The 123679-nt window shown below is 37.7% G+C and overlaps 1 protein-coding gene across 1 annotated transcript; it reads right to left on the bottom strand.

The window, feature by feature from the left end:
* Positions 1-2173: 2173 nt before the first annotated feature.
* LOC119777148 lies at positions 2174-98424 on the bottom strand (the record flags this gene model as incomplete). The annotated part of the gene is made up of 6 exons (XM_038275941.1): positions 96522-98424; positions 92120-92151; positions 57490-57651; positions 52489-52555; positions 23412-23519; positions 2174-2257 (listed from the first exon to the last, which is right to left on the bottom strand). Coding segments are annotated over exons 1-6 (2286 nt in total), but the record flags the coding sequence as incomplete, so codon positions are not given.
* Between the last annotated feature and the right edge of the window lie 25255 nt (positions 98425-123679).

Below are 123679 nucleotides of genomic sequence, written 5' to 3'. Positions count from 1 at the left end.
AGCATGTTTGCTCCAATCTAAATCACATCTTGATTAACAATAGCAATGTTTCGCAGGGTTAGTCCAGCTGGAAAATAGCAGGTGACAATAAAAATGAAACATCTATTTTGTTATTTTTAAATAAAGCTGTAATTAAACAGTAGTTGAACTGTTTAGTCAATTAGATTGAACACTGTAAATGTTTCCTATATGTGCCAGTTACTAACTGGATCATGCAATGTCAATAACCAGAGTTCATACACAGTGTTAAAAAGTGTGTCACTGGATTTAAGTATTTTCCAGGTCTGGATTGTAATGGAAGATGAAAAGATTTTAAATATACTGAGGTTGTTTCCTATCTCTTTTATCAGTATGATAGAAATCCTATTTTTCTTTCCAAAAGCTGCTCCAACCAGTGTGTTTAAACTAGTAAATAATTAAAAACCTACACATGCATATAGAAAGTTAGTATAAAGCATTTAATATGTTGGTTCTTTAAGACATTTTTATGTGTTCAATATATTTTATTTACCTTTTTTACTATTAAGCATTTATATTAATTTAACTTTCATCTGATTTCCAGATGTTTTAATGTTTCCCTGAAATGCCGGTTTTGGTTAAGGCCAAACATTTCCTTTGTTTTGGGGTGTGTACCTCTTTAAATCCCTCATAAAACTCCTGCAGTCTTCTGTCTTACTTCCACATTCCGGAGCATCAAACTACATATGTGCGGTTTAAACAGGAAAAGCATCTCTAAAATTGCTATCTGTCTAAATATGCTACCAAAAAAAAAAAAAATTATATTTACAGCTTGATCACATTGAAAAGTCCAGTGAGACTCTGATTTATATGCACACAATGGAATAAAAATGGACAAAAACCTCTGAATGTTTGACATAATTTATTAATGTATCATTTTAGGTTATATGAACCCTGAAAAATAATGGATATGTTTGTTCCTTTAAATATTTTGGCAGCACAATGAACTATAACCTTACTCGTGATTCCATGTGGCTTCTGCATGTTCTCTCTAGTTGCTTAGCACCATTTTCTATCTGCGTCTACACTGAAAAGAATGGTACTAGTAGAGCAACAGCACTTTGCTGGCGTTGAGTATAGAAATGCTTCCCCCCAGACACTCAGAAAGGGTTATCAAGACAAACAGCCAATTAAAATGTTTAAATCAATTTTTGAATCCCTAGAGGTAATTCCTCTTGCAGCCCACCACAATTAAGAAAAAAAAAAAAAAAAAAAACATAAGCAGCATACTGCAGCAGACTGCTTTATTACAGAAACTCTCCATTTTGACTGCTAGATGGTCTTTGCAAATGATTTAAATGGACGTATAAATGTCAATTTGTATGGTAAGGAACAAATTAACAGGACTTTATCAGATTTGTATTTGTTCATTTTTTAAACCCTTATGTTTCATTATTCCTCCACTTTGCAGTTTCTAATAATCATTTTAAAATGTATAACTCATTGTAGTTTGTGGCTTTAAAGTCCAAAAAAGTATTTTGAATACTTTTGAGGTCACTGTATTCTACAAAAAGAAAAAAAAATCAAATGGTTAGTTGATGTATAGATATCAGATATGTTGTATAAGAGCTATGAAGGGGAAATAATTAGATCTAGTATTCAAGGAGAGCTTAAGCACACACTCGATGTTTACCTACTTTGCAAGACCTTGTTTAAGTTTCTTCCATTTTTTTTTTTTATCAATAGATGTATCTAATATGAGATATTGAAATTAGATATTTGCACAGCTCTAGACAGTTATCAACCTTCTTTCCCTTAAGGTATTTTCTTGTACATGTCTCCTTGTACATGGGACGCTGTCTCTAACCAGCCTTTATTTGCTCATTCATTATGCACAGCAGAGACAGACAGCACTTCAGACAGCAGACCTCCATCAGTCTGACTGAAGAGGCCATGAGCCCCGTGGCCCCATCTCATTGTGAAATCCACTCATCAAGGTTTCAATTTAGCCCAGCAACTCTTTCTCTAGATTACAAGCATTGCAGACAAACAACTTCAGACTGATTTGCACACCAATTAGAAGCTATTAACTAACATTTAAAGAATTTTATTCATTTTAGAACTTTTTTAAAGTTCCCATTAAAGCCCCACAGTGCTGTCTTGATGCATAGATTGCATGATTGTGTGTTTGTAGCAGCAGTGTGAGAAAGCTCACCTCAGACAACTTGTGTGCTCTGTAGTGTGACTTGGAGCAGTGCAGCAGGTGGGCGGCCAGATTGCAGTCTTTCCTGTACAAGTCCTGTTAGAGAAACAAAGATGATCCTCCGTCAAAGAAAATACAGATTCTAACAGTTCAATGGTTTGTTGAGTCTCCTAAGGGTTTACATCCCCCCAGGGATTTGCAACCCTTTTATTCTTTAATAAGAATTACTAAAGGCTTCAAGCTTTTAAAAAGTTGCATTTAAGCAGATGTTTAAAATTATATATATGGCTGAAGTAACAAATATCTAAGGATTAAAAGTCTCAGCTTAACCATTTATTTAACGTACAGGGCATTCAACTTCACCCATCTTGGTCATCATGTGCATTCCGCACAAATTTGAAAGCAGGAGTGAGATACAATTATTATTATTTTTTTTTACTACATTGAAATTTTAAATTGTTAAAAAAATTGTACAAGAAAAAGTTTTTCTTCGCCTACATATTTTGTGCTCCTCTTGATTCTAAAAATGGGGTAGGGGACATTGTTTACTCCTGCTTTATGGTACAAATGGGTAGACAGGTGGGTGTGGCCAAGGCTGCTTTTGAGTAAAAGTCAGTGGATGTTTGTGGCCTTATTAACATTCGTATCAAATTGAAAGAAAAAAGTGCAGTTGGCTTAAATAATTTATTAGTGCTTTTTCTTTTAATGAAGGTTATTATTTCTTTGCTTCTTTATTTAAAGGGCTTACCTTACTGAATATTTCAACCTTTATGTGTCGACAGAATAATAATAATGAAAATAAGAATAATACATGTTTATAAAGCACTTTTCATGGCAAGGAATCTGAGTGCTAACTTGCCAATCTGAAATCCCCAAAATGATTTGGAGATGCTTAAAAAAGCGAAAATTAAATCAGCTGCTGTTCTTTAACCCTTCGGATGGTCTAGCATGCCGTATAAAACTGTATAAAACAAACAGAAAATAATTAATAACTAAAAGACTTTATGTCTCTTTTTTGTTCTGTTAGTCACAAGGAGAGAAATTAATAATATAGGCTCAATAATTTACAAACACATACGCATGCATCCCTAATAATCTTTAAAAACACCCAAGAGAGCGGAAATGAAACCACATAGTTCCTCTAGATATGAATCCTCACACATTCAGCTGAATATTGACCCTCCACCTGATATGATAAGTTCCTGTAGCCAAAAAGACAGATTCAGCTGTTAAGCCTGGTAGTGTAACATCACGTTTATGGGTCTGCTCTGCTGTACAAAGATAAGGAACAGCACACATAGTTCTAAACATATTAAAAGTTTACAGTTGAAGGCTTCTAGCTGGAGAACACACTTCCAGCTCCAAAGCATAATGAGGTGATAAACATGTTAATGCTCCATTTGGCTTCCAGTGGTATGCCTGGATTTATCAAAATGGGTAAATGATAAAGAAGAAAGAATATGTACAACTTCTTCAGTTTGGCCGCAAATCAAGAGCTGGATGGTTTACATGCTGATAGCATCATGCCGAGGGTCTGAAAGTCATGCAGTGCACAAACTGGATGAATTCATGCAGAACGAAAACTGCCTCCACCTTATTTTCTCCTCTTCTAATTTAGCAAACAATAAACTGTAAATGTCTGAAACTTGAATATTGTTAAAGAAAAATGATTATTTTTTAGACTTTAATACAGTTAATCTTATGGCATGTGTAAACACTCTCACTTGAACATATTTCTTAATTTTGAACAAGGCTGTGTTAATGATTTAAAACTACTAATGGATAAGTATTTAGACCACCAGCCCATAGAATGAGTATCTCCTGGGGGGTGAATAACAGTTAAGCCTGCAGGAGAGATTTCTGCTTGGTTTACAGAAGGTCAAAAGTGAGGCCCCCCGCATTCCACAAGCTGTCTGTGAGAGCTTATCTTGTGTTTTATGACTTTAGGAATGCTAGATGCCAGGACAAGCTTTCCGCCTTTTCTTGTTAAAACAAAGAAGCAAATGACCCCAGATGTTTGCAGTAAATTAGGTGAAGCTCAGTGTCAGAGATGGCTCTGGTTGGAGGACCGAGGGCCAGCCCTTTTTGAATGGATTAGATACAAGAGGATAAAGCTTTCTAAATAGAAGTTACAGATCAGATTTTGCTCTTGCAAACTCTCCAAAGATGTCTTGTACGTCTTTGCTTTCTTTCCTCCTATGTCAGGTAATGGAATGTATGTCTCTGTTGTTCTGCAGTTTCTGGTGTAGGCTTGTGCATTGTCTTATTTCTAAGTGTATGCATTGTCTTATATTGGATTAAACTCTGTAATTCTGTGATGTCAACATGCCTTGCTGATTTTCATAGTGACCACACGCAGCTCGCCGAGTGGACCTGGGGAAGGGAAGAATCAAAAGCCAACCTTTTTCCAAAGTTAACTATGTTAGAATATTTTCTTCCTTTACAATTGGGGGCTCGTGCCGGTTTTGGAGTCTCGGCGGGCGGCTGTTTGGTCCTGATTGATCCGTTTCGGCCCGACGCTTCGGTGTGGTAAGACAGTATCTGATTATTTTTCAGTTGTCTGAAGCGCCGTGTGGTCGGACCGGGGCTGATCTGCTGTGTGCGGCCTCACAGAATTCAGATGCTGCAGAGGTAGATAAAATCCCTCCTAACAGAGTCGGTTGTTTAAGGATTTGAATAACTACACATTACAGGGAACTGTGGCTAGTTCAAACAGAGCCTTTACGTTAACTCTGACTTAAGCTGGGTTTTTTAAAAGAAGGTTTTATTGATTGATTAATTAATTAATTGATTAATTAATAAAGATTAATTTATTCTTTTTACCCTGAGGAGCAATGCCTGGGCCTCTAAAAAAAGTATTTTGGAAATTTGTGTATTGGTTAGTTTTGGCTTGTATCAGCCGGAGATTTCGACTCATCTCCAGTGGACTTATAATTATTTGGGTTAATTGGATCGAGTTGTATCACTCGTGGAAAAGGACTAATAGCGGGTTAATTGGACCGAGTTGTATCAATCGTGGAAAATAAAGGACTAAAATAAATTATTTGATTTAATACGGGTTCAATCGCTCTCCCCAGCTGAAAAAGAAAAGAAAAAAAAACCTTTTGTCACTGGGCGGATTGAGTGATCGAATAAACTAAATTGAGGCTTATTTTCGCCTCGAGCTTGACCCAGCTCTGAAGTGTAGGACTGAGAAGTTGAAATGAGAATAAAAGGGATTTGTAAAATTGAAATTGGACAATTAAAAGATGCGTCATACATTCTTTTAGCCGGCTCCTGACGTTTTCTTTTCTTTTTTTCTGTCTTTTCTTGACTGAACTACAACGTTGTCTGTGTTTCTGTGTTTTGTATGTTTCTTTGTGTTTGTGGCTGTGTGTCTGTCTTCCCCCGTTATACTGTAGCCTATGTCCCACCACGCGCTGCTGTCTATTCGTCTGTCTGTGTCTGAATTGTGCTGAGATTGTGCGGAAGTGATTTGTGTTTCAAGATTGTGTTCTGAAATATTGTTAAATATTTTTGCTGGATGTTGTATTACTAACTTTCTGTTAAAATGTGCTTCTGTGGGACAGAGGTGTCTCCGTTTTGGATGCAAGTTTTGTTTCACAGCAGGGGGACTGATTGACCCCCCTTATTTGCATTTTGGGAGTGCTTCAGTTCTGTGCTATTTCCAGCTCACGCTTTCAGGGTTCTTGGATTTTGATGTGAATTGCTTTAGGACTGTGTTTTGTGTTGAAATGAAAAGTACAAAATAACAGATTTACAGATGTTTTTACTTTCTCAGCGGGTGAAATGTGTTGCATCAGTTCCAGGCTTGAGCACTGGAATGATCCAATTGTTTATTATAATACTGTAACATTGACAATCACTTAAATTTCTAGGTTTCCTGACACAGGAGGGAACACCCTCACTGATTGGAACAGGAGAACATATGGATGTTTTTCTGCTTAACAGTGTTTTCTACACTGTTAATGTGGGACATGTTGAAACACTAATGAATGACTTTGTTTCTTGTAGGACGATCTTTGTGTGCAGCCCATTTCGCATATTACATGACCACATGAACGGTTTTTGGGTTTTCCTACAGGGGGTCTAGGTAGCCATCTAATAACAGTGGGCTATCATGAAATACGGTTGTGTGTATAATTTGGAGTTTTTAAAAAAGGTTCACTCAAAACTGAACAATATTAGAACTATTGGATAATAATGTCTTTTTATTATTTTTTTTCAACCATGGTGTTATAATATTTGTCTTTAAGACTTTTACAGGATGAATTTTGGTTTGAAATCTGGGGTAACATCCTGCATCTTTCTTACAATGTGTTGATGAGTCTGCTTGAGTGTGAATGAGAGTGAACGTGTAGGCTGATGGCCTTTGATGGGTTTTAGGATGCTCTGTGTAAATATGACCGCAGTTTAGTGTGTAGCTGTGTGATATTTTTCTTATTTTAAACTATTTAGGTACACTGAAGGTTTTGTTTCATAAATATGTTTTTATTACTGCTTTAAGGGATAATTTTAAGGTAATGACGATTTCATATTTTGGTGTCACAATCTGGTTGAAGCTGAATCATCTGCTTGTGCAGTGAAATTAATATGAAACAAGAATTCAGCCTTGGCTTAAAGCAGATAGATGTAGTTATTAGGAAATTATGTTATCCACTTTGACTAACAACACTAACAAACTAACCTAAATTCTAACTAAATAAACTTGGTTTATATTTTTTGTGGGTAACTGATTGGACATGTTGAAATTTTAGCATAATGGGGGTAAGTTCTTCCATTTTTGTTTTTCCACCTCTAAATTGTTTTTCTTTTGGAAATAAGAAAACACAGGGGGATGTTATAAAGAGAAGACATTACAGATGGAACTTTGAAATTTACATAATCTCAGTCTAGTTTGAATACTAGATGGAAGATTTGGAGAAATGGTGGAACATCTTATGATATTTTGGTTTTTCAGCAAATTATTATATAAAAGTGACATAGATTCCAAATTGTTTTCAAAATGAGAATTTTATTATATCAACAGGGGGAGAAGCAGAAGTAGACCCTAATTCCTGGTAAATTTTTGGATATGGTTAATGGTAAATTAGTTAATCAATCATTTTGATTTTTTCGATTCAACAATAGTGAATTATGGATTTCTTTAATGTAGAGTCATATGGCCTTCCTGCTTTGCTAAAATATGATGTATGTGATATAGAAGCTTCTACTGAATTAGATTTGATCATCTAAAATTGAACGGTTTCAAATAACATCTATGCCATTTTTATTTACATTTAAAATTGTTGATAGATTTCTGCATCACTGCTGACTTTGATTATATACAGTTGGGTGTAAATTGTTAATTTTGAGGAAAATTTTGGTTAAAACTGCTATGAAATTCAGATAAAATGTAAAGGATTTCTGAAATTTTGAAATAGGACTTTGTCTTGAAGCGTGGGACAATGATAAGGATGTTTGGTATTTAGTAGAACAATATGAAATTCATAACTATTTGACAAAGTGCAATTCAATCACAACTTTTATTGGTATCAGTACTTGGACATTCTAGAGTTTGTTCTAATTCTTTAATGAGTTTGTGAGGTTGTGATTTTAGAATTTGTAGTTGATATTTGGCACAAGCAGAGTGAATGTCATCGAGGTATTGACGTTTATTGATGTTGAACAGTAAGTGTCATTATTTTCTTAATTCTGGCACATCCGATCGTGGACTATTTTAACACAATTCTATGTTTATTTTTTGCAGTTCAGGATTTGGGGCAGTTGGCCGTTTGTGCTATAACAACAACAAATCTAGAGCCACACGGGAGGATGCATCACAAGATACATTTTATTTATAATAGTGAAAGTAACAAAATGTGGCAAATATAAGTTTTGCTTTTTAATTACTTTGTATTATTTTTTCTCTGGCAGTTCTCCTTCCTTCTGACTTGATGGCAATCTTGGGGGAAGGGTCTTTGAGCTCAGAGATCATGGGAAGATGTATTTGAAGGGATCTTCTTGATTACCGCATCAGGCCGCTGTTGTTGCTGAACAAAGACATGATGATGCTGAACTAGGCCCATCTTCTGCTGGACTGTTGTATGAAAGCCGAACGCTGTTGAGCGATTACGAAGGTCAGTGAAAGCGAACTGTTCACCTGCTGTACATGATGATGCTGCACGTGATTGCAAAGTGCTGCTCATAGGACCTGGCAACAGATGTCTCCTTTGACTGTTGCTTTTCATGCCTGGCTGAAAACAAAAGGGACTCAGGCGTTATCTGTGGGAGTCTTCTATGGCTGGAAATCAGCAGTGAGTCGGGACCACAAAGATCATAGACAAACCCGGACGGGGGCTTCAGTAGATGACTGGTCTGCTGGTTTCTATGTCCTGCTCTGTCGACCACGAAAGGCTGACCAAAGTTCATCAAAGCGGGACTGTATCCAGATGTTTCTGCACTGCTGGAATGACTGCTTCTCTAGACACGTTCTGATTCAGCAGATACAGAATTGGGGCATGGCAAGTCGCTCAGCGGTGGTCCTGTTGTGTGTTCTCATGTTTGATCCTGGATTCTCACCTCTGATCATGTGACCTGGGCGCCAAAGCCCACTCCTGGGGTTCCCTTCAGTCTGCAGGTTGGAGACGAAATGGGTGCCAACACAACTTGGTAGTGGTGAATAAGCTCTTTTCTTTAAATTTTTGTAGTGTGTGATGCCATTGTTCTCTTCTTATTTTAGTATAGCACTGAGGCGCCCTGTTTTCTTCACGTCCTGCAGCCCTGCAGTGTAATTCTAGGTGTTGAGGACAACCCCATCTCCTGGGGTCAGAGGTTTTACGATGCAGTTGGGGGTTGGTGTGCACCAACTGTTACGACACTGCATTCCTCCATGATTCACTCTGTTTGTCTCACAAAATGCTAAATGTGTCTTTTTCCCTTCCTGCCTGAAAAGAATGGGCAGGGACTAATTATTGCAATTACATATTTTTTTCTTAACTATAGCTGAATTGCATTGTGTGTTACGCTTCATCTACTAAGGAAGATGATCTAAATTTTATTTACATAGTACAGAGGCTATCATTCAGTAAAACTAAATTTAAAATTTAAATGGAATTTGAAATTAAGGTGTTAAAGTGGATTGATGGGTGTCTATTGAGCTTACTGAGCAAATGACACCAAGTTCTGTGTTGATTTCATAAATTTAATCAAACATTAGATTCTTTGATTGAGGTGTGCAGATTGTAACAGCATCTGGGACACCGTGTTTGAATTGCATCCAACTGTGTTACATGAGGCTAAAGTTAGTGGTGATAGCGGATTTCATCTCAATGAGTTGTATAGGATTTTTATTGTATTCTATGACAGAACATTTGTTCTGTTATAGAAACAGGGGGACATGAATGGAATTGATCTGATAAGCAAATTTTTAGTTTGGATCTCTTTACTTTTCGGAAAAAGAGGTTATTGAAGTTAAATCAAAATACATTAAATGTTTTACGGTGTATTACCAGCATTAAAGATGAGCTAACTATTTGGATATGAAATAAGTAAAATGTATAAATTGAATATACTAAACAAAATATTGACTATCAAATAATTTACATAAAATAGTGTTCTTAAACTAAGGAAGGTGATCATTGGATTGTTGTATCTCTATTCATATGTTTTAAAATAAGTTGTTTAACTAAGACATCCAGGAAGGTCTAAACTAAAGATTTACATCATTTAATAAATTTAGCTGTATTGAATCTCTCTCCAAAACTGAAAAGGCATTGATAATTGATAAACAATATAAAAAGGGTAATACATTATTCAATTAAATATTTTATAAATAGGTTTTCAAAAGAATAAATGGATCAAAGGTAAAAAGGTTGAAATTTTTGGGATTTAAAACTATGATTGGAATAAAGTAGGTCATTTTTGATATTTAGTGACAAGGTTAACTATACTCATGTAAAGCAGGCTGATCATTTTTAAAGTTTAAAAAAATAGAAAAGATGATGATTGAAATTAAATTGGTCTAAATTGGAGATTTACAAATTAACAGTTATGGAACTGCTTCTAAAATACAGTTAAGTTTTGGGTTTAACATGATAGGAAACTTTCATTTCTCATGTAGGCCCTATATAAAAAGAGGGTCAAAGGATGGTTAAAATACAGCTCCAAAGTAGCAGATTTATAATACAAAAGGAAGACAGTGAAGCTGTCATAAAGTGTAGGATCAATCATTAACCAATCAACAGGGTTCTCCCCATATGAGCTCCAGACAGGACGGATGTTTCCAGGACCTGCTACCCGCATTCCAGGATGGAAAGGTAAGCTTGCACATTTATCTCATAAAGATTTCTTCAATGAGTTACAGGTCCTGGCAGCGGAATTTACAAAATATCAGACAACAGAGGAACGTCCAGGCTCGGGATCAGTTCGGGAAATCGACTGGGTGCGCCTGATGGTCATCAAAAGAAAATGGTCTGAACCTCGCTTCGCCAGACCATACCGAGTCGTGGAGAGTACATCTCATGCTGTCCGTCTACAAGAGAGAAGGAGACACGTGGTTCCATTGGAGTCAGTGCACATCAGCTGAGGAGCCACAACGCACGCTGCAGGGCATACAGGAGAATCTACAGTCTCAACCTGCGGTCGAGGAGTGTCTGAGGGCCATCACAGCGCGGAGGAGGATTTGCATTTCCGGGCAGAAGTCTGCCAAAACCACTTCATTTTCCTGAATTACAAGGCTTAAAAGGCCCGGACAGGCACAATAATCCTGTTCCGGTGTCCTTCCATTGAGAAAAGGAGATTGCACCCTCTCCTTAAACTCACTGTTAAATTGGCATAATACTCCCAATTTTCAGTGAGCAACGGACACTCAGGTGAAAACCTGAGGTTTACAACCGAGGAGGAACACGTGAAGGATCCAGCTACAAGATCATCATTAACTTATCTTCTTTTTATTGCGTGTTTTCGTTTTTGCGAACTCTTCAAGAACATTCGTTTCTTTTTGCGCGTATTTTTGGATCGTTTCCTGACGAAGAATTCATATTCATTTTTGAAAGACTATCGAAGGAGCATAGAGACGAACTCTAACTTCTTATTATTGAATTGTGAAAAAAAAAAAAAAAAAAAAAAACTATTGTAATTTTTATGTGTTTATGTTATTTTGTAATTTTTATGTGTTTATGATGTATTTTTTTTATGTTGTTATTGTTTTGTATTGACAAATTGTAATTTTTGTGGCGAGTATTGTTTTTTAAGTCTGCTGAGCATTTTTTTAGTAATTTCGAGATATCTTACTCTGGTTTTCTAATTTTATACTTGGGCTGATATTTTTATTGTGTGTTTTCTTCTATTGACATAACTGAGTTTTATAATTTTTCAGGTTTGATAAGTGAAATGTATTTTTAGTTAGTTTTTACTGGTTAAAATTTTGTGGTTCATCAGGTGAGTATTAAATTGTTGGACAGCGCAAGATACATTTGATAAGTTTAGATTATGGAGTTTAGCTTTAGACACATGACCTGGCAGTGGACCTAGGAGGTGCTGTTTAAAAAGGGGACTGTTATAAAAATTGGGCTAATGTTTTAGTTTTTTAGTATACTAAATAGTTTTTTGGTTCCTCTATTAGAAGGCTTAATCATTTTATTTGTGAGGTCTGTATGTCTCAGACCTCAAAACGGGGACTGTTAAAGAAAAATGATTATTTTTTAGACTTTAATACAGTTAATCTTATGGCATGTGTAAACACTCTCACTTGAACATATTTCTTAATTTTGAACAAGGCTGTGTTAATGATTTAAAACTACTAATGGATAAGTATTTAGACCACCAGCCCATAGAATGAGTATCTCCTGGGGGGTGAATAACAGTTAAGCCTGCAGGAGAGATTTCTGCTTGGTTTACAGAAGGTCAAAAGTGAGGCCCCCCGCATTCCACAAGCTGTCTGTGAGAGCTTATCTTGTGTTTTATGACTTTAGGAATGCTAGATGCCAGGACAAGCTTTCCGCCTTTTCTTGTTAAAACAAAGAAGCAAATGACCCCAGATGTTTGCAGTAAATTAGGTGAAGCTCAGTGTCAGAGATGGCTCTGGTTGGAGAACCGAGGGCCAGCCCTTTTTGAATGGATTAGATACAAGAGGATAAAGCTTTCTAAATAGAAGTTACAGATCAGATTTTGCTCTTGCAAACTCTCCAAAGATGTCTTGTACGTCTTTGCTTTCTTTCCTCCTATGTCAGGTAATGGAATGTATGTCTCTGTTGTTCTGCAGTTTCTGATGTAGGCTTGTGCATTGTCTTATTTCTAAGTGTATGCATTGTCTTATATTGGATTAAACTCTGTAATTCTGTGATGTCAACATGCCTTGCTGATTTTCATAGTGACCACACGCAGCTCGCCGAGTGGACCTGGGGAAGGGAAGAATCAGAAGCCAACCTTTTTCCAAAGTTAACTATGTTAGAATATTTTCTTCCTTTACAATTGGGGGCTCGTGCCGGTTTTGGAGTCTCGGCGGGCGGCTGTCTGGTCCTGATTGATCCGTTTCGGCCCGACGCTTCGGTGTGGTAAGACAGTATTTGATTATTTTTTAGTTGTCTGAAGCGCCGTGTGTCGTCGGACCTGGGCTGATTTGCTGTGTGCGGCCTCACAGAATTCAGAAGCTGCAGAGGTAGATAAAATCCCTCCTAACAGAGTCGGTTGTTTAAGGATTTGAATAAATACACATTACAGGGAACTGTGGCTAGTTCAAACAGAGCCTTTACGTTAACTCTGACTTAAGCTGGGTTTTTTAAAAGAAGGTTTTATTGATTGATTAATTAATTAATTGATTAATTAATAAAGATTAATTTATTCTTTTTACCCTGAGGAGCAATGCCTGGGCCTCTAAAAAAAGTATTTTGGAAATTTGTGTATTGGTTAGTTTTGGCTTGTATCAGCCGGAGATTTCGACTCATCTCCAGTGGACTTATAATTATTTGGGTTAATTGGATCGAGTTGTATCACTCATGGAAAAGGACTAATAGCGGGTTAATTGGACCGAGTTGTATCACTCGTGGAAAATAAAGGACTAAAATAAATTATTTGATTTAATACGGGTTCAATCGCTCTCCCCAGCTGAAAAAGAAAAGAAAAAAAAACCTTTTGTCACTGGGCGGATTGAGTGATCGAATAAACTAAATTGAGGCTTATTTTCGCCTCGAGCTTGACCCAGCTCTGAAGTGTAGGACTGAGAAGTTGAAATGAGAATAAAAGGGATTTGTAAAATTGAAATTGGACAATTAAAAGATGCGTCATACATTCCTTTAGCCGGCTCCTGACGTTTTCTTTTCTTTTTTTCTGTCTTTTCTTGACTGAACTACAACGTTGTCTATGTTTCTGTGTTTTGTATGTTTCTTTGTGTTTGTGGCTGTGTGTCTGTCTTCCCCCGTTATACTGTAGCCTATGTCCCACCACGCGCTGCTGTCTATTCGTCTGTCTGTGTCTGAATTGTGCTGAGATTGTGCGGAAGTGATTTGTGTTTCAAGATTGTGTTCTGAAATATTGTTAAATATTTTTGCTGGATGTTGTATTACTAACTTTCTGTTAAAATGTGCTTCTGTGGGACAGCGGTGTCTCCGTTTTGGATGCAAGTTTTGTTTCACAGCAGGGGGACTGATTGACCCCCCTTATTTGCATTTTGGGAGTGCTTCAGTTCTGTGCTATTTCCAGCTCACGCTTTCAGGGTTCTTGGATTTTGATGTGAATTGCTTTAGGACTGTGTTTTGTGTTGAAATGAAAAGTACAAAATAACAGATTTACAGATGTTTTTACTTTCTCAGCGGGTGAAATGTGTTGCATCAGTTCCAGGCTTGAGCACTGGAATGATCCAATTGTTTATTATAATACTGTAACATTGACAATCACTTAAATTTCTAGGTTTCCTGACACAGGAGGGAACACCCTCACTGATTGGAACAGGAGAACATATGGATGTTTTTCTGCTTAACAGTGTTTTCTACACTGTTAATGTGGGACATGTTGAAACACTAATGAATGACTTTGTTTCTTGTAGGACGATCTTCGTGTGCAGCCCATTTCGCATATTACATGACCGCATGAATGGTTTTTGGGTTTTCCTACAGGGGTCTAGGTAGCCATTTAATAACAATGGGCTATCATGAAATACAGTTGTGTGTATAATATGGAGTTTTTACAAAAGGTTCACTCAAAACTGAACAATATTGGACCTATTGGATGATTTTTTTTTTTTTTTCAACCATGGTGTTATAATAATTGTGTTTAAGACTTTCACAGGACGAATTTTGGTTTGAAATCTGGGGTAACATCCTGCATCTTTCTTACAATGTGTTGATGAGTCTGCTTGAGTGTGAATGAGAGTGAACGTGTAGGCTGATGGCCTTTGATGGGTTTTAGGATGCTCTGTGTAAATATGACCTCAGTTTAGTGTGTAGCTGTGTGATATTTTTCTTATTTTAAACTATTTAGGTACACTGAAGGTTTTGTTTCATAAATATGTTTTTATTACTGCTTTAAGGGATAATTTTAAGGTAATGACGATTTCATATTTTGGTGTCACAATCTGGTTGAAGCTGAATCATCTGCTTGTGCAGTGAAATTAATATGAAACGAGAATTCAGCCTTGGCTTAAAGCAGATAGATGTAGTTATTAGGAAATTGTGTTATCCACTTTGACTAACAACACTAACAGACTAACCTAAATTCTAACTAAATAAACTTGGTCTATATTTTTTACGGGTAACTGATTGGACATGTTGAAATTTTAGCATAATGGGGGTAAGTTCTTCCATTTTTGTTTTTCCACCTCTAAATTGTTTTTCTTTTGGAAATAAGAAAACACAGGGGGATGTTATAAAGATAAGACATTACAGATGGAACTTTGAAATTTACATAATCTCAGTCTAGTTTGAATACTAGATGGAAGATTTGGAGAAATGGTGGAACATCTTATGATATTTTGGTTTTTCAGCAAATTATTATATAAAAGTGACATAGATTCCAAATTGTTTTCAAAATGAGAATTTTATTATATCAACAGGGGGAGAAGCAGAAGTAGACCCTAATTCCTGGTAAATTTTTGGATATGGTTAATGGTAAATTAGTTAATCAATAATTTTGATTTTTTCGATTCAACAATAGTGAATTATGGATTTCTTTAATGTAGAGTCATATGGCCTTCCTGCTTTACTACAATATGGTGTATGTGATATAGAAGCTTCTACTAAATTAGATTTGATCATCTCAAATTGAACGGTTTCAAATAACATCTATGCCATGTCTATTTACATTTAAATTGTTGATAGATTTCTGCATCACTGCTGACTTTGATTATATACAGTTGGGTGTAAATTGTTAATTTTGAGGAAAATTTTGGTTAAAACTGCTATGAAATTCAGATAAAATGTAAAGGATTTCTGAAATTTTGAAATAGGACTTTGTCTTGAAGCGTGGGACAATGATAAGGATGTTTGGTATTTAGTAGAACAATATGAAATTCATAACTATTTGACAAAGTGCAATTCAATCACAACTTTTATTGGTATCAGTACTAGGACATTTTATAGTTTATTCTAATTCTTTAATGAGTTTGTGAGGTTGTGATTTTAGAATTTGTAGTTGATATTTGGCACAAGCAGAGTGAATGTCATCGAGGTATTGACGTTTATTGATGTTGAACAGTAAGTGTCATTATTTTCTTAATTCTGGCACATCCGATCGTGGACTATTTTAACACAATTCTATGTTTATTTTTTGCAGTTCAGGATTTGGGGCAGTTGGCCGTTTGTGCTATAACAACAACAAATCTAGAGCCACACGGGAGGATGCATCACAAGATAAATTTTATTTATAATAGTGAAAGTAACAAAATGTGGCAAATATAAGTTTTGCTTTTTAATTACTTTGTATTATTTTTTCTCTGGCAGTTCTCCTTCCTTCTGACTTGATGGCAATCTTGGGGGAAGGGTCTTTTAAGCTCAGAGGTCATGGGAAGATGTATTTGAAGGGATCTTCTTGATTACCGCATCAGGCCGCTGTTGTTGCTGAACAAAGACATGATGATGCTGAACTAGGCCCATCTTCTGCTGGACTGTTGTATGAAAGCCGAACGCTGTTGAGCGATTACGAAGGTCAGTGAAAGCGAACTGTTCTCCTGCTGTACCTGGCAACAGATGTCTCCTTTGACTGTTGCTTTTCATGCCTGGCTGAAAACAAAAGGGACTCAGGCGTTATCTGTGGGAGTCTTCTATGGCTGGAAATCAGCAGTGAGTCGGGACCACAAAGATCATAGACAAACCCGGACGGGGGTTTCAGTATATGACTGGTCTGCTGGTTTCTATGTCCTGCTCTGTCGACCACGAAAGGCTGACCAAAGTTCATCAAAGCGGGACTGTATCCAGATGTTTCTGCACTGCTGGAATGACTGCTATTCTGGACACCTTCTGATTCAGCAGATAAAGAATTGGGGCATGGCAAGTCGCTCAGCGGTGGTCCTGTTGTGTGTTCTCATGTTTGATCCTGGATTCTCACCTCTGATCATGTGACCTGGGCGCCAAAGCCCACTCCTGGGGTTCCCTTCAGTCTGCAGGTTGGAGACGAAATGGGTGCCAACACAACTTGGTAGTGGTGAATAAGTTCTTTTCTTTAAATTTTTGTAGTGTGTGATGCCATTGTTCTCTTCTTATTTTAGTATAGCACTGAGGCGCCCTGTTTTCTTCACGTCCTGAAGCCCTGCAGTGTAATTCTAGGTGTTGAGGACAACCCCATCTCCTGGGGTCAGAGGTTTTACGATGCAGTTGGGGGTTGGTGTGCACCAACTGTTACGACACTGCATTCCTCCATGATTCACTCTGTTTGTCTCACAAAATGCTAAATGTGTCTTTTTCCCTTCCTGCCTGAAAAGAATGGGCAGGGACTAATTATTGCAATTACATATTTTTTTCTTAACTATAGCTGAATTGCATTGTGTGTTACGCTTCATCTACTAAGGAAGATGATCTAAATTTTATTTACATAGTACAGAGGCTATCATTCAGTAAAACTAAATTTAAAATTTAAATGGAATTTAAAATTAAGGTGTTAAAGTGGATTGATGGGTGTCTATTGAGCTTACTGAGCAAATGACACCAAGTTCTGTGTTGATTTCATAAATTTAATCAAACATTAGAATTCTTTGATTGAGGTGTGCAGATTGTAACAGCATCTGGGACACCATGTTTGAATTGCATCCAACTGTGTTACATGAGGTTAAAGTTAGTGGTGATGGCGGATTTCATCTCAATGAGTTGTGTAGGATTTTTATTGTATTCTATGACAGAACATTTGTTCTGTTATAGAAACAGGGGGACATGAATGGAATTGATCTGATGGGCAAATTTTTAGTTCTCTGCATTTACTTTTCGGAAAAAGAGGTTATTGAAGTTAAATCAAAATACATTAAATGTTTTACGGTGTATTACCAGCATTAAAGATGAGCTAACTATTTGGATATGAAATAAGTAAAAGGTATAAATTGAATATACTAAACAAAATATTGCCTATCAAATAATTTACATAAAATAGTGTTCTTAAACTAAGGAAGGTGATCATTGGATTGTTGTATCTCTATTCATATGTTTTAAAATAAGTTGTTTAACTAAGACATCCAGGAAGGTCTAAACTAAAGATTTACATCATTTAATAAATTTAGCTGTATTGAATCTCTCTCCAAAACTGAAAAGGCATTGATAATTGATAAACAATATAAAAAGGGTAATACATTATTCAATTAAATATTTTATAAATAGGTTTTCAAAAGAATAAATGGATCAAAGGTAAAAAGGTTGAAATTTTTGGGATTTAAAACTATGATTGGAATAAAGTAGGTCATTTTTGATATTTAGTGACAAGGTTAACTATACTCATGTAAAGCAGGCTGATCATTTTTAAAGTTTAAAAAAATAGAAAAGATGATGATTGAAATTAAATTGGTCTAAATTGGAGATTTACAAATTAACAGTTATGGAACTGCTTCTAAAATACAGTTAAGTTTTGGGTTTAACATGATAGGAAACTTTCATTTCTCATGTAGGCCCTATATAAAAAGAGGGTCAAAGGATGGTTAAAATACAGCTCCAAAGTAGCAGATTTATAATACAAAAGGAAGACAGTGAAGCTGTCATAAAGTGTAGGATCAATCATTAACCAATCAACAGGGTTCTCCCCATATGAGCTCCAGACAGGACGGATGTTTCCAGGACCTGCTACCCGCATTCCAGGATGGAAAGGTAAGCTTGCACATTTATCTCATAAAGATTTCTTCAATGAGTTACAGGTCCTGGCAGCGGAATTTACAAAATATCAGACAACAGAGGAACGTCCAGGCTCGGGATCAGTTCGGGAAATCGACTGGGTGCGCCTGATGGTCATCAAAAGAAAATGGTCTGAACCTCGCTTCGCCAGACCATACCGAGTCGTGGAGAGTACATCTCATGCTGTCCGTCTACAAGAGAGAAGGAGACACGTGGTTCCATTGGAGTCAGTGCACATCAGCTGAGGAGCCACAACGCACGCTGCAGGGCATACAGGAGAATCTGCAGTCTCAACCTGCGGTCGAGGAGTGTCTGAGGGCCATCACAGCGCGGAGGAGGATCTGCATTTCCGGGCAGAAGTCTGCCAAAACCACTTCATTTTCCTGAATTACAAGGCTTAAAAGGCCCAGACAGGCACAATAATCCTGTTCCGGTGTCCTTCCATTGAGAAAAGGAGATTGCACCCTCTCCTTAAACTCACTGTTAAATTGGCATAATACTCCAATTTTCAGTGAGCAACGGACACTCAGGTGGAAAACCTGAGGTTTACAACCGAGGAGGAACACGTGAAGGATCCAGCTACAAGATCATCATTAACTTATCTTCTTTTTATTGCGTGTTTTCGTTTTTGCGAACTCTTCAAGAACATTCGTTTCTTTTTGCGCGTATTTTTGGATCGTTTCCTGACGAAGAATTCATATTCATTTTTGAAAGACTATCGAAGGAGCATAGAGACGAACTCTAACTTCTTATTGTTGAATTGTGAAAAAAAAAAAAAAAGGGTCTTTTGTAATTTGTATGTGTTTATGATGTATTTTTTTTATGTTGTTATTGTTTTGTATTGACAAATTGTAATTTTTGTGGCGAGTATTGTCTTTTAAGTCTGCTGAGCATTTTTTAGTAATTTCGAGATATCTTACTCTGGTTTTCTAATTTTATACTTGGGCTGATATTTCTATTGTGTGTTTTCTTCTATTGACATGACTGAGTTTTATAATTTTTCAGGTTTGATAAGTGAAATGTATTTTTAGTTAGTTTTTACTGGTTAAAATTTTGTGGTTCATCAGGTGAGTATTAAATTGTTGGACAGCGCAAGATACATTTGATAAGTTTAGATTATGGAGTTTAGCTTTAGACACATGACCTGGCAGTGGACCTAGGAGGTGCTGTTTAAAAAGGGGACTGTTATAAAAATTGGGCTAATGTTTTAGTTTTTTAGTATACTAAATAGTTTTTTGGTTCCTCTATTAGAGGGCTTAATCATTTTATTTGTGAGGTCTGTATGTCTCAGACCTCAAAACGGGGACTGTTAAAGAAAAATGATTATTTTTTAGACTTTAATACAGTTAATCTTATGGCATGTGTAAACACTCTCACTTGAACATATTTCTTAATTTTGAACAAGGCTGTGTTAATGATTTAAAACTACTAATGGATAAGTATTTAGACCACCAGCCCATAGAATGAGTATCTCCTGGGGGGTGAATAACAGTTAAGCCTGCAGGAGAGATTTCTGCTTGGTTTACAGAAGGTCAAAAGTGAGGCCCCCCGCATTCCACAAGCTGTCTGTGAGAGCTTATCTTGTGTTTTATGACTTTAGGAATGCTAGATGCCAGGACAAGCTTTCCGCCTTTTCTTGTTAAAACAAAGAAGCAAATGACCCCAGATGTTTGCAGTAAATTAGGTGAAGCTCAGTGTCAGAGATGGCTCTGGTTGGAGGACCGAGGGCCAGCCCTTTTTGAATGGATTAGATACGAGAGGATAAAGCTTTCTAAATAGAAGTTACAGATCAGATTTTGCTCTTGCAAACTCTCCAAAGATGTCTTGTACGTCTTTGCTTTCTTTCCTCCTATGTCAGGTAATGGAATGTATGTCTCTGTTGTTCTGCAGTTTCTGGTGTAGGCTTGTGCATTGTCTTATTTCTAAGTGTATGCATTGTCTTATATTGGATTAAACTCTGTAATTCTGTGATGTCAACATGCCTTGCTGATTTTCATAGTGACCACACGCAGCTCGCCGAGTGGACCTGGGGAAGGGAAGAATCAAAAGCCAACCTTTTTCCAAAGTTAACTATGTTAGAATATTTTCTTCCTTTACAATATTTATCCAAAAAAACATCTAAATATGTCTGGGAATTGCTAAAGCAAGTCAACGCTAGGCTACCTGTATTGCCCAGATCTTTAACTGTATGATTTAAAAAAACAAGTAGTTCCATTTTACAAAGCCAACCCATTTAAACTTATAATAAAAGACCCAAACCAATAGTATTTAATTATTTACACCCTAAGAACCTAAAAGCAACGTGTTCCCTAATTCATAGTATTCATGTCACAGAGGAGTTAATATAAAGCTCTCAACAGGAGTATAATTAATAGGAGGGTCTTATTGTCTATCAGACAAACACCCACATGATTCAGCTCAAACTAGAAGAGTTATGGTTATTCTGTCATATCTTTTCCTAGTTTGACATACGAGGCTGGCAGGATGTTAAAACGATAACCAAAGTTTCATTTTTAAAATATCCCCTATCTATGCAGTGCAGGCTGTGCTAATTTAGTTTGAGCTGTTTTAAAGCCGCACATTTAGTTATCTGCACCCTCCAGAAGGGAGAAAAAGAGGAAAACTACTTATTCTGTGCTCCCCCGCATTAAAACGTGATTTAATAAAAAGATTTGAATTAATATTTCACATAGGATAATAAAGGTTTCATGCCCCTCTATCCATTTTCCTCTGGCTTTTTTCATATATTTGCTTTGGTAGCTTTTCTCTCTCCTTGTGCAGTTAATTTGTCTGTTTAAAAAGGTCAGTTTTTGCACCAGCGAACCCTCCTGCCTCTCTGTGTCACAGAGCATCTCTGATAATTGAACCGTTCTTTGTCCGTTTGTTTTAAACAAATAATATTCTGAAACAACTTTGTTTTTGTACATTCTTATTGCATAATCAATATAAGGCTGGATTTATCTTTTACAACTTTTAGAAAACTTCAATGCTGCATGGTTGTTTTTTCAATAAACATTAAACATAGAAAATATAAAAAATCTTTTCGTAATCCCTTGAGTTTAGTTTTTAATGACTGAGTTTAGTGACTTAAATTTTAAAGCTACTATATTGGTTTCCTTTCATTAACCAGTTGAAATGGCTAAAGTTTCAATAATGAAGTAATTTTTTAAAAGATGAATGTTGGAATTATTGTTTACCTTTGCAGCTGAGACTTTGAGGATCTTACTTGTGAGGTTTATTTTTCCTCAGGATAACCTGGTTTGCGTTCAAGAATATCAGTCATTTATATGCAAGTTCTTAGCCATATTTAAATAAATGTTTTTTATTATTTCTAATAAATTTAGTGTAAAGATATAAAAGAATCTGTCCCATCAAATAGTATTGTTTTCTCTTTTTTGTTATAATTTAATGTTTCCTATTATAAAACAAAACAAAAAAAAAAACAAGTCAAATGTTGATCATATCTCTCAATAGCAGGGCAAAAACTATAGACTGTTACAGAATTGAAGTAGCTGGGATTGAGTTGGAACTCAACTCTTAGCTTTGATCACATATCAATAAAACGGGTAACGGTTCCATGGGCAGCGAAGAAGGGGTCGATCAGGCAAGAAAACTGGATCGTTTTTCTCATCTACTTCAGAGCAGAGTGGATCACAATGAAGGGACACTACGTTCAGTTTTCTCTGAATCGTAGGGAAAAAAGCAGCAAAAAGACTTCACCAATGGAAAGGTTGCCACAAAGCGTGGCTTCAGCTGAAGGCTGGCATGTCTCACCTATCATACCCGGGGGTCACTGGGCAAAGAGGAAGAAAACGGGGAGTTGGATGCTTTAGTAATCTCTGTAACGGGGATGGGACGTCACGGGGGAGTCGCTCTTACTTCCATCGTTTCACATTTGATCACCAAAATAGATATTTATCTGTTTATACTGGTCTAATAGGGGGATAGTGGCATCGGATGTAGGAGTTTGCCCTGAAATCAAAGGATTGACGGTTCAAGCCCCAGGCTACAATGTAGCTTGCCACCATCAGTGTGTGAGTGTGTGCGTGAATGGGTGAATGACTGAATGTAGTGTAAAGCACTTTGGTCAAGTCTCCTGACTTGAAAAAAAAAACGCTATATAAGTACAGGCCATTTACCATTTACCATAATATTTAAACAATCTGGATGATCTGTAACACTGAAGTTGGACAAAGTAACTAAACAAAGAAGCATTCTGTAAAGAAGGAAAACATATTTTTCCCCCAGCGTTAAACATCTCCCTCTCTGTGTTCAGTAGAGAACACTCTGAACTTGCTCTCTAGAGGAAATGTCTGCCTAACTGCTGGCTCAGATGGATTGAGGGGAATTGGCAAAGTGCTATGTACCTCAGAAGTGCTAATAAGGGCCATAGAGAAGAGAGAGGAAGAGAAAAAAAAGACCCAACCTAACTTAGAGTCTCTCCGCAGATAGCCAGGGAAATCACTTCAAAGAAAGAGAGGCACTAGATTGCCATGTGCCCTTGAGCTCAGAATCATGCAGCCACGGCGCCTACTTCTCCCAACCCTAAGGAAGCCCATTGATTTCTGTATAATCACTATAAAACACCCAGTGGCTTAGAGTTAATTCCTCTATCTGCTGTTGCACCTTGAAGCACAAATATCAAGAATGTTGCAGAAATACAGAGGGTATGACTTAAAGCAAGAGTGTATCAATAGCAGGGGGGGGCAAAGTGGCGGGAGGAAGCAGCTTTTTGGAGAGTTGTCATTTCAGTTTCCAAATCCAAATACTGTTTCTGGGGCTAACTAGGCAAAATCACTGACCAAGCAATGAAATCAGCGGTCCCAGAGCTAGAGATCTTTTCCACCGTAAAGGCTGTAAGCCACTTTTTAATTTGTTGCACAGCAGGAAAAAACAGCATTTATGCATACTTTAGCAAGTTCGATCATTCAGAAACTTCATAGCTGTGTAAATCGCTTTCTGAAAACACTCACATTGTCCTCTCTGAGTTTGTTGATGGTGATCTTTGCCTCCATGAGGTGGTTGTTGAGAACAATGATTTCCCGGCTGAGTGCTCTCTTTTCGTCTTCGTGGTGCTGAGACTGCAGCATGAGATAACAGACAGACAACGTACAGGAAAAAAAGGAATTGGAGAAAAAAGACACAAAAAAAGAAAGCAAGAGTGAATCAGTGTAGATTATAGATGAAGGTTGAATTGTAAAGAATAAATGAAAGAGGGGAGATAATGAGAACAATAGAGCCAAAGTTAGCAGAGAAAAAGAGAAAGAACCATGTTGATAATGAGGAAAAAGATAAGAAAGGGCAAGAAAAATGAAAGCAAGAAAGTCTTAAGTGAGTGAAAGTGATGTTTTCAGCACATCTTAATTAAAAGAAGATTACACTTGCCAGAGCTCATATCATATCAATTACCCTGGGAGAACAACAATAAGGCACAGAGTAAGGAGAAAGACGTGGTAAAAATAAAGTGGTGAGAGACGAATGAAACACTCGTTTTATATTTCTGTGATTTCTGTCAAATAAATGGAAATTTACTGCTGGGTGATATTTAAGTTCTAACAACAGAGATTAATGACAGTAGAGTCTGTCTCTAGTCTCTCAGCAATATTTACTGCCATAGTGACACATTGGATGTCAGGTCATACAGTTTTGCTGTAATTCATTAAACAATGAAATAAAGTTCTGCTTTGTAAACATTCACGTCATCTAACTCTTAATCTAACACCACATCTAACACCACATTCTGGGTAAACCATGTTCTGCCCTCCATTAAATCAGACAAACACTGGAACCACAGCATACAGAGTCACCAATCAAATCCTCTTCTCCAAGTTCACGAGTCAAATTTCCCACTGAGCCTGAACTAACCCCTGTGTCTTCCCCTCACTTTTCAGTTCCGGTTGACCAGTGTTCAGAGCAACACTTCTCCCTGTATTATCTCTTCAATAAACCTGTTAAACATTTTCCCTGCTCTCCCTGTTTTGGTCTTCTGCATTTGGGTCTGAACCTTAGTAAAATCATGACAACACCTTTTTGCCAGGAGAATTTCCGTGTCTGCTTTCTTGTATGTAAGAACTTGTCGGACATCCCATTTTATCCTCTCGTTTTAAAGCGTTTACAAATAATATCTCAGAATGCATAAAAATTACAATGTTAAAATGTTTACCAATATGGTATTGTTGGAAAGCTTAGATTCTCCATAATTCAACTACCAAGTTCATTTTATGGACAGCGAGTGCCAAAGCACAATTAATACACATATACTAGCATGTCAAAATATACCATGACAAAGCAGCCACAACAAGCAAGCATGTCTTTATTACTGCTGTACAAAAAGACTTGGGTGTTTTACTCACCCAATTTTCATGTGTATATTCAGAAACTAGAAGGTGTTAACGTTCAAATTATGTATCACACATGTAATTTGGGCTTACAGTTCCTAAGTTATTTGCTTTTCCATTTGGGTATGTAAAATAGGTGAGAACTTCCCAAAATGAGGTGGATATTAAGAGCTTATTCCACAGGAGTTATTATGATATTGTCATAGTTTTGGTTCTGTTTTGTCTCTGGTTTTCTTTTCGAGTTTTCATTGGTTTTATTTTCCTTTTGTGTTATTCTAGCTGTTTTTGGTTGTATGTGAATTTTTATGTATTTCTTGTTTGCCCTCTGTTACTCCTCTTGTGTCATCCTCCTAGCTCCCTTCTAGATCTCTCTGTCCACACCTGCTCCCAATCTGCTGACTAGCCTGGTCTTTGATCAGTCTCTCATTTATACTCCTCCTCTTCAGTTACTGTTGGCTGGCTCCTCATTGTTTCTTGGCTCTTCATGTGTATTTTCCCTGATGTCTCCTAGATTATGGTTTTCCTTTATTCCTTTATTCGTTTTTGGATTTTTGCTTCTGTTGCCAACTTTTGGATATTAAATCTGCAAGAAACCACCTCAGCTTCTGTCTCTGCATTTGGGTCCTCTTCAAACCTCCACACAACCTGAAAGATATTTGTCCTTTCATTGTAAATTTTATTACTATTACCGCAAGGCTTTCTACGGGAATAAGGTGTATTTTTATTGCAACATTTTCATTTCAGATATTAATTTATGACGGCAGAACCTGATTTTCTACCGTAAATGATTCCAAATATGTCACATCTCATTGATTTCAATACTTTTCAGGCCAATTCAGTTCTTCCACAGCAAACTCGCTCAACTCAATGTCTTTGAGGACTTAAGTCTATGCAGCTCTCATGTTATTACCTTTCTCACTTGTTAAAATGTATTTGTCCAAGATATATTGAAATACCTTTCACTAGAACTAAGATAACCTCACCTCATAAACCCCTCATACATTCTTTAAGAATTCTTCCAATGTTTTACAGCTAATCCTATTAAAAACGTATCTCATGTTGTTTGAATGAAATGGATGACATTATAAATAATTTTACATTTTTTCCAGTCTTGAGCTGTTCGTTTACATCATTTATGAAGGCCATCCCAGACATAAGGCTATTTTTGTCACTTTAGTGTTCGGATTCAGCATTGAGTGCATTCTGTCAGCAAAGACAAGCTTCTAAAGCTTGTAAGCATTAAGCCAAATGCTTACATCAGCTAAACATGATCAACCCGATTGTGTTTGAATATTATCATTAGTACTATTTGCTTTATTAATGTTATGTTGTTATGGAGCAGATATTATGCACAAGTGGCTTGCATGCTTCTTTTGTAATATAAGGCTTAAAAAACTTGATTAAAGCTTAGTTCTACATAATAACATATAACTAGCATTTCACATGCACAGAGCTAGAAACTGGTTGGTAATCCTAGTTACTATTCCATTCCTTTTTGTCTCTCTCTTGTTGTAGCAACACACACTCACATACAAAGTAGTCTTTTTAAAAGCAGCTGCAGAACAACAGTTGATAAATGAATCCCTCACTCAGCCTCCCACCTTTTCTCTTCTAGTACCTTGGAGGTGGTGATTGTTTTGGAATAAAGTGAAACAGAACCTTTCGATTAGGTGGCAATTAATGCTATAACTCCAAAAATGAACCGGCACTGATATTCAAATCTAATCCTGTTTTAGATCCATTATTCGGCCTAGTTTCCCTTCTTATCTGTTTCCAGCTTGCAGATGACCTCTCTATGAATTTTTGGAAGCCTACAAATAATTCATTTGTTGTCCTCTTTATTTACAGAATTATGGTTGAGTACTGTACTCTATTAAACAAGTACAATTTACATTCAGGGTTGTGTTTTCTATCTAACAGTTTTAAGCCTGTCCATCTGTAAACGTCTCGTTAGAATGTAGATGTTTATTTATTCATTCATTAACACAAAACAAGCATTTTGATGTGTGTTTGGTGCCCACAGCCCACCTGCTCAATTTCCAACATTTACTCTCCTTTTACTATTGTTTAGTCTTTACCTGCTCCTGAGGGAAATATCTGTTTTAGCTGCTAATTGTGGCTGTGTGCTTACTACCCGACGGCTAACTGTGTCTTTTTGCTGCGTACCCTGATTCCTAAATGGTTAATCAGGGGCCGTTTTTTTTAAGAAGCAGCTGAGTTAAAGTATGATCCAGGTGATTCAGATGCAATGAAAGAGAGAGAGAGAGAGAGAGAGAAAAAAAAGAAAACTAATAATAAAACTCATAAAGCTGCTACTCTCTTTATAATTCTGCACAGTTTCATTTCTTGGTCAATTCCTTTTAAATTAAGAAATTTTTACAGAATGAAAATAAATATAAACTTTAAAGTCATGTAATTAAAAAAGGCCTAATTAACAAAAAGGTGTAATTACTGACAATTTCTAAAGCAGTACAATCTCCTTCATTATTGCAACTGTTTTGCACATGCTGCATAGTTTATTTCTGCACTAAATTAACAACAAATATTGCATTAAATACATGCAGATTCAAGCAAACCAATCAGGACCATCAGATAAAAACAATCTGGGCGTATTTTTGGATCAAACTGCAGTTTTTCTCCTTGGCTATGGACACAGCAGATGCTGAAGTGATAAAAAAATTGAGAAAAGTGTTTTTTTCTTACTTTTCCTAATATTTTATTTAATATGGTCTTTTTCACATTTTTGTTGTATAAATATCTTAATCCATGTTGCTGATGTTTGCTTCACTTTAGCCACCTTTATTTGTATAGTAAAAAGATGGTCCTATTGTAAATGATCATAGAGAAACAATGCACTGGTGCTAAGAAGGAAAAAGGAGCATTCCTAACAGGCTTAATATGATTATATTGTACTGTATTATGTGGTGGGTGGGGGTGTGTACACTGATTTACACTATCTATTACAGTAACGTCTTTTTTACAAATACTAGCCTTTATCAAGGCATTATTATCAGTTGGCTCCAACCATATAAGTCAATGCAATCTTGGAAAATCAAAATGCTGATCTGTACAATCGGGTCCAGAAGCAATCGACTCAGTGTATGAGAAGGGATTTGTTCAGTCACAACAATTTGCCAGTTTAACAAATCAAAGCCTTTCCGTTTCTGATTGTAAATGCAAACAGGTTTTTTATTGTTACATAGAAACTTAATGGATTACAATTTCTAAGGGTGATACGTAAAGGAAAAGTACGACCCAGTGAAGGGGTTGATTAGAGGCATTTTTAATCATAAAAGTACAAAAAAGTCCATTTTTGAAGTTACCTTCAATTGTTTCAGTAATTCTGCTTGAGATGCTGTCTCTTCACTGTGCAATAAATGAAGCCTTAGTCCCACGAGATGCAATTACAGAGTGAGCTGGCTCAGAGAGGAGCATTTTAAACATGTTTCTATTTTAGAGAAAAGCTGAAAAAAGGGAACAAAGCAGATTCCTGACCTTGTTAAAGAGGATTTTCAAATCAAAACACCAACAATACCCGATGGCCTGGATAAATCAAATCTTAACACTGCATACAGCAGTTTTCCAGAGAAAGCAGAACAAAGGATTTAATCAGTGGACATGATGAATGAGGAAGAACATCTTGTCACATAAAATTAGTTGTGATGTTCATCAGAGAAGAAAAACTTTGAATTCTGATTCAGCCTTCTATGAAAATGGTTCCTGGTTTACAAAGATGTGAATAGTGATTTAAATGAGTTGTTTACTAACTCAGTTACATTGCCTTGCAGCATTGGTACTTGAACCTTTCATATTTTCCAAAGTTGCAACCACAGACTTTATTGCCTTTTATCAATATTTTTCTTTTATAGACAAACAAGAAAGTAAAATACAGGAATGATGGAGTTCTAAGTATTTTTTACACATTTATCTGCAAAGTGTGGTTTGCTTTTGTATATACGTAAACACAGAGACTACAGAGTGTTTTATGTTTTTCTACAGATTACTGATAAATTGAGGCAGGCTGGACTGGCCTTTAGGCATACAGGGCATATACCTGGTAGTTCTACTCCCATTTTTGGGCCTCCTTAAGGCTGTCATAATGTAATCCAAAATGTATTTATAATTCTAATTAAATATATTAATCTGTAATAAATGATTGACCAACCCATTTTTTTTTCTAAACACATAATCCCTTCTGCGACTGCTCCCCCCTTACTGCCAACCAGGTCATCAAAATTAGCTATGATCAGATTTTGAGAGGTTGTTTGAATTAGCTATAATAAGCCTAGGAATGGAGTACTGGAATGCAGAATTAGAAATAGATATATGTTAATTAAACATGCAACTTACAGTATTATTTTAATGTACCATTAAGTCATTGTTCTTGATATAATATAGCTAGTATTAGCGAGACAATTGCATCATGGTAGATATAACCTTTTGAACAAAAGTTAGTTTATTAGGAATAGTTTTACTGCACCTTGGTTCGTATAAAACCTAATATTACTTATGGTACTGTGGTATTAATGTTGTCATGATGCGATGGTTTTACTAGTCCAAATGCAGATTCACAGACACAGATCCTGACAATACCCCCCCCCAAGGGCGGATTCCAGACGCCCCAAAGAAAAAAAAAAAACAACTCGCCCATGGAGGGCGAAGGGCGAACCAGGGATACCATACCATACCATACCATACCAACTTTATTTATGAAGCACTTTATACACCGAACAGGACCAAAGTGCTGTACACAATCATAAAATACAATAAAATTATAAAATAGAGAAAAAAACGAGTGTAAAATACATATTAGTATACAAAAAGAATAAAACAAAGTAAAACGTCTCAAATTGTGTCAAAAGCCAAGGAAAAAAGATGAGTCTTAAGAAGGGACTTAAAAGCAGTAAGAGAAGAGGCCTGTCTTATGCTCAGAGGCAGATCGTTCCACAGCTTAGGAGCTGCCACAGAAAAAGCACGGTCTCCTCTGAGCTTGCATTTCGTCTTTGGGACCCTCAGAAGCAACTGATCAGCTGACCTGAGGGAACGGGAGGGTGTATAAGAATGTAACAGCTCAGACAGATAAGAAGGAGCAAGGCCATTAAGAATTTTAAAAACAAATAAAAGAATTTTAAAATTAATCCTAAAATGTACTGGCAGCCAGTGTAAGGAAGCTAAAACAGGGGAAATGTGGTCGAATTTTTGTGTACCTGTTAAAAGACGTGCAGCAGCATTTTGAACCCTCTGAAGATGAGAAATATACAAGTCGCTGACCCCTGTATAAAGTGAGTTACAGTAATCCAGCCGTGTCGTCACAAATGCATGGATCACTGTTTCGAAATGCTGTCTGGAAAGAATGGGTTTTACTTTTGCTAGCTGCCTTAAGTGGAAAAAGCTGGACTTTATAGGGATGCCAGGAAGAGTCTCAGGTGGCCGGCCATGAAACCGGCAGCAGAGCAGAGTCTCAGAAGCTGCAGGGGCCTTGGAGGAGGGCGTCACCTCCGCTTCAGCAGGAAGCACCGGGAGAAACTCTGTCTCCGCTTCAGCAAGAAGCCCCGGGAAGGACGCCCTCTCCGCTCCCGCTGCTCTGCAACAGGTCCGCCCACTACGGCTCCACATCCAGAGCAGAGGAAGCCGCCGACTGCGGCTCCGCATCCGGAACAGAGGAAGCCACCGACTGTGGCTCCACCTCAGGAACAGAGGAATCCACCGATTGTGGCTCCACCTCAGGAACAGAGGAAGCCACCGACTGTGGCTTCAACTCAGGAACAGAGGGAACCACCGATTGTGGCTCCACATCCGGAGTCTCTGGAAGGCGCAGAGCATGCTCAGGGGTCTCCAGACGGCACAGAGCGGGCTCTCCAGGAGCGCGTAGAAAGAGTCTGCTGGGCTAGTCTGTTGGCTGGATCATTCTGTCATGATGCAATGATTTTACTAGCCCAAATGCAGATTCACAGACACAGAGGGAGGATTAAAAGTCCAGTAATTTATTGGAACCGGTTGACAGACTTACAGGTTGCAGATTCAGACAGGCATGGTGGCACAGGTAAAACACAACGATCCAGCTACGAGTGGAAATCCTCCACAGCTAATATAGGGAAAGCTCCTAATCAGCTGATAGGGAACAGCTGTCAACGCTGAACCCAAGCTCCCCAAGAATAGATCCACGGAGCCCTCTGGTGGGCAAAGTCCCGGATCCTGACAAATGTTGCTAATCTTTGTTACTGTAAGTAAAAAGCCAGTGATGACATGTTTAGCCGCATGTCGTCATTCAACCGCTGGTTGTCTAGGTGGTGCCCTGAAAACAACGTGGGCTACATTAATATTTGGCAATCCTTTTGGGGAAAGCCTGGTCTGATTCGGAGAGACGGCATCCATCCCACTTTGGATGGTGCAGCTCTTCTTTCTAGGAATCTGGCCACATTTATTAGTCCTCCAAAACCCTGACCACCCAGGGTGCAGACCAGGAAGCAGAGTTGTAGTTTAACACACATCTCTGCAGCTTCTCTACTGTTACCCACTCTTTACTCCATCCAGACAGTGTCTTGCCCACGACCAAAATCTAATAAATTAGCAAAGATTCCCAAAGGAGTAAATCATGATAATCTAATTAAAATCAAAATAACTCCAATTGGGGAAAAAGTTAAAACAATTAAATGCGGTCTGTTTAACATAAGATCGCTTTCCTCTAAAAGTCTACTAGTTAATGACTTGATTTGTGATAATCACATTGACTTGTTTTGCCTTACAGAAACCTGGCTGCAGCAAGAGGATTATGTGAGCATAAATGAGGCAACTCCTTCAAGCTATTTAAATTTTCACATCCCCAGAAGTTCTGGGCGAGGAGGAGGAGTAGCAACAATCTTCGAGTCTGACTTACTGATTACTCCCAAAACAATTAATTCCTACAACTCTTTTGAACATTTAACCCTTAATTTCCCTGATCCAAATTTCAAGGCAAGAAAACCTCTTCTTTTTGTAACTTTGTATCGTCCACCAGGTCCTTACTCTGAATTTTTAGATGAGTTTTCAGAGTTCCTTTCTGATTTGGTATTAAATACTGACAGGGTCATCATAGTGGGAGATTTTAACATCCATGCTGACATTGAAGGCGATAGCTTAAGAGCAGCCTTTAATGCTATCTTAGACACTATTGGCTTTGTTCAAAATGTGAATAGTCCCACGCATTCTCATCTTCATACTTTGGATCTTGTGCTGACATACGGCATAGAATGTGAAGAAATAACAGTATTTCCTCACAACCCTGTCCTCTCTGACCACTTTCTAATAACCTTCAGGATTACTTTAACAGAGTTCTCCTCCCCCAAAAGAAGGTTCAATTTTAGTAGATCTTTATCAGATAGTGCAGTTATAAATTTTAAAGAATCTGCTTCACTTTCTCTCTGCTCTGTGTCACTGAGCAGTGCTGCAGAGTGCAAAAGCTTAGCTTATTCCCCTTCACAGGTTGATGATTTTGTTGAGGGGGTTGCTAGTTCTCTGCATATTGCCTTAGACAACGCAGCTCCTTTGAAAATGAAAACCGTTAAAAATAGAAAGCTTGCTCCTTGGTTTAATGCAGAGCTGCGTACTTTGAAGCAAAATGCTAGGAAACTGGAGAGAAAATATCGCTCCACAGGCCTGCGAGAGTCCTTCCTAGTCTGGAAAAATGGTTTACTGCTGTATAAGAGGACCCTTTGTAAAGCAAGAGCAGCATACTTCTCCTCATTAATAGAGGAGAATAAGAATAATCCTAGATTTCTTTTTAATACAGTTGCCAAACTCACCCAGAGCCATAGCTCTGTTGAACCGTCCATTCCACCTGCTCTTAGCAGCAATGATTTTATGGGATTCTTTATAAATAAGATTGATCTTATTAAAAATAAGATCATAAGCACTCCTCTATCCGCGATTGTACCTGAGGTAGTCATGGAATCTGAACCGGGTTTAGACTGCTTTGATCCAGTTGAACTCTCTGAATTAGCAAAATTATTGTCTTCATCTAAGCCTTCAACTTGTATGTTAGATCCAGTTCCAACCAGGTTATTTAAGGAGGTATTCCCTTTGATCTCCTCCTCCATTTTAGATGTGATTAATCTATCTCTGTTACAGGGATATGTACCTAAAGCTTTTAAGATTGCTGTAATTAAACCTCTGCTTAAGAAACCGTCTCTTGACCCAGATGACTTGGTCAATTATAGACCTATATCCAATCTTCCTTTCTTATCCAAAATTCTTGAGAAAGTAGTTGCCAAACAAGTCTGCGATCACTTCCACCATAATGAACTTTTTGAAGAGTTTCAGTCTGGCTTTAGAGCTCATCATAGCACTGAAACAGCTCTGGTGAAAGTCACTAATGATATTCTCATGGCCTCAGATAATGGACTTGTATCTGTGCTCGTCCTGTTGGATCTTAGTGCTGCATTTGATACAGTTGACCATAATATTCTTTTAGAAAGACTTGAATATTTTGTTGGAATTAAAGGAACAGCACTAGACTGGTTTAAATCTTATCTATCTGATCGAATTCAGTTTGTTCATGTTAATGATAGATCTTCAACACGCTCAAAGGTTACCTGTGGAGTACCACAGGGATCAGTGCTAGGACCAATTCTCTTTACTTTATACATGCTCCCAATTGGTAGAATTATTAGACAGCATGGGATTAATTTCCACTGTTATGCTGATGATACCCAGCTATATCTGTCTATAAATCCAGATGAAGCTAACCCATTACATAGATTACAGGCATGTCTTGAAGACATAAAAACCTGGATGACTCTTAACTTTCTGCTTCTGAATGCAGACAAAACAGAAGTTATAGTCTTTGGACCAGAGTCTCTGAAAAAGAAACTGATTAGCCAGTCACTTCATTTGGATGGGATTAAACTGATTTCAGATAATAAAGTAAAAAATCTTGGTGTTATTTTTGATCAGGACCTGTCATTTAAATCCCATATCAAAGAGGTTTCTAGAATTTCCTTCTTTCATCTGAGGAACATTGCAAAAATTAGAAATATCCTGTCCAGGGGTGATGCTGAGAAACTAGTCCATGCATTTGTTACTTCAAGGCTGGACTATTGTAATTCTTTACTATCAGGAAGTCCACAAACTGTAGTTAAAAGCCTTCAGCTGATCCAAAATGCTGCAGCCAGAGTTCTAATGAAAATGAAAAAGAGAGATCATATCTCTCCTATCCTGGCTTCTCTTCATTGGCTTCCTGTTAAATCAAGAATAGAATTTAAAATCCTCCTTCTCACATATAAAGCCTTAAATGGCCAAGCTCCATCTTATATCAGAGATCTGATTGTTCCTTATGTTCCTAACAGAGCACTTCGCTCTCAATCTGCAGGTTTACTAGTGGTTCCTAGAATTTCTAAAAGTAGAATGGGAGGCAGATCTTTTAGTTATCAGGCTCCTCTCCTGTGGAACCAACTACCAGTTTTAGTCCGTGAGGCAGACACCCTGTCTACTTTTAAGGCTAGGCTTAAAACTTTCATTTTTGATAAAGCTTATAGTTAGGGTGGCTCAGGTTATCCTGAGCTATCTCTATAGTTATGCTGCTATAGGCTTAGACTTTTGGAGGACATAGGGACCCCCATTTCATCATTCTGCTTCATTCTCTCTCTGTTCTCCTATTCTGCAGAATCTGTTAGTTCAATCTCTAACCTTCTGCTCTCTCTGCTTTTCCTCAGAGTAGCTTTGCCTCGTCTGTTCCTGTTTGGCTGTGACGTCATCCTGGAAAAAAACATCAGCTGTGCTGCTTCTATCAACACCCTTGTTAATAGATGTTGGAGATCGGCCTGTTTTCCAGTGTGGTCCTGTTTCTCTGACCGTGACTGAGTGGATGTGCTCTCTTCGTCCTCTGGCATGGGAGCTGCCTTGGAGCTCGTCTGCCTGGCTGTGTGTTTCCTGGACGGGGCCGCCTTTTACAGCTGCTTTTTGTATCTCTGCTTCTGTCTCCTTGAACCCCAGTCGGCCTCGGCAGATGGCCGCTCACACTGAGCCTGGTTCTGCTGGAGGTTTCTTCCTGTTAAAAGGGAGTTTTTCCTCTCCACTGTCGCTACAAGCATGCTTAGTGTGGGGGATTGTATTTGAGTCAATGAGTCAATGCAATCAACTGGTTTTCCTTAGATAGAAAACTTTGTATCAATTTGACTGTATGATCTGGTTGAACTGTAAAGTGCCTTGAGATGACATGTGTTGTGAATTTGGCGCTATATAAATAAACTGAATTGAATTGAATTGAATTAAAATATCAGGCTACTTGTGAGTTAATTGACTGAATAAAGAAATGACTTGTTTTAACCTAAATGCACTGAATACGCACACCTTCACGTTAGAAAGAGACATCTTGCATGAGCACAAGATTAGTTGTTGTTAGTTGATGCAGATAAAAAGTGATATTATGATGCATGCTAGCTGTAACTCTCTCTTCCCTTCTGTGAGGTGGCAAACCCATTCTAAGTGTCTTTCAGGCACCTGAAGGGCTGGAGGGAGAAATTTAGCTTCTTACTATTATTAAATGTATTGTGACCAAAATCGAGTGCTTCTGCGATTTAAAATTGCGTTTATCTAAATTGCGATCATATTGTAATTGCCCAGCCCTATTTTCATGTTATATATATATATATATATATATATATATATACAGGTGCTGGTCATAAAATTAGAATATCATGAAAAAGTAGATTGATTTCAGTAATTCCATTTAAAAAGTGAAACTTGTATATTATATTCATACATTACATACAAACTCATATATTTCAGATGTTTATTTTGTTTAATTTTGATGATTACAAATGACAACAAATGAAAATCTCAAATTCATCATATCAGAAAATTAGAATATTACTGAAGACCAATAAAAACAAAGGATTTATAGAAATGTTGGCCAACTGAAAAGTATGAACATGAAAAGTATGAGCATGTACAGCACTCAGTATTTAGTTGGGCCTCCTTTGGCCTGTATTACTGCAGCAATGCGGCGTGGCATGGAGTCGATCAGTCTGTGGCACTGCTCAGGTGTTATGATAGCCCAGGTTGCTCTAATAGTGGCTTTTAGCTCTTCTGAATTGTTGGGTCTGGTGTATTGCATCTTCTTCTTCACAATACCCCATAGATTTTCTATGGGGTTAAGGTCAGGATAGTTTGCTGGCCAATTAAGAACAGGGATACCATGGTCCTTCAACCAGGTACTGGTAGCTTTGGCACTGTGTGCAGGTGCCAAGTCCTGTTGGAAAATGAAATCTGCATCTCCAAAAAGTTGGTCAGCTGCAGGAAGCATGAAGTGCTCTAAAACTTCCTGGTATGTGGCTGCGTTGACCCTGGACCTCAGAAAACACAATGGACCAACACCAGCAGATGACATGGCACCCCAAACCATCACTGACTGTGGAAACTTTACACTGGACTTCAAGCAACGTGGATGAAGTGCCTCTCTTCTTTTCCTCCAGACTCTGGGACCTTGATTTCCAAAGGAAATGCAAAATTTACTTTCATCAGAGAACATGACTTTGGACCACTCACCAGCAGTCCAGTCCTGTTTCTCTTTAGACGCTTCTGACGCTGTCTGTGGTTCAAGAGTGGCTTGACACAAGGAATGCGACAGCAGAAACCCATGTCTTTCATACGTCTGTGTGTGGTGGTTCTTGAAGCACTCACTCCAGCTGCAGTCCACTCTTTGTGAATCTCCCCCACATTTTTGAATGGGTTTTGTTTCACAATCCTCTCCAGGGTGCGGTTATCTCTCTTGCTTGTACACTTTTTTCGACCACATCTTTTCCTTCCCTTCGCCTCTCTATTAATGTGCTTGGACACTGAGCTCTGTGAACAGCCAGCCTCTTTAGCGATGACCTTTTGTGTCTTGCCCTCCTTGTGCAAGGTGTCGATGGTCGTCTTTTGGACAACTGTCAAGTCAGCAGTCTTCCCCATGATTGTGTAGCCTATAGAACTAGACTGAAAGACCATTTAAAGGCTTTTGCAGGTGGTTTGAGTTAATTAGCTGATTAGAGTGTGGCACCAGGGGCCATCAATTTTGAACCTTTTCACAATATTCTAATTTTCTGATATGATGAATTTGAGATTTTCATTTGTTGTCATTTGTAATCATCAAAATTAAACAAAATAAACATCTGAAATATATGAGTTTGTATGTAATGTATGAATATAATATACAAGTTTCACTTTTTAAATGGAATTACTGAAATCAATCTACTTTTTCATGATATTCTAATTTTATGACCAGCACCTGTATATATATTTATATCTATGTAAAAAAAAAAAAAAAAAAAAAAAAAAAAAAAAAAAAAAAAAAAAAATATATATATATATATATATATATATATATATATATATATATATATATATATATATATATATATATATATATATATAAATACAAAATAGAATAAAACTTTTTTCTGTGTTAATCACTTAATTTGCTTGTTTTCTATTCTGGACTTCACAATACATCAGGTAGTATAATTAGTTGCCCATATGGCTTTTTACAAAATTGTTCATTTATGCCTGTTTAGTTTTTTTTTTTAATTTAGTTTTTGAAATCACTCAACTACACATCTCTGCTCTGGTATGCGTGTGTCTTTGCATAACATAACTAATCATGGGGGGTTGATCAAAAAATACCTAGACCATTATTTTGATCAACTTTACCCACTTTCCTCAGGATCTGGACCTTAAGTGAAACCATTAAGTGAACCATTTGATATCATCCTGGCCGCTGCTGCCCTTCCTGTACTTGACATTAACCTACAGTACTTATCAGTGCTTAAAAAGGACAGATTTTTTTTTCAAGATTATCCTAGCGTGTTTAGCCCCTTTTATTATGTGTCCAATTTCCCTGTTTTTGTTAAAAACAAGATACCCACAGCCTGATACCGCTACCACCATATGTAAGTATTGGCATAGCTCAAGATTATGTGTAATACTAATGGACCAAATCACTCTCCGTTTGTTCCTATCTTGCTCAGATAATAAACACCTCCTCTGACTCCAGTGTGCTACTTTGCCATTTGCACTTTCCATTGAGCAGCAACTGTTCTAATTAATTAATGTAACAGCACCCAGCCCTGCAAACAGGGCTGGGTGCTGCTTCCTGGAGAGTAATACATGAATGTTGCACTTAGTCAAGAGACACACAAATACAATAAGAGTAAATTTTTTCACATTAATTTATTTATTGCACTGCACATTTTATGCCAGGGCTACTTCTCACTTGACAAATTTAAATCTGGTAAATAAGTTGAGGACATGATTTGTTTTTCAGCCACCTTTGAAGGAAAAAATTACTAAAATCCCAAGTAAAATCCCAAGTAATGCTCTCTTTCTTTCTGCTTGTGCAAATATTGAATATTAAAGTTATATTTTATATTCTATTGTGTACACAGTCCGTGTTCACCTTTTCTCCTTCTCTTAAATGTGATGAATATATTTTAGAAAAAGCAGATCAAATCTCTACCTGGATAACAAATACTATGTTAATTTATGCATGAATAACCATTGTTTAAAAAAAGGCTCCAGATTTTATTTGAAATTATGATGTTGACAACAAATCACTAAGCACTACCAAGCATTACTATTTCAGCATGTCAATTTAAGTAATGATAATTTATGCATTTTATTTATAACAAAATCAAAGCTGGAAGCCTTTTCTCTGAGACATCACTGCTGACATCCTGTCAGTTCTTCTAGGTGTTCGTTTCTGACTTTCCTCTTTGTGAATTAGAGTTTTTCTTTAATATTTTCTTTCAGTTGACTTTTTCAGTTCAGATCTTTAAATAACAGTATGTCGGACTATATTTGAGTTGCCTTTGTCACTGAGTGTTTCTGTCGCTGTGTTCTAAAAAGGCACGTTCCCAACCTTAAAATGTCATTGCATGACATGACATGTAAGGAAATGACAATTCTAATGAGAGCTGACTTTAAAAAAGAAAAAAAAAAAACTCACAGGCTACTGTCTCTTGGTTTTAGGAGTTCGCCACACCATGGACCTCAGCTCCACAAACAATTCCTTTTATAAAGTCAAGAGTGTTCAAAACATATCTCTAGAATACAATGCCCCATGAGTAATAATATGATACAAAAGAGAAGACTCTGTAGGCTTTCAATCTTTCACATCTACGACAAAGCAGTACTGAAGAATATCAGGTAATAAGCTGCACTCTCAGATACAGAATACAGTATTTAAGATAATAAATTATATATATATGACTTTTTTTCACCTTTAAGGTGGAAAATGTTAAATGACAGACTAGTTGTAAAAGTCTGGACTATGCATTTATTTATTGGCTGTGTAATTATGCCGTATCTCTGCTGTTCCACCTCTTATTGGTTGGTTAGCCCCTCATGAAGCCTCCTTCCCAAACCCACCAGATGCATGTTGAGACAGGAGGCCTGACTCAATAAATAACAATAATCTCTTTAAGAAACCTATCTTTTAGAGGCCTAACCACACCAAGAGTGTCGGCCGCAATCGTGTCTTTTTTTGTATCATACACCAGATTACATTACCAGTTCCTGCTATGTTTTTTCTTGTTCCTCCTCCAAACGTTGGACTGGTGCTCAGCATCTTTCCTTCAGCTTGTCATTCAGTTCTACATCTAAAGCAGGGAACTCATTAATCTATGAACCTTGTCTTTCAAAAGTAACTTGTTAAAGAAAGAATCACTTTTTGAGATGAAACAGTCAACCCTCCACCCAAACAAGATGGTGGTAGCGAAACCCTAAGAGAATCCTGGAAGGAAAAAACAAGTTTGATCTGTCAAAGTAAACGCCTTCCTCCCTTTTCTCACTTGTTTCTGAATAATATCATGATTGGAATCAGAGTTGGGTTTTAACACCACTATTTTTAACTTTTAGATACAACTAAACCCATGATAAATATACTTTAAGTGTTTAAATATTTCAGAAAGCCTAATTCTAAATATCCATTCCTTAAAGCCTTTTTTTTTTGTTTTTATGGCACTAGTAGCTCCTTTTTTTTCTACAGTAGGCTGACAGGAAAGGGGGTAGGAGAGAGGGGGAGAAATTATGGGGCAAAGGATTACAGGTCGGATTCGAACCCGGCCCCTATTCCTTAAAGCCTTACATGTTTTAGTAATATTTATATAGTAGAAGAATCATTATATTGTAGAATAATTAATATTCTATGTCCACTGATGGCCATGTTTTCCAGGACAGGGAGGTGCTCAGACAGGATTACTCAAACATCCATGAATCAATTAAAATACAGCTTTTTGTGTGGTTTTGTTGATTGAATAGCATTATAAGCTATAAATTCTGTTTCTTTTGCTCCTCTTAACCCTCTCTGAAGTGATAGGACTAAGCTGGGATGGCACGAAGGAGAGGAGAGCCTCCAGCACCAGCTTCGTCTTCTGTAATAAAGAGTCTTGGCAGGAAGGCCCAGATGAGAAAAAAAAAACTTCCCTTTTAACCTGTTCCAGAAACCTGGAACCCATCTCTTTAGCCAAAAGGACGCTGCATTTCCAGGTAAGGGTCTAAAGGTGATCAACTCATCATCCAGGCCTTACCAAGCATATATGGTATGCTGGACATCCTGTCGCCAGTCCAGACTAGAACCTTTCCTAATTTTCCCCTTCACATATGCCACCTTGTGACCATTTCATATGGCTTCCTTTCATATGCTGTTATGTACTGCTTTCTATAAAACCTTAATCCAATTTTCATTCCTAATACAGAAACATCACTGGTCACAACTTTCTGCATTTTGCACATTGTTATAACAGAATCCTTTTACAAGTTCTAAGTTTTGTCTCAGGTATATGGGATCAAAATAATTGTACAATTGCTAAACTCAGTAAGAAGGAAATGCCTCTTCCTTCATTTGTCTCTTGTCAGTCAATTATGGAAATGGATGGTGATGCTTTACTCTTTTATTAGAAAGTGTCAGGGTTCTGCTCTTTGTTTAGAATTATTTTTAGTTTCTTTGTAATTTTGTGTCTTTGTAGTTGTTTTCTGGCAGGGTTGTGTTTTTGTGTTACTCTCTGTCTTTTTCCTTTCCCCTTGGCTCCCTTCTAGTTACTTCTATCCACACCTGCTCCATATTAGCTCATTAGCCCATTCTTTGTTCTGTTCCCCATATATACACCGCCTCTGCAGTTCCTGTTGGATTAATTGTACAAGTTATTCTACTTTAATCATATTATACTTATACATTCATATTTACACATTTGCATATTCCTGTATACTTGTATTACACAAAGTGTTGAAATGTTTCACTTGCTGTCTTTCTAATGCTTGTTATTAGTGTGTGCAGGAAGCAAGGTCAGGAGAATGGAGGATTGCACGTACTGGCACCGGATGAGGAGTGAAGCACTCCTTATCTCATGATATTGTATGATGTGATGCAGAACTTCTGGTACCGACTGGGTTTCAACCCCTCCCTTTAGCAGTCGGAACCAACATTGTAGCCAGGGCGTTTCCTTTAATAAAGGCTTTTGAGGGCAGAGCTGTTTCAGAGTGGTTTGGAGAATTGTAACTGAACAGTCTCTGATCACTCTCCTTGCAAGTAAATCATACTAAAATTCTCTGTGTCTTTCTTTGTACAGGTTACTGCATAAAATGTTTGGTGTTTAAACCTAACATTAATTGGTCCTTCGAGCCGGATTGCAAGATACCCGACGACCCCCAGCAGGTGAGTGAGATCCAGATAAGCCTGCGGCCGCAGCAAAGAGACCCTTTACGGGACTGGTCTCTCCCTCAGGCTGGGGTCCGACGGTTGAAGCATTTCGAGGACGCAGAGAATTGTGAGTAGTTTTTCTTTTAATAAGGAGTGAGTGAATTATTGGAAGAAAAATATATAAAAATATAAAAAATTTATAAAAATATAATAAAAAAAAAAAAAAAAGATAGAAGTGAAGGGCGTGGGGTCACGAGATTCCCCTTTTGAAGTCCTCTCAGCGCGGGGTCACGAGATTCCCCTTTTGTACTAAAACCCTGACAATTCTAGACTCTATCAGGTAAAACAGAAATTTTAAAACAGTTAAAGTCCGCGGGAGGGCAGGCTCCCCTAGTTTGTAAGGGCAGGCTCCCTGAGTTGTAAACTAGTTAAATTCTGCATAGGATAGCGGCGACCTCTGTGTTTAAAATAAAGTAAAAGTTAACTGCGCAGTGTGTGTGTGAGTGTGTGTGTGTGAAAGGAAATATAGATATCACTAGATATCTGTATTTCATATCAAAAAGACAAAGGTTAAATGGTGAGCTTTTGTGGATGTTTGTAGACAAGAAAACTCCACCTGTAAAGGTTGAAGTGACTTTTACCACAAAAAGTAGTTGATCACCATCTTGTCTGAAGCCCCAGTGTTTAGAACACGACAGGTGTTGAAAAGCCACTGGGCCCAAATTTAGTTCAAAATGGGAAAAGGGCAAAGTAAGAAAAACAGAAGTTATTAGAGAAACTCCAGTGCAAAGATTGGAAAGCAGTCGAAAATGATGACCCATCAGCGTTAGAGCCATTGTGTCACTGGATAAAAAACTACGGTTTTAATGGCAAATTGAGCACCACAAAAAGATTTGCAACAAAAAATAAAAACAAAAAGCAAAAATAAAGACACTTGTATGGCAAAAGAAGGTTACATGCAAACCATGGTCTGGATGAAATTGGCAGGACAGAGAGAAGAGGGAGAGTGCAGAGCTAAGAGAGAGAGGGAGGAGAGACAAAGAAAAGCAGTAGAAGGAATTCCCTCTCCAAAGAAGGATGTGGAAGAATGTGTAATTCAAGAATGGGTAAATCGTCACCACATAGAGATGAGTGGTGCAACACTCCAAAAGTATATAAATCACGCCCTGCATGCAGAGAAAGTCATAAAAAGTAAAAAGAATCACAATAAAGAATCCACTGTGTTTTATCAGGAGGAAGAGGACACTGTGTTTTATCAGCAGTCCAGAGGTAGGGGCTGAGGCAGAGGCCGAGGCCGTGGAAGGGGAAGAGGTTTTGGATCACGCTCAACTGATAATTCCAGAGCGTGTTGGTCATGTGGAAAAAAAGGCCACATAGCTAGACACTGTCAAAGTAAACCACAAAAGCAGGGAGCTCAGCATGACTAGATGAGCAACCATTTTCTATTAGAGAGATAGAGGGTGAAAATATGGATGTCTTAAACCTAGAAGATTTTTTTTTTTTAAGAAATGTTATAGACCAGAAATAGTTCTGATGGTCCAGGGCACTCCTGTTAAATTTTGTGTGATACAGGAGCCTGCAGAACCACAATAAAAGAACCCATACCCTTGCACATACCCATCGTAAAGTAGGGGTGGGTATTGGCAAAGAAGTCACGATTCGATTCGAATCACGATTCACATGCCACGATGCGATTCTATCACGATGCATCACGATACTTGAAATATTGCGATGCATTGTGATATTTTCACTGAACACTGTAAGAAAAAGATACAGCCCTTACCAGTGGCTGACTGGCTGGGTGTGATCTGGATAGCGTCTTCAATTGATACATAACTGAAAGCAACTGAATTCATACATAGCTGTATTTATTGAAATTACTTTTGGAGGTGTTGCCATGAAAACAAATACTGGACAGAAATATTACTATTACTGGCATGGACACACCAACAAAAAGATCTTAGGATTCATCAAACTTAAAATAACAAAATGAGGATAATCAGCCCGGACATGCTTATGACACAAAGCAGCAGGCGTCAACACATCCGCAGCGACATCTGCTGGACTGGAAGTTGTATTCCACTTGGTTTGATTGATGTGCGCCAACCATTAATGTATTTTATTTGTTAATTTTTTTTTTTTTAATAATCGATTCTTGCCTTCAAGAATCGATTCAGTAGATCACAAAAATTAGAATCACGATTCATCGATTTTACGATTATTTTGCACACCCTTACAGCAAGCACAAGCAGCTGCACAAGCAGCTTTACAGCAAGACCCAAATGAACTTGGTGCTGCTGCTGCTTCTGCTTCAGCCCCAGTCTTGCCAGCTCCTAAAGTTGAGAATCCACCGGCTTATTCTCCTACGCCCAGCACCTCCACAAGGGTTACCCGTTCTGGGGGACCTGTGGGGGCTTGGTCAAAAGATATGGGGGGAGGCTTAATCTCCCCACAGCCAGCCCCTGAACCCAAACCTGAAACTGAGGTGTTTCCTTTAATTGAGCTGAAAATCAATTTTTTCCTGTCATGATGGTCTATAGGCAGGGGCGGATTTAGGAAATTTGGGGCCCTGGGCATGGACGGGAAGGGGGCCCCCTGACAAGAAAACCTATAAAACAGACCCATTCTACAGATAGAGAAATGTTAATAGAATAGACATTCATTATTTGTTCTAGGTTTAGTCCCTCTCTTCTTGTCCCTTTTTCCTCTCTATTTTATCAGCCTTCTGATGGCATTTTAGCAAAAGCATTTTTATCAAAAACATAATTAATATGCACAAATAAGGATTAGTTGTATTAACTATACATGTGAATAGCACCTCAACAGTTTTCCTGTGTGACAGTGGTGCATGCAGAACAACTGTTAAACAACAAATTCCAGGTGCTGGCCAAGGACCTGAGACTGTCATAGTCCGATCAGCTCAAGGTCATTTAAAGGCTGTGCAGGAGATCCAGCTTGTGTGGTTGAGAGACCCTGAAGGACTCTCCTGCCGGCTGTCTGTACTGACTTTACCTGAATGTCCAGTTAACCTCTTAGGCAGGGATGCTCTAGCCATGCTTTGCTTAGATAGAGGCTGGGCATCCCACATTACCATTACACTCTGGACTTTCCCAACAAACCTCCTTTAAACATCGGAGAAGCGCTGCTTCAGGAGGGAAGACAGTCTGCTCGAATTGTACAGCAGTCCATGGACCCGAATGACCTACATATAACCATGTGGTACGAAGACTCTCCAGGTCCTGATAAAGGCTATAAAAAACTTAATTGGATAAATAATAAATAAATACATTAAAAAAAGGAGCGCTGCAATGAAGGATGGCACCCGAGGGCGTAGGTTTGATTTGAATTTTGGAAGGGACACTATTGGTCTGGTGTCATTGGTGCTATGCATTATGCATGCCTTTCTTTTTTTTTATGCTTGATATGAGCATCAGTACTGATGAGAGGAATTCATTGTTTAAAGAGAAAAGGAGCATTTTGCTACATTAATAAACATTTTTAAGCACTACACTAACTAGATGCTGTTTATCAATGTTGGAGTATCACCGGCTCTGATGAATGTGGAATTAGAACTGTTTTCCACTTTGTAAATGATTTTAATTGAACAACTGAGACAGACGGTAAATACAGTACTTTCTTCTGAATATATAGAATCGTGCAGAGTTAAACCCCACTCTTATATTTTTACCTACTATGCTTCATTAAAAATAATAACTTCACTATGAAAGTTGAACATCTGGGCTGTAGTTACTCTGTGTTGCCCATCTCATGTATTTTATCTGTGGCTGAAAACATGAATCATATTAATTGATTATTTGCATATTCGTAAACAAATTTAGTGATTCATCATTAAATGGAGTATAGAGACTCTAACACATAATATACATGTAAAATCTGGCTTTCCCCGACAGAGTAACCCACTTGGATCAGTAATCATACCAAAACTGTAAAATAAATTTATAAACATTTTGCAAATACGATTATAAAATGTTTTTGTCTGTCAATACTTTCCGTCCGGAGCTCTTCAGGAGGAGATGTTTTGGTTTCACCTGGTTTAATGTCATTAGTAATCTTCTTTACAGAACTTTTGGCTAACCAATTAATCGAAAGAATTAACGATAGACTGATCGATTTACGAAATAATTGTTAGTTGCTGTCCTAATTTTATCGTAACATTTCATTAAACATAACATTTCTTATTAAATACATGTGAAGTGGGGATGACATTCAACGAAACAAACATGTTAATCAGCCAAACTATCTTAAAATCCATGATGGCACCTATATGTGACCAGAACATAAACCAATCCTTCCAAATAAATAAAAAATTCTTTGAATGAGCTGCTATATTGAGTCATGATTTTACTCATGTCTCAACCAGGGGGATTGTAGGATTGATTGAGCATTGAGCATCATTATATAGCATATGGATTTATATTCTATGCAAAAAACTTTTGTAAAGCATGTCTAATATGTGCTAAACATAATCTTCAAGGAAATTTAAGACCTAAAAAAGGTGCTTTCCCTAAACCTATTTATCCTTTCAATTCTGTTTGGTTATAATAGATTTGTTTTCTAAATGGATTGCAAGAAAGAGATAGTTAGATCAGATGAGTAATAAGTAAAATCACCTTCTTAATTATTCTCTGGAACCTTATCGTACTGCTTAGCACTCTAGTAATTCTACTGTGGTACCTGTTATAGAATACACATTTGGTCTCCTTCACCGACCTTCAGAGGAAGTCCATCGTACAAAGGGGGTTGTATTTTTTAGCATACAACCATCTCAAACTGGTGAAGGTTCAACAACTCTGCCGAGAGGTCATAGGAAGTAGACCATTGTGTAAAAAGATTACCCATAGAACACTTTTTGAAGTTTGAACCTAGATGATGTTGTGATTATTCATATTAGTTTTGTTTTTAGCTCTCGCTCAGAGCAAGGATTCTTGTTGCCCTCATGATCCAGCTATTTGTAAAAGGGACGTCTATCTCTGCTATTACTCTACTAGAGTAATCAGTTTGGTGACTATTCCTTTTCAAACATTCTCGCAAAGATTTAAACATGACCCGGGAAATTGGCATGGTTATGATTTCTACCTATTTCCTCGCGTAGTTCAAAGAACTCATAATGGTTGGGGAGACGTATTTAGAACCACTGGACAGTGGAAAAAGGGATCGTATGGATGGACACCTTTAGCTAAGAAATGGATGAGTAGAATATCAGGGTTCACTGTTAACCATGCCTCCAAAGTTTTCACTATGACAATAAACTCCACAGCAGAACCCCTTGAGAAGGAAGGCTGTTCTTCCTCATTTCTATGTGCACGGTCTAGTGGAACCGATCCATGTTGGCCTTTGTATTTGTGCCCCGTAAATATTACACAAGAAGGAGATGAGATACAAGGGATTCTTACTTCTGCCCAAGGTGAACAGATAAAAATTCAAAATATTAATGGTCCGCTTAAAACAGATGAATTGTTTCAAGTCATCACTGGAATCTCTGGGCAAACAAACAACTGGCTTTTAATGGCAGAACAAGCAGCTAAAACAGTGTCTAATGATTGTCTTGTGTGTATGGGAGCCAGACCGCTGTTACGTGTGGTTCCTGCCCCCATAACTCCTCAATGTCTTCTAAATATAATGAATTATACGGTCCCATCTGATAATTGCACCTATTGGGATAACATCTATCCCCTGACCACAACTGAGAAAAAGAAACCGATCTTTTTGAAAAAAGTAGCTGTGGCAAATTTCACCTGTGTAAACAGGACCGGAGCGGGCCCGAAACTAGGCACACTAAATGAACCACAATGTGCAAGTATTTTACTGGTATCCACCTTTTTTAAACCTCAATCCCGCAGCGACGTCTGGTGGTGGTGTGGAGATGACAAATTGTTTGACAAACTTCCATGTAACACCACTGGATTATGTGCTGCTGTCACCTTGATTTTACCTGTTTCTGTTACATCACTCACAACGGATGAATTGTTAACGACTGCAAACAGCATTTTACCTCACACAGAGCATACTAGAAGGAGGAGGGCATCTGAAAATGCATGGAGTGGAGATGACCCTACTTATATTGATAGCATTGGTGTACCCAGAGGTGTTCCTGATGAGTATAAACTAGCCAATCAAGTTTCTGCATGATTTGAATCTTTCTTATGCTGGTGGTGCACTATAAATAAAAATGTAGACAGAATCAACTACATCCATTATAACGTCCAGAGGCTGGGAAATAAAACAGAACAAGGCTTCTCCGCTGTCCATGAACAATTGTCAGCTACCTCTCTGATGGCTTTCCAGAACCGTATTGCTGTTGACATGTTGTTAGCTGAAAAAGGTGGTGTGTGCTCTATTTTTGGAGATCAGTGTTGCACCTTTATTCCCAACAACATCGCTGCAGATGGCAGCCTCACAAAGGCCCTTGAAGGCCTTCGCTCTCTTAACAGCAAAATGAAAGACCATTCTGGAGTTGACACAAAAATGTGGGATGGATTTGGAGACATTTTTGGTAAATACAAACAATTGGTGCTTTCTATTTTAATGTCTATAGCTGTATTTGCCGCCATCTTGACCTTATGTGGATGTTGTTGTATTCCATGTATTAGAGCGCTGCTAAATAGACTGATTACCACAGCAATACAACCCATGAAAGCAGAAATGTATGCCCTCATGCCCACTGAAAAATACCCATCTGATGATGAAGACAGCGCAGAGGATGAAATCTCTTTGCATTTTCCTGACTTTTATCCTAATTCCAATGATATTACCAGTAACCCACCAGTTTAAAGTACCTCTGAGTGTACCCTTTACAGCTAAAACGTGATTTCATAGTTGAAAATCTGAAAAGAAGTGACTACTGAATGATAAAATAAATAGCTTAAAGTGAATAAACAGGGGGGAAATGTTGGATTAATTGTACAAGTTATTCTACTTTAATCATATTATACTTATACATTCATATTTACACATTTGCATATTCCTGTATACTTGTATTACACAAAGTGTTGAAATGTTTCACTTGCTGTCTTTCTAATGCTTGTTATTAGTGTGTGCAGGAAGCAAGGTCAGGAGAATGGAGGATTGCACGTACTGGCACCGGATGAGGAGTGAAGCACTCCTTATCTCATGATATTGTATGATGTGATGCAGAACTTCTGGTACCGACTGGGTTTCAACCCCTCCCTTTAGCAGTCGGAACCAACATTGTAGCCAGGGCGTTTCCTTTAATAAAGGCTTGTGAGGGCAGAGCTGTTTCAGAGTGGTTTGGAGAATTGTAACTGAACAGTCTCTGATCACTCTCCTTGCAAGTAAATCATACTAAAATTCTCTGTGTCTTTATTTTTACAGGTTACTGCATAAAATGTTTGGTGTTTAAACCTAACAGTTCCTCCTTGCTGGTTTCCTATTGCTTTGTTGTTACTTGGCTCCCTGTGTGTGTCTCTCCCTGGCTAATCTCCTGGCTTTTTGCTTTTCTGTAAGTTGCCTCTGGAACTTTCCATTAAATCTGCAGTCATCTCTGCAAACTCAGTATGCATTTGAGTCCTCAAAATCCTCCAAACCTTGGTACTTTGATTACTATTTGTGGGGAAACAAGGCTGTCTTAACCTCTCATGACAGGATTTTCCTTATGCTCTTTGGATGATATGTTCTTAAACATTTAATGTAACACAACTGATTGTTCACTGAGATGGAAAAATATTCTAATCATATTGATAAATAAATGATGTAATTCATTAACAAAGAATCTTTTTAAAATAATTGTAGTTTTATAATTCAACTGAGTGCTTAAATCTGTTATAGGCTTGTCTACCTTAACTCTCAGAAGAAGCACTACTGCTGCTGTAGCTCTCACAGATCCTAACAACGTTGCACAGCAGCTAAGACCAATTACTCTAGACATTGATTTCAGAAACCCGCCTTTGATGGTGTAATTGCAGTGAGAGAGATGAGCGTGTTTCTGCTGGTGAACAGGTGAGCTGTGATAGATTGTACTGAGTTTTTAATTTCTCAGACGCAGTTCAGAACAGAGAGAGCAGTTGTTACTATTGCTCACATTATCCCCAGCAGATAATCCTTTATTGTTAGGGTATATCATTTATTACAATGAACGTCTGCCATTTGGAAACCATGGTTGGCATTTTAAGCTTTTCAAAAGAACATTTGCAGATGAAACCATCTAATAGGGCGATGGATCTGTGTTTGGGCACAATAGTTTGGCTTTTTGGACCAGACAAGTACAATAGACTTTTTTAAATCTGCACTGCACACGTTTTCAAAAAATAAGGTGAAGACTGGGATTTTTGTTTGAAATTTACACTTTTAATGCAAAGTGCAGATGACTAGTACTTGTATTTCTCTGAAACACTCTCTTATTTAAGTTCAAGTTGTGGAAAATGTAACACAAAAAGATAAAGAAGATAACAGCCAGTTACATTCGGTAACAAAGTTGAAGTGTTGAACATATTTGGGTTTATATAATATTTCTTAAATAAAAATAAAACAAATATTTAAGGCTGTGCTCTTAAAATTCTTTTATTTTTTCATTTATAATGATGTTGTGAATAGCTCAGAAGTTGGCATGTTATTTTTGGATGTAAATTAAATTATTATTATTTTTTTAAAGTTCCAATGTCATTGTTTCATTTAAGTATATCTGATAATGTATTGCATCCAGAGAGTTCATGGTTGCATTTAATTTGTTAATTATTTTTATAAACAATATTGCAGAACAATGTGCTGATTAGACAAAAAACAAAAGATTTCAAAAAACAAAAAAAAAAATGTATGACATGCTGCAACTGTTGCAACCATCAAATGGATGCAGTTGGTTGCAACAGAACAATTATTATACAAAAAGCTGTGCCATGTAATCATATTTATATGATATTAGTTATTGGGAAACAGATTAAAGTTTAATATAAGAAATGGTTGGTGTGGGTCAAGTTGTCTCAGAGTAATTAGCAGAAAAGAAAACATTTTTGCAACCATCAGTACTCTTCCCAAGTGCTTTAAATGGCTTCAGGAAATACTAGTGCTTGGTTGGATCACAGAGAAGCATTAGTAGTTCAAATAACTTCTTATTACCAAAGTATGTAAAAGGAAATTTCTGACTGCTCAACAAATCAATCAACTGAGCAGGTAGGCTACAGATGCAGAGCACCACACCAAAAACAGTTGAGTCATTCTACCGTTAAAGCAAGCTGGGAAATCTTTAAGGAATGTTTCTGGCAAGATATTCAAACTATGAAATTAAAAATTAAGGCATTCCAGAAGCAAAAAATAGTTCAGCCTAGTTAGAAGTTTACATTTATAACGTGCAGCTGTCTATTTTCAGCCATGACTTGTGGTTTACAGACAAAATGCAGGGATGTAGCTGCTTGTGAACTTTGAAGTGCAATATTGTAAAACAAAAAGAAAAGAGTTGTCCCCAAGGCAACACTAAGCAGAGGGCAAAAAATATCAACTAACATAAATGGTTTTGTGGTAACTGCACAATTTAATGTTATCAGCTGTGTAATTTCAACCCAAACTGGAATCATTAGGATCCAAAGTAGCACACATGATCTGCTGTTAGGGGGGTTTTCTTTCATAAATCTTCTATTAGAGCCTTTGTGATGTTCTTAGGTTTCTTAACTTCTTTCTCATGTCAGTACAAACAGGCAACATGGTCATGAAAGGTAAAATTTAAGAGCCTGAAAAAAGCTGTCTGTGGAAAACTGTATTAAAATAATTAGATTTTCTTCCACATCCATAAATATAACAAAACAAGACTGCAGTATACAAGTACTACTATTAAGGTCCTTATGAATGAAACCTAATTGTTGGGATCTGGAGGTCTGTCCACTTTCTCCACCAGAGGGCGTACGAGATCTCCTGGAGCCGGAGCTGATTGCACCACCTGTCTCTCATCTGCTCATCAGGAGATCCGTATTTAAGGAAGCTGAGGGCTTCTCTCCAGTGCCAGAGTGTTTGCCAGTAACGGTTAGCAAGCCTGAGCCAACCAGCCTGTCAGAAACTCTGACACCTTGAGAACCTGAACCTGATCTGTTTTCTCCTCTCTGCTTCCTAGACTGAACCTGCCTGAAACCTGAAACCCTGAAGAGTTTCTCTGCCGGTGATCTGCCTGTCCGTTCTCAGAAGAACTCTGGAGAACAGTTCCTGTCAAAGATCTGTCTGCCCGCTCTCAGAAGATACTGGAAGGAAACTCTAATCAGTGATCTGCCTGCACTCAATAAGCTCTGCCTCCGCCTAGCCCTCAGCCTGCCGACAGCCTCGGGACCCTCAAGGTTCCCCCCCTCAGCTGCTCTGCTCTACTCAAGAACAGGTACAGACCTGCACACTCTCAATCCTGCAAAATACCTGGACCTCCACTAACTCCTCTGTCCTCCTCTGCAGTGAACCCACTCGTGACCAGTCCAGTCCCTTCCTGGATCTGATAAATCTGTGTACCTTTTCAGGTACACAGTCTGTGTACTCTTTCAGAACCCCACTTGAACCTGATCATAAAACTTGTACATTCATCTTTAATAAACCTTTGAACGTTTCTCCTGCCTCTGAGTGTTCTGCATGTGGGTTAGACATGTTAAACCAAACATGACACTAATAAACAAGCATGTTGGTAGATTTCTGATGTAATAGTGTTTGCTAAAGGTTTACACTATATCCAAATTAGATATAATTGAAAACAGATTATATACTTTTAGTGCTTCATATCAAAGTGATGAATTCAATTAAAGAAGAGTTACATTTCAGATATGAAATTATGTGAAAAAGTGAGGATGAACACTTAACATTAAAAATTCATAAAAAAAAATGACAAAAGAAAAATGCAATACCATGCTGGTTTTATCTACAAAAGTATTAAGCTAGACAAGAGCTGAGGGTTATAATCTTAACCAAAAAGTTTGAATTATACCTTAATCTTATGCCAAGGATGCTTTTTAATATTAAACAAGGTCAAATCTAAGGAGTTGTGCTGTGGAAGTTCTTTGCATTACGAAAATAAAATGATTTTTTTTGTATTGTGAGGATAAAGTAAGGAGCAGTTTCTCCTACCGTCCTGCATATCTTGTCTTCTAGGTCTTGGTTGATCCTCTGAAGAGCTGAGTAACCACTTTGAATCCTAACAGAGAAGAAAAAATTGAAATCATAAAGAAAAATACAAAGTAAAACATATAGACAGAACTTTTCTCTCTTAAATTTTGGAAAATATTTATCCATTTTTTTTTAATTTATACATAGCAATAATAATTATGCCGAATTTTTAAAGTAGGAATTTTCAATCTCCTTTTTTTTTTATCAGATTACTTTTTATGTTATGGTGCAGAAGCATTTTTATTCTGTTCCCATAGAACTTCCCCTATTAATTTGAATGGGAATCACTGCATATTTGTGGTTATATTTACTGTGAAATGTTTCCAAAAGCATATAAAACTGGATTATAAAAGAAAGGTTTAAAACACTTTCCTTTTGAAGAAGACTTTTCAGTGAAAATCATGCTCAAAAGAGTTTAATTAGTTAACCTCCATCTACCGGCTGGCCAGTTTTGAACCTGTCTTAATTTGGGGATGAAGGCAAAATAAAATAAATTCAAATGTTGCATTTTGGACACCATATGCCAACATTTCATAAGTCAGTTCAATTCATAGTGGGTAGACTTTTTAAAAGGGTTAACATAGAGCATCTTTGCTGCAGTAGCTTCGGACTTCCTGCTAGCTTTGCATTTCTACCTCTCTATTATGCTTCTGCCAGCTTATTTGTTTCTCTTGCTTTTCCTGAAACAAAAGTTTGATAACATTGATTCGTCTTCCCTACCAAAGATTGTGCAACTTGGTATGTAGGTTGAAAACAGAAAACAGCTCGGGGTCTGACCTTCAAAGATACAAAATACAAAAATTTATGGGGTGCTGTTTGTAAAGATAAGCAGTTAAACATTAGGATAACTATAAATAAGGGTGTTTTTTTCAAGTCATTTTTTCACTATGTCATTCATTCATTTATAAAAATCTTACTTTGTTAAATAAATAAATCTTTAGTTTGGTGCCAAATATTTTTTTTTTAACAAACTAAATATTTAATTTGCAAATTAAATATTTAGTTTGCAAACTAAATATTTAGTTAATTAAATAAATATTTAGCTCCAAACTAAATATTTAGTTTTCAAATAAAATATTTCGTTTTTTGAATAAACATTTAGCTCCAAATGAAATATTTTTAGTTTGTAAACAAATATTTATCTCCAAACTAAGTATTAAATTTGTTAATCAAGAATTAGTTTACAAGCTAAATATTTAGTTTTTTTAAATAAATATTTAGCTCCAAAATAATAATTTGGTTTGCCAATCAAATATTTAGGTTTTTTAAATAAATATTTATCTCCAAACTAAATATTTAGTTTGCAAACTAAATATTTAGTTTATAAAATAAATATTTAGCTCCAAGCTAAATATTTAGTTTGCAAATTAAATATTTGTTAAATAAATATTTATCTCCAAACTAAATATTTATTTGACGAAGTACAGTTTTTATAAATGAATGAATGATATAGTGCAAAAATGACTTGGAATAAAATAACCCCCTTCTTTTTCTCTTAAAACATGCTAAATAACCCTAAATGTTGCTCCTAATGTTTGACTAGTTAACTTTACAAACGGCCCCCCATAGCAATTCATAAAAGTAACCACATATTAGAGTGCTATGAGCAGAAGTAAAATATAGAATTATAAACAAAGTTGATGTTAAATATAAAAACGTAAGACATGAGAAAGTTTTCTCTATCCGTTCTCTTTTATGGCAACAATGACTGCTGGCATTTTTGCATGTGAGTTTTCCCCTTCAAAAGTGCCAAAAAGGATGGAAAAAACGGCAACTGAGTTGAAATTTATGTTTGAAAAACATAAACCACTTTGTGCTTCTCTGAAGATCTGTTCTGCATTAACAAATACTATAAGTTTGCACCTGGCTTATGATGCCAAAAATCTTAAAAGAAGATTTAGTGTTTATTACAACGTAAACTTAGTTGTAGGAACTATAGATCTTTGAAAAGACTTTTAAGGGAAAAACAGTTTATCTGCCATAACCATCAAAAGCTGAAGAAGTTAATAACAATGACAGCTTTTGGTCTCAGGACCATTCTAGAATTTCCAGGGAAGCTTGTGCAAACATAGATTTTACATTAAACAAAGATCATTAGGGTCAACCCCTCAGCATCCTCAGACTGGAATGATGCAGCAGAGCATGGTAAATCAGGGGCTTCTACACATCAGCTGCAATGCTGACCACTACAGCAGATTCTCCCTGCCCCCAGCCTTAAGCATTTACAACAACTATTCAGAGAATGAATACCAAAAACATTAAATCTAACTCTAGGATTACTAAATGGTTTTTGAACTGAAGTAAATAGACTCTTAACATGATTGATGACAGCTAAATAAGGTCTGACTTTCATTTTCCTGTCTTTTAATTATTTCTCTGATGTTTTGTCGACCCCTCCTCCCCCCTTCTCTCTCTTTGGATTGCTTTTATTATTCCTGGTAAAATTCCACGAATCAGTAGCTACGATCGAAAAGTTTGGTTTATCACTTCTCCTGCTTATTTAGTACGCATACTAATATTAACGTCAAATTATGAGTGTGTTTTATACACTAGTGTTTATGGTTCCATTAACTGGACCGATGTGGAGAGTGTTGAGTACTAAGCAAGACAAACAAGCCATAAAACTTTGGCACGAAAGAGATGAGAGAAGCAGAATAAAGAGTATAATTGGGCAGTACTTAGTGGCAATGGAGGGGAAATAAAACTTGTCATCTTTAGAGGCAATGCTCTGGGCTGCTTTTCTGAAGATCTTGCAGCCCTTAATTTAGAAGAAAGATGGTGCACAGAGATCAGCTAATCACAACAGTGTGGATGTTTGATATCCAACTGTAAAAATAAATAATGGAATTAATTTCTATTTTATTTTCTCTATATTCTCCCAAAGGAAAGTATGATGTTATCACATTTATTTCTATAATGGCTGCAGAAAATAAACTCTGGGTCTCTACCATGTTTTTGTTGTTGTTGTTGCTTACTTATAATCTCGCAGCTATGAAGTTATTATAAAGCTGTTAAATAAACTCAAAGCTTAAAGGTCAAGCACAATTTCACAAGGGTTAAACTATTACCAAGTGGAGTAAGCCTTTAAAATAAACACGTCGACTCGATGGAAATATCTCTTGATTTAGATCATGTCTCACCTTTTAATCCATTTCAGCTCCAGGGATATTGTTTAAAGGTTAACCATGTCAGACCTATGCATTTTTAACGTCCTGTTTATACTTGTGCAGCATGTGTTGTGCACATGGATTTTTGAGACTTCACTTTATTTCTTATTGAGCAGCTTTCAAATTTTGTGAGATTTTTTTAGATCTAGCCAAAACAATATATTTTTTTTACAGCAGGTGATGACTTGCAGCGTCCAAAATATGAATCATTTTATGCCATCAACAGATTTTGTGATACAAAATAAGTGGATAGGTTCTTAATATGTTTTAATATGGTTTAATTTTGATAAGAGCCCCAACAATAACAGAAGAAATCTTCATATCACTGCAGAACCTCATGTGACTTAATGTAAACAATAAAAAGATATTCTTAATTTTGCTGATTTACACTTTGCATAGATTTTTTTTCATAATCATTAACTGAAGTGTTCATTTTGGTGCCAATTAACTCTAAGTAAAGGTCACAAACTAATTGAGCTGATTTTGTAGTTTCCACTGAGTTAGTTAATATTAACATTAAAATAATGTAATGTAGCTTAGTAATGATACAACGTATCCTACGAGTGTTATACTCTCTTCTAAGCTTTTATTTGATCACAGTTTTGCTTGCATTCTTTTGTGTGTGATTTATTTTATCTGTGATTAAAATAAATATTCATTTAAACTTTTCAGAACAAACAAACATTGTTCTGTTTAACGAGATACTAATCAGGTGAACTTCTTTCAGTGTGTTGATGAGTTGTCTACCAATCAGAAGAACTGATTGTCCTCTCGTTAAATGCCGATGATGTGACGCCACCTTGGACGCGACACTTAACCCTAAGTTACCGAACATTTTATGTTGTGTGTAAGTCTAATGGGATAAATGGATAAATGTGACGAACGGAAAGTGGCTAAAAAATACATTACATTTATTTACTGATTTAGTCTATTTATTTATGAATAAAAACCAACAGCAATGAAAAAGAAAGCTTAAAAGTTCTTAATATGCAACGAAAGTGTTTTATGCTAACTTGTATAAGTGTATGAAGTCTTTATAATATTAACTGTAAACCATTTATATTGTGCATTTTAAATAAGAAAAATGAATTATGTTCTGCCTGCAAAAACACAGAGCTTTGAGTTATTGGTTAGAAAGTAGTTGCTTATTCTACAGGACCTTAAATTAAAAAAGTATTATTTTGAATTAAGGAGGTATTTAAGGAGTTTATACAATAAAATAAAATCTTTGTTCTACTCAAAGATGTAATGATTTAATTAAATCAGGGAAACTTACAGCAACATTAACATAAAAAAAGGAATTGGGGGTTTTCATTGACACTAGGTCAGAATCTTCTAATAAAAAAAAAAGGCTTTAAACTTCCCTCTTTCACAATAACTGACTGATTAACTAAATGGATTTTATATTTGACTCTTATATTCTATGTATCCTGCTTATCCTACTTATCAAGGACCGGGTTATGGGCACAGCAGTCTCAGCCCAGATGCCCCAACGTCCCTCTTCTCAGATAGCCCCTCCAGCTTCTCTGATTTAAGTCCCAAACCTTCCCTGATAAGCCAAGAGACACAGCACTGCAATCGCACTGACCCGTATGTCAGTTTTTCAAAATTTTAGTCTAACTGTTGAAGCAAATTAACTTCTACCTGATATTCTAATTATTGATTGTAATATGGGTGATAAAACAGCTTGCTGTTTGTGTTAGCAACCAGATTTTTTGACATAAGCCTTTCCTGTGCAATATATTTCTACCTATCATGGTGAACTATCCAATGATTCCTGCAGATGGACACACACCTGCGCAGCTTCTCTGTAAATTTCTCCAGCTCCTCCTGGGCCCGCCGCAGCTCTGTTTCCAGGTACTGCCGAGTGGAGTCGAACTCTGTTTCTACCATCTCTAGTTTGTGGGTGGTGTATGACAGACGCTTACGGAGGTCATCCTTGTGGTCGTGGAAAGAGCTGAAGAGATGTTAGTGAGGGTTTAGAGAACACGGTTATAACGAACACTATCATAGTAACATCACTGAAAACATAAAATCAGACATGCAGTAAAAGCAGAGTGAAAAGAAAAGTGTTAATCTCTGCAGGGAATGAGGTAAAAATGAAGAGTAACTCAGTTTGGACAGAGACCGGGTCCAAGCCAGGAGGGAGATGAGGAGGAGGAGATGGATGATGGAAGAATACTAAAAATGTTCCATTCAGAATGAGGGAGCATTGCCAGGACAAACATCTCCCAATCTCCCATTGGTGCAGTGCTGAATTTCATTACACTTCGCCCTAATCCGATCTCTGAATGAAAAGAGGACCATATTTTCGCCACAGACACAGACCAGAGGAGGGTCTAAAAGTGAGGATCTTTTTGTGTTTGTAATTTTTTCAAGCTGATGAAAAACGAAGGTAGAGCAAAGAAAAAGCTCAGACAGAATAAGCTTGTTAGCACATCAGCTACCAGACTGAAAAGAATCTGTATTTCTGATTCAGATTCCTAAATTAACAATCAAAATCAATGGCAGATGGACTAGTGCTACATAGCGTTTTACATTCAGATGGAGTTATGGTTATTTTCCTCAGAACCCATCTCATATTGTCTCTGCACAGAAAACAAATAAATGCACATTAATCCTAACTTAACTAAACTCTTGGTCTAGTGTTAAACTAATGCTCTGATTGTTACAGTGGACACTTTCACATGGTTTATAAAGGGCCATATAATGCAATATGAAAGTTTTTAAGCTTTTAACTTTTCTAAAATGTTCGGCATCACAAACATTTAAAAATGTTACATTTGTTTGTTCAGTCCTGTTTAAGCAATCATCAACAATACTTTGCTCCTCCCAAATCACCAAAGGAGGATTTCTCTACTCACGATAAAGCATTGTGAGGTCCATAATTAGCCCACTTCTTTGCATTAAACCAAACATGGACGACCAGAAATGGTTGCAACTTGTGTATCAGAGCTCCAAACCAACACATGAGAATGTATTCCGTTGGTCCGGAAAACAGTTATGAAAGTTATCTAATGGTCTTCCAAAAAACATAATGTAGTTTATATAATTCCTGGCTTTGATTTAATGGCCTTGATGGGGGAGTAGGAAGCATTGCTGCAGTAAAACCCATTTTTTTCCTTCTGGATTGGAAAAACAACACGACGAAAGATGTAATATTTCATGATAAATTAAAATTTGCTTGTGCAAAAGGCCATTATTTCCTCACATGTATGCCCAAATTTGAATTGCATACAAAAGCAGGATATAGGACCTTTAAATCTTTGCAGCATCTTTCCTGCCTGGGAAAAATATTTACTGTCATTGATATTTTTTGCATTTCTGCACAACCACAGCCTTCAATTTATCTGTTGGTGTTTTCTGTTGCACAGTGAAACAAAGTGCATGGTGGTGAAGTGGAAGGAAAACAAAATAATTTTGTTTATATTACATATAAAAAAGCTTGTTTGACCTCTTGGTTGCAAACTGTTTGTACAACACAAACAACCAAGATCGTGTGTGCATTTCCATAATGCCAGTTATACACATTCAGCTCAGACTAAGGAACCTTAGTCCGAGCTGAATAGCACCTGTTTTTGCTAAGACTTGTCCCTGACCGTGTATGTTATCATTGGCAGTTAGAACTCCGTCCATCTATTTTCTTCCATTTTACACATCGAAGTCACAGTGTTGCCTATCTCCAGCAGCCTATGGGCAAAAGGCGACGTACGTCCTGGGCAAGTTGCCAATTTGTCGCAGGGTGCCGTTAGAACTGTTGTTCCGAATTTGTGACACATTTAAATTTATATTTGTTTTTGTCCTATATTCAAAGTAACGATCTCAATTTTTCAACTACTTTGAGGCAAAAAATGCAGACATCAAATAATACTCCAAAATTTGCCTTCAAGAAGTCTCCTATTGTAATGTGTGTAGTTCATTTTCAGTAAATGTAACTGTTTTGTGAAGAACTTACGGTTTAGAGAAAAAACAGCAACTTAAAGACTAAAGACCAGCAGATAGGTATGGGAGAAAGCTGTTGAAGCAATCAAAGCAGCTTTATGCTATAAAACAATATGCTAAGCTTTGGAAATTTTATAGAGATCTGCCTAATTCATCATCCCTTTGTTTTTGACTACGGTACTCTTTTTACAAAATACTTTCTCACTCGTAGTTCATTATTTTAAACAATGCTTTATTATTTCAATAGTTTTGTTATTTTATGTTGTAAAACCCCATATTTTAAAATCTTTTTTAATGAAATTTCATCAAGATATATTGCAGTTTGTTCTTATCATGTGACAAGTTGTAATAAAGTTCAAAGAGTATAAATACTTAACAAAGGCAGCCTACGCTCCATTTTACAACATCCAGAGTTTAACAGTAGAACTGCATTCAGTTCAACTGAAGAAACTGATTGCTCGCCTTCATCCATCTTCGTCACAGCCAATCAGCTTTGAACCACACAGTCCAAAGATCATCTTAAAAGGCCTCCGATCCACAACTCGTCTGCTACCTAGTGCGTTTCTTCTAAACGAGGAGTTTTTCCTCTCCACTGTCGCTCCTTGCTTGCTCATCATGGACAGGTTCTCTCAACCTGTGTTATCCAAGCTTTACTTCCATCTTCCAGGTCCCTGAGTGAAGCTCTAGTATGAGCTAATGCAGTCCACTGGATCTCCCCATAAAATTCAGCATACCGTCTCTCTAATCAGCAGTCTACAGACTGACCAACTTCATCTATCTCCACTCCACCACCACCAGACCAAGTAATTGTATCAATACATTTCCTCTAATTGTCTTTTCACTTCGTGTGAGTTTTTCAGATTGAAGTGGCTTTATGATAACTTCCCCATTAGATTACGATGACTCACATGAACAATTTGGTGTTTAGTTTAACTGGAAATGGATGACAGTTGGTGCGATAAAAGATATGAAGGTGAACAATGATAATTAATTGATGTGTCTCTTAAAGTATGTGACCTGTCAAAGAAAATTAGTTTTTAAGGATTAAAACAAATGAAGTTGATCTGTGATGAGAATTATGCTAAAAGTTTTAAAGACTTTCCACACTGACTTTTCTTACCTTCTTTTTGGGTGTTTGCATCCATTTCTCTGGCTTTTCAGGGCTGTTTTGCCGATATATATCTTTTTCATAGTTTTCCCTCTGCCTCAGCTTGCCTGTGTGTGTGGCTGTTACTTGTGCTGCAGCTCGACTGAACGTTGAACCAATGTTTGAATTCTAACCACATAGCAATAGTCAAAGCTTTAAGTCTTGCCTGGGGAGCCAGATAGTTGTTGGCTATCTGTGATGACCCTGGCAAGAGAGCAGAGAAAAACAGCTTTGAAGTCTCACAGATTCAGCAGCACATTTGATTCTTTGCAGAGAAAAAGTGTGATTTTATCTGCTTTCAAAACATGACTCTGGTGAATATGACGGATTAGTGCTGGAGGATCAATTGGAAAAAAAATCGGCAACCAAACAAAAACAGATGAGTTACCAAGCTTAAAGTTGAATCCCTGCTCTTCCTTTAAAATATCATGGCATACAGATTTTATAAAACATTCTTTCATACTGATCGTTAGTCTAAAAGATCCAAAAACAAAACTAACAGAATTTGCAAAAAAGAATGTAGAAAAAAGTAAATATATTTTTGCTTGTTATAGCCATGTATAAAATCAATATAAAAACCTTGTCTTAAAGGTACAGTGTGAAATCATTACATAGATTTACTCTATAAATGTAATATAATCTCCATAAGTATGTTATCTACGTTTGAACTAAAAGTTAATCTCCCCACAGTCGTGTAGCAAGCAGTAGAATAGAAGGTCTCATCTCGTCTCGTCTCGTCGTCTCCCGCTTTATCCGGAACCGGGTCGCGGGGGCAGCAGACTAAGCAGAGACTCCCAGACTTCCCTCTCCGCAGACACCTCCTCCAGCTCTGTTGGGGGAAGCCCTAGACGCTCCCAGGCCAGCCGAGAGACATAGTCTCTCCAGCGTGTCCTGGGCCGTCCCCTGGGCCTCCTCCCGGTGGGACATGCCTGGAACACCTCCCGAGGGAGGCGTCCAGGGGGCATCCGAAGAAGATGTCCGAGCCACCTCAACTGACTCCTCTCGATGTGGAGGAGAACCGGCTCTACACTGAGCCTCTCCCGAATGAATAGAAGGTCTGGAACTAAAACTAAAATAAATAGTCCCCGCTACGGTGTGAAATCAATGGGTAACTTCCACCAATCACAAAACATGGTCTGTTTTACACTATTGGTTCCTGATACGTCAATCGTGCTCGTCTGTTTGTCGCTCCCCCCTGACACATAAACGAATCGACCCCCCCAATGCTCGTGCAGGACGCCATGGCTGGAAGCTAGCCACTGTATTGCTACGTTCACACCTAAAGCCAGAGATGGCAAAAGTACTCACTTTCCGTACTTGAGTAAAAGTACAGATACTTGTGTTAAAAAATACTCTGGTAAAAGTGGAAGTACTGATTAAACTTCTTTACTCAAGTAAAAGTAACAAAGTACAGGCTTGTAAATTTACTTAAAGTATAAAAGTAAAAGTAGAAACCACTTTTTTCATGCCGTTGCCTAAATTTTAAATGGATGTCTGCCAATAGGACTAGATCTCCGTTGTGTTCATTTTCAATCATCTCGTCATCCATACTACTATGCTAACGCCACCGCCACCAAGCTGCAATGATTTCCCTCGAATGAATACCGCCGAATCTGTCGATTCATCTTGTAGTGGTGCGTCAAATGCAACGTAGATTCCCATCCAATTAGATTGAATTTGGTATTGATGACGTGAAAAATAATAACGGTAACTCCATTGAAATGATTCAAAACTAAAGTAACGAGCCAATTTTTTTAAATGTAAGGAGTAGAAAGTACAGATATTTGTGTAAAAATGTAAGGAGTAGAAGTAAAAAGTCACCATAAAAATAAGTAGTAAAGTAAAGTAAAAATATCAAAAAAATGTACTTGAGTAGAGTAACAAAGTATTTGTACTTCGTTACTTCCCATCTCTGCCTAAAGCAGCAAGAGAAGCAAAAATGTGCATGCTGCTTCATTTTTGACGCTTGTGCAAGTTTATTTCTGAGGCTGATGCATCTCTGCTGCTCTTGCTGCACGGCGGAAAAAGTGGGTCTGAATCGTGTTGGGTGGAGCTACCCTATCCTTTCTTCGCCTGTAAAAATGTCAGCAATATTTGCTATGATCAGTGGGTAAAAAGTAGTTTGAATCTATTTTGAAGTGATAAAGTCCACCTGAAAACATTGTCGGTGCAGTCGCCTCTTTGCGGTTTGCTGTGGCGGCTGAAAGGGGATTTTCATGTATGTAATCCAAACTGCTGGCACCAGAATAATAAAAGTGAACATGTTTTGCTGGCAGATTTCGGCATTTTAAGTTAATTTAGGCATTAATAAACCGTTTCAGAGGAGTGATCATAGCGGTCTGCATCATCAGTGCTGTGCCTGTCTCCCTGCCAGCTCCCAGATCATCAACGTGCTGCTTCAGCTGCTCAGACACGCTGCAGACAGCATGCGCATAAATGTGTTTTGAAGCCATGGTTTTGAGGGGTGGTCTGAAGGGAGAGGCATGGTTGTGTATGTTCAGATTTATAGCTTGCTAGAACTGTTTTTGCAAGATCTCCCACAGCACCTTTAATTGTTAATTTCTCTCACCTGCTTAGTTCTGGCCGGTTCCTAATTCTCACTCATCACTCATCTGTGCTTTATATTCGGTTCAGCCCTAGCTATCGAGGCCAGATCATTATTTGTTTTCTGTTTGTCTGTTTGGTAGTTTGGTTTACTCCATAGTTCACACTGCATGAAAAGTGGGATTTTCGTCAATATGCGGCACTGTAGATTGTCGTGGAACTTCAGGTTAGCGGCAGTTTACGGCAATTTGCAGGCTTCGCCGAAAGCTCCCGTAAATTGTCAGAAATTGACGTGGACTTTCTTAGGCAGTGTTCCCCCCATGCCTCCCCCCCATGGAATTCTAGGGGAGGCTTTAACATGTAAGTGTACTTTTTTTTCTAAAAGGTAATCTCTGATACAAAGAGATCAGGCTCAGTATAGCCTCTTACATTTTAGCTTGAATTGATTTATTTAATTAAAGTATAGAGACCAAAACAGATCTTTAGCTGACAGAGCAATACATTTAGAGCAGTAATTATAAAAAAAAAAAAATTGCATTTAAGATAAAAAATAAAATGTTGTCTGTCAATATGCTCAATTCACAATTACTTAAGTGGAAAACTTTCAAGAAATGAGTCTGAGATGATTCACTTTATAACATGGCGCATTATCCTGTTGGAAGTAGCCATCAGAAGATTGGTACACTGTGGTCATAAGGTCCGGCCAGGTCAAGATTCGCAATTGCAATTGCACCAAACAGGAAAAAGAACATGGACAAATTCCGGTTCGTCAAATTAAAATATAGCAGCAACAGATCGGTGACTAGAAATTATAGCACAATTCTTATATATATATATATATAAAAAAAAAAAACTAACACCGTTTATTTAAATTATTGGATCCAAACTATTGGTTATTTACCAACGAGGAAGCAGATTTCTTATCTCCATCAAAATATTTATTTTATACAGAGGGACTTAAACTTTAATCAAATCCATTCAAAAGAAACTTCTTATTAAAGGAATGAAAAGAGATGCTGAGTTTGGAAGTAGTGAACAAGTTCATAAAAAAAAAAGCAGTTTTGAATTATCCTTATCCCCGTTACAAAAATCTACAAAAAATATATATATATATTTGGGCAGAAACTGAACATATGCTGGATGATGGTGGGATTTTTTTAATATGTCATATTAAATTAAGCGCTCACAGGGTACACACAGGAATGAGTGACTCTAATTTAATGCTATTTTAATGCTATTTGAAATGATTTTAATGCCATCAACAAGAACCATGTACATGTATTAGTGTACATGAAATATGAAGGAGCTGTAAGCAGAGTTCCATGACTCCTGTATGTATGTAAACACACACACACACATATATACGTATATATATATCCTCTAGCTTTTTCTCCGCCTGGAGCGATATAATATATCTGACGAAATTGTTTTTATAAGCATTTTTTATTAAAGAATTATAAATACTTCGATAAACATATTTAAATAATTTTAGTGCCAATTAAGGCCTTGATTTAAAAAAAAAAGAAAAAAAAGAATGTTTTTTAATTATTTTTATTGATCCGCGGAAACTCTGGTTCATCTCGTGCATGCTCTGTACGATCTCCAAGAAACTCAGAGCGGCGCGGTGTGCAGCCACAGTGGAGGATGGATGCTTTGCTTTGTGCAGGCGGTCTGGAGCGGAGAATGGGGGATTTCGGGGTAAAACTCCTCTTGGACGCGATGGCGACTCTGCATCGAACAAGACGAACTCAAAGAAGAGATGCTAGCGGTAAATATATGTTTGATTACTGCCTGCTAAGCTAAAAGCAGCCTAGCCTAAGCTACGGCTAATAGCAGCCTAGCTATTAGCCTATCTAGCCTAGCCTTGCAAGAACAAGCTTTATTAAAGTGTATTTTTTGTGATTCACAGGAAGCAGTACGCCGTCTTAACAACTCGGAGACTAATTGCAGGCGCTATGAACCGGAGCAAGGGTAAGATTTAAAGAATATGCTTTCATTCTGCAGTAAAAGGCAATGGATACGGATGGATACCGATCATAGCTTTACATCTTGTTTTCACAGACCTCCTATTTGCTCGGAGCCATACAGCAAGTCCAGATTTGCACGATGTTGATAAAGATGACATTGTGTGTAAGTGACTTGTTTTAATGTTTTCTCCTGCCTTGTTACTGTGACTTGCGTTTGATTTTTTATTTATACCACTCTCTTTTAATTGTTTTCCAGCTGCCTGTAAGACGTATTTTCAGACGGTACGCAGGAGCTTCAGTTATACGCAGCCAGCCAACACGCTAGTAGTGTAGGATAACATAAATACACAGCATATGAATGAATAAATATATGAATGAATAAATATATATTCATAAATATATATATATATATGTAAATTTATATGTAAATATATATATGCCAACCAATCACGAGCGACTTTACTTGTTTGAAAAGAAGTGGTTCCGTCCAATACTCAGTAAGAAAATTAAAGCTTGGCATGGCCACGTGTGGTTTTGCTGCCAATCACGAGCGATTTCACTTGTTTGAGAATAGTGGTTTCAGCCAATACTGAGTAGGTTATTCAAGCCAGACCTGGCCAGCCGCGCGGGTTTGCTGCATTCATATGCTAATTAGGGCCATTAGTACAGCTGATCGCTCTCCACATACGTCAGAGTCCGTTTCCGACAATTTGTGGCACGACAAACGCAGACAAGCGCGGTTTGCAAATTGTCGGAAACTGACGAAAATCAGGGAGATCTGCGGGAGTTTACGGGGACGAAAATCTCACTTTTCATGCAGTGTCATGTCCTGGTTCCTGGTGGCCAGCGGATTGATAGGGTTTTTTTCTGTTTGTCCTGTCCTCTGATCGAGTCCTGGTCCTTCTCCACGGAGCCCTCAGGGTTTTGGCTTGGAACGCAGAGAAGGTCAGTTTTATTCCTGTAAGCCTGGCTCCTAGGAGGAGACCAGTTTAAAGTTTCCTGCAGAAATTCTGGTACAATGTGTTGTATCTGTTCTCTCAACCACTAAGCCTGCCTGTTTACATCTGAGCCTGCCTGTCTGCATCTGCCTGAACGCTCTGTGGATTCCTGGAGGTCTGGATCCTTCTGTTCCTGTTTGGGCCAGAACTTCGGATCAGCTGTGGACTCTAGGATTCCTGGACTTTTCTGGCCTACTCTGTTTCCCCTGACCTGGATCGGCCTCCTGTGTGTTCTCCAAGGCTTCAGCGCCTGGGACACTCGGGACGGCACAGGCCCATCTGCTGGATGTCAACTCTTTCGAAGAGGATGGACTGTCATCCTGTCAAACCAGGTAAGTGACTCACTCTGATAATCATCTCCTGTCAGATGATTATGGTGACTAACTGTGTTTTTCCCTCCAGAGAGTGTCAGCTATTGGCCGGTGTCCTGCCCCCCTTTCCCTGCAGTCGCTGCAGGTCCACAGATCCACAGTAGCCCGTTTCTGTTCTGTTTCAGGTCTTTTTTTGTTTTAATAAATGGTTTCAAATTTCCTACTAACTGTCTCACCTTGAATACAGGGTCCATCTGTCCCGTTTTTTGACAGGAGTGGGTTTTGTAGTGGCAGACATCTTTTGCGCTACGGCAGTGCAGAGCTGACAAACTAGTAACTGTAGAAATTGCCATTATGCAAGAATGGGAACGCAACAAGTTAGGCCTTTATACAGTATTACACAGAATAATTAAATACTATTTATAAAATTATCTAAACTAGACGTACATCGGCCATGACCAGTAACCAGCTGGCTATAATGAAGACGACTAATTTCAAATGCCGATTGTTGTGTTTTTGATTATGTGTCTTTATTCTGCAAAGCAGGGGGATGAATTACCTGGACAACAGAAGTAAGAGCAGACATTCTGAGCTGAGGGAGCAGCAGAGAGGAATCAGTGTGAAAACAGCGGGCGAGAGAGCCCCAGAACTAGAATAAGCGAGCCAACCATGCAGCCCTCTGTGGCTAAGGAACTACAGCGGCAGAGGCGGCAGCTTCCCACTGCTAGCTCAGGAAGAAAGCTGAGGAGCACAGTGTTAGCTTTGAGGGGCCAGTGGAGCACATGGTGGCCTGCTGGGAAACAGTGGAGATGTCATGGACTAGCTAGACTAGGGTGACCAGACGTCCTCTTTCTCCCGGACGTCCTACTTTTCAGACCTAAAAAAATGTCTCAGGGGAATTTTCAAAATCATCCGGGATTTTGGTTGACTAGAGTGCAGCAGAACCGAGACGTGGTCTCTGGAGCTGGGGACAGAACGACCGAACCCGACCCGGCGACGGTAGCTTGGACACCGGCGGCCCTGTGCTTCCCCCCGCCTGCCTAACTGGGTAGGCGGGGGGAAGCATACCGTTACCGGGTTGGGTTTGGTCGTTCTGGGGCTCATGGCTCTGAGCTCAGTTTGGTTCGAATGCCCGGTCCGGTCCAGTCAAGGCTAGGCTCTAGATGCTAACTACTGGAGATGGACAGAGGGCTGCTGAGGACCTAAGGGGCCTTCGGGTGGACTGAGTGTCGGAGAAGGAGAAGAGAAGGCATCAGGTGGTCCGTGTCTGTGCTGGATGTAGGGTATGAAACTGTCCTTCTAGTGCTAAATTAAAACAGCTTATTTAAAAGCCACTCACAAACCTCTTAAGGGCCCTTTCCTGCATTATCCTTTAACAACATTATTTTCTCTGCCTTCCATTTTGATTTAAAAAACTTGTTTCTGCAGCCTCCTTCAATGAAACAGTGGTTAATTAATGATACTTTCTCATCTTCTAACTTTTATACTTGTCAATTTACTTGAGACAACATAATAGGAAAAGTTATGGATTTCATGCTGTAATCTATTGTAAATGAACCTCGTCATCACTTGGCAATATAGGTGTTATGCCATATGCCATGATCATAAACTTTGGTTTCAAACACCAGATGCATCTTAAACTGTAATATTGTTTAGGTAAATTGGACTTTGTGAAAGCCACTTTGTACCGTCAGGGCCTCATATTGTTAGAGGAGAAAGGCAGTGTGGGCATTTTATGTATCCGCAGTCCGCAGTCTGACCATTAGATGTCGCTGAAAATTACACATTGTAGCTTTAATGTGAGCAAATTAATGCAGTATCTCCCAAACCACCTTACCCTGTGGATTCATATTGACCAGCTGCCAACTGAAGTTATTTCTCAATAAATCAGTGTTATGATTAATGCATGTGGGTTTTCTGCCTCGTCTGCTGTGTCAGGATTTAAACTTGGATCTCTCCTGCTGTTGGAACCTAATAACCTGTCACTTGCCAGGGCGGGGTCCACATCTCTCTTCATTAAATCAGATTTGCTGAGACTTGTTGCTGTCATAGCAAACATGCATTTGTAAGCAGTGAAATTTGATCTCAGATTTGCAGAGTAAAAAATGCTGCTCAAAATGTAAAATATCTTGAGTTGAGAGAATCACAATCAGCTATGTTCTGTTCAATCTAAGATTAGACTGCACTATATAAATTTAAAGGTTACATCAACTCATAATTTAAAAAGCTTAAAAAACTGAAACCCTTAAAAAAATCTAAAAGCTAAGCAACTAAACTTAAAACTAGTGTAAGAAGGGACTTTACTTAAAAAACAAAAATATTACTTTGTGTTGGACTTTCTTGTTATTTCTGTGTCAATAGAAATGGGAAAGTTTGGTTTGTAGCTTTGTTTTAGGCTTCAGAAAATATATATTTTAAAATAATTTTAGAGACATTCTTGTTTCTTGTTTGAATACATTGAAATTTATAATATTATTGTGGCAGTTATTACTGGGGTTGCAGCATTAGAGTAATTTGTTTACTTATTATGTGTTGGTGCTTGAACTTGGATCTCCCATGTTGTAGGAACTTAATAACCTGCCACTTGCAAGCATGAGGTGTACACCCCTCTTTATTAAGCCCAGTTCGTGCCTTGTTATTATCATTGCACACATGCATTTGTCAGCAGTGAAATATGAGAATGTTAAGAAAAAATACTTAATTTAGCTGAATAGATGGCTTGCAACTCTCTTTTACAGCAGCTTTTAAAATTGATGCACAGGAAAAACCCACAGAATCTACTACCAATCTTAAAAAGTACATTTCTTTTGTCATTTACAGTACTTACAAAGATTCAAAACCAACAAGGAAATATGAAAGCTAGACAGCTAAACTAGAGAGCTGTTTCTTCAATTTACTCACTTAAGCTATGAATGTTTATTTAAATTTAATTTCAATCTTGCTAAACCGTCCTACAGTGGGGAAATCTGTACTCCAGTTTAACTAATCCCTGAAGGAGCAGTGTGCTGCCATACTAAGCAGGGCTCCGGGGTCTTCTGGGGTTAAGTTTTGGTTCTTTTTGACCATTTCAGGACCAAAATGCCCTGCTCCATAACCAGCAGGCCACCTCTGTCCCTTTAGGCTTAGTCCCTTAGACCTGTTAACAATCTTCAAAGTTTAAACTATTTCACATTCTATTTTTAATGTGTTCAAAGTCAAAATCTTGTTATGAGCAGATGCATATTTCTCTTTCATTTACAAGTGATATCCCTTGAACTTGGATCTGCCATGCTGTAAGAACTTAATAATTTGTGACTTGTGCATCTTTCTTTATCAAGTCAGATCAGCTGTGACTAATTGCTATCAGTTCAAACACACGTGTGAGCAGTGCAATGTGTTTAACGGTTCAAAAGAACAAAAATCCTTCTCTTTAAATTTGCTGAAATAAAGAAGATCGCAAACTGCCATGCTCCAAAATAGGTGTCAAAAATTGATGCACAATAAGACAAACTAATCTTAAAAGCCACATGTCTTGTAGAATTTAACAAAGTTTGATCAGCTAAAAACACATAATATCTGAAAGCTGTAGAGCAAAGATAATTATAGCGGAGGTAATCTTATCATAAAAGGATTAGGCCTTTATTTTTAATGCTTTGCATAAAAATTGGACTCGGGCTTCTTTCTCAGATCCATGGCAAACTCCCATTTTTAAATAGAGCTCGGGGATATCCCTGTTTTAAATAGATTTAAAGTTGTGAAAATGTAATCAGGTTGTCAATTGTTTTGGTTTTACTTAGAAAATGTATGCAATCTGAAAGAAGAATTCAAGCAAAGGAAGTGATTATGCTTGGACATAACAATGTTATTCATGTAAGTGAATCTTAGCAATATAACAAAGTGCCAAATTTCATAAGAACAACCAATGCAGCAAAATGATAGCCTGGGTGCCGGTCCGAACTTAGTCCCGCCCACAAGGTTTGAGTTCGGGGATGTTCGGTCTGGCTCTGCTCCATAGTAGCGCGAGTATTATTGCCCACTGTCAGGCGATCCAATCAAATTGTCAGGGCGGGCTTTATACGATGATGGACAGATGATCAAGAGTAACGTAATCAACCACGTGACCAAAGCGCGCTTGGGTGACAACAATAATGGCTGCCGCTGTAGAGTTTGGGTGAGTAGATTCTGCTATTAGGTCTGTTCTAGAAGATATCGACAGCAAATTAATTTTAAAAGAGGAACAGAGAAACGCGATCAAGTCTCATCTTCTTATTCTAGGCGTGAAACTGCACGCTTTGATTTTTGTGGACAACAACTATGCCTCGCTTAACATACGTCACACACTCCGTTGCTCTTATTGGTTGTAGATCTATCCAATTGAGTGCAGAGGCATTTTTTTTCCTGGTTCGTTCGAAACACGCCCCATAATCACAGCTCTATGGTGCAGTATCAGACTCATATTCTGACTAGAATTGAGTCGGACTACATCAGGCTAGCAAAATGAGGGAATTCAGGCTAAAAAGCCTGTTTGAGACCCCTCGTTTGTACCGATGCTTTACTTCGATTTAATAATTAGTTTTTTTTTTACATGCTTTTCACCTTCATGCTTTGAACCTTCATTAATTATAAAAATTTAAAGAAAAAAGTTTTCTTTTATACTGCTTTATTCAAAATTTGCATCCTATTGGAATTGGTTAAAACGCAAGTTTTTGTTATGGTTGTCCCCTTGTGACTTCTGTTTGAGTTTCTTTTTAACTTTTCAGTTCCACTTTGATTTATGTTATTCTGTTTTCTTGTTCATTGGTCTCTTTTCCATTTTGTGTTATATTTATGCAGTTTTTGTTACTGTACTAAAGTACACTTTTTAGGTATCTATATTTTACTAGTTTACTTATTTTTCTTCCTACTTCTGACCTCTACTCATTACATTTTCACACAAGTATCTGTACTCTCTATTCTTTACATTTTTAAAACAAACGTTACTCATTACTCTTGGCTTCGATTTAATGTTTATAAACATTTATTTCACATCATGTGCGCCATCCAATGCAGATCATTGGCGCCATCCACATCTAGTGAAAACTAGTGTAATTGGATGAGTTATATAACGCAAACACTCATTGGTTGGCTATTCATCAGAAGCAAGCAGGTGTTCTTCAAACTGCAAATGTGAATTGTCTATGCCATGCTACAATGTCGGATTCAGAAAAAGATGTGGAAATGTCTAAAAGGTCGGACACATTAGTGTCATTCATTCATTCATTCATTCATTCATTCATTCATTCATTCATTCATTCATTCATTCATTTATTCATTCATTATTGTCAATGTTTTTTAGAAGTAGGATCACCACTAGGATTAAGCTACAGTAAAAAATATCCGGACATACTGTGCACTGATTACATTCCTACAATCTTGTTTCTCCTCATGAACCCAGCAGTTCATATCGTCTTGTTTAAAAAAACAAAAGTATCATTACAGCTCTTGTTTAGTAGAATTTGCTTTTAGATATTTACTGGAAATTAACATCTTATTGACAATGCTGGAATAAAACATGTTCAACAAAAAATTCCATTGTTATCATTTACAGCTATATTGAAGAAGTAATTATTTGGCTTTCTTAAGCAGATGGAAAGTAGGCTATGCTGTTTTCCTTGAAAATCGCAGTGCCTTCACTATGACCTTTAAAGGAAGTAGCAATGGTTCAAAGACATATGCTGATGACATGTGCGTCTTTTAGACCTTTATCTCACCAAGTAAGATGGTGCTCTTCCAATTAAAAGGTTTTGAAAAAAACGGATGCTAATAAAACGAAGATGATCTCACAAGAGGTTTCCAACTTTTTAACACATTTTATGGTTCTGCTTTTTTTTTTTTTTTTCAAATGTAGACACGGTTTTCTTCAGAGCCAAGGAGTCATGACTCTAACACAGACCCAGGAGTTGTCAGGAACATGTTTTATCAAAAGCAGACAGAGTAGCAGTTCAACAAAAGGCCATAATAAATGCTTTGATGCTGGCAGCTCTTTCTAATTCCAAGACTACCCTTACTGTTTTTAATTGCCTCTCAGCATCGGCTTAAAAAACAATGGCTGTTTCTGGTAGCGTGGTTAATATGGTTGCTACAGTTGTTTTCTTATCTTCTTGTTGCAGGAGAAGAACGCACAAAAAAGAATAATTCCTGAATTACTCCTCTCCTGAGTACAGCGAGTACTTTTGCCAAACTGCAAATATGACACAGTTTCCTAAGAGACAAATGCTAGGTTGTGTAGCTTTAGGTATTATTTTGGGAAACGAAATACATTTTGATTCGTCAAAGAACCTTGTAACATAAGTCAGAAACCACAAAAAAGATTTGAAAAAAATCTGTGTTCCCCTTCATCAGCATTGCTTCCATGGTTTGAAACAATGAAAGTATGAGAAAAACCATTTATCTGAAATACTTTCCAACTTGTAATAGTTATTAGACTACTTATACTACAGGGGGTTACAACAAATGGTTATAGGGCTATAACCAAGTTAAAATATAAATAAAAAATAAATAATTTGTCTGCGTTTGCTGTTGTTTACCGAGAATTACATCACTTGCAGCCTCATTCTGAAAGCAGAGTTGGTGCAAACATGTAAAGGTCTCTAAAATCTATCTTCCATTCACCATGAAGATACCTAAGTGTGTTCATTTACAAGGAATGAGCCACAGTAGGAGAGGCTGCCACATGCACTGCTCACAGAGACCAAACAAGGGTGTTAATCTTTAATGGCTACACTGCCGTCTCTTCTAAGACTGCTATTAAGGTAGCAGCACAGATACATCAGCATCTGTTGTAATTTGTTAAGAATCTTGTTACTGCAAGAAGGATTACTGCAGCTGATGTTGTTATTCTACAGCAGTTGTTTTATCTGCTTTTCTACCTTCTTTTATTACATTTTACATGTACTCACATTTAATCTACTTTTGTTTTCTATATATTTAATAGTTGAATTCATGTAAAACACTTTGAATTGTCTTTGAACTGAACTGTGTAATATAAATAAACTTATCTTGCATGTTGTGAGTTTGCGACCATTTCAAATAAAAAAACATTTTTATTTACTAATTTGCTTAATGGTACTTTTAATCATTCTTCAATAAGTAAACAGCAATAAAAAGAGGACGATTTGAAATAATCAAATGCATTTAATTCTCTGGCATTAATGCTAGCTACATTAGCGTATCATAAAATGTATCTCAGGAAGTAAAGGTTATTTGTAGTTTGCATTATTATTTAGAAAATAGAATATTTCCTCTAGCTGTCTTGATTACTACAGTAATACTCTTGAATTAATGCATATTTATTATAGGGTTGTAGTGTGTTCTTTAATTAATTGCTTATTTTCCCTCAATTACTTTCTTTTAATGCTCATTTGAAATGCCTCAATGTTTGGGTCAACTTACAGCATTTAACCAAGGTTTCTTAAATAATGTTAGGGGACACACATAGATCCAAGGAGCTTAGCTTTTAAAAGGAAACAGTTATTTCTTCAAAAAACTCAAAACATAGGTTACATCATGCATTTAGACTGAGAAAAGCAAGAGAGAGTTTTTAGACTCTCAAGACTTTAAGACTTAAGACTTTTAATAGATGGAAGAAAGTCAAAGGGAGAGCAGTAAAGTTACTCTATTTTAACTTATATTTTAACTTATATTTATGAAATGGACTTTCAGAAACATCTATATCACTTTGGTGAAAGTGGAGTATTTGTAATGCCACTTCTGCAAATGGTCATACACTAAAGACATTTTTATATATTTGCTCGTCAATCTATCTCTGTAAAAAAGCAGTAGTAAAATTCCATTTTACACTGATTTCTTCTCTTAGGGGTGTTGTGACATCAACTGTAGTTGTTTGTTTGTGAATAATAAACTAATTGTTGCTTTAAAGTGCTTGGAGAAAGAATTGGTGATTTTATATTATTTTTGTAAACAGAAATCCAAAGTAGACAAAACTGATGCATCTTTAACTGTGCCAATTTACAAAAATAAACATGAAAGCATATGATAATTTTTACTGCTTGTGCACAATATGAACAATTTGTCACTTTCAGGCTTTTTAAGCAAACTAAACTAGTTGATTATTGAAACTCTTGGCCAGGATTGTCCAGCATTCTTTCTTTTGTGCCCGATCACTTGTCTCTGCTTGATGACTTCCTCACCTTTGACCTGCCCCTGCAGGACTTCACAGAGATTTTTTAAATTATAGACATCTACAGAGTTCCTCCCTCTTGACTACCGCCTCTCATCTAAGTCCCCTGATCCATGTGCTGATTCTACCTTTGGTTCTAACCCTGTTTCTGTGCCAAGATTGTGGATTCTAGTCTTTGGATCCCTCTGACTGGCTCTGCTCCATTCGCTCTGACCCTTTTTCTGTCCCCTGAGCAACAACCTCTATCTCTCCCCTGGAAAACCAAAACAGAAAATCCTCTTCAAAGCAAGTGCCTCATTTACTCTGTACACCTGTGTCTTTCGAGCATTGCTAAACTTGCTCTCGGAGTTATCCAAGCCTGCAGTGATGTCACCACCACCCAGAGACCTGCAGAGGACCCTATAACCTCTTCCTTTCCCTTCTTCATGGATCCTGAAAAAGGTAATGGCTTTTCCTCTGACTGAACTGTTTAAATCAAGAATCAATCCATCTTCTCTGAGGTTCCTTTCTCTCCTGCTGGTTTCCTGAAGCATCTTGTAAATTTTTTAAATAAATCTTTTAATAATTCCCTGTTGTGTCTTTATAAATTATGGGTCCTGTTTGGCACTTTACACACAGCCCCTACATGTGCAATTCATTTTTCATGCCCTACAATCTCCCAAATTTAATCATTTAAAATTATTTAAGTATTCTCAATGTATTAGAAATAGCTATATATCTGTCCATGTGTCTGTATGTGTATCTGTCTGTCTGTCTAATACTGAAGGTTCATTATGTACCTTGTTATATGTCACATTTTGGTTTTTACTCAGTACAGAAGCTGATGGAAAAAAGTCCACCAATATTAGCCAGCTTGTGTTTTATTAACAGGTTCACTTATATTTAACATCACAGCATCAGCAGCCAACCCAGTTTGTGGGAATGGGAGAAGAGGGTATTCCCCTCCTAATTTCATGCAAGTTAGAAAAAAAAAAGGAAAATATTTTATGCTATTTCGATTTCAAGCCTATGTCCTGTTGTCATGTTCTGTAGCAGCCCATTTTTGAAAAAAAAAGAGAAAAAATGAAGTTCTTAACACTATGGCGGAGGAGGGAGTAGTTCTGGGACCCCTCTACTAAAGGCCTGGGACAAGTAACCAGGATGCTCCTCTTTGTCGGCAGGTGTGATTGTTTTTCTGTTGTGTGTATTGCTTTATAACATGCATTTGATAAGAAAAAACAACAGAGGCTCACCGTCTATACAAGTTAATAGTTATCTATGCGAAATATGTAATTACTAAATGCCAAAGTTGTATTGTTATCATGAAAAAACATCCTTTGTGGGGTGTTTGCATAGGAAATCTGTGTTTTTGTTGAGACAGTCTAAGTAATCTATATGCACTGCAGCTTACAAAAGTAAAATTCATAAATGTCAAAAAAATTGAACATTTGTTTTTTATTTATGTTTTAAGTCAGTTCAGAGTCAACCATCAAAGATGTTTGATTGGATAAAACATCATGAAATGAAATCGACACACATGTGTAGAAGTGTTATCAATAGGAACTATTTTATTACTTGTTGTCCCTGGGTATGAATTGTCCTGTTGCTACAGGGTCCTTAAAATAAACAAGACTATCTGTTTATACATTCTCTTTTATGGTATAAAGAGAGGGGTGTTTTTTGCTGTACATATTTAAGCTGCTATGTATGCATCAGAGGCAAAGCAGGTTTTAAATTCCTGCCGAGAGACCCTTAAGCGTTTGGACTCGGGACTCTTGGGAAGGAACTGATTGGTAAACTGCTCTTCCTCCTGAGCTAAAGCTGCCCCACTGTGGTTTAGGCTTTACATGAGGGGATACAAAAAGTATCATGCCTCTGATGCAAGACTCCAGAAACACGTTTGTTTCTTGTGCATGCTCCACCACCAGCAGTCAGTAAAACACCTCTGTGGATTAAGTCACTGAAGCAACGATGGTGATTAGTCAACCAGAATTGCTGCCTAGAGCCAACTACTGCAACTGATATGTATTATATATTCTGTGTTTTAGTTAAAAAGAACAAAAAAGCTTATGAAGAATTCAAGCTTTACAAAAAAGTGAGTACTTTATACATATCATGCAGATCAAAACTTTGCACCCATATAACTAAACATAATTTTACTTTTGAAACCATAAAAGCTAAGGTTGAAAATGATCGCAGTCAGCCCTCCATTGGTTTAATAATAGATGGGGGGTTTCAAAAGCCCTTTTTGATGCATTCCCCTTAAATCTGGATATGTACCTACATATTGATGATAGTTTAGTGTCTGAAATGATTACTGTGTCTGTAAACTATGAATGAACTTTTATCTTGATAGAAACAGCCTTTTTAATAGGCCTTAATGACAACACAGAAAAAAGACGTGATAATAATGCTCATCAATGTTTCTTTGATGTAAGGGAAGAACTAAATCAAACCTAAAAGAACATAAAAACAATTAATGATGACATGACTTTATTATTATTGTTAATAATAATAACAAGCTGCAATAGTTTTTTTTTCCATGTCTGAGCCAAATGAAGGATGTGGTCTTTGACTGCCTCTCCTGTCTGACTGCATATCAGTATTTCTTTTCCAAGTACTGCAAAAGCACCATTAGCATAAAGAGAGCTTTCTTTTAAGTTAAACTGGATATTATGAGAAAGCTATAAGCAGATGTACTTATAGAGTTTAAGAATTTTAGTGTTTGAGATTACAGATTATGTTAAATACAGTCTGAAATTCAGGAAGGCTTTTATATAACTCTTTATGGTTTCAGTTGGGTTTAGGTTTCCATGTTGCTTCTGGTAACAACATCTCTCCTGACTCCTGGCTCCCCACCAGATAAACAACCAGACAAATCTTTCAAATGAGAATACATGTTAAAGCTGATCAATGTTATCCCTACACACTGAAAAACGTGACTTTTTGGTGAAGAAAACACTTTTAGAGTATTTATCATAATTTCTACTTGTAAATACTAGTAATACTAGTAAAATACAATCTTTTTTTAATGTAATACATACCTTTTGGGGAAAGAGTAAGTTTTACTTAGGTTTCCTTAAACTGTTTAAATGTTTAATAACAATATGTACATAAACCTAAAAATACTACAAGAATTTTACTCTAAAAATTTAGCATTTTGAAATGCATGCGCAGCTTATGCGCCATGTAGCTCACAGCAGTACTGATTCTAGTCCGAGTCAAGGCTTTATAGGATCACACACAGCGCAAGAGGTAGTCCCGACGACAGTCGTTTTGGTAGGATGCATCAGTACTGCAAAAGCCTGCTCGCTGCTCATGGGACTGACTCATATATGCCCTGAACTTGGCTTACCCTCTCACTTTGTGCTTGCAATTTTAAGTCTTCCAAAAACTTTTCCTGGAGTACGATGGATTTAAACTGTCCCAAAAAATAAACACCTTCAAAAAGTCAGAAAAAGGTGTCAGTAATGATGCTGCTTATTTGTGCTTCATATCACTTAAAAGATATTTATAAGACACTGGTTAAATACATTTAAGCAGTGTTTTGTTTTTTGAGTTCCTCTCTTTCCCTCAGCTCTCTCTAGTTACTTCCAGTGTTGGGCACGTTACTTTGAAAAAAGTAATTATTTATATTTACTAGTTACTTCTCCCAAAAAGTAACAGAGTTACTAACTGAGTTACTCCACATTAAAAGTACCTAGTTACTAGTAAAAGTAACTATTGCGTTACTTTTGCGTTTCTCGTCCCCGTAACCATCGCTACCCGGCCCCCACCTTCTCGCCGTGTGTTTCAAAAGTCAGCTGAAATGACGGCAAAAACAAGTACCTGCAGTTTTGCATTTATTGCAACTCAACACATCCATCTATCTATCTATCTATCTATCTATCTATCTATCTATCTATCTATCTATCTATCTATCTATCTATCTATCTATCTATCTATCTATCTATCTATCTATCTATCTATCTATCTATCTATCTATCTATCTATCTATCTATCTATCTATCTATCTATCTATCTATCTATCTATCTATCTATCTATCTATCTATCTATCTATCTATCTATCTATCTATCTATCTATCTATCTATCTATCTATCTATCTATCCATCCATCCATCCATCCATCCATCCATCCATCCATCCATCCATCCATCCATCCATCCATCCATCCATCCATCCATCCATCCATCCATCTCGATTTCTCCCTTTCTCCATATAGTCTAACATTTGATCGTTCACGCTCTCCTTTGTTCCCCTGTGGCACGAGCACAGGGCGTTATGTGCCTTTAGCGACCATGCGCGTTTCCTGTTGATGCGCGGTGAATCGTGCCGCCTGCCTTGGGCGGAGATGCAGGGGAAACCCTATCTAATGGGGAAACGCAGTTCGACGTAACACCGGTATTTCCATGTGGAAAACGCAGTTCTGCTGCTGGAGTCCTCCTCCCTCTCCATCTCTCTGTTTGTGTGCTGTACGTTAACACCCATAACAGCCAATCTCATCCTCCCCTCTCTCATGACAAGGCGCACACGAGTCCTCTTCATGAAAAAAAGGTTCATCGTGCGACCTGAGTAACATGCAGTAACGCAGTGTCGACAATGGTAACTGCATTATAGTTACAGTCAAAGTAATTAGTTAGATTACCTACAAAAAAAAAGGTAACGGCTTCAGTAACGCCGTTACTTTCAATGCCGTTTCTCCCATCACTGGTTACTTCTCTACACCTGCTCCCTATCAGCTAATTAGTCCTCCCATTGTTTCTGTCTCCCATATATACACCTTCTGTTCAGTTACTCATTGCTGGATCATTCTTTTGGTGTATTGTAAATTGCTCAGAATTGTAAATTGCAGTGAGGCCTCTGACACCACCATCAGATCTAATCATCCCACCATCAAACAGACATGCTTACATTCTTCGGTGCTGTGAACATATAGAAATAACAGCTTCTATTGATCTAAAAAATTGTTTTTTTTTTTTAAATAAAAACTATCACATTTGTTATGTATGCCAAAAGACCTTTTAACCATGCATTTAAAGCCGTATAAAAAATTAACAAAAGCTTACATTTAACATTCAACACTTAAGAGTCCTAGACAATGATTTAAAAACTATAAATACATTCAAGGCCAAACAAGTACAAAATAATAAGCTTTTGTTGGTGTCTGGCAATGGTGAGCAAAACAAAATAATTGCTTAAAAACACCTACAACTGGTTAAATAAGTATTGAATGTGCCATCATTTTCCTTAGTAAATATATTCCTAGAGATGCTATTAACATGAAGTTTTCATCACATGCTGGTTACAATCCATGCAATCCACACATACAAAGAAATCAAACATTTGATGTCCAAAGTGAAATAATGTATAATAAAGTGAAATGGCACAGGAAAAAGAATTGAACACAATTAGTGAAATTTGTCCATCCATCCATCCATCCATCCATCCATCCATCCATCCATCCATCCATCCATCCATCCATCCATCCATCCATCCATCCATCCATCCATCCATCCATCCATCCATCCATCCATCCATCCATCCATCCATTTTCTGTCACGCCTATCCCAAGCGGGGTTGTGAGGGATGCTGGTACCTATCTCCAGCTGTCTATGGGCGAGAGGCGGGGTTCACCTTGGACAGGTCTCCAGTCCATCGTAGGGCAATACAGAGACAAACAGGACAAACAACCACTCATGCACACACTCATACCTAAGGCGAATTTGGAGAAGCCAAATAACCTAACAGTCATGTTTTTGGATAGTGGGAGGAAGCCGGACTGCCCAGGGAGAACATGCAAACTTCATGCAAAAGGACCCTGGGCCTGGAATTGAACCTGGAACATTGCTCAGGTGTGATTTTGGCCCATCCTTCCACAAAAACAGTGTTCAAATCCTGAAGCTTTTCTATGAAATCTGCCATTTAGTTCTTTCAATATTTTTCTATTGGATTCAAGTTACGGTAGTTGATTGGCTGGGCCATTCTTGCAGCTTTATTTTCTTTCTCTGAAACCAATTGAGGGTTTCCTTGGCTGAGTGTTTGGGGTCATTGTCTTGCTGAAATGTCCACCCATTTTTCATCTTCATTATCCTGTCAAATGGCAGCAGATGTTTGCCACTACCATGTGTTAAAACACAGCCCCACGCCATGATGTTCCCTTATCCAAACTTCACTGTTGGTATGGTGTTTTTGGGGTGATGTGCTGTGCCATTTGACCTCCAAACATCATGTTTATCATGGCAACCAAAGAGTTAAATTTTGGTCTCATCTAACTAGACTATATTCTCCCAGTATTTCACAGGCTTGTCTAAATGTTGAGCTTCAACATGCTTTTTCTTCAGCAATGGAGTCTTGCATGATGAGCATCCATACAGGCCATGGAGACTGAGTGCTTTGCATATTGTTTTCTTTGAAACGATTTTACCTGCTAATTTGAGGCAATATTTGAAGCTCTCCACAAGTGGTCTTTGGTTCTTGGATAACTCTGCTGATAATTATTTTCACTCCTCTGTCAGAAATCTTGCAAGGATCACCTATGGCCCAAACAGTGCTCACTGGAACATTCAGAAGTTTAGAAATCCTTCTGTACATTTTACCCATCTTAATATGTTTCTTGTTTGATACCAGAGAAACCTTTATATAGACCATCATTTGGAACCGAACCAACTGATATGAATTTCACTGACAAGGGAGAGGATTGCTTTCTAATTACTGAGAGATTTTGGCTCGTGTCCTGTCTTTTCCATCCCTTTTTGCACCCTCCTTTCTTCACAAGCTCAATACTTTTTCCCTGTGCCATTTCACTTTATTACACATAACTTAATTTATGTGTAATCTATGGTTTGATTTCTTTGTATGCATGGACTGCATGCATTGTTACCAACATCTGATGAAAAAAGGAAATATATTTACTGAGAAAAATGGTGGAGTGTTCCATACTTATTTTACCTGCTGTATTCTATATATAAAAAAAAAAAATACTAAGTAAGTAATTTAAGCACAAACAGCTGGAGATTAACTAATGATAATGGTTTAAGTTCTCCTGCTGTGTGTCCAGCATACAAATACATGTACCCTGAGAACATAGAAAAAAGCAACAGACTTTTCTTTTCTTTAAAGATTATTCCAAGCTTATTTCGTGGTATTTTGTAATAGGTCATATCCTACCAGGAAAGCACAGCTGAAGTCACAGTGGACTGATTGCTGCAGCAGGCATCTTGACCACATCAGTCTTAGTATGGGTATTTGTGTCTAGTTAAAGAATTGTGAAGGTTTTTGCTGAAAGGAATAAATTTACTTATCTCTGATTGGTCTATTTTAGTTCTAAATATTTTTCAAATCCAAAGTCAAAGTCTGACATTTAACTTTACAATAACATATATTTTGTGGGAGCTTATGGTGTCAGTGGTAAAATTCATCGAGCAACATGATTTTACCAAAAAGGGTATTAGATCAGTGTGAATCTTCTATGTTATTCCTCCTACATTGTTCTTGCTACATGCAAATGGCGATCGGCTGAAAATCATTTGTTTCTGACTTAAATCTGAATAAACATTCTAAAAAGCACGTTTTTGGTTCCAGATTTAGAACAGATGTCTAAAGGCTGCAAGACATAAGCAATGCATTTTCCTATGCAGCCATAGCTTAAAGTGAAAGGCTGGGATTTAATTTGGTTTCATTAGTCTTTTGACTTATAACATTATTGAATGAGAGATTCCAAAACACTGACTGAGAATGAAGCGTTTTTTTCTATAGTAACAGAGATAAAAAGTATCTTAACAAGTTTATTGAAGAATGTCACTTCCTTTTTGCCTATTGTCAAAGTTAGTATGGACATTAAGGACTAATTTCTGGAAATGTAGCATGTTGTGGTTTTATAACATTAGGAGCAAAGGGGCTAAATATAATTTACATACACATTATACATTTTAGAAGAATAACAAAATTCTATTGAAAACCTTATATAATTTTTCTTCCACTTTTCTTTCATATTTCTTTTTTTTGTTTATCTGTCACAAAAACCTCCATAAATATCCACAGATATCTCTGGTGTAACTGGGACAAAATAAGAAAAAGTTCAGTCAATAGCAATACTTTTGCTTTTCACTGTCTTTGATTAAACTTCTGCACAAAATTGTTACTTACATCTATATCTTATACATTTTTCTAAAAAAAAATCCATATGTGAATTTGCCTGCAGACTTTTAGAGCATAATAACTTATCTATTTATTCATCCGATGAAGCATAGATCTAAAGACAAGACAAAACGGAGTGAGATAAAAAGAAAAATTATACGGCCCACAGCAAAACAGCAGCTTCTTGTGAAACCGAGCATGCACTACAACAACTAAAAGAGAAATCTTTTAGTTGTTGATTTGCTGCAAGAAACTGTATTACAGCTCCACAGCTGCATAATGCTGCAGGCAAAGAGCAGCAATGTGCTCTTCACCCTTTTCATAACCTTTATAAACTACTGTCAGAAAGAAGAGACAGATGTTGGAGCGGCGATGGGACAAATTAAACAGCTCATACTGTATGTTTGTACTTTAAATTCAATGTGCAAGAAAAATCTGGTTCTTTTCTTAAATTATTTGAAAGGGAAATTCAAGAAGAGCGGACCTCTCTGAGGTTGCCAAGACAACACGTTTCTAGTATACTGTGAGCTTCCTTCAAGCAAAATGAAAGAAAAGGGGTAAAAAGATACATAGGAACTTTATAAAGCTCTTACTGCAGTTATCGTGGTATTTCAATGTAAAAAAAATTAAAAAACGTTTAAAGGGTTCTCAGTTTCTCAGTAAAAAACATATATTTACTTTGAAAAAAGATTTCAAACTAGGTTACCATAACACCAGCCAGATAAAGCCATGTTAAGACAGCACTTAAGAATGTATGATTCTTAAAACCTCGTATTGTTATTGTTCTAAACCCATCTGAAACTTCCTTCGTGTCCTTGGCCCATAATCAGGAGAGACCTGCCTGAGATCTTGGTTTGCCCTGCAGCACCACAACATCTATTTACAGAGGTAGTGTTATTTAATCAGCTAAAATACCATCAAAACGTTCAACAAGTATTTATCTGTGTTTCATGCAAAAATTACACTGCATTCTTTTAGGTGTCTCACTCATATAGCTTTGATTACAAATGACAAACTTTGACACATTTCAGTGGGATTTCATGCAATAAGCTAAAACAACACCGAAGTGAAGGGAAAAGGGAAAGAAATATTTTAGGAATGCTCCATAATAGCATGCACTAGCCCCGACCTAACTGAAAAGATTAATTTAAATGAACAACTGTTTTCTTCTTTCTAACATAAAGATATGATACTACTCTGTAACTTTAAGCCACTAGGGGTGCTAGACCTGTGACTTCCAGGTTTATCATTCCTGAGGTACTGTAGCCTGATCAGCCAGATAGAGCTAGGCTGCAGACATGGCGTATCAGTTGTGGAAAACATGTTCAGCGTGTACATTTGATGTAAAGCACGCCACTGCAGCTGTGAGGTCAAACTAAGCATTTTATTTAATACAAAGATCTTTGCAGAGGTCACCACAAAACCAAGTGGCACACCAGCCCAACAATGTAATCTGACTCACAGTCTCTGAATTCACAATTTAAAAGCCTGAAGCTCCTTCTTAGATATTATCCAGATCCCTCTGTTGTCTCTTTCCAGGATGATAGTGAAGGAGGATTAATCCTTGTAAATACACCCTAAATTTGAACCGTCCTCCGTGCTGTAAAACAGTCAGCCATAAAACGCCCCAGCTAGAGGAGCCTGGAACTAAAGCCTCCTAAAGGGTCAAACAACACTGAAGAGGTGGTGGTGAGGAGACCTACATCATATTTCATATTTCCTTAAAGACATACAATCATTCAATACCCAAGTAGTGCTAATATGTCTAAAGGAGGTTAAATTAATTTGAATAAGAGTAAATAAGTTTAAATCCAACAGAGTCCTTATTTGAACTTGATCTTACAGGTAGGACTAGGGCTGGGCTAAGGCTACATTCACACTGCAGGTCTTGATGTTTAATTCCGAATCGCCATCTGACTCAAGTTTAAACACAGTGTAGACATCCCACAGCAGCCCTCTGTTGTGAGGGAACAGAACATCAACTCCCTCACCAAGAAAGGCCAGCAAAAGTAATTCAACCTGCCAAGGACAATGATGGTGCACTTCTACTCCTCCATCATTGAGTCCATCCTCACCTCCTCCATCGCCTTCTGTTACACTGGTGCCTCCACCAAAGAAAAGGGCAGACTGTTCCATGTCATCCGGTCTGCAGAGAAGGGGATTGGCTGCAGTCTTCCATCCCTCTAGGATCTGTATGCCTCCAGGACTCTGAGCGCATGGAAGATTGTGGCTGATCCCTCGCTCCCCAGCCACAAACTTTTTCAGTCGCTTCCCTCTTGCAGGAGGTGGTCCATCAGGACCTAAACGCACGCCACAAGAACAGTTTCTTCCCATCTGCTACCAGCCTTATCAACAAGGCCCAGAGACCCCTGTGACACTTATACTGCCTCTCTCCGTCCACCGTTCAGGATCTAGAAGCTACACCAATGTAGCATCTCCAGACCTCCTGCGTTACATTAACACACAGTCTACTGTGTATATAGTATGTGGCTATATACTACATATTTAATATACTATATTGTGTGTTTTATATTGTATACAGCTATAGATTCTGTATATAGATCAAATTTGTCTGCACCATCAACACTAGTGGTGCGCCAATGCCATTTTTTGGCCCTGATACCCGATATCTGGCTGTGCAGTATTGGCCGATACCGATACTATCTGTTTGAAATTGATGTGTGTGTGTGTATATGAAGAACTGCATACTACTGATGTGAAATAATTGCCATCATGGCAGGAAGCACCTGGAATGGGTGACAATAGTTGAATAAACTTTTGGCTCTCAAAATGGTATCAGTCCCCTATTTGTTGGTACTCGCCGATACTGATAACACAATTTTAGTGCTGGATCGGGGCCCTTCCCGATACTGGTATTGGTATCGGTGCAACATTAATCAACACCAAGTGAAATTCCTTGTAAGAGCAAACCTACAATAAATCTGATTCTGATTCTGGGGTTTACAGAAGTAATACAAAATACTGGCATTTTCTGTGCTCATATGATAACACAGAGAACATATATATACTAATGTGAAAGTGGGATGAAACGCAACATGAGACATGAGACTATAGATGCTTTAAAATGTAGCACATTTTGTTTCCTGCTTATTCTGAAGATAATAAAGAGCATCATTAAAACATCCCTCTGTTGCAGCTGCAATCTTAGCTGTATATGCATTATACGTAATTCTAGTGCAAGCATAAACTCCCATCTCTACGATGTGATCGGTTTAGTCAGTTGTAACCTGGAGAGTCTGAGCCTCACAAGACTAACAGGCTGTGTGTTCAATATACATGGCTTAAGTCAGTGTGGCTAACCAGGGTACCTCTGAGGGTCACTGGTGACACTGCAAATTTAAACAGTCTTCCTGGGTGTTTTAGAATCTGAGAGCAGACCAGTAAGAACCAGCAGATTGAGAAGTCATGGAGTGCCTCGTACTGACAAGGCCACATTCACCCTTTTGGATTAAATCCTACATCAGAGAATGAAACATTTATCTGGTCTGATACGTTTTATATCACTTTGGTTTTTAGCCTAAAAACTGTTTTTGCTTACTTAGCTCCAGTGTGTAAGGGAAGCTTGGACTGCCTTAAAGTGGTGCTCTGGGTCACATGACTCATTCTGCGACAGAACGGACTATCTAAAGTTACATAGATGAGTTTTTAAGCAGAAAAATAATTTAACACACCTCAATTTAAGCTACTTGGTCAGACTTTAAGTGTTGCATTAATCAGATAAATGAACATACTTTGATCTAAATCCATTCCATTCTCTGGCTGCATGTTTAAAAGCCCACAATAAGGTCAAGATTTACCCCTGTCTGCTGTGTTTTGCATGAAATCTTTTCCATAAAAAATGTCCTATTTATTCCATTACTGGTTCATTTTTAAAGTTGAGAGTCTTTTAAATTTCCTGGATATCTGGGCTGTTAATAAATAGTTGTTATTAAATTGTTGATTTTACATGGAAAAATTGAACATTGTATTTATTATGAGAAATTTCCTGGTCTCATCTGACCAGACTCTTGATTCCTGTGTCCCCCACCTGATTTGGGACATACAGTGTTTTAAGCAGGAGATCTTAACAGAAGAGTTGTTTGATATTGATCACACTCTGTTTTTTCTACAGGTACCACTGTGCACTACTTTAGGTCGCTCCCTCACAGGAAATCCTTATGAACATAATTTAAATCTGTAGTTGTCAATGGAAAAAATGATACAGGTATAATTTGTTTAAATGCTATAAAGGCTGCTCAATTTTAAGCATTACATAGAATACTGATAGCTGTTATATAGGGTGAATGTCCTTTTTAAATTTATTAATTCTGATTACTTCAAATGTTAAAGAACGTCCGAATACAAAGTAATGAACCAGGAAGCAGCAAGTGTCTTGCTGATAAGCGATCAGGGCAGCATTCACAAATGAACATTTAAAATCCTTGCTAAAATCTTAATTTTTGTTATCTCCGAAATCAGGAAGATTTTTTTTTTTTTTAATACCCTTAAATTTTTCAAATACGAACTATAGAAATCTTTTCGGTAGCCATGGATTACTGTTGATTTTGATTTCATAAAGACATGTAAACTCCTCTCAGAAATGTCAATGAATAAATAACTGAGACCTTCTCTGTTTCAGCTACCAAACTATAGACTTTGCGTGAGCCCAGACTGGAAATTTAGACACCACTAAAATAATTAACCAGGTCTTGTGATTGTGTGCATGCACAGTGCAGTAGGGCGCTTCACTGTAATGACAACATTTGGTGTTCAGCTTTTACTACATGTAGGAGCTTGCTTTTTAAGAAACAATCTTTTTCTGCGTTTAATGTATATTTAAAGCCAAATTTTCACTGTGAATGCATCAACAACAGCTAAAAAGACTAGCTTTAGACCTAGCTATCTAACAAAAGAAGATTAGGTCTGGAACTAAAAATCTTTCAGTTCAGATAAAAAATATCTAACCGTATCCACAAAAAAAGGTGGTAAAATCACTATAAGTAAACTTCCCCTGATTTTGGCAGATCTGGATATGTGTTGGTGGCAGACAGGTGTATCACCAACAGTCCATGGAGTGATGAGTTTGGTGAAGTGGCAAGTTTAAATCAAAGAATATGGACACGAGAGCACTTTCTCTCTCGCATGCGGCAAAAAAGAAGGGAAAAAAAGGAAACTCTCTGGGGTATTCTCCAAGGCACATCCTTCAAAAACCCCTCTCAGATGCTACAGTAGACCTCCCTCAGAAATAGTCCCTGCATAAATCTCTGATCTTCCTGTCTAAGAAATAATTAGGCAGGAGAATGAAAGAGCAAGGAGGTGGTAAACTGCTCCAGGCTAACCTGAAGGGAGACTTCACATAGCATCTGCTTGGTGGGCTACGTGCCATGCTTTGTGAAAGACTGGAGAGGAAGAAACGCAGCCACTATAAGCATGTTTCTCAAAGTGCGATTAAAGAGGAGGTAGATAGTGATGTTGTGAAGGGGTTGACAGATTTAATAAACTGGATCGGGGATAAAACTAATAGTTCTGAAATGACACGTAGAAATCTAATTAAAAGCGTTGGATTTTATAGGATTTAAATTGTCTCTGTAACAGGTTTATTTATTTTTTTTGTGCCTACAAAAAGTGTTATTACAAAACAGAAAATGTTTAATTGAGTTTTTGATATTGATCACCACATAATATAACTTGGTTGTAGACCTGAAGGAAGCACATACTTGAAATTCCATTTTTCAATCAATAAAAGCACTAAAAATGAATCAGTTGATATGTATTTAGCACCCTTATCTATGATAACACTTATAGAAAATCCAGTGCAAACAATTATATTCAAAACTCAACTAATTGTCTACCTGTTCTTAATTTAATCAAATTGGTCCTTCACTCCCCAAATGGGCTTCAATGGCATGTGGCAAGAAAGCAGCTTGCATCGAAAAAAAAGCCATCAAAAGTCATGTTGGCTGTTTTTAACAAGCGATATATGAGACACGGGATACATGTGGAAGAAGGTGCTCTGATCAGACCGAAATCAAAATGGAAGTTTTTAGACAATATGCATGTACAATTTAAGCAGCGGTAATCTAACCCTGCAGTTTGTCCTGGAACCATTAAGAATGTCCTGATCCGACATTGTAAATCAGTCTGTTATCAACCAGGAATAAATATCATCATATGAAGCCCTGCATCTGAACTCTTCAACATCAGCAAGATGATAGAAACAGCTTCTATTTAACATTTATTGAAACCACTGGTGAATGATAAATGGGTCAGCTGTTCTCATTCCTATTGTTGTTTCCTAATTCAGTAATAATCACTTGATCCTGGCTTTTTAAAAAATTCAATGCTACGTTCAAACAGTGCAAAATCTAAGCACACCTGAAGACACAGGTGCATAGGAAGAGGGTGTAACAAGAAATCTATCCACAGACTGTCTGAACCGAAATGTTACATCAATAAATCCTTGACTGAGGGCGATAAAGTGTGAAGGAACCTTTCTTTGAATCTTGGATACATTCCACATCCCAAAATAAATAAAAGCATACGATTAACACAGAAATTCCCGATCCTCCAGTTTTCCCCTGCTCTGCTCAGGTATGCTCACATACGCCTGATGGAGAAACTGTGTTGTTATTTTAACAAATTAATAACCATTCCACATTCATGGTGACTCGCCCGAGCGTCGCCCTCCATGGACGTACCCTCCGCCGTTCATCAAAATACAGAACAAATCTAATTGTCTGTTCTGTTCCGGTCTGCTTGGCTCAGCTTAGAAATCTCAGACTTCAAAGAACTTGGAGCAGAGCTTGATGCTATTACCGCGGATACAGTTGGCGCTGCTTTTCACAAAGCCGTTCTGAACCTGACCTGACACGGACAGGAGGATGTGGCATCTGATATTGTATCATATTGGCACCAGTGAATCCTCAATGCTGTATTGGTATCATATTGGAGATCAAAAAGGTATCAGAGACATCCATGAAACCATCATCTCCATAAAGGTGGTTCATGCCATGATGGATCATGCCATGTGGATTATTTAACTTAGTTGGGCTGAGTTGACGGAAAGTTGTATGGAGAAATATCCAGGACAATCCTGGAAGAAAAAGCTGTCAAAGAATGCAGAAGATTTTAGGTCAGAGTGGAGGTTCCCCATTCAGTGGGACTATTAATTGTAAACATACAGCGAGTGCTACACTGAAGTACTTTAACTTAGTTCTGTCCAACTCAAGTCACTAAAGGGGAATGTCTCTCATGTTCCAACTCCAACACAGCTGATCCTAATGGCTGAATGACCTCCTCAACATGTCCTCAAGCTTTGCAACCTGCAAACCTGCTGAGTTTGCAGTTTTTTGATTTGGCAAAATATAAAAAAAGGGTTAAGTCGATTATGGGTATTCCTCTTCTTTCATAAAAAAAAAAAAAAAAACTAGCCCAAATTTCCTAACTAAATGTCCTATTTGTGTGAAAACAACAACAACAACAAAACAAGGAAATATCACTTTTTTTTACTGAAGTTGCAGACCTCAGTTTCACCTTGACATGATTGATTTTATCCTAACCTGTCAGCATTTTCCAAGTTAAACCAAAACAAGTACAGTAATCAGAACCTGCAAACCATTTAATAAAGCAATTCTCTACATTCTAAAACAAAGACCAACAGCTGTCACTCTAGTCTATGCATGGAGCTTTGGAGCAGAAAATTGTTACAAGAGGGAAAATGTTTCACTTTGTGCAAATTTTTAATCATCTCCTTTAATCAGCATTGTTCTCATTTTGTCACATGCTTGTCAGATTTTTCCACATGAATACTCAGAGAGATGCAGGATTATCCTGATGTTTATGAGTCAACTCAAACTACACTTAAAAGAAAAAGCTTCCAATTCTGGTAATTACTCTGGTTTATCAAAGGACAAATTCTATATTTGTCCTTTGATAAACCAGAGTAATTACCAGAATGGTAGTGGATAATTTGTGTAGAGAACCTAACAAAATATTTCATTTTTTTTCTTTTTTCAGTTTAATTAGTATTTAAGTTTTAAAAGTGTTTAATTTCTCTCAGTTTTTTTCCCACCATAGTAAATAAGCATTTTCTGACAAAATTAATAAAAAACAAATACAGTAGAACAGGTGTTTGATTAAATAATCTCCATTGTATACAGCGTAATTCTTTTTCCATTAGAAGGTCCTGACAAAATTCAAAGCATAGAAACAATTAGAAAAACAATGCTCACTTTTTCTCCAAAGCAAACCACCCCAAATTATCCCAAAAAGCAAAATCAAGAGGTTAAGGTTGAATGGGAAACCAAATGACTTTACATGTTTGTGCAAGTCATGTTGACATGTTAGTTTTAAAGCCACCTAAAGGTTCTAGAATTGGAGTTTAAGAACTGCTCAGTAAATTACAAACAGCCCTTTTTCACCTAATTGTGGATTCTGCTCAGTTTCTGTCTGTGTTTGTTGTAATCTGGTGAAGAGTCGGACTTAATGAGAGCAACTTTTTTTCCTCATGACGCGCTTGTTCAGCTGTAATTGTCTCTCTGTGGTATCATCTTACCCGTGGAAATAAGAGCTAATCGAGGGCTATGAAAAACATTTGGCACCTCATTATTCGTGTACTAATAAAATCCTAATGACAGCAGATCATAAATAAATGAATAAATACATGGAGAATTGAAGTGAAACTAATTGTCCTGATCTGCTTGAGCTATTTTGCTGCAGTCTGTTAAAACCAGTTAAATTCAATTTACTCCAGCAGGAGGTTTCATATTCTCCAATCATCATAACACACTGTTTAAATCTCTGCAGGCACAATCCCTATTTGTCAGAGCACTCTGTGACAATGCAACACATGGACAGCTAAAGAATTGCACTCCAAACAGTCATAATGTATGACATAGCAACTACACTCAGTCATCTCAGAGCAGCTGATGAATCAGAGCATGCACCTCCTTGCCTCTCTTTGCCTTACCGTTTAGGAGCTTTTCGCCTCATTTTCAGCAGATAAGATCACAAGTCATGTGTCTGTGGTTCCCCCCTCAGAATATAAGGCATTTAGAAAAAGACTCCCTTAATTCTGACTGGAGACAGGCTAGTAGGAAGGAAGGGAGGGAGGGAGGTGAGGAGAAAATGAGAGAGGTAGAGCTGCGAATTGAATGGGAGAGGAGGAGTTCTGGGAGTGATGGGGAGAAGGAGGGAGAAAAGGAGGCGAGGTTTGGTGGAGGAAAAAAGTAAAAGTGTCTTACCTTGTGTCGTGCCGCATCTCTCCATCAGATTCCTGGTAGGAGGAGAAGAAAGCAGGGTGAAATGATTACATGCATTTATCAAGCAGATTTATCTGACACTGCTGCTGATCACCTCTTATCTGCTGTTTAAAGGGGCTCTCAGAGCGGCTATGCCTCAGCAAACAAATATATCTATTATTTTGTGTTATGTCAGTAGTGAGATCATTGTAGGGAAGAGGGAGGGGAACAGAGCAGAAGAGAGACATATTTACACTGCAAAAGGAAGTACTGTACTGCAGATGTGGAGAGAAAGTACCCAAAGGTGATGGTTTATTTACTTGTTGGAAACACAGTAGAGGAGCAGAACATATTTGTGAACAAAAAACAAAAACAAAGAAATTAAAAAGGGAAAGGATAAAGCATTGTAACTCTCTGTGGAATAACTTAGGTTAGAAACCAAATATAAACAACATCACCACAGCATAAATATGTGAAAATATGTTGTGCTGACTTTTAATTCTCTTTACATGGGGGCAAACAAATATTTTTTGTTTTGTACATTATACTTGGATTATGTTTGAAAAGGGGATTTTAAGAGAGGATACAACCATTTAGGTTTTTACACTGGCTAAATTATTTGCTCCAGAACCAATTATCCACTTTGATTTCCGGTCTAGAATTAACCAAGCAGAGGCAGATTGTAGTCATGGTGATGCAACTCACCATATTCTAAAGATTCTTTTTATTATTTGCAATAAAATATTCCCCTTTGAGTGATTCTTTAATGTCTGGGTTGTGGTGCAGGAGCTTGGTGTGCCTGCAGCTGTGTACTTCAGTGTTGTGCAAAGCCCCAGCCTGCCTGAGGGTTTAATGTAGAAGAATCAGTAAGGTGTATGAATAAATGTAACAGGTACGCAGCGGGAACTCAGTTCATGGGTGCGCAGAGAGAGTTTGTGAGCATGTGTAGCTGGATTTTACAGCCGGTCCGGTGTGGGTGTTTCAAACATAGTGAATGATACAGCAGGATGACTCATACAGATACTGAATGAGACAGCACAGAGTAATCCCCTACATCCATCCTTCCATCTCAGCTTCCCTCTCTGCAGAGGGCAAGCCTGGAGAGAAGAGGGAGGAGCGGTGGATTGACACTCCTCGGAGGTGTAAACTATGATCACAAGTTTCTATTTATTTACTTTTAGAAAAAATCAGATTCATCTCCTAAGAATACTTTCTTTGCTTAATTTAAAAGGGGAAAAGATAACAATAAATTCAAAAAAACGGGCTTAGAAAGTTTTTGCCAGTTCAGTTGCAGACTGCATGCAGCCACTCATACAACATGGAGCCAGTAGTGGCAACAGATTGGAGTGCTGCCAAGCATTTTTTTTTATTTATTTTTACTTTTCTACTTGTTAGAGAGTGGCTGTCAACTCTTGTTGTTGGTTTGTCCTCTAAAGCTTTCCATTGCAGTTAAAAATGTTAGAATTTAACATTTTTCAGGTCAATTTTTCAGGTAACTCAGTTGTTTCAACATGACTAATCAAAATCTTAATTGTCATTATGAAACAATATTATTCTCCAGCATACATTTTGTGGAATTTATGGGACAGACCAAAAAGTTGCTACGAAAAAGTGTGGGTATAAGTATTTGATTTGCTGCTGATTTACTTGTTTACAAAACAGCCCAGAACCTGAAACGTACATTTTTTTTATTATTTCAGATTTATATATATAAAAAGATTAGAAGATTATATTCTTTTATAATTCTGGGTCAGTTTCTGATTTGGGGATAGTAATTAAAATTTGATTATATTCCAAGTTTGTATTTGAACTTTTGGACTGCTAGGTTCTCACAGTAGCGCACAAAGGAGGATGTATCATAATTTGAAGATGCTTTGCTGATGAGAAAACCATCTGTAACAAAAATCGTCAACAACCGTTGACGATTTTTGTACATTCTCTTGAATCAGGTTTGGATTAAATGGGAATATACATTGGTTTTCAAAAGAAAATGGGACTAAAACACCCTGGCAGGGGCTATTCAAAAACAGAACAGAAATTTTTAAGTTGGGCTTCAGATACAAATTCCTTTCTCAAGGTGATTTAACAGGAAAAGGAGCTCAGGAGCTTCTGAACTCAAATTAGCCTCTGTGATTGGATGCCATCTGGACAGGAGGTGGCAAACAAAAGGACCCTAAATAAATTAATATCTCTGTTTGATACTGTCTCCCACCCCGTGAATTTTATCACAGATCCTTCCTCCCAGCAGCTGTAAGACTCTAAAACCACCACTGTTCCCAACAACCTCAATAAGCTGTTACATTCATTCTGATTTTGCAAAGTTACTACCTTAGTTAATAAAATAACATGCTGCTGCCGTTTTGCACATCTCTGATGTTGCTGCTATTTTCAAATATCCATTACTGTAAAAATGCCCACAGCTGTATATTGGCTATTTATTCTCCAGGTGCACGGTTTTTATATTCTTAAAACACTTTACAGTAGAGTATTTTGTTATCTTTTAACTCTTCACTGTTATGTTGTTCTTACAGTATACACTTTTCTAAGGTCCATATTTGTGTGACCTTTTTTTCTATAATCTTTTTGCTGCTGTAAACACCAGAATTTCCCCGTTGTGGGACAATAAAGAGACTTTCTATTCTATTCTAAGATAAGATATATCAAATTATTAGTTGTTTTAAATTCTAAATAAATACAAACTTTTTATATTCTAAAAAAAAAAAATCTTTCACCTGCGTTCAAAAAATGTCTCTTCATGCCTATTAGTATATAAGTGCTCTTATTTAAGGGAACTTAAATATTGATTCTAAATATTGATTTATGTCCAAGCAAGTATATCAAGGCTGTCTTATTATGCAGTGGAATGGTTATTTGTTTGAAATGTTTAAAAACATGACTGTTGGGTGACTGGGTCACTGTGAATTCACACAGACCTGAAAGGGGTGTGTCCTTCACCAACCTATTGCTGGAGATAGATACCAGCCCCTGGGACCCTAGAGGACAAGAGGGTATAGACAATGTATAGATAGACAGATGGATGTTTGTTTTATAAATATATTGTTAGAATATTAAAATTAGAATAAATTTTCGATATCTGTTACATATCATGACATGACTTGAGTGTTTGCTAGAACACTTCTGATTGGTTAATAAGCCTTTCATGACTTATCCCTGAAAGCTCCTTCTGTCAAAAACTCTGGTCTTCCTGGAGCGTTTTTTCTAATAAAAAGGAGAAAAATCCTGCAAAAGTTTATTCTGCTTTTATTGCACATGAAAAGGAAGGAACTGCAAGGATATCTAATGAACGGAACAATTAAAACAGGGTCTGCAGCCTTTAAAGTCCATCAGTCTACCTGATTGAAAGGTTTTTAGAGTCGCAAATATCGAATATTGTTAACAAAAATAGTTAAAAAGTTAATAAACAAACCACAGAGTTTTGTCGTTTGAAGACGTTTTCACTTCTCATCAAGCAGGCATTTTCAATGTCTGGTTTAGAGTTGAGTTCCAAGCTCTATATAGTGGCCCAACAAACCCTTGTTATGGCTTAGAAAACATGCAAACTCAACCAAAAGAACAGGTCCACCCCTTAGTAATTTGGATTCATTGAGGTCATTGTTTGCCTGCAATACCCGGTACTGGCATATGCCTCTCAAAAGGTAGTCATTAGGGTCACTGTTGGCCTGGCTGAACAGGCGAGATGTTTTGGTCCCCTGTATATCACATGGTCAGCCAGGCCAACAATGACCCTTAATACTCCCTTTTGAGAGGCATATGCCGGTTTACATGGCAGACTTGCTGCTGCTGGGAGGGAAATTTAGTCCACTGGACTCAAAAAAGTTGTTGATTTAAACTGTAATATTTGAGGGAAAAGAAGAATTCAGATTAATAATATTAATAATAATATTGATATATGATAGAAAGCTATCCAAATGACCAAAGAAATTACTAGAGTGGAAGAAAAAGTTGCCAGCATACAGTTTTTGGAAAATTTTAATATCCCCTAAAACCAACAGGGAAATTATTTTATACACAAGCTTAAAAGTCAGAAAGATGACTTTCGAAAAGGGTTCTTTTGATTCATCAAGTAGATGATGTGATCCTGATATCAGTGTTTGCAAGATTTGAGGCGGATCTGCTTGATAGGATCAATACAATACAAAGTGTAGTGTACAATTTATAAGGTAAATAAAGGCTTTTTGTACAGATTAGTGAATGCAGACTTAATTAATGTCAACATGATGGCTACCCAATCATGAGAAAACCAGATACAAAATTAAACAAAATATTGTAATTAAAGGCAAATGGAACAAACATAAAGACATAAAGACAGTTATAGACAGTGGAAGACCTTGACCACTTCTTCTCGAACAAACTGATCGATTCATGAATGTATTTTTCTACTTACAGTGACATTCACAGGTCTAGGCAGTGATGTAGATCTGTAGGAGACTCTAGGAAATCCTTCTGGCCAGCTGAAAACAGGACAGGGTTTATCCCATCCACTCTCAGCCACATGGCATGGACGTGGTTCGTTACTTGGAAATTCCACTTTCTTCTCCTTTTCTCTCCCTCTTTCAGCCCTTTTGTTTTGCTCCCAAGTCTTTTCTGTTTTTGCACCATTTTGTCTGACTTTTTCTCCTCTGTCTCTCTCCCATGAGAAATCTTTTCTTTTCTCTCTGTCCTTTCTTCCTTTCTCCGTTACCAAGCCTCCATTTCTCTCCCATGGAATATGTTTTCCTCTCTTTTTTTCTCTCTCCAAACTCCCCCTCCCAAGGGTGCCATTAGCGACCAGTTCATCAAGCCTCCTTACTCTGTCAATATCTGTCTCGAGATAAAACCTCCCTGTAGTTGGCTGCGTCTGGATCTTTGTACATAACTTTACGTGGTGATCTGGGTTGGAGTGACTCGCACTCTTTAATTTCCTCAATGCCTCTTCAGAGTCCAAGATCTTGCAGCTGGGTACTGTCTTGCTCCACTGGTGGATAGAGTTCTTTAGATCCTTGGAATTGCATTCCCTGATTGTCTGAAGGTTAGAGCTGGTAGGGCTGTACCACAAGTTTGTGGCTGATGTAGATAATGGTAGAGGATTCATTGGATCAGGATAAAGTGGTAACCAAGCTAGTCTTGTTGGTAGAAGAGATTTCTCATTATAGTGAAGGTTGGAAGATTGTAAAGCAGACTCACTGTTAGTTTTCAGCACCCGGCAGGTCACCTCATTCAAAAACTTGGAGAACTTCTGTCTGTCCTCTACCTTTTTATCCTGCTGATGGAGTGAATCTGTAGAAGCATTCTCAGTTCGGCACACATGAGAAATCCCTTGGCTTTCTGTGTCTCTTTGTTGAACAGTGCAGACCTTTGGAGAACACTCTGTTTTATATTCAGCTTCACCTTTACCGGTAGCATGTGAAAAGACGATATTCTGGTAAATTATTTCATCCTCTGGTTTGGCATTAGAGGTCGCCTGGTCACCAGTGCAAGTGCAACTATCTGATTCCCTTGAAACCTGGCTACTATCTTCATTGATTGGCATTCGTAAAAGGCAGGTGACCCCTGAGCTCCAGCTATTTGTATCCCAGCTGCCATCATCATCACTCGAACTGCCATGGCAGCTTTGGAGACTTGTAGACATCTCGTTTGGGCTAGAGTTCTCCAGATTGCCTGGCGACCGCCTCTTTAGCTGAGAAATTGATCTCCGAAGGTTGACTACTGAACTCTGGAAGCTTGGCAAAGATCCTTGAAGATTTGGCAAAGAACTTTGCAGACATGGAACAGATCCTTGGAAGCTTGAGAGGGAGCCTTTTGAACTTGGGCTGATGGAGTTACAAAGACTCGAGAGAGACCCGTTAAGTACTGGGGAGGACTGCCTGCGCAGAGAGTGCTCTTCCTCTTGGTCACTGTAGGGTCCAGAGAAGCCTGGACAAGATGCAGTTGAAGAGCAGGATCCCCGATCTTCCCGAGCTGAACCTGTTCTGGCTCTTGGTTTCCGCTTTAAAGTAGCCATATTTAACACCTCAGTTCTTTTACTTTGAAAAGTCCGGTGTGATTCTTTCTGTGCAGACTCAAGCCTAAGACCAACATCTGAAATGGACACACACAATTTAACCATGTCAGATCCTTTCCAATGGGTTTCTGTCCTCTGGCTTTGCCCAGTTTTAATTGTCTGCCCCAATTGTCCTGGCCTCCAACAGTGTGCCCAAGCTGTTGCAGGGTGACACACTTTCACTGCCACAAAACACATTGCTATACAAAAGAGGTCAGCATCCGATAGTTAAACAGCTCATTTGCCTTACATGAGCAATCTCATTCAGTTCTATATTTTTGCTTTTTTAAAAATAGAATTATAGATTAGCAGTTACATTGCCAGAGTTTTGTTGTTGGGCATCCTCTGTAATGAATTCATGTATTGACATGGGTGGTGTATAAATACAGCAGGGTATTCAGGTCAGGAATATTGACCAAAACAACCACGTGAAATCTGGTTTGTGGGCAGCAGGGAGTCAAAGTATACAAGCATTGATTGGTTCCATGTTATTCATTATTGTCATTATCTTCTCCCAGTTATGCTTTGTGACAATGCAGTTTAACTACGTTCTTAAGCAGACAATTTATATTTGTAGTTTCTACAAACCATTCAGAGAGAGAAAATCTCAGTAAGACTGATGGGGTTGACAAGCAGCATCTGTCCCTTGTTAATCCAATGCAAAGGAGCAACTTCACTAGAGGCCTCTGTGTGCAGAAGTTAGGATTTTAATTATAAGCATCTTATCTCAAGCTCAAGGGATAATACAAGTTGCCATACTTAAGAATCCAGCAAATTACACACATGATCACATGAGTTATGTAATTTGATGGAAAATGGATTTTACAGTTACCTTAAATAGTATTTACTGCTTAACAATATTACTTTGTATTTGCCCTTTGTTGCATTGATGCGCATTAGAAAATCAGACACATTATAAAGTACGACAACGTTGACCTGAGGATATAGAAAATGCACTTTCTAAATTTCACATAATAATGAAAAGAACAATTGAAGCTGACCTGGCTCTGTGTGAAAAAGCAAGTAAGTGGTGAGAATGCAACGTATCATTCATCATTCTCACAGCTTGTGTGGAGAAAGTGTAGGTGTCCCTTTTCCCCCAACTGATGCACTTTATCTCTGGAGGGAGAAGCTGTGAACGGTTAGCTGATGGGGGTCCTCTGATGTGAAGGTGGTTAGGTTGACAATTGTTCTAGATCTAAATTGGGAGATGAGGGTTGCTTCTTTTATCACAGATCTAAATACACGCCTTTGTTCATAGACCTTTTCCGGATTGATGGGCACATAAGGGTAAGAAGACAGACAGGTAAAGTGATTCACCCATCATACCTACTGCTAACTGTAGCAGTATATGACAATATGTAGCAATATCAGTGACAACTTGCATTGATATTGAAAGTGAGATTTGGCATTGAAAAATCAAACACTTCTAAATGGTATAAATAGTTTTTTTGAGATCTAAAACACAATGCAAATAAAGGTCGAAATATTATGAGAAAAAAACTCCACTTATTTATGTTACTTTCATATTTTCAGTTGTTTAGTTATGATACAGTAAGTATAAATACATTTGTTTTGTGCTTCAGTACACAACTTTATTAGTCAGATTTGAGGAAGATGACAGAACACAACAATGCAGGATTGCTTTTCTGAAACATTTATACTTTAAAATTCCTGAATACATTTTTAAAAGGTGCAATCAGAAGGAGTAGACCTGAAGACTCTTGGATGATGGATAGCAAGATTAGGGAGGAAAAAAAGGCCTCCTGGAGAAGGTGCTGCTGCTCTATAATCTGCCTCTGAGGAGTAGTTTGGTTGAGACTAATTACATTTTAAATTCACCTAGTCGAACCTTTAATTACAGTGCGCTTTTGACCTGAAGGCAGCTCATTTATTAATCATATGCAGAACAATCCTATGTCATAAATCTTGTTTTACCAATCCTCACACTGCTCATAAAACTATAAATGGAACTACAGATTTTTCAAATGCTGACAAAAAGAGAATTTTTTCCCCCAACCTTTTCTCTATATATCAGCAAAAAAAAAAAAAACCCATTGCTGTGTAGTTTTCATAAATAATGCACATGTTTATAATATTTGTATTTAGCAGTTACCAGCCCAGAAAACACAGTTTAAACATTGCTGCATGCAGGACATCAACATATTGATACAGTGTAATGAAAGGGTAAGTTGATAAAAGATGACTTGGCAGCCATTATTACTGCCATTGCTGTATTAATAGTGCCCCCTTTAGCATCTATTTATACACCAAGAAACTCAGCAAACCCTAATCACCCCAATTTTACTTATTAAAAACACTGAGAAATACTTGACGAAAGCTTATGATACCCCTTTTGTTTTTTAAGAGCAAAAAAACAAAAAACAAACATAACATGTATAATAAATAACTAAAAAATTATTTAATGCTACAAGGAGTGGAGCTGAGAGTGGGACCCAAAGGCAGACACAGGCAGGCATAGGCAAAAATGGTTAGGTGAAAATTAAATTTATGTAAAAGGAAAACCCCCTCATATTGAAATGTGTTTAAGGTGGTGTGACATAACAGAGAGGAACAGAAAAAAAACGAAAAACACCTGACAGTATAAACAGGAAAAAATGAACCAATATGGCAACATCCAAATAGCACAACTAAGGAGGACATGCTAAGGCAAGATCAAAACACAAAATTCCTTAGGTAAAGAATTAAAACGTAACAAAAATTACTTTAGACAGTACAGATTACCTCAAAAAGGAAACTAACATAATACAGAAAGTGCAGAGTAAAATATTATTTAGAAGAGGATGTTCTTTTTTTCCGGATGGATCATCAAAATAAGTGGTCCTCCCAATTGTCAATCATTCTGGTGATATGTTTACATAAGGCTTTCCTACCAGCAAATCTTCTTTTGGAAAGTAAGCTTGTATCAGCAATGCAAACAGCAACTTTTAAACAGAGCATGCACAAGGAGAAATGGGCTTGTCCATAAGCGTTCCCTCTCTGGAGCGGGTACAGGGTTGTGCATGAGCATTTTTTTTTTAAGTGTAGAAGGCCGGTCTTTTCAAAAATTCGTGAAAATTTTCCACTACCTTTAAGAAAGAGAGAACTAAAGCAAAAGAAAATAAAAAAAAACCTTGAATGAACCCCAAATCACCTGTAGAGTTAGGTTTGCAGGTTTGTTTGTGCTGTTTGGCTTTTTGTGTCTTTCATACCCCTAATTATGACAGAATCAGCTGGTCAAACTGACTCTGCAACTATAAGTCACCCTCTCCAAAGAAAGCATTCTTTTGGGAAAAAATTATTCTACTAACCAAGGCATGATTCTGCAACAAGCATCCATGTTCCATTGCCTAACCAATTTTCTCAACAAACACAGGAAATAGCAAGTAAATGACAGGACACTAACAAGATTTCTGTTCGGCAGTCAATCCCTAATCCCGTCCCCTCTAATCACTTCCTCGCCTGTGTCATTCCATGATGTTACCTTGCCATTGCGCTTGATGACACCACCACGACATCTAGACAAGACCCATTCACCTTCTGGTAACGACCGCACACAGATTCAGTTTCTGATTTTCCTGTCAGCCACACCCCCAAAGTTCTGGTTAACCCGGCCTTCAAAAGCATAACCCCCATATAACACTGTCAGAAATCTAGAATCAAATTTTGGACTTCTTTCTGCCATAATAACTGCCTTCAATCCACCATGCCATCTCACCATCAAGAACTGTCCTCTAATCCTGCTCCTTCGGACCATTCTAACATTCCTCAGGTTTATTATGACCTTCAGCAGGTTTTCAGTAAAGATGTTGCTTTGTCTTTACCCCGTTACTGTCTGTATGATTGTGCCATCTACCTCCTCCTGGGGGTCCATTACCCTCCACCAGGATGCCATGACACATCCTTCCTTGTCCCCTCTTGGAGCGAGTTATGTCTTCGTTAAGAAGAAAGGTAAGTCTCTGCATCCTTGCATTGATGACACGGGCTTGAACCATATTACAGTTAAACAAATCATCACCTCTGCCTTTGAACCTGTTCAAAAATCCACTATCTTCTCTAAATTGAATCAACACGATGCCCATCCCCTTTTAGGAGTCATAGAAGAAGATGAGTGGAAAATAGCTTTTAAAACCCACATAAGGGTATTATCACTATTTGATCATGCCATTTGGTCTGTCTATTGCCACAGCCATCTTCTAGAATCTGGTGAATGAAATAAGGACAGACTTTGTCAATATGGACAGGATCCGCTCATTAAGCCTGCAGACCTATGCCCACCCTTAAGATTCGTCCCCTGTATGAAAGCCAAACCCGATCTCTTTATTTACTAATTCCTTACATAATACATAATCTTAACTGTTATCTCATCAGTGTTGATGTTCCTGAAGTCCCACCTGGTTCTGTTTCTAGTTCCTGTTTTTTTTTTTTTTTTTTTTTTACTTCTAGGGAGAAAATTCTCTTGAAAACTGTTTCCTCATTAATGGTTTTGTCTGAGCCAAAAAAACTTCTTCAGTATGACATTTGGTTCTCACCTGGGTTGCCTGTATTCCGTGCTTTTTTAAGGCTACACTGAAAACTAAGTCGTTTCTAATTCCAAGAAAAGAAGAGCAACAATGCAAGATTCAGGCAAAATGCTGAGGTAACACGTGAGAGAAGGTAGGCAAGGAGGGTTAATTACTGAAAGTTTGTCTAAAGGAAAAGCACACAGAGAATATCTGTATGGGGCTTAGAGTAACATCACTGGCAAACACTCAGGCAATGAGATGCTGGCAGTCTGCTTCCTCTTAAGCTCCAGGATGATTAGGTGTTAAGTAACAGGGGCACAGGCAGAGCCAACGGGTGTGCCCCTCCAAAACAACCAGGAGAAACCAAAACCCAGTTCCCAACACTTACAGACCAGACTGGACATGATAATATTTTTTTGTTCTCTCATTTTGGCTTGTCCCACTGGGTATGTTATGCTGGGCAGAAAGACATATGGTCTGCAGGAAAAAGAAGTGATACAATCTAATGAAAGGTTCAGTCACATATAAAAAGCAAACATTTTTCCATTCTCCTTTTTGAAACCATGTTTCTGAAAATTGGCTCAGGTTATCCTGTACTGTAGTTATGCTACTAGAGGCTAAGGCTGCTGAAGGACAAAGGGACCACTTTTCATCATTCTGCAACATTCAATTTCTCTCTTTTGTCAAATTCTACAGTATTTGCTAGTTCAACCCTAACTTTCTGTTTTTTCTCATCATGATAGATTAACCTTTTGTGGCCATGTTTAACTGTACTTCCCGAAGGAAAATATTAGCTGGGATGCTGGCATTGAGATCCTGTTTTTTCTAGGCATGGCCTCAAATTTTACTGTGACTAACTGTATGTGCTCTCTTCCATCTCTGTTAGTATAAAACTGACTTATTACTCATCTGTTTAGCAGTTTTTTTCCTATACCCTAACTTGCCCATACCTTTTTTTTTTAGCATAGAAAGTATTTATGGGTCAGTGCTCCTATCTCTGCTTCTATTCTCAAACCTTCAGCCAGCCCTGGCAGATGGCTGCTAATGTTGAGCCTAGTTCTGCTGGAATTGTCTTCCCTTTTAAAAGGGAGGTTTTCCTCCAAAATACCATTGCATGTATCCTTGAGATTGCTATAGAGGCAATGACACAGTGCAAGCAAATGTACATCTTCTGCCAAATACTCCTCCAGGAGGAGCTTATCTTGCAAAGTTAAAGATTGGGTGCCATCAGCTAGTTTTCCTTAGATACAAAAAGTTAAACTAATGTAACCATATGATCTCATTAAATTATATCAGTAAAATGTCTTGAGAAGATGTGTTTTGAATTGGTTCTATTTAAATAAACTTAATGAAATTGATAAGAAATGCTCGGATACATTCCAAAATCATCTGTATATGATCAGAAAAGGTTTCAGAAAGATCGTTTAAATTCTCCCCCTTGGTTACTTTATACTTGCTATTTGAGAAAATTGTAATACTACATGTACTCATATTATTTATTGGACTGAAGGCTGTGATAGGAGATGCAGGATTACTTAATTTAATTTTCAGCCTAATACTCCTATTATGATTTCAAATACAGTTTTATTTGGAAGACAACAAGGACAGCAATAAAAAATACAACTTCCCATATGCGGTCAACACTTATGCTGCCATGGAAACAGTGGTTTGCAATTTGGATCAGTTTTTCATACTTATCTGCCTGCTCAAGATATCTGTATCACTTTTCTTGCAAATGTCAAGCCAATATAAGACAGAAAAATATGGGAAATGTCAGATGCACTATCTTACTAAGACGATAGGACCTGACAGCCTTTCAATGAAGCATCTTTCTTATTTAATGGGAAAAAAAGACGTTAAAGCTCTGCACATTGAAATAAATGGTGCTGCTGTGTGTTTGCACACAATGCTACATGTCGGCTCTATATGATTGAAACCATGCACGTCTTCTATATAGGCTAAGCTCTAAATATGCACGCACAGTCCCTCACTGATTTATCAGTGCAATTACAAGTTTATGTATGTTTATGTAACAGCTCCCTCAAGTGGCAAACCTAGAAAATCACCCATTTAATGTATTCTGGTCATGTATTTAATTATATCCCTCTACTAAGTCTTGTACCATCTCTATATGACACAAATTATGATAATATATATGTATATCTCCAACATAAATCAACCAGCTGTATGTTTTCTTGTTTGTTTTTTTAGCTATCTCTCTCAGATATATTAATGATTTAGCCATCAAACCCTTCAACAGGGTTATTTCTGCATGTTTACAAAACAAGAAATTGAGCAATAAACCAAATTAAAGGTTGTACACTTGATAACCTTCAAATAGAATTTAGCTTGTTTCAATTTTATTATCTGGTTGTATGACAAACACCATGGGTGCAGTTTGGCAGGCAGGAAATGTTTTAGCGCAATTCCTAATAAGCTTTTAGCTGAAAATTGACAACGAATGAGCAACTGAAGTTTTTTACACCTTTCAATGATCTTTGTGATAATCAGACTTCTTATTTCAATCATTTGCACATGAAACTTGAAAGTCCTTCATGTAGATCAGATTGCCTGGGGCTAATGTAAAGGTTACCATACATTTGTGCTCTTCATTTTAAGAAAGGCGATCTTCTGATCCTGGTTTATGTACAGTAAATAACATAATTATTATAAGCAAGATTTATTTGTGTTTTTGTTGGTTATGTATGTCTGTCTCTCTATCTTAAACAATGATAAAAATTGTACGTAAATTATACTTTAGCTTTAGTTTTAAACCCCTTAAATACAATTGAAAATAAGATAGTTGCAAAAGTTTCATTTAATCTTTAACCTTTAATCCCCTAAATAAATCCAATTTATTTCATTTGTATAACACTAGTTGACAACCAATGTTATCTGAAGGCACAGTGTCAATTCAACAAAATCAAACAGACAGATTGATTAATCGCTTCTATAGACGGAAACCCAATTGATTGCAGTGAGTCATTGACTTTGCAGGATTTGCTCCCCTTCTAGATCAGCATAGCAACAGTAGACATTCGCTTGCATTGTGTTACTGACTTTACTGCAATTCCTCACACCACATGCATGTAGTGCTAGCGAAGGGGAAAACTCCCTTTTAGAAAGAACTAGGCTCATTGTAAGCTATATTTGGACAGTCAATGTAGAGTTCAAGAACACAGAGGCAGACCCAGAAAAGGAACAAAAGAAGCAGTGATCTATAAATACGTTTTATGTTACAGAAGGTCAAGGTAGACTAACTCTATAAGTTGCTTTATCTTTTTTTTTTTTAAACCAAACTTTCCTTTCCATTGCCTAAGAATCTCACTTTTTTCTATTGTGTTAAATCCTAAAATTACTCTTCTTCTTCTTCTTCTTTTTTTCATTTTAATTTTTTTATTTTTTTTTTTAGCTTGAAACCGTTTTATTTTTGTTCATATTCCAACCTTGACCAGGATTATTTCAGACAAGGGTAGCAGCAAAAAAATATGCTTATTTCTGTGTATTTATATTTTAAAGAGCAACATTTAAATACATTTTATCTAATTTTTATCAGCGGTGCACTGTTTCATTAGAGCCTGAAAATGTTTCAAAAGCTGCCTAATGTGCTGCACCATCACTGGGATCATTAAATGCAGATTAATTTTTTTATCATTTGCCTGCATTGGAAACAGCCCAATACATACAAGATATACAATTTACCATCTGCCTTAAACCTAATTTGCTTCTTAAACAGCATTTTTTAGAGAGTAAGTGTAATACATTTTGTGTTCCTTTTTTTTGTATAAAGATTAAAAAAAAGAAGAGAAAGAAAATCCTGATTAGAAGAGAAGCACAGTGGTAGCTGCAGTAAACCCTGCAAAGAGGTGGTAATTCAAATGGGAAAATAGAGCTATACTGAACATTTAGAGCTGTCTTATCTTGTCGCTAATGATCAGTTTATATGCCTAGGCAGGATTCATGAATATCACCCAGTTAATAGCATGCTGCATTTTCACAAAAGACAAATAGGAAAGACAGGAATGAAAATGATAGTGTTGCCATGAGATTCTCAAACAAATGAATAAACAATTGATGTCCTGCTTTAGATATCCACTTTTCTATTTTTCTTACAGAAACAGTGAAAGACCTTGCCTGTGAATCGATTCAACTAAAAAACATCTAAGGTAAAATTTTGGTTTCTTAGAATATTGGGCAGAAATATAGCTAATCTCTATAATTTTCTGTGCAATCTTAGTTTCCTAACTCTACACATGTTGTAGGTTATTAGTAAGTAATTTGTTACAATTACCTGAGTAAGAATTTGAAAAATAATGTACTTTTAGGAGTGGAAGTTTGTTACCCTGTCATAACATAGTATTTCTTCTGCACAAATGTGTTGTTCTATATTGATGGAATTTACTTGTAATCTTAGGCATGTAGGGAGTGATGGCCTAGTGGTTAGAGCATTGCTCACAGAGGTTCTGAGTTCAAGTCCCACACACTCCCAAGGACTGCCACTCTGGGTCCCTAAGCAAAGACTCTTAACCCCACACTGCTCCCTGGTGCCACCAAATGACAGCCCACTGCTCCCCAAGGGCAAGGGTTAAATGAAGAGAGTTCATGTCATTGCTATGTACCTGTGACAGTGTAATGAACATAAAAAAAGTTGGGGGAAAAAAATCAAGTCTTTAAAATAACGGAACTTGCACATAAAGTCTGCCAACATAATTTATGAAAATTTTATCTGATGTTATTATTAAACAGTTACTAAGTTCTCATGTAGCCTTTCTACTGAATACTTTTTTAACTTTCACTTGAGTAAAAAAATTTGCTCAGCCCACCTCTGATCTCTATTTCGTTTTATCTCCTTTTCAGTAAATGCAGAAAGTTCCCTATTTTTGCACTCTTTTTTTTAGTTGATATATCCTTTTTGCCAATAAATCAATGAAGCAGATCAACATTATATACTGTTTTGATTCAGAAGAGATACTGAAGCTTGCTTTATTTAATGTACAAGTATCTGTGGATAACTGTTAAACTGTTAGAACCACAAGGAAAATCTTTGAGAAAAAGTGTTGATCTAGTAGGTGAGTACATGTTTTTTTTCTTCAGCCCCCTTTGAAATAAATTAAAGTAATATTCAATATAGACAGTCATCCTTAATTATGTTGTGATCTGTCATGTTTTCTTTTCTGTCTAGCTTTTTTTTTTTTCTTGTAGTACTTTATTTGAGTTGGGCATATCTGATCCTTATAACGTGGCTTTTTTAGGTTTCTCTTTACCAACATTTCTAACCAATCAGAGTGAGTGTCTATCAGAGAGGTTCTCCTGCATAGAAAGAATCACAGGACACATGTTTTTAGATAAGAAGTTTTCTATTTTGTAATATGCAAATCCAAATAACCCCAACACAATAACAAGAAACATGCATCACCATCTGCTTGTCACAGAGTGATGATTCATGAAAGGTGAGAAGAGCTTTGTGAAGTTTTTTTTTTGTGTGTGTGTGAAAGGGTTTCTTAACAATAGACAGTAAAGTTTGAAACCAGGTTTGCTTCAGCGTCACAGAGAATGGATGTCAAAGATGTGACAAAAACAAGAACAAAATTTTAAAAGAGGACAGAACACAAGAGTAAACTAAAAGACTGAACACAAATACAGGAGCTTTCTCGGCAAAATCTACAATAAATGTAAACAAATAAATGGGGATACTGAAAACAGAAAGAAAAACAAAACCCACACACACCGAGTTTGATAGGTACTCAAATGTAAAATTTAAAGGTACAGTCGATGATGTTCTTTTTCCGGATGGATCATCAAAATAAGTGGTTCTTCGAACTGTCAATCATTCTTGTGATATGTTTACATAACGTCATCTTGCGACGGAATTGCGAATATTCTTTTGGTAAGTAAGATTGTATCAGCGATGCAAACGGCAACTTTTAAAGCGAGCTTGGATGAGGAGAAATGGGCTTGTGCATACTCTCAAGCTTGTTTAATTGACGTTGCCTCTTGGGAGCGGGTACAGGGTTGTGCATGTGTATTTTCTTTGAGTGGAGAGGGTGGGTCTTTTCAATAATTCACAAAAATCCTCCATTATACCTTTAATGTTTGAATAGTTTTACTATAATACTTAAATAAAAGTCATACCTTCTCCATCTCTAACGTCCATCGTTCCATCTTCTCCTGCTTAGTCCTTGTCACAGTCTATGGGCGAGAGGCGGGATACACCCTGGACTGGTCGCCAGTCCATCACAGGACAACACAGAGACACACAACCATGCAAACACACACTCATACCTGAGGACAATTTAGAGAAGCCATGTTTGTTGGACTGTGGGAAGGAGCCAGAGTACCTGGAGAGAACCCATGCATGCACAGGGAGAACATGCAAACTCCATGCAGAAAGTCCCCAGGCCCGGAATTAAACCCAGAACCTTCTTGCTGCAAGGCAACAGTGCTAATAACTGTTCCACCGTGCAGCCTCCAATTCAAACAAAAACTGAGTTTTGTTGTGGTGTTTAATGGCAGTAATAAAAGAAAATAAAATAAAAAGAGGCATATTGTCATTTGTATTTGTATGCCAGAGGCACACCTTCCTGTAGTTGCTCTGTGCTGTTCAAGGTGCCTCTTCTTATGTAGTCAGACCAGCAATCTTTTGTGTACATGAAACAATAAATTCAACATTCACTGTAGCAATGGATCAGACTGGAGCTCATTGTTTCTCTAGAGGGCATGATGATGAACAAACACCAACACCGACAGCTTTTCTGCAATATGGCAATACAAAACAAAGGTATTTAAAATTAGAAGGAGCTGGGGTGTAAATATTATTCAGGTACTGTAGTGTGATCTATAATTTGATGTTTGGAAGAACAAGGCTTGCAAAATCCCACTGTGACAATATAACGCCTGCTATGCTCAGCATGCTTTGGCTCTCGAGTCTCTATCTCTGCAGGAAGCGGCAATATCATTTAAGTTAACCATTAACATCCTACAAATGCAGCAGCTTTTTCTGTAAGTCATCCTTATTCCAAAGCAAACATGCTATTGTTTACAAAACTGACTTAGAAAAAATAGAGGGAGTGAGTCAAGGCAAACACAAGATGAGCTTTAAAATGAGATGAGAGGATGTGAAGGTAAACACAAAGGGATAAAGACTGGGGGATTTATGGTTTTACTGATGTATGTGTGCCCAAAAATAATCAGGGTACCCTTCTCTCTGTAACCATGGCCACGGCAGAGCCTTTCTCTGCATATATATATATATATAGTGCATGAGTGGTTTTTGGCCACAGAGGGACCAATTATCTGTTTCAGAATAAGTGAAAACTGAATGCTACATACAGGAATACATCTAAAGTGAAGCCCATAAGCCTTAATTGTGCCGATTAGGAGAACATGCATAAAATCATAATGCTAAGAGGCACTCAATGAGGATAGCAATTTCAGAGAGAAGGATTTAGTCGCACTTCATAATTAGAATGTGAACATCATTTTAATGGGTGGATTATCCCCAAAGTTTAACTGAAAAAAGCATCATAACATTTTGATTTTAGTAATATATTACTGTATCATATTACTATAAATACAATCCTTTTAAAATAAATAATATAATTTCCTTTTTTATGTTGTCAAATATGCAGAATGTAAATTCTACAGATGAAAGATTAACATAGGGAAGCAAATGTTCATTTTCTAAATGAATCAAACAAGATGTTCATCATAATCAAGCTTTTTTCATTAAAGTTTCTGATTTGGTATCCTCCTTTTTTAATTAACGCTAAAGGTTAAAATGTGCAAGAAAAACATTTCATGTATGATGAAACTTTAAATAATGCTATATGAATTCATATTTTGCACGATTACATGCACAAGTTTAAGATAGTATGTTAAAAAAGGAGCGCTATAGAATAATTTTGATGCAAAAAAAAAAAATACTGGATCACTAATCAGTGTTGGGATCTGGAGATCTACAGCCTTTCTCCAGCAGAGAGCGCTGTGGGTCTCCTGGGCTGGAGCCCTCAGCACACCTGAGGATCATCAGCCCATCAGGAGACCTCCTTCATAAGCAGCAGTCAGACCTTCCTTCAACGCCGCAGTGTTGCACCCCTGTGCATTCTTTTCACGCAGACTCTCTCCGGCAGAACAAAATTATGATGTCGGAGACAGAGAACTTCTTGCCATTAAACTCGCCTTGGAAGAATGGAGACATTGGCTCGAGGGCGCCGAGCAACCAGTATTGGTTTGGACAGACCACAAAAACCTGGCTTATCTCCAATCTGCAAAAAGATCCAACCCACGCCACTCTAGATGGTCTCTGTTCTTTTCCCGCCTCGATCTCATCATCTCTTACAGACCCGGTTCCAAAAACGTCAAGCCTGACTCTCTCTCTCGTCTGTACTCCTCTGATCAACCTGAGACACCCGAGCCTGTTCTCCCTGCCTCATGCACTGTTGGAGCCGTTTCCTGGGAGATCACTGATCTCCTCAACTTAGCCCTGGCCTCTGAACCTGACCCAGGTAACGGAACTCAAAACAAAACCTATGTTCCATCTTCTGTTTCATCCATTGGATGCACGCAGCAAAGTTCTCAGCCCATCCTGGTGTGAGCAGAACAATCGCACTCATTACAAGATGCTTTTGGTGGCCGTCCCTTCACAAGGACGTGAAGGAGTACGTGCTAGCTTGTCCCATCTGTGCCAGAAACAAAACCACTCACCAACCACCTTCTAGGCTGCTGCGTCCTCTACCTGTTCCAACCCATCCATGGTCCCAAATCGCTGTCGATTTTGTTACCGGTCTTCCAATTTCCAGAAGTATGTCCACTATCCTAACCATTGTTGATCGTTTCTCCAAGGCCTGTCATTTGATTCCCCTCAGGAAACTACCCACTGCATTCCAGACCGCCAAACTCCTTGTGAAACATGTCTTCCGTCTTCATGGCATACCCCAAGAGATTCTCTCAGATCGTGGTCCCCAGTTCATCTCACAGGTCTGGAAAGCCTTTTGTTCTGCTCTCAATTGCAAGTCCTCCCTCACCTCTGGTTAGCATCCACAGACAAATGGGCAGACGGAGAGGATGAATCAACAGCTTGAGTCCACTCTCCGCTGCCTAACCTCAAATAACCCGACTGACTGGAGTCAGCTTCTGACATGGATCGAATATGCACACAATTCACAAAGATCTGCTTCAACCGGTTTATCTCCATTTCAAGTCTCCATAGGTTATCAGCCTCCACTTTTCCCCTCAGACGAGAGAGAGATAACGGTTAGGTCAGTCCACCACCACATCCGCTGCTGTCATCACATTTGGAACGACACCATCACCACCCTCAACCGTTCATCTGCCTCTTCTAAGAGATTCGCCTACGCCAAACGACGCCCTGCTTCTGACTATACCCCTGGGCAAGAGGTATGGTTGTCGACACGTGACATTCCACTCAAGGCCATGTCAAAAAAACTCTCACCATGATTCATCGGTCCGTACAAGATAGCCCAGATCATTAATCCCTCTGCTGTCCGCCTGCACCTGCCACCGTCCCTTCGCATCCACCCAACTTTCCACGTCTCACAGGTCAAACCGGTCATTACCAGCTCTTTGTGCCCACCTTCCGACTCCCCTCCACCCGCCCTGGACATTGATGGCCATCCGGCCTTCACAGTTCGCCGGATCGTGGACTCCCGTCGGCGAGGTCGCGGCTGGCAGTACCTCGTCGACTGGGAGGGCTACGGTCCGGAGGACCGCACCTGGGTTCCTGTCTCGTTTATCCTCGATCCGTCTCTCATCGAGGATTATGAGAAGTCCCTCCCGTCCACGTCCTCGGGACCGCCAAGAGGCGGTCGTTGAGGGGGGGTACTGTTGGGATCTCCAGATCCCAACAGTAGCGCTGTGGGAGCGCTGTGGGTCTCCTGGGCTGGAGCCCTCAGCACACCTGAGGATCATCAGCCCATCAGAAGACCTCCTTCATAAGCAGCAGTCAGACCTTCCTTCAACGCCGCAGTGTTGACCAAGTTTGGTTAGCGAACCTGAGCCTCTGTTAATCTTAAGAATCTTAGTTGCCTCTAGAGAGAAACTTGATTCTAACCTGCCTCTGTCTTCTTGCTCACAGAAAACCCGACTGAAGTCTGAAGCTCTGGATGAGCTTTGCCTGTAAACCTGCCTGCCTGCCCAAGGAAGCCAAACCTGAAGATTTCAGTCTGGACTTCACCAACTGCTCTCAAGGGAGAGCTAGAAACTGAAGTCAAGGTCTGAAACTCACAAGCCAGAAGCTACACGCTGCTGCTGCTCTCTGCTGAACCTACAGTCTCTGGACCCAACCGGTTCCCTCCCTCACAAAGGATCTGTCAGAACCTCTTCAAGGTATATTCAGAATTAACTCACTCGACAAACCATCTGACTGCCTGGCTAATCAAACTATCCATCTCTGCAGACATTAGTGATTCCAGTCCCGGACCTGTGCCAGAACCAGTTCATGTCTTCTCTGTGAAACCTTTCAATAAACTCTGTTAAACTTTTACTCTGCTTCCAGTGGTGTTCTGCATGTGGGTTAAGTCTCTTAAGCCAATCATGACAATCAGAAAATCAGATGAAAACTTTTAATCAGTTGAAAAAAGAGATGCTTTTGGTTTAGCTGTAAACTATACAGAAAAATGACTAGCATGTATTTTTTTAAAAGCTTAAATTTACCCAGATATTTTTTTAAACAAAGTGCATAATAACTTTTTATTTATGAACTGCTACAGGTTATAAACAGTATTAAAAGACAGAAAACACCGAGAACTGAGCTCACCTGACTGGCTCCTAGTGGATCTGAAACATTGATTGCTCAGCTGAAGAAATAGTGATGGTTTCATCAGGCTGGGCCGCTGTCAAGCATATCTTTTTTTTTTTTTTTTACCTTTATTTTGCTAGGAAGTCCCTTGAGATAAAATCTCTTTTTCGAGGGAGACCTGGGAGACCATATCTGAAAGCATCAGTAGGGGATGAAAACCCACTGCATCTCAATGCAAATGCTGTCTATTTATAAGCACAGATTAGTTTAGGTCGAGGCAATCAAAAATGAGGGAAACAGCCATAAAAAAATCTCAAAGGCTAATCCAGTCCTTAAGGTGTTCAAGCTTTTATCAGACCCAACTCTCTACTTGTTAATGTCCTTCAGTCTGACAGTGCTTTGGCTTTCTGTTATTGTTAGGCTAAAGATATCTGATTTTCCAACAATTCACCAACATGTTTTATGCAAATCTAAGTCCTTTCACATTGCTTTTTGTATGAAACTGAACGATCATTCAGTGATAGAATAATTAGAGAGTAAAATGAGTCCTTAGCACTTATTGTTACAGACTACAGCTAAATTTTACCACAGAAAAGAGGAAGTAACTGCACTAAACCAAAAGCTCATAAGTTTAAGGATGGTTGTGTGTGGTAGGGGTACAGAGCTTTGGTAAAATGGAAAAGAATCTTTCCACTTTTGATGCTGAATGAATGCAGGATTTCACATTAACTACAGGGGCTTGTTGTCTTACAATGCATCACATCAGAATTCCAAAAAAAGTTAAAAAACAATTCACTGGAATTTCTTTCCAAGTTTAAAGACATTTCGCTTCCCATCCATGAAGCTTTTTCAATTCAAAATGTCAGAATCAGCGCCGAGTTTGAGGCTTTATAGAGGGACCGAAAAAAACCAAAACTTTTTTTTGCTTAAGGGCTGGTTATATTCCCGGCAGCAGTGTGACGCAGTGAGGGATCCAGGTGGAAAAAGGGTCCCAGCATTCTCGCGCACCTCGCTCTTCTAGCTGGTCCAATTCCATGAGTCGTTTTCCACAATGGTGGTCATGCAAACATAACAAGCCGGTAAGGTACCAAACAGGAAATACGCATAGTGTAGAGTGGATGTAGATTTGAATCAGAGGCCTCCTGTCTGCGGCACTGTCTGTGGTCACCTACAATTTTGGAGAGGTGCAGCAGAGTGTCTATGGCAGAGGCGGAGGCACATTTGCATTCACTATGACACACACGCAGACGTCCTGGTTTCTGAGTATAAATCAGCCTCTAGAAAAATGCAAGTTGAACTGAAGCTGCAAAGAAGAACAAATAATTACTATATATTGGCTTTCAATACAACCAGACTTCTGGAGACAAACAAACCTGTAGTTGTTGCTGATTGCTTGCTTTTATGCAGAGTTGCCACACTTCAGATCAATGCCTACAATCAAGGGGTAATTTGTGCATTCAGAAAAACATCACACAATGAAACATGAATTCCTACGTTGATCTTTATAGCGTAACCGAATCTCATCCTTTAACAGGTCCTGTCTGCAGGACATATTAGGTGACTTCATATTCGTAGCCTCTTCTGTCACAATAATAATCAACCAAACATAATCTTTAGTTTTTAACAAACTAATTAATTAATATAAATTAAGTTAGCAGAAACCCAATAATCCCAACCTAAAGAAGAGACACCAGGTTAGTGGCTGGGTGGGATCTCAATTAGTAAACCAAAATAAGGCCACTAATCGAAGGAGGATGCTGAACACTGATTCCAGAACCGCTCTCAGAGTACTGCTTGGTTCAGCTGCAATGTCACTGCAGGCTTGTGCCACTTCGATGGAGAGTGAGCTGCTCACAAGTACAGAGTGGGACAGAGGGATTATCAGGAAGTCACTTAGAGGTAGGCTCTCCCTTCTGGAGTCCCAGGGGAAACACAAAACTTGTTGGTTAAGGGACAGAACCAGAGTCAAGAACTGAGAGGATGGAAACAAAAGTAGACATCCAGGTCGGTGTGCAGAAATCAGAAAGCTAGGATATTGTGAAGTTTCTCAGTCGTCCGGGTCATGTTTTATTTTAGTCAACGTAAAGTTTTCTAGAAGAAGTTTTGCCTCTCATCTAAGAGGGTCATCAGTTCAAGTAAGCTAAGAGCAGTCCGACAACGGAAAGGCGTGGAATCCATGAGGCAAAAGCACGGTCAGGATTAGAAAATCAGGAATGGAAGTACCACTAGACATCTACTTGCTGCGAGGCTTTCAAATGACCAGGCAAGAGTTACTGGTTTTAAGTCTGGTTAAATGAGCAGTGGAGCAGGTGGTAAGCATGGTCACTGATGAGAAGGGGCGAAGCTACACAGGTGAAGAGAATGAGTGATAAAGATGCCAGATGCATAGACGAATTTAAACAAACCTTGCCAGAATCATGACACCCTCATCCCAATGAGTTATGTTGGTAGGTTAGACCCTCGTAAGGGTTAAAGAACAGTAGCTTTTTTAGGTATTACAAAATCATTTTTTTAGGTGAGTTTGAGGTGGCCAGTTAACAGGTAAATAAAGTCTGAGGCAACGTGCATTAAAACCTATGTCCTCTTGCCTTCCTGTACTAAAGACCAATCATAAAAATTAACAAAATAACAGCACATAATGTACTATGAGTATATTTCTGTACATGCTTTAATGCTGGATGGTTAAGGATGGTTTGCCTATTGTTTTGATGCTGTCAACATATTTGTGTATTTTTTCCACTAACTTTTGGGGACCATAGGGAGGTCAGTGAGTTGACCCAGAGTCCCATTGGTTTGAAAAAGTGTTCAACAAAATACTCCAGAGTTTTTGAGCAGAGAGGTCCATGGGGTTACTCTGATGTGTTAGGCCATCCCTTCGCAGAGGGAGCCCCATACATTAATGTTTGATTCTCCTAGCTGTTCCAGACTGTCTGAAGGGGGATTTATCTGATAAAACTCGACCTCTAAAAGAGCTTCTGCTTCACTGTGCAAACAACAGTCAAACCTGCCTGTTGCAATACCAGAATAAGCTCTGCACCGGAGGCAAAACAAACCCCTTCAGGGAATACATTTGATAAATAGTGGACTTTTGGGCCATTAGTTTCCTCTTACAGCATCTGAGCCTTTCTACTTGGATCTTCTGACGGATCTATGAATGGTTTGCTGGGATGTGATCAAACCAACTGCAATATGGTTGCCTTTGAAGCCCCTTTTGATTCAAAACCATGATAGCATTCTTCCTTGGAGGCAATGAATGCTGAAAGACGGATGTTTTAAAGATCCACTTCTTTTTAAAATAACCGTTTTGTTCCTTTAATTCAGTCTGAAAGGCAAGGTGATACTCTGACCCTGTCCTTGTCAACGCTTCACTCTCAGCTAATTAAATTGAGGCACGTAGCCATTTTGTGATGGGGCTGACAGATGGCGCACATTTATGACAAGGTTAATTTAACCTGACTTTTAAAACAATCACCCACATTTTTATCTCATCAATCTTAATAGCAACTGAGACTCAATGCAAATGCCACTATAAAAAGCTGAAACTGCAAAGATGTCAGCAGATCCTCTGCTCTGAGGTTATACTGCGGGTTTAACTAGGACTCTATTAGAGCATGTGCCATTAAACATCCCATATTTCTCTATCAAAGCGCAGACAGGTTGCAGTTGGTTTCTCTTTCTGCCTAGCAGTTTATTCTTTTTTATAAACTGAAGCATGTTCCTCAATTGAAACTTGATCCAATTTACATTTTTTTTCTTTTCATGGCTTTATTTTAAATAAACAGCTAGGTTTTCAATATTTTCCAAACAGTTATCTACCTATACATACAACACATTAAAGGTTAGCTCATTTTCTGCAAACATGTATAAGACAAGCAATTATAATTTTTCATTTAAGATCTGCTTTGTTAACAAAAAGAAAAACAAATACTCTATGAGATACTGGAAGGGTTTTACCTGCATGAGCATTCTATTAATAGAATCCTTAACAACAACAACAGAAAAATCAGTTCGCTTTTAAGATTTTAATAACTATATCATTCCAATGGATTTCAGTTTCATTTCATTTCATTTTTTTTTGTTGTTTAAATGCAGTAATTCCAGGATTTCCGGCTTTAGGCGTTGTGTAATACCAGATCTGGGTGTATTATTAATGCTCAGTGTTGGCAAACAAGCTTTAAAGCACACTCCGCTTTCTGTTATTATTCACACAGCCTGATTCTCTGTACGAGCTGCATAGATGAACTGCTGCGACTCACTTCCCACAGGCTAAAGCCTGCAGGGTATCTGGTAGCCTATATATACTCTCTGCATTTGTCTGTTGAAACATTTATAAGGAATAAAGATATGCACTCCATCCAGACCTCTCCACTGCATTTTCCTAATTTGCTGGGTGAGATATAAGCATCTTGAAATAACACCTTTCTAAGGAAGCTTCTGGTTAATCACTCTCTTTTTAAGGAAATTTTGACATTTTTAGGTGACCACTTGTTTGGCCAAACACCTTCTTGAGATGATAATTATGTTTGAAGGATTCTGAGGATTTCAGAGTACATAATACTGATTTTAGTGTGAAGTACTGTGGTGGTAATATCATGCTAAGGGTCTTTCTTTAATCTTAATCCAAAATAACATAAAATCAGCATGAAAGATTTGCTAAAGCCATGGACTCTCCTGCTTCTGTATAGTGCCTTGGAAGGACAGGTGCTGTTAATTGGTGCTTTACAAATAAACTTAATTGTGTTGTATTTGATAGAGCTTATTTATACAGCCATAATTTACAACATATATCATCAAATGGTTATTTATAAAGATGTTTTCATTAAATCATACAATCAGATTTGTTAAAAGTTTTCTATCTAAGGAAATCCAGCTCATCCTCCTGGATTAGGATATTGCAACAATAGTCATTTACTTGCATTGTGTTGTTGACTCAACTAAAACCCCTTATACTTAGCATGAATGCAGCACAAGTGTAGATGAAAAACTGCCTTTTAACAGGTGGAAACCTCCATAAAAGCAGGCTCAGTGTGTGCTGGCTGTAGGTTTGAGAAGACAGAAGCAGAGATACAAGCACTGATTTTATAAATGATTTTTATGAAAGAAAAGGTAACTGTAAACTAGCTCCATTTAAGGCTCTGTCTAGGAAAGAAACAATTTAGCAGACAAACTCTGTGCCATACCTTTTAATGCCAAAAGGGATGAAAGTGAGCACTTACAGTTAGTCACAATAAAAGCTGAGACCATAGCTATTTATGTCCAGGAGAAATACAGGACTACATACTGAAATAACAGGCCCAAATGTATCAGGGTGATGACAGAATCCATCCATCCATCCATCCATCCATCCATCCATCCATCCATCCATCCATCCATCCATCCATCCATCCATCCATCCATCCATCCATCCATCCATCCATCATCCATCCATCCAAAGGTGGTGTAGACCCTGAACAGGAAGTCAGTCCATCATAAGCCACGCCCCCATTATGGAGCTATTTTTTAATTTTTTCTGCTCTAAACCAGTTAAACAAACTGTACCAGTTCTGCTAAGAAACGTGTTTATATTATCCAGCTTGAATGAAGTTCTTGGCCATCAAAAATTATGTACGTTCTGTACAACATAAATAAGGACATTTTACAAAGCAACAGACAGTTTTGTAGATTGTTGATCCTGGGTGTAATTTGACTCTTTAAGGATTAGAGAAAAGTCCAAACTCCAAGTTCCTGTTTTGTTATATATCATGGTACTTGAGTCCAATCAGTTCACTCTAAAAACAGAACTACTTAAATTAATCAATTAAAGTCCTAAATAAATGACATTTAGGATCAGAATGAGTGTATGGGAACCTCTGATTTGGAGCTATTTCTTATAAATAACCAGAAAAAGCTATAAGCAAATTATTGTCTCTAAGTAAAGATTCACTTACGGCACTAATGAGAACAGATTAATTTTGCATTGAGTCATCTGCAGCATTTGTATACTTTGTTAAACATATATAGCAGAACTTGTTGACTCTACACACAAAAACCATTTGGTCTAACCTCTTTATTAAGTCTTCAGAATAATCTATAAATAAAACCAGAAGGAACTAATTCAGGAAGGTCATCCAATAGAGATATGTATCAGCAACATATTGCACAAGACATCACCAGTTCCCCCTACGCCAACATGGAGACATACAAATTGCCTAAGGGCAATTTCTAGATAAATGACTTAATATGATTAGCTTTCTGTTTAATTTACTTGACATGTTTAATATGTTTATCTTTAACATTTAGTGATCGAGATGAATGAGCCATCACTCCCCCATCTCTTGAGGGAGTGTTGGATAGAGTGGTTGAGCTTGCGCCCTGAGAAGGTTGTAAGTACTCGGTTTGATCCTCACAGCCTGCACTCTGGGCTCCTGAGCAAAACCCTTAACTCCCACACACAAAGGTGGTGCCACAAAATTTTTATAAGTGTGGCCAGGCAATAACCAATGTACACTAAGGGGTGGCCGAAAGCGGATGGGCACCAGTACCTCACGGTGAATCTTCAATGTTCCAACAGGATAATTAACAAGCGCAACATCCAGATTTTCTAAATAAAGACAAACTATATTTTCCCACAGCCTTTCCTAACAAATAGACAAATATATTCACATATCCGTGCTCTCTAGATAAAAGGTATAGTGGATAAAATTCTCTCAGATTTTGAGTTTTGGGCAAACATCTTTTCTATTGTCATTACTTACCTACTTTTTTCAATAATCATTCTGCATAAAATCAATATTTACGAGTACTAATACCAACATAAGTTGATTATTTAATATGTTTTTCTTAAAATAGTTATTTATGATTTCACTGAAGACTCCTAGATGACTTTCAAAGACATTCAATTTTCTCTTTACCCCATAAAACACAAAATCAATTTCTGCTTGAATTCTGTACTTATCATTTTTAATGTTAGTATATTGATGTGCAGAATTACCACAGTGTTTCTGTTGTCAAGTAATTGATAATATATGAAAAATTTGAATGTTTTGAATATTCCACCTGAGAGTATTACTGATGCCACCATCTGTATTAGAGGGAAATAAATGGTAGGGTGGCCAATGATTGGTTCAGTTATTATTATTAAAGCAAATGTTATGGTGTTGCATAATGCTGTTCATCCTCTGTTCATGGCAGTTGTTTCCTAGTTTTGTTTTCCTGTCTTTTAGTGCTCTCTTTAAACAGTATTGCTTAATAGTTTTCTTCATAAAAAGATACCGGTAAGATAAATTGTTGCAAGGATGCTTTATTTTTATGTTTGTTTTTCACCATTGCTTATGTTTCTATTTTCTTTGGATGAGAGTTCAGAAGCTTACCAGATGAAACAGCTGTTCTCTTGGAGGAAAATCCAGAAAGGCGCTCTTTAAGCAAATCTACATGACTGAATAACTTTTCAAAGCTAACATGTTATCTTCATTAGCTGTAATTCTCTCATTGATTAAAGGGAAGTCATAGTTAATTGTGTATTTGAAGGTACTGTATAGGGAGATTTTGGGATATTCACTTTGACACTTTCATTCCTTAGTGGAGCATGTTCAAACTTTTTTTCCACTGCTGTTTACTTTTATTAAGTTTGACAAGGTACACTGGGTGCATAAAGCTCTCTGTTTCTAAGCAACAAGGGGGAAACACTTTTAACTTTACGTTGATTGTAATTAGGTTTGGTGTCAATCAGTACAGCTTTGCATTACAGTCAAAGCTCATCAACATGAGAAAGGAAATCACAGAGTTTGTAGAGTTCATAAGCATTTTATACTTCGCTTCTGAATTTGTACATGAAATAATAGAAAAATGAATGTACTGTCTGACTCTGTGGCTGGGTACATTCTGTGTAACTGCCGTAATATAATTTGTTCCAATCAAACGATCCAGTACAATATGAGAGACTTTGTATTTTTATCTTTTAAATCTAAAGAAAGGAATTTATTCAGCAAAATAGCAACACCAAACAACGAATTGTTTACGACGCCCCCTCTTGATTAGAAAAATGCCCACAGAGCTCTAGCATGAATGCAAAACAACAAAATTGGACAGAACTGCAGAGTTTTATGGCACAGTGTGCAGTTCAGAGAGACTCAATAACTGGAAACCAACTTTGTGGAAACCAACAATTAAAGTTATTAAACATTAAACTAAACCCACTGTGGATATTTTTTTACAGTTTCATTTCTTATTATTTTCTTAATCAAATACTCTGGTATACTGTGCAAAAAACTGTGAGCTGGGTGGACTCCATGCATATTGTTTACAGTCTGAGTTGTTTTTATAACGATAAAATGATAAATAATAATAATACTTTTTAATATTATTATTTAAAAATACCTCAGATTTTTAAGGATGCTGTACAGATGAAACAGAATAACAATAATAGAATGAGATAAAAAAAAAAAAAAAACAACATACAAAAAGTAAAAAAATTACAGTGAACATGCAGTTACAGAGAGAAGGTACTTTTAAACAGAAGGGGTTTGAGTTTGGACTTGAATAGAGAAAGGTTCTGAATGTTTTGAATATCCAGAGGGAAAGAATGAGTCCCTTTGGGTGCAGAGCTGTAGAAAGCCCTGTTTCCCATGGTGCTGAGGCAGGAAGAGGGAACAATAAAATGAACAGAGGAGGAAGATCTAAGGATGCAGGAGGAGGTAGAAATGTGAAGATCAGGGCAGTAAGGGGGAGCGAGGTTGAATACAGTTGTATTCTGAGTTTGACAGGAAGCCAGCAGAGTTGCAGTAGAGCTGGGATGATGGGATGAAAATAGATGATTTTAGTAAGAATACAAACAGCTGAATTCTGTATTACTTGGATTTTATGGAGGGATTTCTTAGGAAGACTAAACAATAGAGAGCTATGATAGTCGAGGCGGGAGGAGATAAGACTGTGAATAAACATGGATGCAGGGAAAAAGGGAGGGATGAAGATGGTTAATGTTACCTGGATAGAAATAGGCAAAACGATTAGGTTACTGATGTGAGAGGCGAAGTATAGCATCATCAACCAGACTCTTAACATGACTGACAACCAGACTCTTAACATCTTGTGGGAAATCTGTGGAAATGTAGAGTGAAACGGAAAAACTGTCAGTTTTCTATAACACAGATTCCTATAGAAAGAAACTCTTTTTTTCCCAACTGTTTAGTTTGAGAAATGTGGAGGTGAGCCATGATTTTAATCTAGATAACCAGGAGGTTAGGGAGGCTGGAGGAAATAGGGGATTTTGCTGACAAGAAAGAAAGAGCTGGGTCCACATACAGTGAAAATGGATCTTAAATTTACAGAAGATAGAGGATAAAAAGTGTTGGTCGCAGGGCAGAGACCTGGGGCATGCTGGTTGCGACAGGTGATTGATCTAAGCTAAGGGGTCAGTCAAGGTGTGTGTGAGATTAAGCCAATGAAAGAAGTCCATATTACGTGAATGAATCTCAGAATCCCAATTCAAAGTTAAATTCTGTTCATGGGTTTCCAGGCCTTCCCATGCCTGTACCTCATGCTATAGGTTTTAGGTCTAAGATAAACTCTTCATCCCGCTGTGCTGCTTCAGCATGCCTATGCACACTGGAGTCCATTATAAAAACTCATCTGAACAATAAGCAAAACATTATAGGAACTAAATAAGGATAACATAGAGTATACGGTTTCAAGAACAAACTAGAGAAGCAAATTAAATACAAGCTAAACATGAACTAGCAGAACAAACATGAGCATGCAAAGATGACAGATATAACATAAACCAAAAGGGAAAAAAACACCAGAGGCTGGTAGTTGCTGTTTTTGTTCCTTTTTTTGCAGTTGTTTTGTTGTTATCATGCTGTGTACAGATGTTTTGTCATTAATACTGATCAGTGCACTGTAAAGACATAATATGGTTTCTTTTAGACCAAAGATTGATACTTCTTTTGTTGCATTTTGGTAAACATTTCAATCGTTTCATGTTTTGTTTTGGAATTGCATTAAAATCACTTCTTGGATCCCGGATGTACTTTACTTTTAATAATCTGGAACTAATGCATGATGATGAAATACTATTTTTTTTTAACATAAGTATAGACCTGACATACTGGTCAACAGCTAAAGTCTCACAACTTCCATACAAATTGATCTTTCCCAGATACTGTAACTTTTTCACACAATTCTCAGCCAAGCAAGTCGGTTGATCTTGTGACATTTTTTCTTTTAATAGACCCAACCAGAGCAGACCCTGCTTCTGAGATTTCAGTCCTCAAAGATTATCCAGC

The sequence above is a fragment of the Cyprinodon tularosa genome, unplaced genomic scaffold (assembly GCF_016077235.1).
Source record: "Cyprinodon tularosa strain WSP-4 unplaced genomic scaffold, ASM1607723v1 ctg981, whole genome shotgun sequence".
Taxonomy (NCBI): domain Eukaryota; kingdom Metazoa; phylum Chordata; class Actinopteri; order Cyprinodontiformes; family Cyprinodontidae; genus Cyprinodon; species Cyprinodon tularosa.
This window is presented reverse-complemented; position numbering and strand designations above follow the sequence as displayed.